This window comes from Opisthocomus hoazin, chromosome 16 (genome assembly GCF_030867145.1).
Source record: "Opisthocomus hoazin isolate bOpiHoa1 chromosome 16, bOpiHoa1.hap1, whole genome shotgun sequence".
Lineage (NCBI taxonomy): Eukaryota > Metazoa > Chordata > Aves > Opisthocomiformes > Opisthocomidae > Opisthocomus > Opisthocomus hoazin.
This window is the reverse complement of record NC_134429.1, coordinates 21,293,769-21,434,465: the sequence shown is the minus strand read 5'-3', so window position 1 is coordinate 21,434,465 and position 140,697 is coordinate 21,293,769. Positions and strand designations below refer to the sequence as shown.

Genomic DNA, 140,697 nt, shown 5'->3' with positions numbered 1-140,697 from the left:
GAGCAAACCGCGCGGCAGAGTGCAGCGTGGGTGAGAATTACGCTCTGAAAGCAGCAGAAACCCTGCCCGGGTACGCAGGCAGGAGCCTCGCTGGCTTTCCAGCGCTGTTTCTGCTGAAAACACGAGGTTTTTGTGCATCCCTCGCTGCCCCTTGGCTGCCAGCTGCCCCAGTCCCCAGCAGCATCCTCGCTCCCGCAGCCACCGGCTGGAGCATCGTCCCCGGACAGCCCCTCCAGCAGGACCCGCGTCTCCTCGGCAGGACGAGGGGCAGAGAAGGAGCCATGCCCCCCGCCCTGCCGGGACGCCCAAGCCCAGCAGCCGTGGCTGGATGCACCCCTCTGGCGAGAGGCTCGACGGCTGCTCGCAGTCTCCAAGGGCTGTGAGATAATGGGGCTGCCGGGGAAAGCCGAGCCAGAAAGATAAGACAGCTTATTCCGTTCAATTACTGGGCAGATAAGGCAGCACAGCCAAGCCTGGCTCTCCTAATCCATCGCAGCGAGCTGCCGAGGGTCAGCATCTTCCGAGAGAACCGTCCCCCCGCGCCTGCTGCGGCACTCGTCAGGGGCTGGGGGACCCCCGCTGCGGGCAGCAGCGCCCGGCCGCCCCGCCGAATCGCCTGCCGCAGGCTTTACGAGCCTGGGGCCGCTCGGCCTCACGTTTCTGGTGAATTACGGCCCTGGCATTTCTCACAACCTTTGCACAAAGGTTAGGAGGGAGCCTGGTGAGATTTGCTTGATGACTGGGAGCTGGGATGCGCTGTCGGCAGGGAAGATGGAACTCTCTCCGGGGAAGCAGCAGCTCACCCGTGGCTTGGAGGGCTGGCGAGGAGAGGGAGCGGAGGAGCGCGGACTGCAAGGTCGTCCTCAGGTAGCAGCAATACTCTGCCAGGGCTCGGCTCGACCGAGGAGGAGAGCTGTGTGGCCGCAGGGCTGCTGCGGACACCGGTCTGACCCCGTGAGCCCCCAGCACGAGAGACGAGCCCCTCCCGGGATGGCTGCGGGCAGGGGCTCCAGCACCGGGGCTGCCCTGCGGCACCGTGCCCCGCTCCGGAGGGTGCTCACAGAGCCGCGCGTCCAGACAGGGGCAGGATCAGCCCCTGGGATGGTGACGGGAGCTGCTGGCCCCTCTGCAGCTGACTGTGACGAAGGGGGGACAGGGGACGATGGGCCAGGCTGTGGGGCTCCAGGCCAGGAGAGGTGCAGAGGGCACGGGGGTGATGGTGCTGGGGACAGGAGGACCCACCCAGGGGAGCAGCATCAGCCTCTGGCGACAAACACTGGTGTCCCCAGCACCTTGCTCGGAGGGGGAGGACGGAGCTCTGTGGGAGCCTCCAAAGGGTGGGCAGGGACGGGCAAGCGCCGAGGAAGGAAAAGCACGTAGAAGATGTCTTCTGCCTGCGGTTTCACCTGGGTGCCTCTAATTTACTCGCACAATTAATTGGGGCCATAAATCTGCAGCTGCAGTTAACTGCATGCACAGGACTGAAGATGGTTATTAAAGTCCTTCCTGCACCATCTCCCGAGCTGGTGGCCGAGCTGGTCCTGGCGTGTCCAGCTCTGTCACCGCCTCGGCCCTCCCTCCCCGGCCGGCGGCTCGTTCAGCTCGTTCCTGACAGCACCTTCCCACGCGTGGATCCCAAACCGCTGGAGAAGGGCTGGAGCCTTCTGGGGCGGCTGGAAAATCTGCACCCCCCCCTGGCACTGCCCTCCCTGCAGAGCCGTTAATTAGCTGTGGGCTGGCACCGCTCTTAATGAGCACTGTTAGCCCCCTCCCCAGGACCTGCAGACAAGATGCCGATGCCGCTTGCTGATGCCGCCTCTGCGGTACCGCTGCTCCAGGGCTCGGATCAAGTCCCCTCCCCGGGAAAAGGGCTGGGGCAGCTTTGCCTCGCCGCCTGCCGCGGGAGTCCGACAAACCGCAGCCCGGACCACCCCCAGCCCGCTGCTGGGCTGACCGGGGGGCACAAGCAAGGCGTCCTTCCACTGCCCCTAACCGCGCACGCCTGGCTTGGACCAGGACACAGCTCTGTGCTTTGGGGAAACTTCCTTGGATTTTTAATTATCACAGGCAATTAAGACTTTAATTCTGCCAGGCTCCAGCTGCCACAGCTGGTGCAGCTCCAGCCGCCCAGCCATCCCCCCCGCAGGCTGCGCTGGGATGCTGGGCCGGGATGAGGGGCTCTGCGCCCAGCGCTGGGCGAGCGGCTGGGGAGGCGGGCACGGGGCTGCCGGGATGCTCCCGAGAGCCATCGGCCGCCGGCGGGGCACCTGCCAGGGGAGTAGCTGTAAAATGCCAATTACGCTGCGAAAAGTCAAGTATTTTACAGCAGGCGGAAGGATGAGGAGCTAAAACAAGAGCAGCATTAAAAATAGATCAAGGTAACGAGGTGAGAGGGGCGGCTAGGGAAACGCCAGCCCATGTGAGGAGTGGTGGATGAGGAGCAGTGCAAGGTGTGGGAGGAGGTGTCCAGCTAGGTGAGGACGGACGGACAAACTGCTGCAGCCCCAAGGGAAACCCCCCCGGGGACTGGGAGGCTCTGACATCCCCCAAAGCTGTCCCGACACAGCCACGCTCAGCCGAGGACGTGAAATGCAGACGCAGCGGCAGAGAGCTGGGCCCTTAATAGACAGAGAGCATAATAAAGTAATCCGGGTCCCACTGCAACAGCTTTTCTCTTTTCATGGTGAGAATTCCTTTCACAGCTGATCTAGCGCAAGCTGATACAGTTGTAATATGCACGCAGGGGGATGCGTCTCTCCACGGCTGCCTTCTGCGTTATCACAAGTAAATATCACTATAAAAACCAGAGGAAGCTCGAGCTCGGCCTCATCTGGCATCCCACAATGTAATTAGTTAGCGCGCATCAACTGGAGCCTGAAATACGGAATGCCGAAGTCAGAGGAGCTCACCCAACGAAACGGAAAATGAGAAAGCCTCACCCAATGAACGAGCTCTCTAAATATAACCAGTGCTGCAAAATTATGTCAGAGAATAATTCATACGCAGAAATAGCTCTAAAACTTCGTGGAAGCACGAGCAGCTAAAGAGAGCAAACCCCAAGGAACAATAAGGAAGCTGCACAAACATGACGGAAGTGCGAGCGCGATACAGAAGCAACGATAAAAAATATTCCGAGATAGTTCTTGCATGATGTGCCACCGCCCCGGGTTGGAGGGGGAGCGAGGAAAGCCTTGGGAAGGGGTGGGAGGTCCCATCGCTCGCCGCCAGCTCCTTCCGCACAGCAGAAGGGTGCAGCTCCTCGGTTCTGCTTCACAGAATCACAGAATGGTCGGGGTTGGCAGGGACCTCTGTGGGTCACCCAGCCCAACCCCCTGCCCAAGTAGGGTCACCCACAGCAGGCTGCAGAGGACCTTGTCCAGGCGGGTCTGGAATATCTCCAGAGAAGGAGACTCCACACCTCCCTGGGCAGCCTGGGCCAGGGCTCCGTCACCCTCAGAGGGAAGAAGTTCTTCCTCGGGTTCAGCTGGAGCTTCCTCTGCTCCAGTTTGTGCCCATTGCCCCTTGTCCTGTCGCTGGGCACCACTGGAAAGAGTCTGGCCCCGTCCTCCTGACCCCCACCCTGCAGATGTTGGTAAGTGCCTATTAGGTCCCCTTTGTGCCGAGCCGGGCACCAGCGAACAGCAGCGTTCGCTTTGTGCGCTCGGCGTGCCGAGTCCTGCTGTTTGCTGGAATGAACGCTTTGCCCGAGCAGCCCTCGGGCACAGGAAACCTTGTGATGAAAGGGGCTCGCCAGCACCTCTCGCTCCGGGGTGCGTGCAGGAAAACCGCTGGAGCTCAGGCAAGGACATCTGGGGCTCGCCTGGAGCGGTCGGCTCCCCGCGCTGGTGACGGGGTAGGGGTCAAACCCGCCGTTCCTCCCCTGCCCGCTCCCCGGGGCTCCTCTCACCGGCAGCACGGAGGTGGCTGAACCCACAGCTCCCAGTGCTGGCACCCCCGCCACTTTGGGGTCATTTTGGACACTTCCCTTAATTTAATTTGGCACGATTGGATTTGATTAAAAGGTATTGATTGGGAGGAGGAGGGGGCTAAAATTGCGGCCATTTGTCAGTAGCTGGGAGCCTGTGAAATCTCCTCGTTAATAAATCAGGGCCGGCGCTATCCAGTGCGCAGCTATTACCGCTCAGAAACTCAGTCAGGCTCTCTCCCCTCTGGCACCTGGTGACGGATTAATACCATTAGAAGTCGCGAGCGTTTCCAGCATGGAGCAGCTGCTGAGTCTGGAGAGAAAAGCCCTTGAGCTGGAGGGTCAGAAATGGCCCCTGCGCGGCCGGGGTGCCCCCGGGGTGGCCGAGCACCCCGTGCTCCTCCACGCACAGACACGGACGGGATGCCCTGTGCAAGGTGGTGGTTTCAGAGGCTGTCACAGCTCAGCTTCAGCGAGGAGCAGGAAAGCTCTGAAGAGCCTTTCTGCTCCTCTTGGGCAGCAGAGGCTGCTCAGACACGCTGCCTCCAGAAAAGGCTCTGACCGAAGATGCAGCAGCATCTCCCTCAGATGCTTCGGCATCTCCCTCAGATGCTCTGGCATCTCCCGTAAGCTGGTCCCCGCACGCGGGGCTGGAGCGCCTGCCAGATGCAGACGTGACCGCCGCTTCGATCTAAGTGCACTGTCCATGGGCAGCTCCTTCAACAGCTGTGACACACAAAAATCACAGAGCCACACTTATTAGCTCTTTAGCAGCATATTGACACAACTCAAATGGAAAATGGGGACTGAAAAGCGTAGATATAAGACTTCTGATGCATTTGTATTATTTCCAGCACGCTATCATAGCTCCCAGAATGGGGCTGTCAAATGGCTTCCTCCAAGCATTTTGTACGTCTTTAAAAATGAAATGGGCTGTGCTGATGCCTTCAGATGTCTAATGGGTGATACGAGTGTAAAAGTGCCACTTCATGCTTTGAGATGTTGCTACAGTAAATCAATCCTATTTTCACTGCTTATAAACGGCAAATATTTTCTCAGGGCTCCTTCAGCATGGAGGGAGGAGGAGAGGAGCCAGGGCTGTTGGCAAAGCCGAGCGCAGCCACAGCAGCCGGTGGTCCGGCTCAGCCGGCTCCTTCATCCCACGGAGGGTCTGCGAGGGGGACAGTGGCTGCCAGCCCCCGGCTTTCGCCTGCACTGCTTGGCACCCCGGGGGCTCAGGAGACATCCCAGCACCGTTATCTCCTGCTGCATACAGGCTTGTGCACCACCCAGGAAGACCTCTCTCTAAGTCCTTCGTAATAGCTTAGATGAAGTCAGGGGAAGCTGACAGGTTGGCACAGTACTAAAAATGATCTATGATAATAAAAGGGGAGGCAAAAGAGATCGCTGCCTTACAAGGAGTCATCTCTGAAAGGCAAGGAAGGGAACGTGATTAGCAGATCCTTTGTGTCGCACACCCACTGCCGTTGGGTTTCAGGGAGAAAAGCTCGCCGTGCTTGGGATTGTTCTTCACAGGTGGTTGGTACCATCAATAAACGCCAAGACCTTGGTGCGATGCGAGGCGAGTGGTGGAAAGGTGCACACGTAGGGTCCGTGCGTGTTACCTGTGAGCTCAGGAGCTGTGGGACCCCTGAGGCCCCAGGAACCGTGTCCAGGGTCTGCAGAGACAGGGGAACGCACTTCTCAAAGGCAAAGCTTCCTGCAGGGCACGAGGAGGAGAGAGGCAGCCGGCTCTGCCCTCCGCTGCGAAGGCTCCTGCTGATGAGGTCAGTGGTGGCAGTCCTTAGTCCGGAGCAGGAGCGAGCGAAGGCACCGCTGAGGGGTGCGTGAGGACCCACCACCTCCTTAACTCCTCACGGCCTGTGCCGGGGTGCTGACCTGCGGTGACTGATGTGTCTCCGTGACTCATGCAGTCATAACCAAAATGGACCATCATCGTTACGGCAGTAAAGTGATCCTTCCATTTCCCTATTTTCTAATCTTCAGCTTCTCCTTGTGACCTTTACTTTAAAATGTTTCAATATAAATAATGCACTTCTGTGAATATATTCTTCTGATTATTTCCCAAAGCTCTGGTTCTCCATGTGTGACGCTCCCTGAAGTGGTAATTTGTTCTCTTTCCTGGTAATTGCAATTTTAGAAATAGCTTTTTCAAATGCTCACAGCCTGATATCTTTCTAGAAGATATTTCCTTCATTTTCCCCTCCTTGACGAAGCTGCTGCCCATGGTGGCAGTGGCACATGTCACAGAATCACAGAATAGTAGGGGTTGGAAGGGACCTCTGTGGGTCACCCAGTCCAACCCCCCTGCCGAAGCAGGGTCACCTACAGTAGGCTGCACAGGACCTTGTCCAGGCGGGTCTGGAATATCTCCAGAGAAGGAGACTCCACAACCTCCCTAGGCAGCCTGTGCCAGGGCTCCGTCACCCTCAGAGGGAAGAAGTTCTTCCTCATGTTCAGCTGGAACTTCCTGTCCCAGGCAGCCGGGGTGGGGGACGCCTTGGGGGGGGCGGGGGGCTCTGCGGGTGCTCCCCTCTGGCAGACCGAGAGGCTCGTGCCACCCCAGGAGACTCCAGCTTTCTGTTAGGCGCCTCCTAATCTATTAGGGCATCTATTAGGAGTCCCCTAACAATTTCAGATGATTATTAATTCCAGTTGCAACGGAGATTCAGTTCTTGCAGGATGGGTAGGATGCTGGTGACACGCGGAGGGAGAACAGCCCAGCGGGGGGGCCCGGGGGGAGCGTTAGGCAGAGACGGGCGCTGCTCAGCAGTTCGTCCCTGCGGCACCGAGTCGAGCTACGCATCGCTGCGCGTAACTTCATAAAACAATCGTTGCTGGATGCAGCAAACGGCTTTGGGCTCTGGGTCGGGGCAGAGCCCGGCAGCGGTGAGGGGGAGCGGGGCTTGCCGGGTGGTCTGACACCCCACCTGAAGGCAGCCCCCCTGCCTTGGGCGCAGCGGCTCCTTACCCGCAGACGAAGAGCTGGCAGCAACCAGGGCCTTCGCTTCTGGAAGGAGAGGGGTCCCCAGCACAGCGCCCAGCGCGGGCTCCTCTTCCCGAGGGGACGGGGTGCCAAGGGAGGGCTCCCCGCTGGCACAGCTGCCCGCTCCTGCCTGCTCGCCAGCAAGGTCGGCTCTGGCTGCGGGGCTCTAACCTTTTGTAGCCAGTTCAGAGAAGTTGTTGGTGATTAATTTAAGCTGAAGGTTAAGAGCCAACATAAGCTAGAAAGTCAATGACTAATCTATTAAGCTCCCCAGTAACTTAATTTACATGTTTTTAATGATTATTTCCTACCTGGGCACTCTGAAAACTAATTGGACTTGAATCGTTAAGTGCATTCAGAGGTGGACTCCAATTAGTAAGTACCACTCATGTCTGCTTTTAGATGCAAAAGAAAATCAACTTTAGTTCTGGGGGCTGCCAGCACGCCTCATCGCCATGCAAACGCTGCCGCCTCTCCCCCGTTCGAGGGGTACCCGCTCTCTAATAACCAGGATGCATTAGCCCGGGGAGCCAGGTTTGCTGTACCCACTGCCATTTAGGAATTAAAATCCCAATTAAGGACTTGATGCACTTCTTGAAAATTGAGTTTTTTCATCCATTTTAAAAGAAAAATCTGCTTGAGACTTCAAATGGGGCTCAGGCCAAGCATCACTCCCAATTAGTCGGTGGTGTTCCTGGGCATCCAAGGGACCGGTGAGGCTGGCTTGATGGTTTCTTTACTGTCAGGTCATGAGCCAGCCATTCCTCCTCAACTAGTTTAACTGTAGACTTCATCAGTGACAGTCCCCATCTTCCGCTCCCCAGCCGGCACCGTCCTCTGGGAGCAGCGGGTAACAGGGCCATGATTCAGTGCACAGCGCGGCGTTGGCACGGCCAGCGAGCCGCGGGAGGCACGCCAGGGATGCTGCCCTTTTCTGCTGGTTCTGAGACTGAGATTAATGCACCTGAAGGAAACCACTGCGACAGGAGAGCAGGAGCAGCCCCTTCTGCACCATGTCTGCTTCCCCAAGGCCTGGTCCGTACGCCTGTGAGGGAATCGCAGCCCTTTCCAGGAAGATAATTGCTGATGACTTGTAATTAGGAGCATCCACGCCCAGCTCTCAATTTGCAGCTCCTCCGTTAGAGGTGGGCGTGCAATAGCAAACGCACACCTCAACCTCGGCAAGCGAGTACGGCTCCAGACACGCCGGTGTGCAGCTCATCGCCGTGAGCACGAACTCCCGGGGATGGGAGGGTTGCCAGGAGGTGGGGGGCACCCCCGGGCTGCAGTGAGGGGGCAGGAGCAGATCACGCCTGTTCGCGTGCCCGTGGGAGAGAGGGTGTCACTCCCATCGTAACACCCTGTCATGCTTCGGGTGCCCCAAAACCTGCACGAGCGACGCAGCCAAAGTGCCTTCTGCTTCCGTACACGCAAGGAAAGCGCTTGCTTTGAGGAGAGAGGACGGGCGGTGAGGGGCGAAATGTGGCTGGAATGAAAAGCAGCTACTTAAGAGATAACATGAAAGTCCTTTTAATATAATTTAATGGCAAAAGGCAAAATGAGGTTTTGAGATGCGGTGCCGGTTCCCTACTTAAGGCGAGGATGAACACTTGTGTTGGATCAATCCACACAAGGATGAGGAGGAAAAAAGCCCAGCATGGTATTTATTTCTCTAAAAAGTCTGGCATCTGTGCTGGAGCTGTGGGAAGCAAAATGAACTTGCTCACACCAGAGGCGCAGGGCTGTCCTCGGAGCGGCACTGCACGCGCCCAAGCGCGGCCGGACCTGGGCCCCGGGGCCCGGAGGAGCGGCTGGGTGCGAGAGCCAGCTCAGCCGCCCTCACCCCGCGCAGCACCCCGCGCAGCACCCCGCACAGCACCCCGCACAGCACCCCGCGCCATGGCCGCTCGCGCCGGGAAGGCGACCAGCCGGCACGTTACAGGCTGCGCAAATTAATCATAATGAAATGGGGAATTTCACAGTTTGCCATCAATTAATAGCCGAGCAAACAGAACACAGTGCTTGTATTGGGGAAGATGGTTCCCCCTAAAGAACAGTTCTTTTAATGAGGCTCATAATAATACTCATTAATTTGTGTATATCTGAATGTTCAGGTTCGCAAATGAGAAAGGAAATAGCTTTGCATTACAGTTGAGTCATATACACAACAGCTTCCCTGTTCCTTCGAAGCCTCAGGTGGGTCGTGCAGAATTTCTTTTACTGATAGAAAAAGTTTCTCAGAGTAAATCCCGCAGCCGGGCAGGGCACAGAGCTGCCCGAAGCAGCGTCCAGCCAGGGCAGAGCGAGGGCATCGGGGTCCTGCAGCCCTCCCCACTTCCACCCCTCCACACTTCTCCCACTGAATGCATCCAGAACTTTCCCCAGCAGTGAGTTCTGCAGATCAGCTGCCTGTGGCAGGAAAACGAGCTTTCTCCCCTTCTGCTGGAGCAGCTCCTTCCCCCCGGTGCCCCCGGCGGGGTCCTGCCTGGCTCCCCCCGGCACACGCCGCGGAGATGCCCCTCGCCACGCCGTGCCTCCCGGGAGCCCTGGGTGCTCCTCTCGGAGCCAGGAGCAGCCTGCGGCAGGAATAGGGGAGGAAGCCTTGCTCGAGCCTGCCAGGCTCTGCTCTACCACAAATAACGGCTCTGACGGGGAGAGCCGCGTTCCCTGGCCGTCCTTGGGGGATGGAGCGTTTCATTGTGGGCTTCTTCATCAGCTTACGATACAGGAGCGGTACAGATGCTGTCTGCTCCCCCCGATGGCAAGGAAATTATGCACCTGGGCTAACAGCCAGCATACAGAGGATTTATGCTTTCCAAGGTCTTTTATTAACTTGACAGCATATGGCTCTATCCGCAGAGCATCTCCTCCTCCTCCTCCTCCCCCAGGATGCCAGGGCTGGACAGGGCTCTCCCTGGCTGCCCTGTGCCCCTTCCCACTGGTTCTGGGGCAGCTGCCTGGGGGAAACATCAAAGGAAAAGACACACACGGCCCTTTGGGGGTGGGTCAGGGGTTAATGAAACGACATGAAACAATTTTCTTATTTAAAGCATATTTAAATTTCTTTTTTCTTGCACAGATGCAAACCCAGAGCTTTAAAGTAACACTAGCGATTACTTAGGGAACTCCAACATTTCCTTTCAGGCATGTGCCTGTATTTGAACAGGCCCACCTGAGCACAGTGACAGAGGGTGAGTTTTGGCTCCACACAGTTCTCCATGGAAACCTGCACCGAGGACGGCTTTTTCACTGCATCAGCATACGTTCCCACACTGACAGGAACCAGCTCCTTAAACGCAGTACCCCAAAACAGCGCCGGTGCTTTCTTTGTATTCGTATCTGATTTCTGTTCTTGCAGATGCCCGACACAACAGTCCATAAGGGTCCCTTCGAACCCGGAGGCTGCCCGAGCCCCTTCGGTCGATGTATGCATATGAGCCCCCATTTGGAAAGCAGGGTTACAATTGATTTTTGTCTTTAAGATTCAGGCTGCAATTGATTTCTCTCAGACAGAAGCTTTGTGTCTCATGAAATGCAGAGATTCTCTTGGAAATGCGCTGCAGCTGGCAGCGGGGCTATGGGCAAGGAAAATTGCCCTCATTTTTAAAGCTTTTAGTAACTCCAAGAGAAAACCCAAATGGCTGGGTTTCTGCAGGTCGAGGAGCGGGAGGGAGGTGGGGAGCAGCTTCAGAGAAGGCAGCCCCGCCAGGGAAAGACCTTGCCGAACTGTTTCCCTGCCTCGGTATGTGTAGGAGGAATGTCTAATGATGTTGAACTTAAACTGGCTGGAAAGATGTCATACTGCTGCCTGGCTTTAGACGAGTCTTTTCCCTCTCCCAGCTAAAACGTGGCTCAGTTGCACTCAGCTACTAAACCCTTCCTTGCTTGCAGAGAAGCCAAAATGCCGGAGGCAATACTGGATCTCCAGGCTGGCTGGTGAGAGCCGGCACCCTCCGGGCCAGCACCCATCCCTGCCCTGGGGCATCGGCAGGCCAGGAGCGATGTACCCCAAGGGCACAGGCATGGGAAGGGGCTACATCTCCCCAGCAGCAGCTCAATGTTTCCCCAGCCACCCCTCCGAAGGAAGCCAGTGGGTTACCCTGGCTGCAGGGGCACAGAGGGCTCCCTCAGCAGGGAGCAGCTGAAATGCTCTCCAGAATTCCCACTTCTTTCTTAGAGCAAGAAGCTCGACTGCCAGAATCATTGCTGCTAATGAGGCAGATGTGCACCGCTTTGCTCTAAGTCAGCGTGGCAGAAGGATGCCAAGAACAGAGATTTATTCCCCACTCCTCCACATTTGGAAGTCCACAACAGAACAAATCCCTTCAGTTATCAGTACAGAAACCCACTCAGCACCACCTGTCACAGATCAGCATCGCGATGGCTGCCAGCTGCAGCCCTGCCTTTCCCTTCACTGTGTCCTCAGATTCCTTCCTGGGGGACAGGACCCCCCTGAACCTTCAAACCTCAGTGCTGGCAATTAAGACCACCAGACCTCCCGAGCCCCCTGCAAGCCAGCTCTCCCTGGCTGGGACAGCCCAAACCCTGACCCACCTTGTATCTCCAGCGCTGGCCCAGGGGTGACCATGAGGAGGCTTCACAGATGTCCAACCAAGCTTGCTGCTGCTGGAAAATCCTCTGCCCTGCCCCACACTGGTGTTTTCCTGGCTCTCTGGTCGCTTTGCTGGTGGGAAACCTTTCCCCAAGAGCAGTGAAGCCCCTGGGGACACAGAGCCTGGCCACCCACAGGAGCCCCACCAGCAGCCAACACTCCAAAGTTTCCTCAGCAGGTTTCACCAGGCAGGGGTTTTCTGAAGCAAAGCTCATCAGCAGAAGTGGCTCCAGCTGGACAGCCCTCACACCAGCAACCTCCCCTTGCAGCCCTGCTGGGCTCTGCAGCAGCCCTTTATATGCGAGCTGCGGGGCGTGCAGAGTGCCCCAGCTGTGAGCATCCCCGGCCGGGGAGGGAGGGCTCTGGCTGGGGGGGAGATGGAGGAGCATGCCTGCTGTCCCATCCCATCCCATCCCACCCTGAGCAGTCATCCCAGGTTTTAGCAGGCATTTGCCCATGCCCAGTGCCTGGTTCTCCCCCAGCAGGGCACGACCACGAGGTGTTTTAGGAACAGTGCTGGAAATGCCATCGGAAACTGCATGGGGATTAGGAGCTGCCATTTACCTGTACATGAAAAGTTCCAAATCGATTGAGGCAGGACCCAAATCAGCCCTGTGCAAGCTGAAATGTGGGCATCGGCACGGCCTTCTGCGGCTGCTCGCTGGCTGCCTGGAGTCCAGCCCATCCCAGTGCCGCAGCATGTGGCGTGGTCCGACCCCGCAGCATCCCGCTGCATCCCACCGCATCCCACCGACCCGCCGGCCAGCCTGGGGGACCTTGCACGGTCTTCCACCCCCTTTGGACAACGGGCTTGGCTTTTCCCTGTGCGCACCTGCACATTTTCCCAACTTTCCCGAAGGATCTGTTCGGTGCGGCAGGCGCGAGCTCTGCTGGCGCGTTCGGACCTGCTGCGTGAGTTTGTCTGCCCGCACGCCTGGAAGCGCGGTGCGGGAGGCCACAGTGGCATCTGAGTAGCGCTGAGTGCTGTCGAGAAGATTACACCCGCTGAAGTAGTAATTAATGTTTGTTTTATTATGTTCTGGGGAATGATCGGCCAACAAGATAATTCAAATAAAGCCGAGCATGTTCCGATTGAACACTGTTTAAAGGCTGATTCATTGCAAACTGGCCCATGCAAAGGACTAATAATTACAAGAAAAGGCACAAGTAGGAGCATACTCGCCATTTATCTGCCTTTTATGTAATTAAAATAATGGAAATTATGGCTTAATGAGTGGAAATTGGATGTGCACTTGAGAGTTTTGCGTATTCTGTTTTCCTACCAAGTGCCCTCTCCAGCCGTGTCCCTCCAGCCGTGTCCCCAGCCTTGGGGCGCAGCCGGACAGCCAAGGGACCGGGGCCACTTGGGGAGAGAAAGCCGGCGGCGAAGGTGCCGGCAGCGTTTCTGCTGCCCGCTGCGGTGCTGCCCGCCGAACCCTCGCTCCCGAGGGGCTGCACCGCGCGGGACCGGGTGGCGAGGGCTGGCAGCGGGGCTCCTCGCGCCAGACCTCAGCAGAGCAGTCCGGCGCGAGCACCGCTTCCCGTGATTAATTCTTTCCTAATGTGTCATTAATTTATATACAGTGAAATTACTGTGTCACATTATATGGTAAATAAACCTCAACGAAGGCAGAACATCCAGCAGACTGAAAACCCCCCGGTTTTGTCCTACAGCTGAGCGCTGAGAGGCACAGCGAGCGAAAGGCTGCGAGGTGCTGGGAGCCGGGACGGCGGAAGGTGCCCGATGCCGCTGCCGGCAAAGTCCCGGTGCTGCCGCGCAGAAGCCCGAGGCATCGCTAGCCGGTACGGCGCGGCAGGACTTGCCACCACTTTTCATTCCTTCCTCTTGTGTGCTGCTAAATTCCCCTAAATGGGGAGAGAGAAATCCTCTCCGAAAGAGAGCGGCAGGACGAGCACGGCGTCGTTCTGCTCTCCGTGCCCGTCCTCTGCCGCACAGGGACCCTGCGAAGGGAGGTGCTCGGTGCGGCGTGAAATGACGAGAAGAAAACTGTCCTCCATCTGTTGAAACAAACTCCACCGCTTTTATTCCTCGGAGTAACTGTACAGGGGCGTGATGTGTTGTGAAGCCCATGGAGACGGCTGGGTGCCAGCACTGCCAGCCTGCTGGGGACCCTCCTGCCGCGCCGGCACGCTGGCTGTGCCGAGGGTCCCACGCACGCCGGCTCCCATGCCGAGGGGCGGCTTCCCACGCTGGCTCTTCAGGGAGCGTCTTCCCATGCCAGCTCTTCGGGGAGCGTCTTCCACGAGATGGAGCCTGCGGGCAGACGATGTTCTGCCGGGAGGACACCGGACGGCGAGCGGCTGTCCGGCCATCCGGCCGCCCCGACACACCGTGGTCTGTCTGTCCATCTGTCTCCCAGGCAGTGCCCGGAGAGCGGGGCAGAGCAGCCTGTCTGTCTGTCCATCTGTCCGTCTCCCAGGCAGTGCCCAGACAGCGATGGGGGTAGCTGTCTCCTCTCACTCCACAATACAAGCTGACTGGGGACCTGGCGTGGGCCCATGGGCACGTGTGTGCGTGTGTCTGCACGTGTGTGCGTGTGTCTGCACGTGTGTGGCACACACGTGTGCCCTCCAGCCCTAAGCACACAAACGAGTTGCTCCCAGGAGGACCTGACAGCCCCGCATCCAGGGATGCCATCGCAAGGTAAGGTGGGAACAGGCACAGCCTTTAACCACAGACGACTTCATCCTCTGCTCAAGAGGCACCGGACACTGTCCTGCAGGGTTTTTTTGGGCTCCACATCACCTGCACAGGACGCTGAGGCTGTCTCAGTTTCCCCTCGCACACCACCGGCTGCGGCTGACAGCAGGGGCTCCTGCGCAGGGTGAGTGAGTCTTGGTGTCTCGACAGCTCGCTGCTTTGCCTGTTAATCCTGCGAGGGAAATGCAAAGCCAAGACAGATTAAAATAAATGCCAGAGCCCGAGGAGAAATGTCAGCAGCTGGGGGGGCTGCGGAGGGAGAGGGGGGCCGGGCACCCTGGGGAGGGCTCCCACCGCCCTGGCTTGGCTCGCCCTCCGCCTCCGCAGGAAACCTCTCCGGGCTCACGCTGAGCTGGTTTGCACCCGCGCTGGAGAGCCTGGGAGAAAGGTTGGGGCTTGCTGGACCGGGACTTCCAGTCACACCGTCCCTGTGCTTTATTTATCCTGACTTTCGCTCTCGCTAGGAAAACCTGCAGCGGAGGCGAGGGCAGCTCCGCTGACTGTAAGCGGCTTGGGGAGAAAAATAGCACCGTGTTTCACGCCATTTCCACATTATGCTAATGCACATCTGTTGAATGCCTCCTCCCCGTCACGAATTCCAGCAGGTCCTTTCTCCTAAGTAGGAATTACTTCCATTTGCTGTTTTTTTAATTACTCAGTGCTGAGGAAAGTAGAGCAGTTGGATGGTTTGGTGGCTGGCTGTGGCAGCCTGGCGATGCTCGGCACAGGCGGGGCCCCGCGGTGGGCGATGCCGAGGACCTTTCGGGGCGATGCCGAGGACCTTTCGGGGCGATGCCGAGGACCCCTCGGTGCAGCCGGCAGCTGATCCTGCAGCGCGGACCCATCCGGGCTGTGTGCTCAGCCTGCTCAGCACCCCAGGGCTCCTGACCTCACCCGGCTGGGGGAGTGGAGAGCCAGGGAGCCCACCACGATGCTCAGCCCGTGCTGAGCCCCCAGCCGCCGCCAGCCCCTGGGCTTCAGCAGGAGCAGAATGACACCAGGAGAGAAACTGGCCTTTCCTCCCAGAAACGTCCCCAAACAAGCTCCGTGCCAAAACACGCGCAAATGAGGTAGGGAAGAAACGGATCAATAAAACATTCAAGAAGCGAAGAAAAAAGGACAAAATAATGAGAGGCTCATTTGTTTGCTTCCTTTGCAGGTCGCCTTAAAGGCAGGATGACAGGAGAAAAACATCAAATATCTGATAAAAAAGAAATAGCTGGAGGAAAAAAAAACCACCTATGATAGCGCTAACCAGGCAGCAAACCTCGTGCTTCACCTCTGCAAACACGGGACAAGAGCCAGAACTGGGCTTCTGGCTCGAGTGGACCGCGGCAGGGTGCTGGTACGCGAGGCAGCGCCGGACGGGCACCGCGGGACGGCAGCGCTTCGTTAGCGCCAACAGAAATGGGAAGAGGACTTGGAGAGCGAGAGGAGACAGATGAGCGGTGACAGGGAGTATGGAAACAGGGCCTACTTCTGGCAGCCTGAGGAAGTCGGTACGGCCTTGCTGGGGATGCAGAGACGACCGCTCTGACACGGGATGCTCGGGACGCCCGGCTGGGACCGGCACCGTGCGGGTGTGCTGGGGGCTGGCCAGGGGACCGCAGCATCGCCGCACCCCACGGGGCTGCGTTTAAAGGCTCGCCCTTTGCCTCCTAGCAAGGGCATTTTTCTTTGCAGATGGAAAGCCCTTCAGTCTGAGCCTGGGAGGAGCGGCCGCAGCAGATCTCCCTGCCTCAGGCCCCCCTCAGACCCCCAGGTCCAGACCCCCTGGCCCCCCCAGGCAGGAGGCAGCAGCCGTACCCCCGGCAGAGTCTCAGCATCTCGCCGTCCCGCTGATCCGTCCCAGGGCCACCCATCAGCAGGAGCCGTGCGTCCCTTGGAGGGAGCCAGGGCTCGTGGCCACCCTTGGCTGAGCCTTCCTGAGCGGAGACGCTGCCACGCCGGGCCCAAGGGCAGGGGGACCTACCCGTGGTGTGCCCCCTCTGCCACCTCCACCCAGCCGACCTCGCCCTCCCGAGCCTTGCTGCCGACGCACACAGGGCTTTGATTAGCAAATGCTTCCAGCGCGATGCTCAGCTATGCAGGGATGAAGGCTGCTCGCACGGCAGTGATTAATGAGTGAGACAAAGACCTGCTCTCCCGCCCCGTCACCCTTGAGATCTGCCTGGTCATGCATACTAAACGGAAAGAAATTTCAGGGGTTATATTTTTTTTAGGTGTTCTTCAGATAGGTCTGTGCTGAAGACCCTGCCGTGATTGCCCTCTCCAGGTTTGGCTGGGTTTGAGGAGAATTTTTGTGTGAACGATAGGTCAAATGTGAATTCACCTTGCTGCAGACACAGGATATTAGCTCCAATTCTGGAGGCTTTTAGCCTTCTTGCAGAAATGGAAAAGAAAGGAAAGCCTCACGGTCTAATTATGTTGGTTACAGATAATCAGACTCTTCGTCACGTTCGGATGACTTTGGTTTGACACTGATTGATTACACCCGAACAGCTGCCCGGAGCACTTCCTCCAGCTGTGAGAAAAGAAGCTTTGGAGAGTTACGTTGAGCATTATGGCCTCGGAGACGACTGCTTGCAGGTCACGGGCATCCCCTGCTCCTGCACTTGGGAATCTCCTTCAGAGAGCGTCGGGAATGCCGCAAAGGAAAGGGAGCGCACGGAGACGGAGCTGTCGCGCGCCCTGCGGCTGGAGCTGCTCTGCTCCCACGGGGAGGTGCGGGACCTGAGAGCCGGTGCTCGAACACCACTGGGAACTGAGTTTCCAAAAAGCAAAATTCAGTTTTGAGCCTGGGATGGGCTGAAGCGGGATGCTGTGACCCCACGGCAGCGGGACGGCTCTCGCGGGGATGCAGGCTCTCCTCCCGACGCTGCCGCGGGCTGGCCAGCGACCCCGAGCACGCGGGAAAGGCTGGAGCCGAGCCGTGCCCACGGCTCCCTGCGGGAAGAGGACGGCAAATCCGACAGCCTGGGAAGAGGCGAGGTTTGGGTTGGACACAGCCTTGGAAAAGTCAGGCAGGGCTCGCTCGCCTGCTCAGCAGCGGAACCTCACCCAGCCCGGGGTCGGCTCCGCTCCTCGCTTCAGCCGCCTCTCGTTCTCAGCTCTGATTTTTCCATTTCTGACATTTCCCTAATTGCCTCCGGCTTGTTCCTCCACGCCTGATTCTCAGCAGCGGAGAAACTCCTCTGCCCGATGGACGAGGGAAGGGCTTTGGCTTTTTCTCCTGAGTGCTGATAATACCACGGGAAAAGAAAGGCCAAAATACAAAAGCTCTCCTTATTAGGCAGTAAATGATGTCGGAGTCTGAGGAGACCTTCGGGAGAGCCAAACCGGCGGGTTTTAATTGCCAGTAGCCATGACAAGGCTGGCCATGCCTACGCACCTGTAGCTGCCGAGGGGGGTTAACTTTCACAGTCTGATGGGTTTTTTTGGTCCATCCCACGAAATAATTATCTTTGGGATCCCTGAGCTGGTGAGGGCTCACTGCAGGCGTAGGAGAGCAGGTCCCAGCGCTGCCCTGTCCCCCGCCGGAGCCCGACCATCCCTCTCTGCGCAGTGGTACGAGGCGATCGGGACACGGCGCCGGGGGGGGAACCACAGAAAAGCTCAGACCAGGCAATTATTGTATAACAAATATTCAACATGAATATTTTGAATATTTAGCTAACCTTGGTCTCGGTGCAGTCCTCCCTGGTCCAGGGCTGCTCACGCAGCTGCACTGGGACGGGGCGCACAGGCAATGCAAACCTAGAAAAGACAAAAAAAAAGAAAAAAAAATAAATTCTCGACATTGTGTTTAACAAGCCGTGATACGCCCGTGCCTGGGCATACTCTGCGATGCTGCCCGTGGGACTGCTGCTGCGGCCGGCTGGGCTGCGTCCCTCGCCTCTGCATTTGGGTGATGAAAATAAAGACACATAAAAGTTGCTTTTCCTTCCTCCACAGGCAGCTCCTGGGCTTCCCTCTCTTTTTCCGCAGCAGCCCTCGGAGCTGGGTGCTGCCGTGCTGCCCACGGAGCTGCGGTGCGTGCACCGATGGCACGCGATGGCACCGTCACCGCGTCTGCCACAGCCTCGAGGAGCCCGCGCCCTGCCCTGCGCTGCTCGCAGGGGACCGGCAGCGGCACAGCGGATCTGGAGCGAAGTGGGGCGTTACTGAGGGCAGAGAAGGAGCCGGCTGGGAGCCGACCCGCGCCGTCCTTCCCCTGCCACCACCACTCGGGTCTGGCCGCCAAAGGGAGACGTCAGCTCCGTACAGCAACACGTGGGAACTGTCTCTCACTGTCTTAGGCAAAGAAGAGGAAAGAAGTGAAAAAAAACCCTTCATTGAGAATTTAACTGTGAATTCTTGCTGGTGGAGGCAAAGCATAAACCAATAAATAGCAGAAATACCTCTGACAAACGCTGCACGGTACAGATGTGAGACGAGTTAGCTGTACGTAGGAGTACGCAGGAGGACGAAAGGCTTCGGAGGTACCTAAGCAGGAGAAAGGCGGTGGGGAGTGATAAGCCAGGTGCTTAGCACGGTGTTGGGGAGGCTCCAGGCTTCGGCTGTGGTGATGCTCTCGCCCTCCCCCGTGGTGTGGGGGAGAGAGACAGACTTTGCTTGCAGGGAAATCACAGCAAGGGCCGTTTCAGGGACAGTTTCTGTAAGGAGCCCGAGATACCCGCGGCGGAGCCTTCACCAGACGCTGGCCGCAGGCACGTCCCTCCAGCGACGGATGGTTCGTACTCACTGCGCATCGCGCTGGATTCTGGAGCCCCGTTCCTGCCCCGCTGCAGGATCTGCCTGGACCCCGGCAGCACCTCCAGCCCCAGCTCGGGGAGGGGAAGCTGCTGCTGCGGCTCTGCAGCTGGTGGCTGCACGCTGGCATCCCCAGGGCTGCACGTCGGCATCCCCAGGGCTGTGCGCTGGCATCCTCGAGGGCTGCACGCTGGCATCCCCAGGGCTGCACGCTGGCATCCTCAAGGGCTGCACGTCGGCATCCCTGGCAGTGGCCTGGCAGGGGCCAGAGGCTGAGACCTCGTAATAACCAGCCCTGCTCTACAAGTAACATCAAGCACTTTTGGTTATCGGCAGCTGGGAACACACTCAGCTTCAGATATTCCAGTCTATGTAATTGAATTATTTAGGGGCTGGCATGGCGCGATGAAATAGGCTTTCTTCCTATTTTTAGGTTTCCATCTACAGGGCTGGAAATTACAGCCATTAAAATGTTCTATTAGTAATGATATATAAAAGCGAAAAAAAACTGATCAGACTTTTCTAGTGCACATAGAGCATTAGGATATATTAATTTTAATGACAGAGCCCAAAATTACAAAGCTATTACAATCATACTTGAAGTTTCTGAAAAAAGAGAATAATTCGAAATTATTGCTAATGAGTAAAAAAATATTTAAATCATATTTAACGGACTTTAAAATTGTAGCCAATATTGCCACGAGCCAACGACGGCTCCTGGTGCTGCCAAGCCATCCGTCCCGCGCAGGAGGCAGCGAGGGGCCCGGGAGGATCTGCAAGCGGCGTTTCTGGAGGGGAGGGTGGGCAGAGCCGCCCCCCTCGCAGCGCTGCTTTGGGCTTTGATTTCACCGCTCCCAGCCCCCGTTACGGGATCTCCTGCCGTCGTGGAGAGCACAGGCAGCGTCCCAGTGCTTGAGGACACGTGCCTGGCTCGCCTGGGCGATGGCACGCCTCTCCCTTCCTTGTCAGGGCTAAAAGTGGTTTCCAAGCCCATCAGCTGCTGAGCAAAAAGCATAATTACCAGCCCCGTATGCTCTACCGCAGCGCAATTCATGTCCCTTGGAGGACTGGAGATTTTTATCTTTGTTTTCTTTTAAAAAATAAACGACTAAGGAACAAAGTCCTTCGACAAAGCAGATGGGGGAAAAGAGGGAACTTGAAAAGAGAAACCCCTGCGACTGGGGGCTGCGGCAGCTGCTTTCTGTGCTCCGGTGCCTGCGGGGTGCGCGGAGGGAGCCGGCGGCACACGGGGACGGGCTGCGGCGCCCGGGAAAGCGGCTGGGGTTTCCCCTGCCCTGTGAGCCGGTGGCAGGCTGGGATCCTGTACTCACTGAGACGGCCTTGAATTCAGTGAGCAGCCCCTGACCCCGGAGCAGGGTGCCTTCCGAGGCAGCCCGAGGCTTTCCGGAGCAGGGCTGTGAACGAGGGGCAATTTACTGCCTTGCCCTTGAAAGCTTTGGTTCTTTCTACGTCACCCAACTCTTGGCTTCCTCGTGTAAAATTCCGTGTTACCCAAAACTGGTACAAAGCTTGCTGCCCGAGTTCAGGCCCCTCACCTGCGTGCTGCGCTTCCTTTTGTCGAGACCGTGTAGAGCTAGGAGGGAGCAAACCCAGCAATGGTGGGCCAGTGTTGGCAGGTGTGTTTCTAGCTGCGCTAACCCGAGGGTGCAATTCCTCTCCGTTACTAAACCCGTGTCTTGTTACTGAGCTGGGGCCAAAGCGTGGGAACCTCTCCCCATCACTGGCCAGGTCGTGCCCGGGGGGTTTCCCAGCTCAGTCCCCTCCTCAGCGGCCCTGCTCCCGCAGCGATACCTCCCATGGCCTCCCCGCACCCCCTCCCTTCTGCTTCAGAACAAACCGCCCGGCTCCAACCCACCTGCACAGGCTGGCTCAGCATCCCCCGGCAGCCGGGGTCCGGGAGCCGCACGGCTCGGAGGGAGAGGTGCCCCTGGGGCATTCCTGGCTGGAGCCGGGAGCCGGAGCGGTGATGGGGACGCAGCGGGACAAGGACGCTGCGCGGTCCAGCCCTCGTCCAGCACACTGAGAGGCACAGAATCACACAGAATCACAGAATGGTTGGGGTTGGCAGGGACCTCTGTGGGTCATCTAGTCCAACCCTCCTGCCCAAGCAGGGTCACCCAGAGCAGGCTGCACAGCACCGCGGCCAGGCGGGGCTGGAATATCTCCAGAGAAGGAGACTCCACAGCCTCCCTGGGCAGCCTGGGCCAGGGCTCCATCACCCTCAGAGGGAAGAAGTTCTTCCTCGGGTTCAGCTGGAGCTTCCTCTGCTTCAGTTTGTGCCCATTGCCCCTTGTCCTGTCGCTGGGCACCACTGAACAGAGTCTGACCCCGTCCTCCTGACCCCCACCCTGCAGATATTTAGAGGCATTTCGAAGGTCCCCTCGCAGCCTTCTCTTCTCCAGGCTGAACAAGCACAGAGGCCAAGCAGGCTTTCCTGCCCGGAGAGATGCCAGCAGCGAGCCCAGCTCGCTGTCAGAGCTGCTGCTGCCGGCGAGCCGCCTCTGCCCCTGCCAGCGCTGCCGCACGGCCCGCATCTGCGCGTGGCAGCCAGCGAGCAGCTCAGCTCAGCAGCCCGCCGTGCCCGCTGACGGGAAAGGCGCCTTCCTGGGAAGGCTGATCTTCCGGAGCAAGAGGCTTTGTCTCTCGGTGCCCTGTGGCCAGCACCAGACCTGCCCTCGCAGGGGCTGGAGGTGCTGCCGTGCCGGCGTGCAGCGTGCCAGTGCCAGACCTGCAGCCCGGCTGGCTGCCGCTCACCCTGGTCCTACCCCCTGCTCAGCATCGCAGCCTGTTTTCTGCGGGGGGAGGCACCCAGGGGTGACTTCTGGTTGCCAGCTGGCCCCCAGTGCCAGCGAGACTTCATTTCCTCGTGTTTCAGAGCAAGCGCTTTGGAAAGGGCCAGCGGGGCAGGCAGCTCCTCGGTGCCAGCCGGGACAGCAAAGCCGATGCTGGCTCTGCCTGCGGTGACCGCGCGTCTGCTCCAGCCTCCAGGCTGGCAACGCAGCGACAGGCTTGGCAGGCACGGGAGAGCAGCTCCACGGAGAGGAGCACTGAACAGAGACATCTCTCCGAGGAAAAGCCCTACCTGCTGAACCTCCCACTACTCCAGTTCGCTGGCTGCTGTCCCAAAGCGCTGCGAAACATCTCGGAGCAGAATACCTAGAATAAATGCATTGGCCCATAATGGTCTATGCAACATTAAAACAATTTTCCAGATACCTGATATCTGAGGTGCTGCAATAAAAGGGTCAAAAAACTTTCCAAATTCATTAGGCCATCATCTCAAAATAGCTGCTTCATCAAGTGCTGCAGACAGGGCCGATAACGGGAGGCGAAGCAGAGAGCCCCGGAGATTGGATGTGCACATGGTGCTGATAAATGGCTTCTCTGTGGCTATTCCAGAGCCGGCAAGGGGAAAAATGCCATCCCACGGTTGAACAAGTCTGGAGCTTAGTGCGAAAACTCAGGAACTGCCTCGGCCAGAATAAAACATCGCTGCTTCTGCCTTGCAGGCAGCAATGTGACCTTTGGGAGAGGGACTGCAGGAAAGCACGCCAGTAGCTGGCAGTGCGGAGGGAGCTGCCTGGGATCCAAAGCCCCTTTGTCCTTCCTCTGTGTGGCTGCTGGTCCCGCTGCTGGGGGTCCCCAGAGCCTGGGGGTCCCCGCACGCCCACCCATTCGGTCCTCCGGCTGCGCCCACCACGCACAAGGGTGAGGAGCAGTCGGTACCGCAGCCATGGCAGGAACGGCCCCCTCTTTCCTGGGATGCCAGGAGAACGCAGCCCGCCCTGCCGCCTCCGGCTGCGACCTCAGCGCGGGGGTCCACGCTGCCCGGCCCCCCTCCGGCGGATCTAAACCATCCTACGGGTCGAGCCGACCTCTTCAACACGCAGAGAGGAGCCTTGGCCTCGGGTTCTGCGTCCCCAAAGCACGAACCACGGGCCCCTTCCTGATGGATAAGGGAGGGGATGAAGACAGACGGTTTTCTCTGACCAGGGTAATAGAGTCAGCAATTCCACTTGGCTAAGCACAGGGTTTTTATGATGTCCCCGCACAACGCTGAGCAAAACACTCCGGTAGCAGAAGATGTATAATGCTATCTGTGGAACAGTCTATTTTCTAAATGGAAGCTTGCTATTTAAAAAGGAAGTGCTTTAACACTTTGGAAAATAGGAAGGTCCCCAAAGCTGAATTTTTGAGTGCTCATTTTGCAGCTTACAAAAAAGCCGAGTTCATTACCGAGCGGCAGCGAGTGCGGGGTGGCACGGGTCCAAGCAGCACTTAGCGTGCGCATAACTTGAAGCAGACCCACAGTCCCAGAGTAGTCGGAGGCATTACTCACATCCTAAAAGTTAAGCATCTGCTTAACTGAGTTTTTAACGTTACTTTTTTTATTTTTAACACCAAGACTGGCACCGCGTTCGTTCCCAGACTCACCCTGTCCCTGCGAGGCAGCGGTGGCCGGGGGTCCCGCTGTCCCCATTGTCCTGGGGGCTCTCCCTTGCAGTCGCAGCTCTGCCGTCAGCGTTTTCCACACTTGTCCTCGTTTCACAACGCCAAGGTGCTTTTTCATTTTGGAGAGCACAGGCTGAGATAAATGGCCCTTGCTCAAGCACGTCCTTCACGAGACGCTTCTCCCGCTGCTCGCCCCGTGCAGCAGTGGGACTTCTCACGACAGCACACCCACGCCAATCCCGCTCTCGCCGGAGGCTGGCAAAGGGCACCTGCAAGCGCCGGGTTCAGAGCCGCCCAACAGCAAGGCTTTTTATCCAGTTTTTCACTCATTTCGCAAGGCCAAATCTCTCGCTGTCTGCGGTCGTCCCTCCGAGTCGAAACACCTCTCCTCGGCGCCCTTCCCCGGGGTGCTGCACAACCTCCCGGCAGCGCTGGCATCCTCGGTGTCCTTGTCAGGGAAGGAAAACGTTAGCCTCCCGCCCTTGCCCTTGCCTCTGCTGAAATTCAGGTTAAAGCTGATTTTCAGGTGCTGCAGAGCCCGCTGCGGGCTCAGCCCTCGCGTCCGTCCCGGCCTCTCCCCGAGCTGCGGCCGGCAGCCCGCGCTGCGGCAGACGAGCGCAGCGTTCCAACGCGTGGCCAAAGCCACCCCACTCTGCTGTGTGGGAGCCAGCGAGCGCCATGGTATCTGTAAATTCGGGCTGAGCCTCACCAAATCTATTTGCTTGATCAGATTTATGTAGCAATTCCAGGACGAGGTGAATAATGAAAATGACTCATGAATATTTCATTTTTATAAATCACATAATTCATATCTATTCACAAATATTTGCTTTACCTTATAAACCAGATGAATAATCTACAGAAATATGCAGCAAATATTTTAAAGAAAATATGAAATTCAGCGACTACATTAATCAACAAATATTATTCAACTTATATTGGTTTAGCTTGCTGACAGATAAATTCTCTGTTTATGAGAGGAGCTGGAGGAGCAGGTGACATTTCTCGTAATAAAACATGGGGAGCCCCTTCCCGCTCCGCAGCTGCGTTTTGGGGAGACCAAAGGGCTTCCGGAGCCAGCGCTGGACCCGGACCCTCGGCTCCAGCATCTGCTCACTGGGGGCAATGAGATCCCCACCCTGGGCAGGCACCCCACCGAGAAGCCTCTTCTGCACCCCCGTCTTCTCCCCGCCTGAGCCCGTGCCCCATAAGCAGAAAACGTGAGTTTCTGACCCAAGGGAGGGGATGGTGAGAAATCCCTGGAGCTCTCAAAGCCAAGGCTGCGGGAGGGGAGAGCGCGGCTCCCTGCGGGGAGGGAGGGAACAAGACCCAGCCACCCACCCTGCCCCATCCCTCCCTCCCCAAGGTCCGCGTGGCAAAACTCAGCGAGGACGCACCTCCTGCTGCCCCGTGGCGTGGAGAAGCTGCCTCCTCTCACTGCAAAAAGACAGAAACCTGTTAGAAAAATGCCTTTGCCCCCCGCTGAGAAAGCAATGCCAACGCGGGGGGCCGAAACCCCAACCGCCTTCCACGTCGGCTCAGCTGCCCCGGGCACAGGGAGCACAAAGGCAGCACAGCGTCGCGGGATTCGTGTTAGCAGACGGGCTGTCTGGGGAGAGGTGGGCTGCAGGGGATGAAACCAGAGCTTCTTGACACCACTTTCACCACAGAGGTATTTTTATCTAGAGAAAATAACGGTGCCTCCACTTTCTTTAATTACTGCCTCACCTTTGCGGTTTCATTTCGGCAGCGGGACTCGGCCGCAGCAGCAGGAGCCGTCCCTGCAGAGATGGCGGTGGGGGCTAAAAGGGAGACGATGGAGAAACACCACTTTCTGGGTTCCTGATTTCTGCAGCCGGGGCTGCACGGCGCTGCCGTCCCCTCATCATCCCTGCCGTCCCCTCATCATCCCTGCCGTCCCCCCGGTCCCTGCCATCCCCCCGGTCCCTGCCACACCACCGAGCCCGGGCAGCCGCACGCAGCCATCAGCTTTCCTGGCTGGCAGCTCTGACAATGAGCAGTAAATAAACTGTTAATTTTCTTAATTTTATAGTAATTCTCTCAATTATTTAGCTTTTTTAAAAAATCAGCTGCCTAAAAAGAGTGTTAAGTGACTGCACTAATCCACCTGTATTTGGACGATAAAGCGATTAATCTGACGTATTTAAATACCGTGACGGTTCGGCGACGAGTGCCGCGATGGAGGTGGTGGCTTTGCCGAGCAGCGTCCTGTGAAGAGCTCAGTCCCTCGGGCAGGGATGAGGGACGCGCGGGGCGGGCACGGCCTCCATCTCCTCCCAAAAACATCACCTTGGCCGCTCCAAATTCATTCACCAAGCAGCTTCATCGCGGGGGCTTGCGTGCTTCTCATTTTCCTTGCTTGTGCACGTTTCTAGAAGCAGCGAGGGGGGAGGGAGGGTGACATTTTTCCCTGTTTCCAAAACATTTAGCAGGGGTTTGGCATTGCTGCGTTCACCCCAGATTCCCAGGCTGGAGCGATTGGTTCGTACCTCTGCTTCGCCTTGGCTCTCTGGTCCCAGGAACCTCTCCCGGGGCAGGGCTGGGAGCACTTCGCATCAGCACATCCCATCCACGCCGGAGACGCTGCCGAGCGAGACAGCCCCTCTCGGGCACGAGGCGGGGAGCGGAGGTGAACAGGGCACTGTCAGCTCACATTTTTGCAACCCGAATATCGAAGCACGGAGCCAGCGCCTTGCAAACTCGCGAGGGAAATGGTGGAGAAAGCCGGCTGACGGAGCTCCAGAGGGCGACGACGCAGTGATGACAGTGGGGGAGAGCCCTGCTCGCTGCCTCGGAGGTGGCAACTGTCGCGCCGATGGGGACCTTGAACGGCCGGGGCACTTGGTGGCCATCCCTGCACTGGGAACCCGGGCTGTGGTGGCTTTCCACGTAGGAAATTGGGATTAGCGGAGCAGGGAGTCCGGTCTGCCGCGGTCTCCTCATCCTTTGGGATTTGCAGAGGGTGCACAGGGTCCAGACGGCAGCTCCAGGCGGGATGCAGGCAGGCACGAGACGAGGAGGGGATGGGGGATGCTGCCCTGAAACTAAACGCAGCTTCTCAGAGACCTCCCCAGGCCGAGTTCAGCAGGAATCGGGTGCAGACGTCAGGGTTTGAGAGGGGTCCCTAAGCCAGCGCAGACCCGGGCATCCCCCCGTGCTGGTTTCCGCAACCCAGAGTAAGCAAAACCCAACGTCCCTTTTTAGTATTCCTGCCGTTCGCAGCGCGTCTCCTGAACTATTCATCTGTAACATTTGTAGGCCTATTAAGAGAGAAATACAATTTCATAGTCACAGATAAGAGATTAGACAGATCAATTCCTCCCCACGAAATGGGCTGAGAAGAAAAAACCCTTTTCCAAATTGCGATGTAGAAGGTTTTTGTTCTCTTGGTTTATTGAGCTGTCAGTCCTGCCAACAACTTTTCTGATCATGTTCTCATTAAGACAGCAAGAAGTTCATGGGCTAGATGTTAAGATAGCCGGGGGGGCAGCCGGGGGACCTGATGTCTGCAAATATGCGGGGGGGAGACAGGCTGAGCCCCCCCAGCAGCCGGCTGTGCCCTGATTCGAGGCAGCCGGCTGCGGAGCCGCTTTCTCCCTCGCCCCCTTTCCCATCTCCGGGGTCTGAGCCAGGAATGTTTCCCCCCGGGAGGGTCGCGGCCGCCCGGCGCAGCCCGTGTCGGCAGCGGGGAGCACGTGGCGTGCCGCGGCGGGGAGCTGGGGTACGGTTACTGTACGACATGACACGCCGTGCTGGGCTGCAAGGAGAGAGGCTGTCAAAATACTCGGTGACAGAGTTAAACTGAAACCGCCACATCCGCAGGTGGGGAATTCTGCACAGCGGCTCTCAGAAAGCCTCAAATACGTGTGAAACTCGCTGCCGCGAGCCGTCCCCCTGCGCGTGCCCGGCCCTGACCGGGGCTAGCAGGAGGCAGTCGCTCTCCTGGGATGCTCAGATGTAGAAACACATCCACTCCTCCTGGTCAGGCAGACACCCAAGCAGATTACGCACGGATCTGCGTGGCAGGCGATGGGTTTGGCGAGCCGGTGGCACGGTCCCAGTAAAGGGCATCGCCGATACCAGCGCAGCGGCCAGGGGAGTGGGTGATGCGGGTGCAAAGGGGAGAAAGTGGAGCCGGTCTGGAAAGGCTGGGAAAACGGCAGGGACACTGCCGGGACGGTGAGAGGGCACCGATCCCCCGTGTCCCTTTCGGGAGGACGGGGACCGGAGCCATCCCGAGGCACCCGTGTGCTCCTCACACCTGCACGCAGCAGCTCTGTGCTGGAGAACCCTGAATTATTTACAGCCTGTTATCATCCCCTAGGTATTATTTGTGTAACCATTAGTTTCTGTAAAGCGCGTGAAAGAAGCTGTAAAATACCAAGCATCTCCTCACTTCAGTTGGGAGCTGATTATTTTCCTGCCTGATTACCCAAGCTCTATCTCTGCAACTTCACCCTCTGCGAGTGCCAGCGGTGAGGGCTGCGAGCCCTGCGCTGTCAGCCCTCCGTCGCTCCCCCAGGCAACGCCTCGGCTCCTCGTCCCCAGGCGTGGGACCCGATCCCACGGCTGCGGGCGACACGGGAGAGCGCTGGGCTGCCCGCTCCCGAGCTGGGAGCCTGTGTCCTAGCACGGGGAGCTCTTGACTGGAAAGCGGTGGCTCTTCTCCAGGCAAACACGTTTTTAAGAAAATGATTTATTCAACAGTGTAATGAATTCAGTGCCTTTTAAATGTGACAGTGGGTAAAATACATAGGCCTTCTGCAGGCTTAAATGTCATCTGTAAAGATCAGGCTTTCTCTTCCCTCCTCCACCCTCATAAGCCGTCCTTTAATTTACTGCTTGATTTTGGAGGGGCTTGGGGCAGCAGGGCGGGCACAGCTGTGGGGACACAGCATCCCCACATCCCTGCCTCCCCCCATTCCCATGTCCCTGCCTCCCTGGGCACTGCCCAAGCCTGGCAGAGGGGAAGAGAAGTCAGGGGAGAAGGGCTTGGGCTGAGAAATCAGAACCCGTAAAGCTCAGCAGGCTGCCCGAGAGACAAGTGCCTTGTAGGTGTTCCCGGATGACGGTAACGCATTTCCTTTCATGCCCAAGTCAGCAAAACAAAACAGAATTACACTTCAACGTAAATTTAGAGCCAACCAAAAAATAAAACAGAAATGACAAAGTGGACTAGAAAATAGCCCTCAAACTCACTTAGTGCAGACATGACAAGAGGCTTGGACAAGGCTTGAGAAATTACTCCAGAAAACGAGCACTTTAGAAACCAAATAGACTGTTCCAAAGACACGAAAAAATTACCCCGAGCAAGTGCGTATTGATTGCAGGCACTGAACCAAAATAACAACACGCACGCCCTCGCGTCGGCGGTGCCTGCTCTGCACCCACCGTCCTCGGCAGCTTCCCCACCACGGGGTCCTGCCGCATCCTCCCCGCGCGGCCCCAGCCCTCGCGTTGGCACGGGGAGGGGAGAGCAAGCCGGCGTTTCATCCTGCTTCTCCAACCCTTTCCACGCACAAGCTCCGGGACAGGAACGACGGGCCTTTGCCTGCAGCAAATTCATCACAGGGTCCCCTGCGCCCACCCAGCCGGCGCGTCGCGGGGACCCCTCGGCATCTCTGGGGTGAAGTGACAAGCAAAGGGCTTGGAAATCCGCCCGAAACCCAGGCGGTGCGAGCCTGGGCACGCTTCTTAAGGAGCGAATTACCTGGAAGGATACCCAGAGGTTGCTGGCAGAGCAGATGTGGTGAGTTTACGAGAGCCCGGGGAGCGAGGGTGCAGCGGGGCAGGAGATGAGGCTGCTGCTGCGGGGAATGCAGATGCGCCTGTCTGCTTCGGGAGGGAGCAGCCTAAAATCAAAGGAAAAGAAGATAACAGCAGAAAGAGAGAGAGAGCAGAAGGGAAACCGAGGGAGCAAGCGAACAGAAACAGAAAATAGAGAGAAACCTGTCGAAAGAGCAGTACAAACACGATCAGTCCCTACCCAGCGCGGGTGCGCGCAGCGGAGCAGCAGAGCAGAGCGATTCCCCCCGATGTCGCCCAGCGCTGCAGTTCGGGGCAATACTTCCTGCACAGGTGCCATTCCCACAGAGGCTTTTATGTTTTCCTCCTTCACACATCATCTTTCTCCTTCTCTCCCTGCCAGGCTTGACGCTGGCATTTTTGTGAGGACGATTTTTCTTACGCCGTCCGCCTGGCTCGACGCGCATCACCACCGTTTCTCACGCCATTGCCCCCCCCCCCCATTTTGCAAGTGGTGCTGCGTTCAACTGCACAGGCTGGAAAACAGGGGGAGAATAGGGAAAAACATTAAGAAACGTGATGGAAAGAACGGTATTTCTTTAAAATTGTTTAACCAATCTGATTGCTACCTGAAATAATCAGAATTTTCACTTAGGAGTTCCTCTGTGCTGCCGGCCGCCGTGGCAGTGCCTCACGAGTCCAGCGCCGTGACCCCTGCATCAGGAGATGCTCAGATCGGTTTTTTGGCTGTTTGCTCCCCTTTCCCTTCTGCTGCTGCCTCGCTGGCTGCGAGGGGAACGAGTCATCCCGTGGCTAATTGCCCGGGCTGGCTGCTGGCCACGAGCCCGGTGGGAAGCAAACCGCAGCCATCGGCCGCTGTGGGACCACGAGCCGCCCCACGCGCTGGAAGAGGAAACGCAGTATTTCATCTAAAATGACTGTTCCTAAAAATTTCCAATTACAGTATGGCTCTGAGCTTGACAAGAGAAAGAAATGGGAAAGCAGAGCAGCAGCAGTCGGTGCACGTTAATTAGCCGGCCTTATCTCAGGGATATATGATCTTGCATCTGCAGTGCTGGGACAAACCCTGCGGCCGAGAGCGTGTCCGGCTGCGGGGCCGGGGCTGCGGGGCCGGGGCTGCGGGGCCGTGCCGGACACAGCAGTTCCCTGCCCGGGGCTGGGATCCACGTCTGAGCAGCTTCCCCGTACACTAACCTAAGCAAAACGACGTAAACCAGCCCCCCAGCCAAGCAAGGACTTTCTCCAGGTCAGCAAACCGGAGCAGGCGACGACAGATGCAGGTGACAGAAGCGCAGCTGGGAATCGGGGCTGCAGGAAGGCCGGCGCTTCCCAGACGGGGAAACGCTGCTGCGTGGCCAAACGGCTCCGGCCGCCTTCCAGGGTGGCTGCTGGCCACCCCTGCCCATCGCCCAGCCGCCCTCGGAGCCGCTGCCCTGGTCGAGGGTCCCAGAATGAGCCTTTACCTCCCACGGGAAAGCCGAGGAGCCTTCAGAAATGCGTGCAAAAGGCAAGGTACCCGTCAGGAAAACCCTCCCGTCTCCACGCAGACACGTTCAGGGGAGGCTGGAAAAGGGGGAACGGCGCTCCGTGCAAACACCTCTGCTGCCGGCGCGGCACACCGGGCTGCAAGGGAAAACAGTGCAAACCCTCCATCTCCAGCTCTGATTCAGTGCCGAGACGCGTGGCTCAGCCGTCGCCCCATGTCCCCAAAGGTGACACGTCCACACGTGCCTCGCTGCCCCGTCTCGCACAGCGCAGCTCTGCTTCCCGAGCGGGCAGGGAGGGGATGCCCGTTGCCTGCCGGGCATCGCTGCCCTCGGGAAGCGCGTCGGCATCGCCGGACGCCCGGCTGAGGAACCGCCCCGCCAAAAGCAGCAGCTGGTACACAGGAAAAAAAGAGGGCGGAAAAAAAATGTTTTCTTTCCAGATTATTGAACCAACTGTAGTAAAAACTTCACGTTTAATATGCATGACCTGCTCCATGCACTCCACTCTAACAAATTGGTGGAACATCTTGCACAGCTAAATCATTAGGGGGTGGATGAAACACTAGGGGCCAGCTGTAAATGCAAGGGGAAAAAAAATAAGTAGGCACATAAAATATGAACCAATTTTCTCATCTTGGCTAATAGATTTTAAATGGGAAATCTGATCACGGACAAGCACTGAGAATATGAAAAATTGGGGTGTTGCTGGGGCCCTACCTGGATCCATCAGGGAAGGGCGAAGTCTGATGAGCGTTCCCAGGAACGTGATCGAGGGCACCAGCCTTTATTAGCTGTTACATTAAAAATCTGCCGGTGAACATCATGATTTTTAGAGCTCTTGTTTAAAAGTGTGTTGTAGCTTGCTGCTTCCTAATTACCTTGTATGTTCTGCATAATTTTTGTTTTTAATTTCAGATGGGAAAACACCATAAACTCGCTAATTAATTACTTTTTAACCCCGGTGTATCAGCTGAAGCACATGCTTCACCGTGCACCTCTCCTCTCCACGGCACTCCACGGGAAATCGTCCTCCGAGCCCAGCGCTGGCGCAGCCTCCACTGGCGCGGCTGAACGTGCCGGGGATTTCACCAAAACCCTGGAAAACGAAGGAAGCAGAGAACACGGAGCTGGGTAACCCGATTTTTGGCTACGGCAGCAGCTGCTCACCAAACCCAGCCCCTCGCCAGGGCCATGCCCGGCCCCGGCAGAGGCTGCCCGGGAGCGGAGACCGCTGCGGAGGTGACACTACCCGGTGATCGATGGACTTCATATTTCAAAAGCCCATGAGCTGCTGAAGAGAAAATGTTTAGAGAATCTAAATCAGCTACAAGTACCACTGGGAGTGCGGGGGGGAAAACTAACGGAATAAGGTAAAAAGAAAGAGGAAGGAGAAGGCACTGACAAAACGACCGCCAGCTCCCCGGCTGGCCCAGGGCTGGCCCCCGAACCCACCGTCCCGGGTCTCCTTCCTGAAGCTCCCAGAAACCGCTGCAGGTCTGGACAGCCAGCTCTTCCCTCTCTGCTCCGTTTAATTTTCCTGCCGTCTCCTTTCTCGTTGCAAACGTCCAGCTCGGGTTTAGCTGATGCCATCACGGTCCGTGTCCAGTAACCTTTGAAGTTAAGGGCAGGACAGACTGATGGATCTAGGGAAAAAACCCCCAAACGCCACCTCGGGCTGTCCAGGCAGCGACTTGCTTCTTGGCACACCGAGCTGGAAATTATTTTTTCCTTTGTTTCTATGAATCATTCATGTTTTCATCAACTTCAAAAGCAAACAGGCAAATGTAAACGTTCGGATTTTAAATGGGAACACATTGATGCAAAACCAAATATAGGTTTAATTTTCTTTCCCTTAATTCCTGCCAAATGCAGTTAATGGGGGGAGCTCAGCCCTGCTGACAGAAGCGGGGTGATGAGACACGGCTGGAGTGGTGATGAGGAAGGGGAGGGTGGGCGCAGCCCCGATGGCCGCTGTCCCCATCCCACCCCGGTGGGTGCACGAAGGCCCGGGGGGACGCCCGGACGGCCCCCACGGCGAGGGCGATGGGCACGCTGGGATGGCAGAGCAGGGCCCCGGGACACGGCCAGCCCCTCCCGGCGCCCGCCTCGCTGCTCCACGTGCTGCCAGAGCCCAGCCAGCTGCTCGCCCCTCACGCTCCATCCATCATTTCTTCATAGAGTCGGAAGATTATAGCTTCTCATATGCTACCTCCAGTCCAGCTTGTCACGGGAAAACTCCGGGGAGAAATTCGTGGAGATGTATTAAAGCCATCTAACACTTTCTCCATGGCAACTGGGACCGGTGCAAATCCCATCAGCCCCGCCTGGAGCGGGCTGAGAGCTCCTCCGCAGCGCTGCCAGAGCCCGGATAGCAGCAGAGAGACGGGGGGAATGTCTTCATCAGCTCGAGATGCCTCCCAACTGTAACACACAAGAACGCTTGATTAACGCCGAAGCATTTATCACTCGTGAAATACATTTGTCTGAGGCTCCAGCAGCTCGCACTCGGCCTGGCCTCTCCCCAGCTCGTCCGCGCGATCTCACGTCGCGACGCGCGGGCAGGCGGGGAGAGCAGCGACGCAGTTGGGCAGAGCGCAGTCGCGGCTGCGTGCGGGACGCCGCTAGATTGCCTGGCAAAGATCAAATGAGAGCGTAGTTACAACAATGCATAATTAATAACATTATTATTAATTTAAAAAGTCTTGACCTTTGCTTGTTGTGCTGTCCTCAGCACGGTCAGGAGCCTCTAGGCATTCAGTGGAGGAGCGGCTGCTGCAAGGAGCAGATTCCAAGTGTTTAATGCTGAAAGTTACAGCCACAGCATAGGCTGGAAAGTCTTTAAAAATAGCTCGAGGTTTGTGTGCGCAGACGACACTGCGAGCGAGAGGGATGGCCTACATTTCCCAGCTCGCTTAATCCCTCAGACTGATAAAATCCCCGCTCATCCTCCCAGTAGGCGAGCTCCCCGTTCCGTCTCGGAGAAGAACATTTCCCAGAATCAAGGGCTTCGCCCTTCGCCGGCAGCCGGCTCTCTCTGCCGCGGGGCCGATCCCGGCCGGAGCAGGGAACCTCCCGGGGCGCAGGAGCCGGATTCGGCCGCGGTGGTGAGCAGGTCTCCGCCCGGAGCCATGGCGAGCTGGGCGGCAACCTCGGCACGCTGCCGCGTCAGCCGCGCTGCCCGCACGAAGCCAAGGGGGGTGAGGGCATGAGGAGGACGTCGCTGATGCTGTCCGGCCAAAAGCCTTGCTTTCTTAAGAAAAAAAATTCGTTTGAATCGCTGGAGCGAATCTGCGATTTTATCCCAACTCATCCTCCCACCAACTGCGAGGGAGCCAAACTCTTTGAAGTCTGCCATGTCCAATCCATTATTAATCATCGTAAATCTGGTATAATCTCTACAAGCATATTCCGCTCCCTAGAAACAGGCTGGTGCCAACTTGCGCTAATAAATCTTGAGTCAGGGCGGCTATTGTGTCTTCTCTTCATGCTGCTTTTCCCAGTAGAAATATTTAAACAATAACAGTCTCTATTTGGTGCAGTCACTTTTGTTTTAGACGACTATGGTCTAACGTGTAACAGATTTAGAGCTTACAGAAAGGCCTGGATTTATGGCATGCTTTCTTTCCAATGCTTTTTTGTTTCTAATAATCCCTGTGAGGCATTGAATGTCTCCATTTAGGTTCCTAACTTCACACCAAAGCAAGAAAACGATGTTGTTCTTCCTACTCAAAACTCTGGGACAAATTCTCCAAGTTCTACTGAAAAGAGGCATTGCTAAAAAAAGCAATCTAGCATCACTTCTGTGCAGACCAGGAACGACTTGCTGGTTTCCCTAGAGAGAGCTGGGACGGTCCATGGAGAAAGAGAGGAAGAACACACGTGCACGAGGAGCGCTCTCCATGGAGCAAGGACTTTCACAGGCCAATAAATGGCAGAGTTGGTGAAAATCAGCGAGTTACCCCTACTACCTTTGTGAGGCAGACCTTGAGGACGAAGATAAGGTTTTATGAAACTTTCTCCTGCAATGAGTTTTTCATGCAGCCTACCAGGAAACCGCTGGCTGCCCGGCGCTTGGGAGGGAAGGCAGTGCTGCCGTGCATGAGGGAGCACCGGCTGCAGAAGCGGCCCGTGCCATCAGCAACCTTTGCAACAAAAGGCTTAAAGCCATGGAACAGAACTCCTGGAACTCCGGAAATACCCGCTAGGATCAGCATTTTACTCGCACGCAGTCGCACACTTACCTGGCCGCGCGGGTGATGCTCACATGCGAGGCAAGGCTCTGCTTTCGGACGAGCAGCTCCCTGCAGGCAAGAGGGGCCAACCTGCCAAAAATCCCCAACGCGAGAACGAGCAAAAATACTCACCCCAAAATGTACACTGGCCAGAAAGAATCGAATGGAAGGGTAGGGAAACTGAGGCCCCAGCCTGCACAGGGGATATGCAAAAGAAGGAGCTTTATACCATGAGCTGCTACCCAAGGCTGTACATAAGCAGGAGCTGCGTCTATAAACGGCTGCTGGAGATTTATCAGCTCCCGCTTCGCCTGCAGCCCGTACCAGCCAGCCTCCACCCTGAGCACCAGGTTAGGCTTGTTTTGAGCAAACCCACCAGGAAGCTGGTCTCCCACAGGAACTGGGAAGCTCCAAGGCTGGATATGGACTCTGATGCTTCCCAGATGTGTGAAACTTCTCCTGCAAGAGTTTACTGCTTCGAGAGCTCTTTTCAGTAGTGCCCAGTGACAGGACAAGGGGCAATGGGCACAAACTGAGGCACAGGAAGTTCCGTCTGAACATGAGGAAGAACTTCTTCCCTCTGAGGGTGACGGAGCCCTGGCCCAGGCTGCCCAGGGAGGTTGTGGAGTCTCCTTCTCTGGAGATGTTCAAGACCCGCCTGGACAAGGTCCTGTGCAGCCTGCTCTGGGTGACCCTGCTTCGGCAGGAGGGTTGGACTGGGTGACCCACAGAGGTCCCTTCCAACCCCGACCATTCTGTGATTCTGTGAGAGGTGGCTCCGCGTGTGTCAGGCTCTGGTGGAGGCCAGCACCACGAGCACTTCTCTGCACGCTGGCACCCAACAGCTCCGGGCAGCGCAGCTGCCAAGGAGAGGGCAGGGAGCCCGGGCTGCTCCCCCGGGATGCTCCGGGGGATTCCTGGAACCGCTGCCCGGGGCACGGCAGCCAGCCCCAGGGATGCTCGGCCTCGCTATAACCCATGGGGCCGGCTGCAGCCTGGGTCTTTACGGGGGGGTTGATCAGTAAGATGCTAACGGCTCCACGCTAACGATGGCAGAGCCCAAGCAGCGCTCGCGGCGGGGATGGTGCTGGCCCTCGGCTGAGGATGCTCGTCGCACATCTCCTTGATGTGAGCACAAACAACCAGGAGAAGGAGCTGTGAAGGCTGTTAGTCCAAACGACAGCTTGTTTTCTCTCTCGCTGACAAACGAGTCGGAGCTCCAAAAGCAATTTAGTCTGGGAATAAACATCCAAGTACCCACTGCTAAGACTGAGGCAGTAAATGAGCTAAGCAGGGGAGGCTGCAGCGAACTCTGCTTCCAGGCACTTGGTTTTCACTTGACTTCCTCAGCTGGCAGCTCACAGCGGACTAAACGCTCTCCAAGAGGAGCAGCTATTTCCTACCCATGCCAAGGACTCCGGCCAGAAAACGCTTTTTTTCCTCCCCTGATGCTGCTCATTAATTTTGTTTGTTTGTTTTCTTTTTTTAAAGCTTTTGCTGCTTCCCCAATTAGGACACGATTAAAAAAAGAAAAGAAGGAAAACTGAAGGTAAAGAGAATTCAACAGATCCCTGAAGCGGGCAGTGGCGATTGCCAAGATGCCCAAACCCCTTTTTAGCAGTGGCAGGGCAGCCAGGCCACCGCGTCCCCGCCTTTCTCCTCCTCCTCCCTCCGATATAACTCCTTTAGTGCGCATCACACCTTGCCTGCGCTGATAAATCGGCAATAAAAATGCACAGGGAACTCGAGGTGGATCGATTTATTTCAATATTTCTGACACAGTTGCCACAGAAGCCGAGAGCTGGGGGACCAACAATGCAATTTCCTACCAGAGAAGTGGGGAGACATCAGGTATAAATTACGTTTAAATGCCACATAGATAATGAGGCTGCATCCGTGAAGATTTATCTCCCCTTTTCTTGCATTGAAAGGCTCCGAGACAGCGATCTGATGCAGGAGCTGTCACAGCACAACCTTTCTGCCAGGGTCAGGCCTCACTGGAGGTGTTTCCCCGCACCGACGCTGCGGGGATGGAGCTGGGGTACCCGAGCTGCAGAGCTGCGCTTTCCTCCCTCCTTCCCCCGGCTCCGAGGCCAGAGCACGGGTCTAACGGCTGCGAACCAGAATGGTCCCAGTCGCTTTCTGGGGAGCAGCTGGACGTGCCCCTCCCAGTGAAAACCAGTATTCCTTTCAGTGCATACAAGAGACAACGGAGGCAGTTTCCATCCTTCCCAGGGAGCCGCGGCAGAGCTGGCATGAGCTGCCTGCTGGGAGCCAAGAGCAAAAAGAGTATATTTTTCTTTTTTCATTTACAAAAAGAAAAATACACCTCGCGCGCCTGCTCCTTCTGAGTGGATTTTTAGCTGGAGTTCCTAATTTCTACCCACTTCCCTATATTTAGAGTCCTTCTCAAAGCATGTTTTGAGCAGTGACTCCAGTAAATAAACTGCCGGGGGCATCCCCTGCAGCTCGCTACCAGGCACGTGCACGACCCCTGGGATCGGATTTTCTAACGGTTCAAATCAGGCTTCGCGGCAGCGCCCGGAGTGAAGTGGGGACTAATTGCGTCTCTTGGGGCTCCCTCCGCTTCCCGGCCCTGCTACCTGATTGCGAGCAGCTCGTTAGCTTGCTGCTGAACGCCCGTCGTCTCCGGACAGGGCCAGCGAGCTGGCAGCGGGGACGCGGTGCTGCCCGATGCCGCGGCCGGCACCCCCCGTGCCCACCCCTCCGCACGAGGATGCCGAGCTCCCCGAGCGCTCGCGCAGTGGCACAGAGGGATGCTTGGCCGGGTTTGGTATCCCCAGCCACACCTGATGGTCTGGGCATTGGGTAGGACTTGCCAACAGGCTCCAGCCAGACCCCCGACGAGACCCCTGGGGTGGGGAGGGGGGGTCCCTGCGCCCGGGGGCAGTGGGGAGGGGGACGGGCACGCACGCCGCAGCGGGTGCTGCTTCGCAAGGGCACGCGCCAGCTCTTTCTTGGCACTGCATAAAATATACGTGCAGGAGGAAATTAAAGGAGGGCTCGGAGCAGGGGCTGCGGTAACGACGCGAGACCGGCTGCAGTAACTAGCTTTTCCAAAAATATCTTCCCTCCGCCGGGGACGGTCTATTTTTGGAGCTACGGAGCATCGCGCTGACACGCGGCGGGGTCAAAGCTTACCTTTCAACTCCCGAAACTCCTTTGCCCTTGTGCAAACACCTTGGCTTTTCAGCCGGCTGTCAAACGTAACGGCACCCAGTGCTGCCGGCGAGCCCGGCGCCCGCCTGCCCCGGCCTCGACGCCCAGGAGCTGCGCGGGCAGGCTCGGCTCGGATGTGACCGCGCTGCGCCCGGCTGACGGAGCGCTTGCTGCTTTACCCCGAGCAGTCGACACGTGTCTACGAAAACGATCTATAATTTAAAAACCCACAACGAGAAACTGCTGTTCTGTGACTCGTGCAGCCGACGCGGGTGCCCAGGCGAAGAAGTAACTCCCAGGCTGTCGGGATCCTGATCCCCTGCTCCAAGGGACGTGGCAGAAATGGGCGGGTTAATTAAATTATCACAGCTCTGAGAGCTGCTCGGCAGCAATGGGAACACGGGGAGACCCCAGCCAGAGCTGTAGGACTGCCGTGCTCGCACATAGTGTGTAAAATTAAAAATCTCGCAGTCCAATTGCTAGAATAAAAGCCATCATTTGCATGTTAAAACACCTCGGCTTACAGCAGCAACTTGCCTCTTGTTAACTTCCTCGGTTTACACAGTTTCCAGAATGAATAATGCAACGAAGCTCCTCATCAGCAATATCTATTAAAAACGCGATAGGACTTCTTCCCCCCACCCCCAAACCTACACATCTTCTGTGGGAAGCCTTTCCACCGAGACATCCAAATACCTGCTGCCAACAGCTGCTGCTAGGGGCTCGTAAAAGGACTTTTTAACTGTGAAGGTTCAGGAGGAAACGCCTGCTCGTGGCAATAACCCTGCCCGGCTGCGGGCAGCTGCCCACGGAGGGTCCCTGCCCTGCCTGGCCGCGGCCGAGCGAGCCCCCGCAGCAGGTTTGCGTGGTTAAAACGCAAAGAAGTCAGATCCGCTCTGCTCCTCACGTTCATAACGATCAACAAAATAAGGGGAATGCTTTTTCCTGACGGATCTGAAATCCCGTTTCCCCGGTCATGATCACTGGGACATCACAGACCCTGCCTATCTGTCCCCATTAATGCTAATGAGGTTTCTGTGTCTCTAATAACGCCCCTAATCATTTTGCCATTGCTCACATTGCAGCCTGACGACTTCCTCGTTTGCTGAATGAAAACACAGTCCCTGCGGACTGCCATTAATGAGATCTTGCATCTCTTCCTTTAGGAATAAGCAAATTAACTCACAGAGGAAAACACATTGCTGTCAACCTGGTTCTGAAATCTAGAAGCGGATTATATTAAATTTAAATAATCTAGAATATTAAATTGGAATAATCTAGATTACATTTAATTTTAAAATGTCCTCACCTGAAAAGACAATCAAAATGCAAACTAATTGATTGGTCCCTTGCAAGGGGCCGCCCTGCCAAGACGCCCTTGCCTGGCATCTCCACAACCGAGCATCAGCCAAACCCAGCAGAGATGCGAGCGTGTCCGGCCGCAACTCCCGCTGCCCGTCCCTCCACCCCCCCGGCCACGATTTTACGCTTTGCTCACCGGTTCTGCTGGGTCCCGACCTGCTCCTGCCTTTTCCCGAGCTGCCTTCCTGAGGCAGGAGCCCAGCCACCAGCCCGGGCTGGGCAGCGACGTCCCGGCCGGCGAGCCGAGCGGCGCGGGCAACGGAAACGCTGGGGAGAACGGCCAGAGCCTGCCTAGAGAAGGAACCCAAAGGGCCATCCCGTAAGCACTCACTCTGTGAGATATTCCTGCCTTTCTCTTCTAACGCCAGTTCCAGGCAGAATCCGAGGGAAGCGCAGCTTTCCCTGGACTTGCTGATTTTGCTTTGTGAGAAAGAGCGAGGGCTTTCTGCTCTGGAACGACACAGAGAGCAAGGAAGAGGCCATGAAAGCACCAGGAGGCACCTTGCCCTCTGATGGGGTGATTTATAGCCTCACCCTCTGCCATCAAGGCAGTTTCCTCTGCAGCTGAGTTTAATTTCCCAAGGGAGCCCTGTGCCCACCCACCCACCCCGGGCTGCCCGGCCATCCCGCTCCTCAGCTGGGAATCGTCACCCTTCACGCTGCTGCTCGGCGGGGCTTGGGCCAGGGCATGGCTGCATGGAAAGGAAGCCACGTATACAATTACACGGAATATTTTGCTTTCCATGTCCACTAACACATTTCCTACAAGCAATCTACTTGCAGGTAATGTACATAATCTACTTAACGTAAATAAGGTACCGTCCCTTATTTGCATTTGCAAGTGTTTGTTAGTTTTTGCTTTCATTATGCACAAATCTTCCACCAAGCCCAAGGAGAACGGCTCGCTGGATCTCCTTCGCCGTGAATCCCCGCCTGCTCTGCACCTATTTACAGGCGCGTACCTCAGTTCTGGCACGGGTCGTAACGATGTGGAAAACATTTCTGAAAGCGGCACTACAACAGGTATTGAAATAAACTTCATCGTTCCTGTCACTTCCAAGGTGACTGCAGAGCGCTCGTGGTACAGCAGGACCTGACCGAGACCTCCCGCCCCCGACAGCGTAACCCAGTTAACGCCGACAGCGCGCAGCAGAGCTCGGGGCGCTCGGGAATTCCAGCAGATGGGAGAAATCCACTCAGCAGAGGCTGGGAGCGGGCACTGGCAGCCTGGCCGGCGGTGCCGGCTGCCCTGGCACACCAGCGCTGCTCAAGGAACGCGCGTTTTCTATCCATGCAAATTGCTCGCCTGCATTAGAAAACCAAATTATTTCCATTTATACATGTTTAATGAGAATTTCAAGAGCATATAAAGCTGCTAATGCTTCCAGGCTGCGAGCAGGCATCTGGAGCCGGAGATGCGGAGGTCTGCCGCGCCGCTGGGTGCTGGCCCCGCCGCCGGGCTCTCCACCGTCGCCTCCTGGGGCTCGGCGCCCGAAGGGCAGCGCCGAACACGCGAGACGTGTCTCCGTCCCTCCGCTCCCCCGGCCCGGCCGCCCACGGCAGCAAGCGGGCGGGATGGCCCGAGCTGCGAGACCGAAACTTGCTCATTAACAAGCTGTTAAATAATTAATAAGTTTATACAAAATTGCTTCTGTGTACATAATCTTGCATTTTTCAGAAAACTATCATCAATTTTCAGTTAGTTCCACTCGAGGAAACACGGGCTAATGCTTTCTTTTGAGCAGATGAATATTTATGACGTGCTTGTTCCGTCTGGGGCGGGGGAAAACCGGATTATTCGGCTTCCCAGCGTGCGAAAGGTGGGAGCCACGCACGCCTCGGCTGCCGCGGTGCCCGCCGGCCGCTCCGGACCTCCCGCCCCGGGCAGCAGGGCACCGGAGCGCGTGAAAGTTTGGCCAGCTTTGGGCTGACGGGTGGGTCGTGGGCTTTGGCTCGCTGCTCTGACACGGCGCCGGGACGTGGTCCCCGGTGCTGGGAGCACCCGCCGCAGCACTCACTATTTATTATTTCATCTCCCCAGGGTGGGAGTGGGCCGAGCAGAGGTGGGGAGACACACGCCAGGAGGATGAGGGCACGAGGCGATGCCTGGCAGCGCTGGCGCGAGGCAAAGTTCTCCTTCTCGCCAGTTTTCCAGAGCCTCGTGCTTTCCCCGCTGCCCACAGCTCACCCTCCAAAACCCATCACCACCATTTAAAGTGCAAACGGCCACAGCTTGACAGGAGAAAATGCCTAAACGTGTTCAGACAAAATGCCTGTAACTACCACGCGTGCCGTCGCCACACGGACGCGATCAGGGCCACAGGACCAGGGGTCACAGGGCCAGGAGCGCTCGCCCGTTACGCCCTGGAGCAGCGTCCTTCAGAACAGCCCAACTGCTCGGTGGCCAAATCATTTCTCCACACGCTGCCAGGAGCAGCTCTCCTTCCAGCCCAACGTCCACGGATGCCCCTTCCCGTAGTGCCCGCAGCGACACGCCTCGTGCCCGAGCGGGGACCGGCCGCACAAACCCTGCCGAGGACCTCCCTGTCCCACCAGCAAAGCAAAGGCGATGAAGGACCCGAGCGTGCACGCCGGCCGCCGCGGTCGCGAGGTGCAGCAAGGTCTCCCGGCACCTTGACTCCTGCTGAGAGGAGCCGTCGAAGGGGCCGCTGGGCTTCCTTGGGTGTGAAGCACCAGCGAACAGGAGGGTTTCAGAAAAGCTTCGTTCCCGCGGGAGCGCTGGAGGTGGCTGGATCCGTCGCGGGGCGCGGACCCGTGTCCCTGGAGCGGCGTAACACAGCGCCGTGACAGCTCACTGCCAAGGCAACCCAAGCTCAACGGGAACCTTTTGATCTCAAAATCTTCCTCCCTTCGTAACAAGTCCTACGGCAGCCTGGCTTGCTGTGGAAACCAAATATTTTTAGTTTTCTGTTTATTCCTGTTTTTTTAAAGTACGTTCTGAGTGAATATTAAATATGTTTTTTAAGGCAGCTGGTATTTCTTCCTCTAACGCACAAGGTAAGGCAGAAACAAACAGATTTGCTTTTGCTCCCTCTATTTATACAATAATAGTAGCTGCGGTTTTAACAGCAAAAAAATGTAATTACTGCACATGTTCTCACAAGCCCTAATTAGCGCAATGTTTAAGCATACGGTTAACCACATCGCTGTTGAGCGGCAGGCTTATCGCGGGCTCTGCAAGGCTGCCAGCGCCGGCTGGGCTGGGACCGAGCCCTTCCCAGCTCACCTTGTGCCGACCGAAAGCCGACGTCTGCGCGCCCTGAAAGCCTGGAAGTTATTTTCATCCCCCGCGTGCGCGGTCGTCGCCAGCGTCAGCCACCGGCAGAGCCGCGTCTTCCCGCAGAGACCACTGCCCGCGGCAGAACGCCGCAGCGAGCGCGAGGACCGAGCCGCGGCGTTCGGCCACGCCGAGTGGACGCTGCCCCAGAGAGCACCTCCCGACGGGGCCCTGCTGACTCCCACCTTGGGCCGAGGCGGGGGGAAAGCAGGTTTAATCTCATCTGGAAAACCGCAGAGGGAGCTGGCAATGTCGCCGTCGGCCGGCAAGCACCCGTGCAGCCGGGCGCCGCGTACCGTGTGCGGCAGCAGCTCAGCATCGCTGTGCCGTATCGCGGAGCAGCTACAGCGCGGGCGTAAGCACCTCAGCAAAGGTGCCGAGGCACGGCCGGCAGCCGCTCCTCTGCGGCTCCAGCCACCTTTGCCTTCATTTTCCCAAGCCCGGCGATGTCGTGCTGGTGGAAAGGCAAGTGCAAAGCCCACCGCTGCCGTGCCCTGAGCCCGCAGCAGCGAGGCAGTCACCAGCGCTAACCACAGCGGGGGAAGAAGAAGAAGCAGAAGAAGCAGAAGAAGCAGAAGAAGTAGAAGAACAACCCTGACCTTCCTCTGTCCTCTCGGCCCAGGCCCACCAAGTACAACAGAGAGACATCGAGGCGTTAGCAAGAAAAACGTTACTCACTTGCCCATACTTGAGGCTTTGCTAATCCAGGATATTTTTTTTTCCTTTTCTCCTTTTTTTCCCTTTGTATTGGCAATAACATTAGCTCAGCGAAACCATAATTAAGATAATTAAATGAGCAATTTACTTATTAACGGATTGCAACCTTTTCAACAAGTTTCACTGGGTTTCCCCCCTCTGAATGCGACCTCCTCGTGCACAAGACGTAAGGAAGGAGGCATCTAAGGACGGGGTTGAGCAGCATGACCTGAACCTCTGCTCCCCCCTCCATCGGCAGGGCCCCCTCCTGCTCCGTCCCCTGACATCGCTGCTGTCCCGGGGAGGGGGGGCTGCCACCCCCGCATCCCCGGCTGGGGCTCGGGGAGCGCTCGTGCCGAGCGGGGAGCCAGAGCCAGGCACAAGCCGCTCTGTTTACAGAAGCTGCTGTCGCCTCACCCCGCAGACTGCGGCGATGGACTGCTGGGTCAATCCCGCAAGCGGCTGGAATTTAATTCCTGACTCGGTATTTCCCTGGATGCTCATTTCTAATGAACTGGAGCAAAAATATCACCTTCCCCCGTGGAAGTGGAGGAAGCAGCTCGCTGTGGGTACTCTTGGAAGAGCAGAATAAGAACCTGGGAGCATGCGGAGCCCTCCCAGGCTCGCTGCAGGTGGCGTTCGGGACCCTGTGCCCGGCTTCGAGCGCTCACCCACGGAAGGTCAGAAGGACCCGTTGCAGCCCTTTGCACTCGGGGTTCACCGAAGGGCTCAGGGTGCACGACAAACAAACCCCTAAAACACCCCTGAGTCACCAGGCAAAAGGAGAAAACATTGATTTACTCCAAATCAGCTCGCAAAGGGCCAGACAGCCTCTTCCTCCCCCAGGGCAATCGGTTTTATCCAGATAAGTGATTTTCCAAGAGTAGGGGCTGCTGGCGCAAGGTCTGCCCAGCCGATGGCCACCGCCTTGGTGTGGTGGGAGCTCAAGCGGCTGCTCTTCGGTGGGAAACGTTCCTCGTCCCGTGCCTCCGGGCAGAGCCGAGAGGTGCGATCCGAGCGCGGTGAAAGCCGGAGGTGCCGGGAACGGCGGTGGGACGGGGCACAGCTGGGGAAGCCAGCGCTGCCGGCAGCCTCCCCGCGTCGGCAGGCACGCAGCCCCTGCGCTCGCCGGTCGGGATGGAAACAGCGCTGAAATCACCGGACAGAAAGTTAAAAACTCCTGGGAGAATTTGCCCCAATCTTTCACTGAGTGTTCGGGAAAAACAGCTGCTACTCGTACTCAGGAGACCCAGCTCCCCTCACCAGAATAAATTCAGCATTGCCCTTTTCCACTCGGAACCTGAATTAATCTTTTTTCTCCCCTTTCAGTTTCCCTGGTCTGTCCAACGCCAGCGATGCAGAGGCCACACAGGGCTCCTTCGACCCGTGCGGGGCCGGTTGGTGCCGACGCCGGGCACGGCTGGGGGCTGCGGCTCTCCCAGTCTTACCAGCACCGGCACGGCTTGTGCCTGGTGGGTCGCTCCCGGGATGCGCAGGCGTCCTCGCCCCGCACGCCCTCCCGGGGGTCCCGCGCCGGCAGAGCCATGGCCCAGCGGCCTCCCTTCTGCCAGCCGCACGTCAGACCTCCCTGAATCCCACACGCCGCTCAGAAAGCCCTGCGGCCAGACCCCAAAATCAGCTTCATCGCTGCCGTGGATCCTCGAGCTGCCTGAAAGGGAAAGTACCCGCAGGTCATTAACACGGGACTAACGGCCTCTTGCTTTTCCCAGCCTTTCCCCTTCAGTCACCGGCGGGGTCTGGCTTTCCGGCAGCCTGCGTACTCCTAAGGAAAACACCAGATTACAGTCTCAGCAGCTCGCGCAGACGGGCTTCGCTGCCATTCTCACCAGAGGCAGTGGATTGGTGTTGCCCCGGGGCGGTTTCCCCTGCTGCAGTGTTCAGTTGCCTGGGACATCTTATGCCATGGTATTAATAAAACATGGATAATTATTACTGTTCACCAGCGTAATAGTTTCCAGATTCAGCATCCCTACTTTTTGCAAGGAACACATCCCCAGGCAGTTTCCGTTGCGTATAAGCATACAAAAAAAATTTCTGTCAGCAAAGCACATTCACATAGATGAATTATTTTGAAAATTTCTGAGCATCCAAACTAATTGCAGTAGATTTGAATTATGGAATTATAAGCAACAAGTTCATTTTGATCCTCCGGGCTAAAAAGTTACGGTTAGGGCATGCACCATAAAACTGGCTGTGAATTGAATAATCCTCGGAACGGAGGAAGTTGTGCGAGGTGCCCCCCTCGCTTACCCGAGGCATCCGGCCCCAACAGCCACTGCCGGGGATGCCGCGACGGCGCCTGAGCCCGGGGAGCGTTAAGCAGAATTTTAAAGAAAGCAAAGACAGAAAAAGGAAATTAGGTAGGAAGGGAGCCCGCGGCGAGCTGCTGGATCTCGTACATTAGTGGCCCGCAGAGCTCTCGCCGCCAAATGAGCTGGAAAGCTGGTTTGTGTCGAGGAATGAAGCTGCGCTCACGGATTTGTGCTCTTCTCGGTTACACTGACCGCAGGCGCTGCAAGCACCGGGCAGCCCAACGCCCCGCAGCCACGCGGGGCACGGCAGCCGGCGTGTCGGTGTCCCCCCCGGCGGGACCCGGCCCCAGCACGCCGGGAAGGCAGCGTCCCTGCAAGGGCTGGCGCGGAGGTTGTCACTTGTACGTCCAGCGTCCCCAGAATAGCCCGGCAAGACGTCACGCTACCTGTTGCCTGGATTATAATAGGCTGAGTTCGCTCACGAGGAGCATATGCTGCAGGACCGAGCGTGGAAATGCCAGCTCCCACAGTTGCCTCTTTCTTCGCACTTTAAAAAGGCTGTAGGAAAAGATGACATACGGCACCGCAGCTTACGACAGTTTAATCGACGCTGGTAGGGCCAGGGAAAATAGAGCGGAGCGGCGTTCCCCGGGGCGGGCGCCCGGTCCCACCGGGATGCTGCCGGCTGCCCCGTGCCCGCCGGAGCCATTGCCCGCGGGCGTGCGCTGCCGGAGCCGGCCAGCGAAACCGCGAGGCCCCGGGCGATAAAACGCGCCAATTAACGGGCTCCTCCTCGTCAACACCAAAGCTGAACCTCTGGTTCTTCAAATACATAATTAAACCACACTCTCGTAATTATAAAATTTTATTCCACTTGAGCGAAGGCGGAGGTCTGGCAGGTGCTTCAATTAATTGGATTGTTTCCACTCGCTCTCCGCTCCTCTGAAGAGCGACGCAGCCCGAGCCACGGGGCGAGGGAGGGCGGGCAGCGGGGCCGCGGGCAGGGCTGGGGGCTCACACCGAGACCCCCGCAGGGGTCTGCCCCAGCGCCCAGGGCAGGAACCGAGCGGGGATCCCAACTCGGGAACGCTGCGGGCGGCACAAAGGCTGGCGGAGGTCTGGAAGGATAAAACTGTCCCACTTGCTGCCTCCGAGACCGGCGAGAAGTCGTGAGGGGTTTTACGGGAGGGACGGGAGCGGTGCCTGCGCTGCATCAGGAGGGGACAGGGAAGGCTGTCGGCACAAATACCTCGTGTAGCTGGGAAAGCAAATGATACTATTTTCCCTCGATATCCAAAATTAGCTGTGCATACTACTGCTGTAACAGTCTATAAATATTCGCTGTTCTTGAAGCCTCCTTCTCAGCAGCCCCCCCCAAAGCCCACTCCTCTCCCCAGATCACACACCGAATCTCACTGCTCCCTTCCCAGGGGTGACAAACGGCGCGAGCAAAATCATCACGGGGACGCGAGGACCCAGCTCATCACGGCCCAGACGCGGAGATGGGAAGCGGGAAAAGCTCTGGCTACAGGGAAGTCATCCCACGGATCACGGGAACGCGTTTGTCCCTGCGAAAGCACCCCGGGAGGTGACGGTCAGCCTATAATCACCGCTTCCTTCCAAGGAAAAGGAGCTTTCTGTCCTGACACTGAGCCAGCAGGGAAACACCGAGGCTGGTTGGGCTGGGGGGGTCCGTCAGTGATGGAGCCGAGCCTGGGAGTCACTTGCAGCAGCCCGGCGTGGGGTGGGAAGCATCGCCTCCGCGCAAACCACCCGCTGTCCCCCCAGACAGCCCGACGGTCCAAGAGGAAGGGCGAGGGAGCGGGGATGGGGACGGGGGTGGTCTGCAAACCTCCCTGCGTGAGCTGGGTGCTGCCGGCCGGGTCCGGGCTCTCCCCGGCGTGGCTTCGGGGGAAGAGGAGAGCCGGGCTCTGGACCCACCTCCGCAGAGCCAGAGCCCGCATCCGTGGGGAGCGGGTAGTAGCTGCGTGGGCTGTTTAAGTCGTGATTCTGGGAAAGCAAGTTAAAAAGAAATAAATCACCCCAATCTGTTTCCATGCCATTGTCGCTGCTCTGGGGGGAAACGATCACTGCTGAGGATCTTTGCAAAAATCACTTGCTGTAAGATCTGAGGAATCTCTCTGCTTCTGCTCCGAATACTGGGAGTGAGCCTATAAATCCAGTTAGTCACACTCGCTGGATTACATTGGACCTTGTACTTCTGCTTTTATTAACAAGATTGTTTACTATATAAGAAGCTTTATATAACTGTGAATCACGGGTGATTTGTAGGACTGCACAGATGGGAGTTGCCAACCATCCATCTTCTCTGTGCTCCTGTGAGCCTCCTGCTCTCAGCCCATACCTTAAAAGTAAATAAAACCCTTGCTGTGGTAATTAAGTACCTGGCTCTAATCCACTTCAGTGGTGCTCTTGGGGTGGGATTGAAGACTGTCTGACATTCTGGTTTAACACCTGGGTTAGTATCAGTGCTGATGCTGGGATGAAGTTCTCCCCGAAAAGCATTTTCCATCCCATGTCTCTCCCTTGAGGACATCCCTCGGGTGCGAGAGGAGATGTCCCCACTCCCACCCGGCCCCAGGTGGGAGACCACCGTGCCCCAAACTCGTCGAGGCTGTTAAGTGACCACAAAGCCGTTACCGACTGCCTCATCTACACAGCGAGCGCACTTCAGGGCAAAGTCGCCGCGACCGACCCACGCCCTGCCCGCAGCGCACACACCAGCCTTGCCCAGTGCCATTAAGAGTCCATTTTATCACAACGGAGCAACCTCTGGACTCCCCCCAACGCTCACCAGGCTTCTCCCTGCATCCCTTTTCCCTCTCGATTTGCAGGGCTGTTTAAGTGACTCTGCTAAGTGGCGTCTGTAGAGCTGAGGCGAAGCGCCAGCGCGGGGTGACAGGCAGAGAGGAAGCGTCTGTTAATACCTCTGCCGGTTAACGGCATCATTTTGGTAAAGCGCTGAGCTTTAAGGATCAGTTTGTAGATTTAGCACAGCAGTGTAGATATAAAATTCATTTCCAATTCTGCAATGAGGCGATGGGACCCGTGCCTGGGGCTCAGCACGGCTCCTGCAGCTCTCCCTCCCGCAGGCAGCCGGGGCACGGCTCCCATGCGGGGTGCCGGCGCCTGCGCCGCCCTCCTGCCCGCCTCGCCGGGGCCGTGGGAAATGCCGGCCAGCACGAGCATTTCTGTTTTGCACAGGCAGCCTTAATCCTCAAACAGAGTTAATTCGCTTACCACCATTCATTTTACCTATCAATCTGTACAAAATTAATTGATAGCTTTGTTGCTATGCCACAGCCCAGCATAACTCATCGCGTCAGCGCGTCCGTCCGACGGCACGGCGGTATTATTGATGCGATTAGGGAAAGGCGGCCAGGCTGAAGCTGCCAGACCGGCTCCTGGCTGGAGGAGACTAGCAGGAAAAATACAAATGCAGGAGAAACACAGGCGCAGCCTCGTCCAGCAGCAGGAGGAACCGCCGTCCCCCGGCGCCGGGGAGAACCGAGCAGGGCAGACCCCAGCACGGCCTCACGCCTGGCGCCCAAACCCCGTGAGCAGAGCCGGTGCTGGCGACTCCGAGCCGCCTTCGCATGCCCGGGTTTCTCAGGTGGCCAGGACGCAGCGCGGAGCTCCGCAGCGACGCGCCCGCAGGGACACGGGCCGTGCCCGCAGACCGAGACCCGGCGTGGGAGCTGGTGGCCGCGGAGGTCCCAGGTACCGGTGCCAGCAGTGCTGTGCACCCTCAGCAGCCCCACAACGCCCTGGCAAGGCTGGCTGGGTGAATAAATATTCCAAAGACGCTCCAGGTCATGTATTTTTCATGAGTTCATTCCGCTACCAGAAACTGCACCCTTTAAGAAGATCAAACGCATCTGTAACAGAAGTAATTTTTGCAATGAATGATTTGTTTGAAAAGCTGGTTCTGATCATCTCGGTGATGGAAAGGCAGCTTGGCTCGCTCTGTGGCGGAGGCAGGAGGGATGCTGCAGGGACCCGGGGGTCTCAGGGGTGCAGAGGGGCGCAGAGGGGTACCGCACCCCGCTGCAGCCCGTTCAGGGGGAAACGAGTGCCCTGCGAGCAAGGTACGCCCAGAAAATGCCACGGATGGCTCTTCCCAAGGCCGCCCTCCTATCTGGAAACACAGGCAGTTTCTGGAGGAAAACGAAAAGTGCATGTTTCCTGCAAGCTTGGGGGGTCTGTGGGGAACGGCGCGAGCCCCTCCGGCAGACCCGCTCCGTGCTGCCGGTGCTGGCACAGACAGCAGCAGCTTTGAGATCCTTGAGAAACAGCCTGCGCTGCTATTTATTATTGCGCTAGATTTAGACCACGGATTTAGATATTGATTGAGTCTGATCCTCCAAGCAAAGAGTGCTAATTAGCACATGCAACAAAGAGCCTGCTTTTAATTAAATACAGCTTAGCAAGAAGGACCTGCTACAGACAACTCTCCTTGTACGAGAGAAACGCGTGTGGGAGAATCTCGGAGCAGGGCTGAGTCCGGACGGTTGGCCCCGGCCGGGGTCCCGCAGCGGGAGGGCTCAGCCCGGGACGGGGCAGTGGGTGGGCGGCTGCTCCCCCTCCCCGGGGCAGCCCCGGGCCAGGCACCCGCGTCGCCGGGGCCAAGCGAAGCCGTGGGGCTCCCACCGCCTGCACCACTGCCCACGCTGCTGCCTCCGCCAACAACCAGCCCTTCCTCGCCACCGCAAATAAACAAACAAGCGGTGCGGAGAAGAGAATAATATTAATATTAAAAAGGCATTTATAGTTTTAATCAAGCTTTGGGGGGAAAAGACAGCTTAACATGGCACTTTACACAGTTGATAAAATGTTTGACATTTACTGGTGCCTGTAATGAATCTTGTCTCAATTTTCTCTTTTAAAATGCCACTCCAGATACTCTATCTATCTGTAGGGTTTAAAAAGCACTTATCCAACAAAGTGTTATCACGACTGAGAATATTAAACGGTGGCTCGGCAGAGCGCTGCCAGCTGCAGGGCTGGCTGGCACCCGAGCGAGCATCGTGCGGGGTTTGCAGCAGGAGCGGAGTCTCTGCCGCTCTGCTGCAGCCCAGCCCAGCAAAACACCACCGTTTCCCCGCTGGTTTCCTGATACCCGAGTGGGCTGCCCCCAGCTCCACACTTCTCTGCTCAGTTTGCTGCCAGGACACAAGTCCCAGCTCCCCCAGTGCCCCAGGGTCCCCCTCGTACCCGTCCCCCAGCCAAACTCTTGTCCCTGTCAAAGCAGGCAGCCTTGGGATATTTGCTCGACCGTCAGATACCCAGTACCCAAAAGGAGATGCCAGCCCCAGAAAAATGTCATGTTTCCCTTCACTGCGACCTTCCCTTTCCTCCTCGTGTGCTTTGCTCAGCAATGAAATCGGGCAGCGCAGCCCTGGCAGAAAAGTTGGCGTCTGCCTTCCAAACCCACTCTTTCGTGATGGACTGGGAAAACGCATCCCCCGCTGGGATCACGGCTTTTCCCTTCAGCAAACCCTCCTCCGGGTGCCGAAATGGAGTTCAGGTGTTACCCTATCACGCCTTTCTCTTCCATTACGCTCACGTTTTGGCACAGGACGCGGCAGCGACGTGGGACTGGCTCACCCAGCAGCTCCTCGCGGAGCCTCGCAGGGGTGGTGGGAGCCGAGCGGCCGTCCCATCGGCACAGCGTGGTGCCCATGGACGGACCAGCGCCGAGCTCCTGGGACAAAGCACGCCTCAAGGTCTCAAACTCCTTTGCAGGAGGAGGAGGAGGCTGGAGGCTTGCTTCGTCCCATGAGAAGAGACGAGCTGCCAGGCAGCTCCTGCCCGCCCGGCTGCAGGACGGAGCACGGCGGCACGGGCTCGGTGTTTTATCAGTAAACAGCAGTTGTCTCGTGTAAATACAGCTGAGGCTCCCCGGTTGCTCAGCGGGCATTTGTCTGAGGAGGGTTTCTGCCCCTCTCCGGGAAGGACACTGCGGAGGGAAACGTCAGCAGCAGGCACGCAGGCAGCCGCTGCCCGGCTGTGCCGCTCCGTCCCGGGCTTCCCTGGGAACAGGCACTCAAACGCTGTCCTCGTCTTTCTTTTTTCTTCCTTTTTTTTTTTAGAGGGAAGAAATGAAGAAACGAATTATTCTGTGAAAGTTAGTGCTTGTCTCAGGAGTCTGGTATAGAAAATTAGGTTTTAATAGCTTTGAAATTGAGGTTCTTTGGGTCAATAGGACAAGATTCTGCCAGTGAAATGACAGGCCCATAAAGGGAAAAGAAAGCAAATATTTTGTTACTCATCAGAGTCACAGTCCAAAGATAGCAGGCAGTTGCTTAAAATACTGCTGTGCTCTTCAGGCGACTGTAGTGTTTAGTCATAAGCTCCTTTTTTCTCTTGTTGTCTATCTATAAATACATATATATATTAGCTTTGGGAATGGAACACTTGGCTTTCCGTCCTCAGACGTGCCTGGGAACCCCTCAAGTTGCTGCTGGAATTGGGCAGTTCCCTGCGAACCGACAGCCCCCTGCCCTTCCCGAGGGCTGCACGGCCGCGTCGTGCCCGCGAGCCGGGGGTGCTGCCGACGCCGCGTCCGACGGAGCAGCCCACCGACAGCGAGCGCGGGCGCCGACACGACGGGGGTCACGCGGTGACGGGTCTCTCTGGCATTTATGCTATTAGCAGCCTTTTAAAAACCAAGCTGATAAAACGGCAGCATCCTACCCGTGTGAGAACAGGTAATTACGAGTGAGTTATTTGAAGGGGAAAAAAGTAATGAGATAAAAACCAACGCACTGTAAATGGAAAAACATAAATAAGCTCCAGACAATGCTGGCATTACCGAAGAGTTGGAGCTTGATCCCCTTTTGCTAATTAAAGCCACAGCAAAATCAATTAAATGAAAACCAGGAGACCTCTCGATTCCCACAGGCCAGGAATAACGCAGGGAGAGGAACCGTAAATTCTGCGGCGGGGCAGAACCGACTCGCGGCAGCGGCCGGGCGCGGGGACGTGCGGCAGCACCGGCGAGCACCCTGCGAGCGCCTGGCGCGAGGGGCAGGGGCTGGAGAGCCGGGGCCAGCCCGGCAGGCACCCACACCGCCCGGCAGGCACCCACACCGCCCGGCAGGCACCCACACCGCCCGGCCGCGCCGGCAAACCGTGAGCTGCCGCGGAGAACAGCCCCTAACTCTGGCGGCAGTGACATCGCTTCGGCTCACGCAGGACTGAAAACTTGCGGAGAACTTTTGCCAACGAGCACTGGAATTATTTGACTCATTAGTAAAGGGATGAATGGATTATAATTAGTCCTAATTTCATATTCAGAGATCATTACCACCCCTAAGAAGGGTAGGCAGGGAGTCCGTAAGATCCTGCAAGTTACTTTAAATATTCATAGGGCTGAGAGAAATTTCTCATGGTTTGGCCGGGCTGCGATGGGGAAGGAGCCTCTGGCTGCAGGGGCCGGGCAGGTTCTCCCCCCATGGCCGCCGCTCTCCGAAGGAGCATCCCAGCACCGGCATCGCTGTGCCGGGCACCCCGGGCTCACCAGCCTGCACCGCTGGCAGCACCAGCCCGGCACTGGCAGCCAATACGCCGTTACGGGACTGTCCTCTGGAGAGCAGGAGGTGCCCACCTCGGCTTTTCTTCCAGGTCACTCGCTGCTTTGTGGCTGTTCCAGGTTTCAGCTGCAGTGAGGCGAGACAGACGGAGGCTGGGTGAGCACGTTCTTGCCCTGATGCTCATCAGCTCGCTTGCCCCGCTGCTGCGGGAACGTGTCCCGAAGGCTCCGAAGGGGCCCCTGTGCAGTAACGCAGATCCAGCTGCCACTCCGCCGCCTGCGAATCTCCTCCTGCGAGGGCCACTCCAGGCCGAACGTCCCCTCCGTCAGACGGACGCACGGGAGCGACCGGAGTCACCTCTGCAGCTGGCTGAGGGCTGTGGGAGCTGCCACCTCGGGCAGGCTCCCGCGGAAAGCCACAGGCTGACTTCTTCTATAGGCCTTTTATTCACGAGTGGCAACAGGCTGTCCCTCCTACACCCCATCATAAGGCTGGAAACGCTCCCCAGCACAGAGAAAGGGTGCTCAGGCTTGCTGCACCCCGGCACGCTCTGCGCAGCCCCTGCCCAAGCAGGATGCTCTAGCTACGGCGCTCTCTGCGTCTTTGCGCAGAGTTTCTCTGGGAAGAAGTCAAGCTCAGATATTCCCATCACTGCGCCAGCAGCAATAGAAGCAATCTCATAATTACCTAAGCCACACATTGCCTTTTTTTCCCCGTCTTAATATCCATTGGCATAGGAACTGAGGGAACATAAGCACTTGCTGAAGAGATTTTTAATAATATGAAAAGACTTGGAAATGCGCTGCTGCTGCAAAAACCATACGGCTAAAAAGTGAAGGAGTTCCCCGTCGCTGTCTCATCCCACCCTCCCCGGCGCTGAGCTCGCGGCAGCAGTGGAGGGCAGGCAACGGATCAGTGGCTCAGGCTGGGTCCCGGCGGGCAGCTGCCCACATTTACAGACTCACAGAATCACAGAATGGTGGGGGTTGGCAGGGCCCTCTGGGGGTCCCCCAGCCCAGCCCCCTGCCCAAGCAGGGTCACCCAGAGCAGGGGGCACAGCACCGCGTCCAGGCGGGGCTGGAATATCTCCAGAGAAGGAGACTCCACAGCCTCCCTGGGCAGCCTGGGCCAGGGCTCCATCACCCTCAGAGGGAAGAAGTTTTTCCTCGGGTTCAGCTGGAGCTTCCTCTGCTTCCGTTTGTGCTCGTCGCCCCTTGTCCTGTCACTGGGCACCACTGGAAAGAGTCTGGCCCCATGCTCCTGACCCCCACCCTGCAGATATCTGTAAGTATACATTTATGCCAAAGCTGATCTGCTCCATCGCCTTCCCCCACCAACCGATACATCAGTACGTGGGGACGGCGGTACGAGCTGTCCCACCATGGCCCCACTCCAGGTTTTACGGCGGTGCTAAATCGCCGACGCTGGCAGTGACCTCGGTGGCAGGCTCGGGGCCGTGCCGTGCCCGGGCGCTGCACTGCGCAGGGCACCGGCTCACGGCGCCCGGCCAGAGCCGCTCTCCTCCGACCGCAAAGGAGCGCGACCGGGAAACGGTGATTTACCCCCTGCATTACGCCCACCCCGCATGCTTCCCTCACGTATGGAAATGTCACATTGCTTTAAGTGTTGTGCTGAACTTCTGTCCTCCAATCGATGCCCAATTTCCTTCCAAGGATACAGCTGTACATTATTTTTGGCTGACCAGCTCAGCTCAGGGCACTCTAATTTTTCCCCGTGCACTCAGAGGACAAATGCTTCACCGTGATTGCCTCAGAGCAATGACAGAACAAGCACATTTCTAATGGCTGGCATAGTGCATACAAAATATATTAAATGTATTAACTTTGGCACTTGTGGGGTCTCGAGAGAAGCTCTTGGAGCTGCTCGCGTGCTTCGCCTCTGCTCCTCCGGCCCCTTTCTGCTCTGCTCTTCTGCCTGGAAAATTCCCTGTCCCCAGAACTGCGGCTGGCTGGAGGTCACCGGCATTTGCCGGCGGGTCATCCCTGTGCCCCACTGTGAGCTGCCCCGAACCGCTCGGCGAGCGGGAGAGGCCGGCGAGGACCGCAGATGGCACTCGGCGGTCCCGGTGCCGCGGAGCAGCTGAGCGGTGCCGGCAGCGCCCGGTGCGGGAGATGCTCAGCGCTCCCGGCAGCACGCACCACCCCGGAGCCAGCACGCCAGCAGCGCAGGGAGCGCGGGAACGCAGCCAGGACAACGCGACCAACTGCTCCGTTGGCTCAGTAACCCCCGAATTCGTGACCTCCAGATGCTGAAAGCCTGGCCTGGGTCCGCCGCGGGCGCAGCTGCCGGGAGCCAGGCTCTCGGAGGAGCGGGGCGGGTGGGAAGTCACCTTCTCGCTCCCGTGTCGGGGAGAACCGGGCAGCTGCCGTGCGGCAGAGCCGGTGACTGGGCAGGACCACCCTGGGCTGCCCAGCAGGGAAACCCCTGGGGGCTTTCCCACCACCCAGCAGCCCGGCTGGAACCGGGGCCGGCACCAACCCGGGGAGCAGCCGCCCACTGCAAACCCCCCGGCTCTTGCGCGGGAAGCAATTCCCAGGCTCGCTCTCCAGCCTCACGCAGCCTGGAATTTTATTATGTTTTCAATAAAAAAAAAGGCACTGCAAGACAGCACCCTGAGCGGCATCTGCCACGTGGGCTGCTGCTGCGAAGATGGGAAAATTGCCCTTTGTTCTTCAAAAATAAATCTGAGGGAAAGCCCTTTATAAGCAGGCAGCGTTCTCTGGGGGCTGCCAAGGACTTCACAGGCATCACGATGAATAACAGTTTATCTACAGAGTTTCATTCAAAATGAAGCCTCAGACATGGCCTAAAATTATAGGGACGCTGTGAAAATGGCTTTATAAACTATTGCTTTTTCCTCTATGAGCAGCAGCAAAGTACAGGCCAGACAAAAGCCAGCAGAGACTCTGAATGTAATAAATAAGTCAGCGGAGCTGATAAAAATAAAGGATGAAATATAATTCAGCCATTCAGTGACAGATCCCATCTTAGCCATGATATAGGGTCTGTTGAAACTGTCATTGCTTCAGGAAATTAAAGAATGAGCCCATTAGTAAGGATATTTAAAGATGTTCATATTAAGATTATGACTTCCCAGACGCAGCCTGTGCAGGGAACACGCTCTGTTTGAAAGTCATTTTTCCCAGTCCCTTTTCAGCCCCGCTCCGAAACCCCGAAAGGTGCCACAGGGAGGGGGGGGGGGTCACAACACGCATGGGGGAGCAGGGAGACGTGGGCGATGCACCCACGGGCACCCAGGGGGATGCAGCACCCAGCTCAGCTTCTGGGTGCCCAGGGCAAGGGGAGAAACTGGCCAAAACCTGAAGGGAAAGAGCACTTGGGCAGCTGGTCCTGGGAGCGGAACCTCGGCTGCTGCCATGCGCGGCTCCCGGGCACCGCCGCGGAGCTTCGCCGGGGCCGGCGCACACGCGAGCACCTCGCACGCTCCCTCGGCGCCGGGGAGCCGGGAGCAATTGCTGCCACTTGCTTCTACTCTCAGCTACCACAGCAAACACGATTGCTGGCAACAACGGAGCAAGGCACGTAATAAAAGCAAACAACCAGCGGCTACGAAGTGCGACGGGAGGGAGAGCTGGAGCGGAGCAGGAGGTTACGGGGAGCGCGCGTTGCCCGGGAGGGGGCTTGTGCCAGCCCGTGCCCGAAGGACGAGGGGATGTCGGTTAAAAAGAAAAACAATGGTAAAAAAAGGTAAAGATCTCTAGTCCTGGTATGTTGAAAAACTGATGGATAATTGTAATTAGCTTTCAGAATTTTTAATTATAGAAGGGGTATAAATACTCACAAAGCACAGCTTCACTAATGAGAGTCCTTGTGCTAAGAAACACAGGGATGCATTTGTTAGGGAGACTTTGAAAGCTCTGCTGTTAATTAGGTGTCTCACAGCCAGCAGGGTTTCAGGAGAAGGAGAAACATGTATACATTTAAATCAGGCTCATTGTGAGAGGTATCCAACATCAATTATGGGATAGCAGGGTGCTAAAAGGAACGCACTTTGTAATTAGCAAGTGGATCTGAAAGGCAGCGAAGAGGCTTTTCTTCCTCTCCGTGTGCCTGTCAGAGGTGTTTACTGCTGGCCAGGACCCGGGGGAGGAGGAGCGGTGACCTGCCTTCCACACGCGCTGGAGAGCATCCTCAGCAGCATCCTCAGCAGCATCCCCGGCCAGGCTCCATCAGGCGGGGGCTTCAGCAGGACACAGCAGCTGGGGCTCCCCCGGCCCCGCACCGCTGCTCTTATTGGCAGGGAAGCAGATGGGAGGGGAGGGCTTGATTAGCTTAATTAAGTGTGTAGGAAGGGGGAACAGGTTGCATTTCCCCACCCACAAAACCCAGCGGGGGCACCGGGAGGGGCTGCTGGCCCTGCTCTGGGGGCTGGAGGGGGTCTAGCCTCCCCGCAGTCCTCCGCGGGCGCAGCGGTGACAAACCGAACCCAATAAAACGGCAGCGAAAGCCAGCAAGCAAGGAGGGGGTGACAGCCTTCCCCGTGCCGACGCGTGGCACCGGCAGCGCTGGCAGGGCCAGGGGAGAGGGGGATGTTGGCAGAGCCACCCAGCCTCGCCCGCTCCGCACGCGGCTGTAAACCCGTCAGAAGCGGGGCGCGTCGGTACGCCCGCGGCGAGCCGGCTTGGCCGTGCTCTCGCCGGTTACAAGCAAACACAACAGAGGTGACAGCGCGGGCGCCGCTCTCCCAGGCGCGCGTCCGCCCGCTCTCGGTGCCCGGCGAGGGGGCCCCCGCCAACCCCCTCCTCCAGCACCCACCGAACCAGCTGCGAGCTCGGGGCCTTGCCAAGACCCACCAGTCTGATTGCCTCCGCCCTCCCTCAGGTTCTCTTTTTTGACTACACACTTCAAGCCTTGCCACAGGAGTTTGTGCAAGTAATTATGTTTAGCTGGTATTTGGCTAAATCTAATGAAGCAATGATAAACAGCTCAGCGTTTTCTTCCCTGATGAATAATGAATATTAATTTGGCTGTCAAAAAAGAACCTCTGCTCGTTGCGAAAGATTCGATCCCTATGCTAAAGCCTGGGGAGGGGACAGGAGTTCACCAGGAGGGACGGCGCTTCGGGAGAGCCTGCGTCTTGTCCTGTGCGCGCGTGCACAGGGGAGAGCAGAGGCACCGACGCTGCACCCCGCCACGCGCCCGCACGACGTCCAGCAGTAACTCGGCCAAATGCTGAGGGTTCGCACGGTTACGGAACGAGCAGCCAGGGCTCAGTGTTTCGGTTTTTCTCCTCTGCAGACTTGGTTTGGAAGGATTTTCCCCACACCGTGAGGGCCCGTGGGAAGCTGAGCAGGGGAGAACGGCCCGTCCTGGCAGCGAGGATGGGCACGTGGATGGAGGAGGCTGGGAGCAGGCACGGCCAAGGTCAATCCCCGCTCGAGCCCTCAGTTGGCGGCTTTTTGGCAGGACCCAGGCTGGGCAGGAGCTGCGCAGACCCGGGCAGGCGCTGCGCGTCGCGGGCAGCGGGACACCAGGAGTCCCGTCCAGGCGGGGAGCGCCTTCTGCAGGAACACGGCACGAAGTTGTTCGCCTCCTCGCAAGAGGCCGAGTGTACCTACACCGCTGGGTTTACATATGGTGCATTTATGCGTGGCCTAGGCATTAAAATACAAATTGCCACAGACCATCTGCGCACCTATTGCCAGGCAGAATTTACAGCAGCATAGCCATGACAAATTGCCCGGAGAAGTCACGAAAAGCTGCCTAACGCGTCTTAGGGAAGACTTTGGAAGTTACCTGCGTTCAGCCGGACTGTCCTTTCCCGGCTGTAAATTACTTCCCTGCGTTCTCTGGCTGGCTACAGCTGGAACTAACATCTGTGGCACACGGGGGGAAAACCTCGGAGCAGCCAGCGCTGGAAAAACCAGGCTCAGCACCCCGAGCCACCGGCCCGAACCGCGGCGAGACGAAGCCCTGAGGTGCAGCTGCCGAGAGCGAATGGCTGAGCGTCGACAGCACCGCGTCTCAGGGAGCCTCGCAAAGAGCTGGAAGGGGGAAAACTGTTTCAGAGCCTAAATGTTCACCGTGCCGGAGAGCAAGCTGCACCGAAGCATCTCCTCTGCCCTGAGAATAACGCCTCTTCTCGCTGCTCTGAATCCCTTCCCACCTTCAGTCCGACTATAGAGCGTGACGGTGAAGCGGCGGCCGGGCGAGGAGCCGCGGGCTGCTCGGTGGGAAGCAGCGGAGAGATCCCGGGGGCCAGGGAGCCTTCAGCTCCTGGCGATCCCGGAGCAGCGGATGTGTACGAATGCTCTCAGCAGCGACGCTCACGTCCACTGAAGCCATCACGTCAACGCTGAGGAACGATCACACCCACCACACAGCTCGTTATGCTCCATAAAAATTTAACGGCAGATGAAATGTGCTGTTGTGAGTAAATCGATATTGTTATTCTCTTTTGGCAAACTACGAAATCTATTGTTTTCGTGAGGAAAACCATCATGGCGATGTACTGGCGTTGGGTGGAGGAGGAGGAAAGCAGGGGATGGGAAGGAGTAAGTGACCTCCTGCCGTGGTCACCCCTCTCCAGTGCCCGCAGGGTTTGTCCCGCTGCCCGGACTGTGGCCCAGCCTCACCCCGCCAGGGCTCCAAACCCCTCCGTGTCTTCGGAAAAGGGCAAAGCCTGTGCTCTGCCAGTCGAAGCCTTCGCCCTCCGGGCCATGGTGTCAGCTCCCCATTTCCCCGCTGCGCCGTCCCCCCAGCCCCACCTCCATCACCACCCTCAGCTGCCTCTGCGCCTCGGAGCACGGGGGACCATCGCTCCTCTTCTCCTGGCTGTCCTGTTTCTGTCACCAGTGTGAACAAGCAGGTGAACGCGCAGTGCAAACACAACTGGGCATCATTTATTTCACGATGGCAATGACCTCGGAGCTCTAGATTGTATCCGGGTGGGAAGAGGTACAAGTGGTCGCCGTCCCCGCTCCTTCGCCTCCTTTCCCGGACGTGTTCAAATCACTGAGGCAATGTTTCGCCTCACAGTTCACATTTTTTGCATCTTAATTCCTCTTAGCATTTTCTTGTCAAGCAGCTGCTGGCAGGTGAGGAACGCTGCGAGCCCCAGCGACGCCGGCAGCCACTCCAGCCGTGGTTATGCAGCCGCTCGTGGTCGGGGCACGGGGCGGGACCTGCCGCCATGGCCGGGATCTCGACGGCAGCGGGGCTGCGGGGACGGAACGAAGTGCGAGCTGTTTGTGATGAGCCCAAACGCACCACGGCTGCAGCAGCCACACGCTGGGCTCTGAAGGTACTGGCGGTGGCTCTCCCTTTCTGGCACCTTCTTCCCATATTTTTCAGTGAAACATCAAAGCCCAACCTTGGAAGAAGATCTGAACTCTTCGCCTTTAAGGGTGAATCTTTATCTGCCACTTGATGGTCATTTTTAGCAGCGTGGGAAAAGCAGCACTGCTGCTGCTGCTGTGGGAATCCCAGCGCCGGGGTGACCCTGCTCCCCGGCATCCCGTGGGAAGCTCCTGCCGCTGGCCCTGGCCCAGCCTGGCAGCCCCTGGCTACCGGGGGGGCTCGGGGGGGCTCACCCCAGCTCACCCCGGCTCCCTGCAGCTCGCCGCTTGGCACGGCGCCCATGCCACGCTGCTCCGTGCTGCTCCGAGCGACGTCTCGGTGCTAGCGTCACGTTAATCTGCTGCTAACTTTAACCGGCACGTGGGCTGCAGCGAGATGCGGTTCGCACGGGATGCGGGGGGAAATGTGCGGGGGGAGGCGGGCGTGAAAATGAGTCCGCCCGGGTGGGCGAGGGGAGGCGAGACGCGGGCGGCTGCTGCGGGGCACCCGGCCGTGCCCATGCCGGGGTCCCCGGCCGGACCCATGCGCGGCTGCGCGCTGCGGGGTAATGCCCGAGCTGGCTCCTTCCAGCACGCTGCCGGCCGGCACCCCGCGACCCAGGCAGCAGCTGAGCCGTCTCATGCCCGGTGGTTGCCCCCGACAGCCCCCGTGCGCGGCGCCGAGCCTCGGGGTGTTGCTTTGCCGCGCCAGCAGCCCGCGTCCAAGGCTGCGCCGGAGGCTGGGGAAGCGGCCGGAGCGCAAGCGGGGCTCGAGGCCGCCCGCTTCCGTGGGTGCAGAGGGACAGAGGCTGCTCCCCGGCGCCCGGCTCCGCGCTGGCATCGTGGGCATCCCGGCGGGGCACCCGTGAAGGCCCTGAGCGAGCGCAGGAGAACACCTGAGCGAAACTGGAGAAACAACGTCAGGGTTTACTGCAAAAACAGATGCTAAACTTTGAATTTGGCAAACGGAAGCAACTCCGTCGTCTGCTCGAGAAGGCACCCGGGCTGGCGGCGCGAGGGCTGGGGAAGGCGGGGGCTCCCCGAGCCCAGCAGCCTCATGGACCCCATCTTTCCTGTTTGTCCTTTTGCAGCTCAGAGACAACGGGCACTGAGTGGAGGAAAAGCACCGAAGAGCACACCCGCTGACTGGTTTAAAATACTTAAACATGCTAAAACATCTGCCAGTGTTATTGAGCTTCATCCTCCATAATTCAGGCTTCCCAGCAGCTCTGCAGCCCCTGAGCTTCGGCACTTCAAACCTGCTTTTCTCTCTGGAGCCTGGCCATGAAAGGGATGCGTGTGGCTGCTGCTCGTCCCTGCTGGTTACCACTGAGCGTTCTTAGAACAAAAACGAGGGGGAGAAAGACAGGGCATTCTTGCCTATGCAAATACAATGTGCATTCAGATTCAAATAAAATTATAGCAAATAGAATCTGCAGCATTGGAGATAAAAATGGTAATGAGTTTTAATAGTTCACTTTGATTTCCTCTATTGAAATCGACTCCAGGAGGCTGATATTGTATCGGGGAGATGTTAGACCCCCAGTCACACGTCAGGCAGCTGCACAGGCTTGGGGGGCGAGGGAGAAGGAAGCTGCTGCCACTGCCAAGCATCGGGGCCGTGAGCGCACAGAGCCGCGAGAGGCGGCCATTACAGCAGCCCTGCAATTAGACCAGCTATTGATCGTTAATATGCTTTTAATCAATAACCTGGGCAAAGCCGAGAGCTGGATTGATGCTGCAGGGGTGTGAAGTATCCATAAAATTGTCATCTGAGTACTTGGGGAGGGTGAGCTTCTCCTCTGCTGCCGATGAGCTGGACGGGGACGTAATTGGCCAGAGAAAAGAAGGAGCCGACTGACAAATTCTTTCATTTCTGAAGTGCACGTGTTACTGCCAGGCTCATACGCTTACACCCAGCGCCACGCAAGCTCCTTCCCCCAAGGATCTACATTCCAGCTAACCGTGCAACTACACTCCCGGTCACCAAGCAGAAATCCAGGTTTGTAATCCTCTGCGCCCCGAAAGGAAAGCGTGATTGAACTCATTACTGACAGCACTGGTAGCCGAGAAGTTAACGACCTTGCTTCGTCCTCGTACGGCCAGCCACAAGCTGGAAGGAACCACAGACCCAGGAACGCAGCCCCCAGGCGCGGGGCACCCGTCACGCAGACGCCAGCGACACAGCCCCCGGCCCACCCCAAGGAACAGCCCACCCGTGCCACCAGCAGCTTGTGGCTGTGCAGGCAGGGCCCGGCCGAGCAAAGGGACGTTCTCTGCTGCGGTGGGGCCGGTGCTGCGGGGACTGCAGGGGCCAGCTCACCCCAGGCTCCGGATGGTCCCGTGTGCCCTGACGAGCTCCGTGCGCTCGCAAGGAGCCATCTGGGTCAAATACCAGGAGGAAATCTCAAAATCATCTTTTTTTTTTTTTCCTTCTTTCTGCTCTGAGAGCTCAAGGGCGAAATTTGAACATCAGAAGCAGAGACGTATTCCTGGGCTGATTTGTGAACATCTTGTTGAGACGTCTAGGATCAGATCTGAAAATATTTTAGTGATGCAGAGAGTGATTCAGAGAGTCATCTGGGTTATCCACCCCTCGCTGAGGATGTGATTGAAATGTTTGTGGCTGAATATCATCCGGGAAGAGCGGAGCAGTCATACCCGGCGCATAAACTGTCATGTTTATATCCCAGGATCTCCGCAGCCTCATAGCAAGGCTGAGAGGAGCATTCATCATTTTCACACGCGCTCTCCGGGTTGCTGTGGGGGTTTCTCCTTCAGCACCGTGCTGGGGTGTGAGCTGCTCGCACCAGGCGGGTCGGGCAGAGCCCCCTCCCCAGCCTCACTCGCAGCAGGTCCGGCCGGGAGAGACGAGATGCTCCTGGGAAGTGCCAGGGATCCCCCAGAGCTTGGGAGAAGCTGGCCTCTAATTTTCTTTACAGCAGAAATTGTCCTCAGGGGAGGTTAACTTCTCACACCCATGGCCCTGGGGATGTGCTGGGGGTAGCTGCGGAAGCGACCTGGGGACCAAGGGACCATCAGGGCGGCCAGCTGCCCCCAGCTCCTGCCCCCGGGTCCCTCCGCCATGGCGAGCATCCCGGCTGCGCCGCGGCGGGCTTGGCGAGAGCCGCGCAGGCTGCAGGCAGGGCTGCCTCCGGGCGGGAGCAGCCTCCCCAGGCACCTCTGCGAGCGGGTGCTGTTTGCCTCGGCTGCTGGCGTGCTCAGACGAGGAAGCACGTTGCTTCCTCCCTCCCTGGCCAGCCAGCTGCCCAAAGACAAATTGTCCTCCCTTGGGGTGCACATTATAAATGCTTAAGCAAATTAGCCATAAATAGAAAATGTAACATATGGGTCTGTAGATAATGTTTCATTATAAATTATCATATTCTCCAGGGAGATACGCCTCTTCCCTTCACACCAAAGACTTTGTGTTTCTTCTTCTGTGCAGATTTTGAGTTTCTTCTTTTTTTTTTTGGTAAGTGTTTCTGACAACGATTGGACTCAGTAGTTGATTTCCTGGGTGCAGAAATTGGGATACAAAACTCACTTCTGCTGCAAATCCTCTCGGATTTAATACTCTCTCGTTAAAAAAAAGAACAGAAGTTAATACAGTTTTGATGAAAGGTGTCTGAGCGAAAGCCCTGAAGATTAAATGTGGCTGTTTAAGGACAACACGGCTTCTCCCCGCGCCGGCAGCCCTGCCTGCCCGACAGCCGCTCCTGCTCGGTCTGCGCCCAGCGTGGGCAGCAGCACGGCCCCAGCTCTCGACTGGATTTAAACGAAGCACTTTCCAGATGAAGAACGCCCATGAATTATTCCTTCGGTGTGGCTGATCTCTGAAGTTCCCTTCTTCTCCTGCTTGGGCTGAACCTCTGAAGAGGAACTGGCCCAGCACAGAGGCATCTCCTCGGACACTGCTCCATCACCCCGACACCCGTCAGCCACCACGGACCACAGCAAGCAGCACCGAGCACCTGCCTCCTCACAAAAGCACTAGAAAACTGCGTTATTATTCATCTAGCTGGAGAGTCCTCGAAGGAACAGACTCCCCAGACAGTCTGAAATTCATCTGCTCTGTCTTGAAAACTGGCTGGTTGGGTGCTTTTTTTTTTTAACTTATAATTCCGTAGGTTTGTTCCCACATTGATGTGGAAATAAGTTCTCAGCGGCTGCCTGGAAGGACTCTGCGCGCTCCGGGAAGGCGTTTGTCTTCTAGCAGAAAGCTCCCTGGGCTGGAGACTCGCTGGGGCCTCGATCGTCACAAGGATGGCAGCAGAAAAGAGGCTTTTTTCAGAAAAATGACCCCATATGTAAACACAGGCTTTCTAGGCAAAAGTCACAGCATCGCAAGTCGTTTTCTATGACACACATACAGGTCCATATGGATGTACTTCTCCACACAACAGAAACTGAGCTAATTTGAACCACTTCACTTTGAACCACTTCAAAGGAGATTATTACAGGCTGAGAGGTTTACCTGCTGTAACGGGAGAAATCTTGGCACTTGCACCCTGAAGCTAATTGATGTCATCAAAGCACTGAACGAGCCCTGATTTTGGTAGTTAGAGTCCCACCTGGCGTCTCTGCCTCTCAGTAATCACCACAGGCTTAAGGGAAAGAAAATGTATAAAGTAACATCTGCTGCAACGCAAATATTTGGGAAGATTGTGGCAGCTCGTACCCGAGACGCCCCCGGGCCCGGCCCTACGTGCAGAACATCCACTCGCGGTTTGTCAGCATCTTCCTCGGCTGCCGGCGGGATGCGGAGCCCTGGCAGCGCGCGTGCCGCGGGGATGCTTGGTGAGCCCACGGTGCAGCTCGGCGAGCGCTTTGTGCTCCGCTGTGGCACCCCAGGAGCTGCCCAGCGACGCGCTCGAGTGCCAGAAGCGGCTTGGTTGGTTTTTATCAGGCGCCCTTGAAGTGTCCGCTGGACCCCGGTGCCGGCGCGGGAGGCCCCGCGGAGCCGCAGCAGCCAGCCGTGCGGCAAAGCTGTTGCCTGCCAGGGTTGTAAAGCAGAGACTGCCTTATTTGTGAACGCTTTGGGAACATAAAGTAAAAACCAAAGAGGCAAGCGTGCAGCGGAGCGACAGCAGAGCAGAGCTGCATCCGCCCTAAGGCAAGTCCGAGGATAAAGGGATGCTCTCCGTCCTTCCCGGGACCAGAACAGCCCTGGTGGGGAGCGATGCAGCCGTGCACGGAGCCTGCGGGATGCTTTGCCCCGCCACCCCGTCCCCGGTTCCCGGTGACGGCAGCGTGCCGTCAGGGAGGACCCGCAGCGGCTCCTCGGCAGCTGTCCTGCCGCGCCAGGGACAGGCGACCCGGCCGGGTCAGCTGCCTTGGCTCCGGAAAGGCTTACACCTCGCTGTCAGCCTCCTTAGCGAGCTTCCCGGCAAACTTCAACAACAGAAGGAAAAAAACCCTCAAATTTCACTAGAATGTCAATGTTGATGGAACCGAGACCTGCCCTTGCTGGCGGCACAGCTGAACAGAGACCGGCTTTGGGTGCGGGGGTCTGACCTCACCCCGCCACGGGACGCTCGCAGCCTGGCACGGGGATGGAGAGGACCCGGCTCAGCCCTCCTCACCCTTCTGCTTCCCCGCCATCATTCCCAGGGGAAGACAAAGGATCCTGTCAAGCTCGGGGCTGTCTCTCTGCGGGCTCACCCCTGTCCCTTGGGGCTTTCACGCTGTGCCACCCTCTCAGAGGGACCTCGGGGGTACGGCGGGGCCAGAGTCCCTACGACACTGACTTTGCGCAGCCGAGCCGGCGGCAGGTTGGCCCCGCGCTGGAAGGCAGCAGCTGCCACATCTCGCAAGGCTGGGGGAAACTTTCTGCCCGAGGAAATATTTACCTTTCCTCTGCGGCAGCAAAGCGAGCGGTCGAGCTGAGCCGCCCCTTCCGCATCCCCAGCCGAGAGATGAGCATTAAGCAAATCAGCTTAGTCATTTAAAATAAATAACAACCCAGACTCATCCCTGCCAGTCGCAGAGCTTTGCCTTATTGTTCCAGTCAAAAAATAATTATCGCCCTGAGGCCTTGGAGATAAAAAAACGGGGAAGAGGAACAGCAAAGGCAGCGAGAGGGACGAGCTGCAGCGAGGAGTTCCCTCGCCGGCTCCGGAGCTGATGCAGCTTTCCTGCAGGCACAGGGAAACGATGCGTTACCGAGGGAGGGAGTCGCAACGTACCCGGCTGCTTCGGGGCTCTCCTTCGCCCCCCGCCAACCTGTTGCTTTCACAGCCTTGGAGTATTTAAAAAAAAATAAAAAAATCCGTGGCTAATCTTTCACAGTGCGGCACGACGCGCTCCGTGTAACGAGACGAGCAGATGCAAAGGCAATCTTGAGCGTGGAGCAGCTCAAGCCACCGCCAGCAAACCCTCCAAACCCGACAGCCTCGGCGCCCAAATCCCGCGGGGAGGAAGAGGGAGGCAACGCTCTGCCGACATCTCGGCTCCCCGCCGGGGCAGGCAGCCATGCCCTCCGCACGCAGGGTTTCAACCGGCTGGGAAATCGAGGCAAAATCAGTCGGCTCCGCGTGCCGGCGATGAATTATTCACCCCCTCCCAGGCAGCGTTCCCACGCGGAGAGCTGCCTCGAAGTCGGGCAGACAGCGGGGAGGTGGCAGGGACGCGGGTCCCCCCGCGCTGCCGTCGGCAGCGGCACTAACGAGCTGCTCCGGAGGAAATCCTGCACGCACCCGGGAGCGGAGCGGGCGCCTTCCCTGCACGTCTACGCAAAGCAAACACAGATTATGCCGTTTCTTCAGGCCTTTCATTTCACACGTCATTTTTTCTATATAAGTATAGGTTTACATGAGAGGTAATTATCATCCTTTCAAAGCTCTTAGTGCAGAGTAAAATGAGACGGAGTATTACATTTATAATATAGTCATAAATAAAAAGGGCCATAATAACCCCCAATTAGCACATTAAAATACATTGAGGACTTGTTTTATCACTCCGGTGTAAACAAGACCTCCAGGAACACCTTGCATCGCCGAGACTGCCCCGGCCGCCTCCCTCCCAGCGCCGAGCTACGCAACACCCTTACACCCAGCTATCGCTCGGAGTCAGGCATGGTTTTTTCATGAGGATAAATTAATCATGGGCGATTCTGTTCCCTCTGCCGAAACATCTGGTGCCAGGCAGGGAGGAGAGCGGCCGGACCCTCCTCTTCCCCAGCCGCCAGAGCAGCGTCGCCAGCTCCCACGGCAGGCTGCGGGGACGAAGCTCAGGGGAGGTGTGAAGACGAGGGAGAAGACACCCAGGAGCGCTTCTTTGCTCTTACGGTTACCAAGACAAGGGTTAGATGGCCAGCACCTCCTCCCAGTGCTCAGGAGCCGGCAGTAGCGGAGGCGGGGGCCAGGGGGGCTGCCCCCCGCCCCGGGGCCGTGCCCAGCGGATGCACATCGGCCCCCGAACAGGAGACGCCAACTTCTGCGTTGCCTCCTCTCGGTACATGGAAGGCAAACAGGCTGAGGCCTCTCCCCAAGCCGTGATTGCAGTCCCCCAGGGAGACTCATTTTCAAATGATCTTGTTAGACATTGTTAGGAATTGATATATTTGCATAGCATGAATGTTAAAACTCAGAAAGAACTCAAATGCCAATTAGAACCACGGCGTTTTTTTCACCCTAATTAATCAGTCATAAAAGAGCAGCTCCAGGTGTTTTTCCCTGACTAAACACCAGCAGAAGTCTATCGTTATTAATCTTGATGACCCAAGTGCCATCACCATATGCAGATTTTTCCAAGGTGATGGAAGGCTGGAAACAATTCAAGGCGCAAGGCAGGAGCGCAGCAACCCGCTCGCTGGGGATCGGGCCCGGGGCTTGCAACGCAGCCTCCGCGGCAGCTGGGGACGCCGACAGAGGCTCCGTTCCCTTCTCAGTTTAACACTGCACGGAAATTTCCCATTCCTTCATTCCAGTTTTTTTCTTCTTCTGTTCTAGTCTGCAGAACAGGCCAGGAGAAACGATGAGTATTATTTTCTCTTTGGACAGAGACGGGTTCTCTTACGAAAATAGCTTCATCAGTTTTACCCAAGGCAGGTTCTGGGGTGCTCACCCCGCCAGACCACCTGGCCGGGGACCCCTTTGCTGCGGCAGACGGGACTGGCCAGCGCAGCGGCTCCAACGCTGTAATTTAGAGATCTAGGCAGATGCTATGCCCCATTTGAGGCACGCCAGCTACTCCTGGGATGCTGCACTCTGCCTAAAGTCAGCAACAAAACCTGGAATTTCTTTTCAGAAAACAGTGAGAAAGTGATGAGTCAAGCAAGAACGGGCCCATCTCCGAGCTGGAGCAAAGGCACTTGCTGAGAAACAGTCACGCTGATGTTCGGTGGCAAGAAATACCGCACTCGGGTGGCGAGCGATGCCATCGGGAAGCTAAAAGGCATCACAAATAAAAATAAAATGTGTGCGCCGCAGGCAGGTGGATTGTGTTCTGCTAACAGAGAACAGACTCGTACCCGATGCAGCGGGGAGGATTTGTGCTGATGCGCGTTTTCTGCGTCCCGGGAGCCAAGCGATTCGCGTGAGCGGCTTCAGCGCGGCTGCATCCGGGAAGCTGCTGCTCCGCCGCGAGCCCACCGCCTCCGGCCCGTCAGCGGGGCACGGCCGAGCTGCTCCCAGCCCGCCGCCCTCCGCTCCACGGGGATTCCTTACCCCGCAGGGACCCCCGGGAGGGGATGGGGCACGGACCAGCTCTAATTCGCAGCACCCAATTTATACATCCCAATACAAATGATGATTAAAAAACAAAACCCCAAAACTAAAATAGTTCTGGGGGTTGGGCTAGATGACCTCTAAAGGTCCCTTCTAACCCAAAGCGTTCTGTTCTAAAAATACCTTCCTGGGGAGAAGCGGGGACAGCCTTAAGCTGATAAGACAGAGGGCGAGGAAGAAGATAAAGAAGAACACTGTCCGACTTAAAAGGTAGTGTTCCAGATATGCAGATTTTTAATACACTTTTGAAATTCTCTAATAAAAACACTGTTAAATATTAATTATATTGCTATTTATAAATGTATACATAATTAGGAATAGGAATAATTAACGTAGCAAGGATTGGTTAAGAACTTTCTTCTAAATATTTGAATAGTGAAAGATAATCATGTTTTGATGTGAAAACGTCAGAAATATACTGAAGTGTTTTACATTACTGAACTCAGGGAAACTGGCTGGGAAATACCAGCCCTGGGAAATGGGCTGTTTCACCTTCTTCCACTTAACTTTCCGAGTTTCTGCGCACTCTGCTGCCTTGCTACAGCCAACGCCACGGAAAGCAAGCGCTGTTGACACAACACGTTGTGTTTCATCATTATTTCAGACTACAAACATCGTCATAACCCGGCTGGAGATTCCCTGAGCGTCGACGAGCTTTGGGCCGAGCTCCCAGGCGTTGGCTGCCCGGGCTGTGGACCCAGCCGGGAGCAACCTTCGGCCCCGCTCGTGGCTGGGAGCCACCCCCCAGGCAGCTCCCTCCATCGCCAAGAGCCCTCTGCTCACATCCGTAAACCACCTGCTCTTTTTCTTCTTTTCTTTTTTCTCCCCCCCCCCCCTTTTCTCTTATCTTTTCCTTTTCTTTATTTTTTTTCTCTTTTATTTTCCTTTCCTTTTCTCCTTCCTTTGTTTTTTTCTTTTTTTTTTTTTTCTTTCTTCTGTTTTTTCTTGTCTTTTCTTTTCTCTTCCCTTTTCTCTCTTTAATTTTCCCCCACCTCCTTCTTAAGAACCAGGAATCGCTTACACCAGCCCTGGGGCACGAGCAGAGCCCTCCAGACGGGGCACTGGCAGAGCTGGGACAAAGGCACAGCGACGGCCGAGGACAGACCGCACACGTTGTGGGAAGATCACAGAAATATCTAAAATGCTTCGCCGCCTGGCCTCCTGTTGGTGAGATTTCATGGGAAATGGATGCCAGGCTGTTTGCTTCTGGAATTCGTGACCTCTGCCACGTTTGAAGTGAAAACACCACGGCAGGAATGCACACACACGCTCTAATTAACGATCAGACTGAGGAGAAGCACAGGAGATGAAGGGAAGCGTTTCCTTTGATCCCCGGGCTCGGGAAGCCTGCTGAGACGCTGCGCTGGGTCGCTTGGTCCCCCCCAGCAGCATTTTTGGGAATCTTTGGGCAGAGGCTGCCCTGCGCCGCACCCCTGGGCGAGACGAGGGGCACAGCCGCGCGAGGCACCGGGCAAGCGGCACAACTGCCCCAGCCTTGCTCCACGGGCTGGGGAGGTTCTGGCACTAAAAGCGATGCGAATCGCACATTTTTCTTTCCAGGAGGATGTGGTACATGCTTTTGCACTTAGTCAAAAGGCTTTTCTACCTTAAGAGTGAGATTTGCTCCAAGGGAACGATGAATCCCAAATAAATTTTATTTCCTGATGGTCTTTTATACCCGCTTGCTTTGTTCTGAAAAAAATCCGTGTTGGTTCCACTCCCTCGGCCGTGTTTGCCGATGCATGCGGTCATTTAGCGATAGCTGGGCTGGAGGGTGCAGCCGTACGTCACACGCGTGGCACCAAACCCTCGCAGCGCACGGGAGCTCGTCCCGTCGCCCGTTAACATCACGGAGCCTCTGCATTACAGCACCTTATCAGCCCGGCACTGGTAAGCAGGTGGCATAAAACACAGCAAATTTGGTCGAGCATGTGAAAGACACGTTACAGAAATCATAAATTTTACCATAATGCAATCTTTATGCAAATCTCAGCGAGAGGCTGGGCCCGCTCAACCATCAGTCACCGTGAAAAATGAAACTTTCCAGAACTTTTGCACATTCAAGAGAAGTTTGCAGTTTGGTTTCCCAGTTTGCTTGTTTTTTAAATGCATGACATGATTGATCATGTCTAAAACCAAATGCTTCAGAGGGTCTGACTTTCTGGAAGATTCATGGCATAGCTTCCCCATGTTTTTTGAAGAAGAAAGTGTATTTATTTATTGCACTTTAAGTGAAAGCTAGTATCTCACAGCCCATTCCCTAAAACAGCTCGTCTGTCCTAAGGCACTTACTGAGGATTGCTTCTGCTCAGCTAATACATTACCACATAAAAGGGAAAGAAATGACCTTAAAATTCGGACATCTGTCTCTGGTGGGTTTTTCTTTGGTTCTCAGAAAGAAGCCACAGCGACAGACCTCCCTCGGGCCTGTGCAAAAAGAATGAGTTATTCTGGCTGTCCCGCTATTGCCGCCAAGAATCCTTGGCTACGTCAGCGCCCGCGCAGCTCCGCGCCCGCCCGCCACGGCCCCTCCAAGAACACCGCAAAGCCCAGGGGGGACACGGCTTTCTGTTGACTCTGGGGATGTGCCGAGCTGCCGGCTACCGGGGTGCGGGGAGACGAACCCCGAGTCAGCACAAGAGCCCAGGCACCGCGCCGTGCCGCAGCCGGTCCCGCCGGCCGCGGGCTGAGCATCATCAGGGCTCCCGTCCCCGCAGCACGCGTCCCCGGGCGGAGGGGCCCAGGGCGAGCGGGAGGCACGCTGTGCCGCAGCCTGCAGACACGAGCTGCTGCCAGAACCGCTCCATCCTTCTGATCCCCCTCCGCTCTTCCTCCGAATGCTGCAGACGATCAAAAGCGGGTAATGAACGAGCAGTCAGCATTTGTGCTCGAGATGTATTTAAAAAGGTTAAAGCAAAACAGATCAAAACATCCTTTATTCTACAGCCATTTCCCCAAAGAAACACGTTAGCCCTAAGGTAAAAATCAATGTTCAAAGCCTGTACCAATTTTCAGAAAGATAAATGCTGTGTTTAATACTTCGCAGTGATGATTGTTCAAGAAGCTGTCCTCGGCGCGCACGCGACGGTACCAGCACTTCCCAATTAATGCCTCTGCGTCAGTAACGCGGCCCCTTGACTGGCGCACGGGTTGGGCAGAGACGCTTTAAAAGGAGATGAAACGGGCACCTGCGAGGACTCCAGTTTAAAGAGGTTTACACTGAGGGTTTTAAAGGAGGCCAACACTTAACATCACAGCCGAGACTCCAAGTCTGGAAACCCAGGTTTCCCCAGACAGATGCAGGGAGGAGCAGGATGGGGCTCCCACACCGAGCAAGGACAGCCTGGCCCGCCGGCACCCGCATCCCCTCGGAGCAGCCATGCTGGGACCAGCACCGTGCCAGGGCATTGCTGCACCAAGCGTATGCCACGTTTGGTGACCTTCTCATGGTTTTAAACTCAGGGAAGAAAAAAAAAGGCAGCACGTAGCTTTGACTTGTAAGGAAAAGATCATTTTTGTCCAAAGCAGCCTTTTGATATTTTTAAAAGGTGATCGCAAGACACGAAGGCTGGCCACGGAGCCACGGAGTTTTGCTCGGTTCCAGTCCCACGATTCACAAGCGCTGTTCTCCGGGGTGTAACCAGAAACGCATTTGACATCTCCTGCCTGCACCCGCCCGCAGCCCTGCCTGCTCGCACCGGCAGCCGACGCTGGCTCAGAGCGACGCGGCCAGCTCCAGCCCCAGGGGTCGCACGTCCTGGACCCCGTCCCAGAGCCCCCACGCCGGGACGAGCTCCGAGAGACAGCGGAGAGGGGGCACGCATCCCAGCCAGCACCTCTCGCACCACGCTCCTGCGCACCGAGAACGCAGCGTAGCTTGGAGTGCAGCTCCGAGACCCAGCATGGATACGGGATGCCGTAATTAAAAAGCCTTTCCTCACGGCCGGCACGCCTGCTGCCGCGCGGGCGAGGTGTGCTGTGGGTACCCCGCACCGGCACAGCCCCATGGCAAGCGCAGTCGGGCTGCTCCGGCCGCGTCGTGGCGAAGAGGGAGAGAAGAGATGCAAATCAGGCTGCTGCTTAGCCCGCAGCAGTTTAATTACTTGTTGCCTGGATGCCTATTCAGAAAGCAGACGAGGGGCATGGATTCTCACTTCTTCCCTAGCAAATGCTAGAGGTCTAGTTCCTTATTCTCAGACATTTCCCTTGTTACGGTGGCCTGAAGCGCCGGGGAAAGGAGCAGCCAAGCCCACGCTTCGGTTCTTGGCCGAGCCTTGCTTTCTGCCGCGACACCCGGGGTGAGCCCTGCCCGCCCGTCCCGGCGGAGCTGCCGCCGGTTCCCGCAGCCACCCGCTCCTTTACAGCGTGCGGTTCTGCTTTAAACGGTTCTGAACGAGCAACCGCCTCAGCCCACACACGCCCTGCCCGGTCAGCGAAGCGCTTTCTGAGCTAAGAGGACTTGTTTCATTCTTGATGGATCCCAAGTATGATAATTGTATTTGTTGTGATAAAAAGTTAAATCGCATAAAATTAATATTGATTCAAATGAACCATTTATCTCCTTTCACTTTTGGGCTCCACAAACACAATAATTGCTTCAGCTATTATATACCAAGTAAAATTACAAGTTGAAATTGCAGCTTGTTTTCTGGCTTTAGTTTCCCCCCCGCCCGGGCTCCCTCTCGCTTGCAAGGGGAGGGGGTAGCACGGGGCTGCCGTCCCCGGCCCAGCAGGTCACGGCACAGGGGTCAGCCTCGGACCCTTGCAGGTGGCACCACGGTGGGCAAGGTGGGGAGAAGACACCAGGCAGACCCAGCTCCCATCCGCGGGCCCCAGAGCTGGTTCCCTCCTGCTTTCCTCCTCGTTTCCACCGCCTTCTCATGGCGATAATTGGAAAGGAAGGAAGGAGCTATAAATACCTCTTGAAATTAAACGGAGCATGTATAGTCTTGGCAGAGAGGGAGAATATCCTGAGGGTCCTGCTTCCTCTCCCCTACACCTATTCCCAAGTGTTTACTTTGAAATTTTTCATTTGCCTCCTCCGGGAGTTCAGGCAAAACAATATTTGACAGCCCAGAAAAAACGTGGTTTGTGTGGCGTGCTGTTTGCTTACGCCGGGATGAAAATTCGGCTTGGTGGGAAGCAGACTCGGGGGCTTGAAAGCCGGGCTCTCGAAAAGGAACAAGTCTCGGCAGCGGGAAAAGCTGCGGGATGCCCGTCTGCCTGTGCCAAGCCGCTGGGAGCAGAGGGCACGGCACTGGCGCAGCAGAGGATGGGACAACCGAACCGCTCCGGGACCCCACGAGCGGAGCCAAACCTCATGTCCGCCTGCGGGTCTGCCCCTGTGCACAGCATCATCCTCCTCCTCCTCCTCCCCGGCATCCGCAGCACCACGCAGCCCCGCACAGCATCGCCATGCGCTGCCTGGGGAAACGCCGGGCTGGTTTCTGCCCCCGTCACCGGGGATGCTCCAGGGAGAAACCTCCCAGGCAAAAGCTTCCCTCCAAAGCCCGAGCAGCACCAGGGCAGCGACGCTGGCACCGCAGCTCGCTGGGGCATCGACTGAAGCAGAAAGAAAACCAGGCTTGCCTGGGTAGGAAACCACACATTTTTCTGAATCTGGGCTCATTCCAAAGCAAGTCCCTGGCCGCAGGGCAGCTTGCCAGGCCCAGACCCCAGGCTGGGAGGCAGCAGAAGTTCATCGGACCGGAGAGGTTTCAAACAAAACATTGCTGGCTCAGTGACGCCGGGCTGCTCAGCAAAGCCATTTCAAAGCAGCTCCAGCGCCGAACAGGTTTATTTCTGTAAACTTCTGTGGATTCAGAGGCAGGGCAGAGTTATCAAATCACTCTCACCGGGCAGATCTGGGTCTAAGCTGCTGTGTAAAACTCCAGGCAATCACGTCAGGCGAGTGGCTGGGGCCGAGCTCTGGTCCTGACTGCCCCAGCCCAGCCCCGCCAGGAGCATCGCATGGCAACTGGGGGGACAACCACCGGCTCTGCCCCCCGCAGCCGACAGCGTACCGAAATCCCAGCCACAATCAACCACGTATAACCAGGCAAAGTACAGGTCCTGCAGGATGAGGGTTTCGATGGAAGGGCAAAGCCAGGTGTCCTGGTGGACGACAGGTTAACCATGAGCCAGCAGTGTGCCCTGGCTGCCAAGAAAGCCAATGGGATCCTGGGGTGCATCAAGAAGAGTGTGGCCAGCAGGACAAGGGAGGTTCTCCTTCCCCTCTACACTGCCCTGGTGAGGCCTCATCTGGAGTACTGTGTCCAGTTCTGGGCTCCCCAGTTCAAGAAGGATGAAGAGCTACTGGAGAGAGTCCAGCGGAGGGCTACAAGGATGGTGAGGGGACTGGAGCATCTTCCCTATGAGGAGAGGTTGAGGGAACTGGGCTTGTTCAGCCTGAAGAAGAGAAGGCTGCGAGGGGACCTTATAAATGCCTACAAATATCTGAAGGGTGGGGGTCAGGAGGATGGGGCCAAGCTCTTTTCAGTGGTGCCCAGTGACAGGACAAGGGGCAATGGGCACAAACTGAGGCACAGGAAGTTCCGTCTGAACATGAGGAGGAACTTCTTCCCTCTGAGGGTGACGGAGCCCTGGCCCAGGCTGCCCAGGGAGGCTGTGGAGTCTCCTTCTCTGGAGATATTCAAGACCCGCCTGGACAAGATCCTGTGCAGCCTACTGTAGGTGACCCTGCTTCGGCAGGGGGGTTGGACTGGGTGACCCACAGAGGTCCCTTCCAACCCCTACTATTCTGTGATTCTGTGATTCTGTGCTGCGACCTATGAATAACTGACAGGCGATGCGCTGGCACTGCGGGAACGGCGAGGCGGGTGCATCCCCACCTCGCACGGCAAGCTGCCGCTCACGTTAAACTGCTGAGCGTTCACACCTCTTACGCAGCCGCCGACCTACGACACCCCGCGTTGCTCCTAACCCCGGGCCGACGGCCGCTCTCCATCCCCTGCAGCGAGCGGAGCGAAGGCCGTGCGGCTGGGAAACGCACACCTGGCCACGGACCAGCGCCAGGACAGACCGCCGGTGCCCCGACGCGCAGACCGACCCCCACGGAACAGCGGTGCCCGGCCCGCCATCCCGCTCTGCCGGGACACAGCCGGTGCCGAGCCCGCTGCCCACCTCAGCAGCAGGGAAGGGTCCAGCCCGCAGCGGGACTGGGGAAGGGAGGAAAGGACAGAAAGGAGAAGGGAAGGCGATTAGGCATTCTGTTCAGCCCTGAATCGTTCTCCCATTACATTCAGCGGCGCTTTACAGTGCTTAAAGTGCTGTTCCATGCAGGAAACTCGTAAAGCAACACGATCCATGTTTATTACCGCTTCATGATTCCAAGTGAAATTTTCCCATTTTGTAAGGTTAAGGGTCCGTGCTGCCAGCTCCGCCAGCAGACTGCACAGGGGGTCTGCCAGCAGCCTGCACGCTCAGCTTCGCTCGGCCACCAGCACAACGAAGAGGCCACGGACGAAACGCTGCCCTCGCCGACACCCGCCTCCTGCCCCTCCTGCCCTTCCCCACGGCTCGGCTGCCCCTCCGGGAAAGTCAAAGGCAACGCTCCACGAGGACCTCTGCGAAAGCATTTCCAAGCCCAGGAGCGCTGTCAGGTAGAGATCGGCAGCCTAATTTTTCCTTTTTTTCATTTGACCTCGTTGTGCGCAGCTCCCCGCACATCCCTCCCCCCGTGCCCCTCAGCGACTCTCCAGCCGAGCTCCGCTCCTGCCTGTTCTCCGGTGCCTTGTTGTCCTGGAAAGTGAACACGAATCGCTGCCAGCTCAAATTAGCGTCTTTACAGACACAGCCCACTGAAAAGTTGAAAAAAGGGAAGAAGTCAGGATCTTCAAATCTGTATATTTTGTTTAACTTGCATTAAATACTGTGCTATTGCTAAATTTGTGAGCAGGCGTTTGGCAGTTTGGTCTCCATCTCCTCTCAGATGGGAGCCAGGCTCTTCATGGAGCAGCCAGGGAGGAAGCCTGCTTGCACAGGGGACCCAGGCAAGGCTCTGGAAGGAAATTAAACTTTTTACACAAGATAGAGAAGAAAAAGCAGCCACTGCATCCTCGCCAAAGGTCCTGAGCACGGTGCTTTGGCAGAACTCGGCGCTGTGATAGGAGGCAAAACCTGTCCTTGCCAGGAGATGCTGAGGAAGGTGACAGAATTGGAAACTGAATAAACCATAACAAAATGACCCCAGAAACACCTTCACGATCAATAACTGGCCACAACAGCCGTCCCTGCCTCGCGCAGTGCAAGGGTAGCAGCTCGGAAACGCCTCGCTGCGCTCCTTCGGGAGGACGGGAAACCCCGTTCCATTTCCTTGCCAGCACAAATAACTCCGGGGACTGAAGTGGGTGAGGAAAACCTTTTATCGGGGGCACCGAGTGATTTTATCAGTCGTGCATTTGATTGCTCAGGCTTGGCAGCTAATTAGCACACGTGATATCCCTTTGAAATGGCATTAGGCTGCAAACTAAGCCGACGGAAGCCAGAAACAAACACGTCTTAATCCGGATGCGTTTTGCCCAGTTCTTCTCGCTTGCCCTCCTGGTCTGCCCTCAGACCCGACGGAGCCGCGTGTGGTTTTGATTGACCAGATAGAGGTGGCTGTAATCTCTCTGCAAAGGCACATTAGAGGAATTTTAAAATCGGGATTATCTCCATAAGTAGTCCTTAATGACTCTTTGCAGCTGTTACAATGCTTATGTAAATATTGCGAATGAATATTTAAGGCTCTTTAATAGAGATATTTACTGTGCTGTCCATAAAGCATTGAATATCTCCATAAATCCTGCTGTGCAGCTTGGCTCCCTGAAACACGGCCATCTCCTCCCTGTTCCACTCTGCTTTTGAAGTCCTCACCTCCGCAATCCTTCTGCGGTTGCAAAGGAAGCACGGGAGGCATCTGGGGAGAGCTGCGAGCATCCGCGGGAGACCTGCGCCCCATCCCTATCAGCTTTTGAATCACAGTGTAGGAATAATGTCCAAGTAGAAGTAAAAAGTTAAGCTAGAAAGATATAAGAAAATGTGATAGCAATAAATATAAATTAATATTCCAGGCTAGCAATAATACCCATGTATATATGCACGATTGCTATCAGCTCTTTTGTTGGGAAGCTGGAGGAGCATGAAAACAGTAACGCGTCTTCTAACAAGACCTCGAACCTGCCAGAAGCAGCTGTACGCGAGAAGAGTCTTTGGCATTTTCTCTGGGCTCATGGAGAGAAAGCCAAATTAATTCAGATTAATCTTCACTTGAGAAACTGCCTCTCTGCAGGGTCTGAGCGGCAGAGGCACAGAGAGCAGGAGCACCGTGAACTTCCAGGGCAGCTCTGACTGCCTGGGCATCGCAGTGCCACTCAAACGGTGACGGGCTGGCCAGCGTCCCGCCGCGGCGAGACCCCAGCCTGTCCTCGGTCACCTCCCCGGCGCGGGCCCAGGGACGAGTTTCATCTGAACTGTGTGTGTAGAGATGGACATTCAAGCATCACCGGAGGCAGGAACCTCACCGCACGGCTGCCTTTCATTGAGCATCATCAAAGACTGTTGACAACCAGTTCTGATTACCAGAATCGATCTCCTGACTCCGCAGAGCATCGCTGCATAACCTCTCGCCGCAGCATGGAGCTGGGACATCGCAGCCCCCCGACGTGGGGCATCTCTGCCCGCTCAGCCCCGCTCCGCTCCCCCCTCCCCACACAAAGCAGGAGACTGAAGCTGCCTCCTTCTTGCTGCTCACCGGGAGAGCCGGCGAAGGGCACGACCTGCACGCTGGGTTCCAACACTTCGCTACCGCGCTTCGGTGTGCAGCAAGGGAGCACTGCCACGTGGGCGACCAGCTCTCCTCCGGCAGCTGACGCCGCTCGCCCGACCTCCCCTGCAGCCTGGGCTCTGTTTGCAACGCAGTGTTGAATAAAACTCATCACTCTGGGAAGCAGCCCTGTGAACAGCCATGGTGATGCGCGAGCTGCTGTGAATCCGGGGGTTTGCTCTCGGTGAGGGCTGGGAAAGAGAAAGGGGCTGCGGCCAGTGCAAAGGGCTCCGGTGCCTGACCCCGACCCCTGCCCGCCTGCACTGTGGGGGCTGGAGTGGCTGCAGACCCCTGCTCACACCCTGCCTGGCTGCAGACCCCCGCCCACACCCTGCCTGGCTGCAGACCCCTGCCCGGCTGCAGACCCCCGCCCACACCCTGCAGGGCTACAGACCCCTGCCCGGCTGCAGATCCCTGCCCACACCCTGCCTGGCTGCAGACCCCTGCCCGGCTGCAGACCCCTGCCCACACCCTGCATGGCTGCAGACCCTTGCCCGGCTGCAGACCCCTGCCCACACCCTGCCCGGCTGCAGACCCCTGCCCAGGGTGCTCAGGGCAGGCTGCAGCCCGCTGAGAGCTGGGGAGCAGCTGGGACCCCCCCTGCCCTGGGTCCACGCTCAGGAGCTGCTCACACCTCTGCTCCTCCTGCTTTGTGGCTGAATCCAGCAGCAAAACGCTCATGGCCCAGAAGAACGGGGCCAACACGCTGCAGGCAGGGTGCTGCGGGGATGCTCGGGTGCCTGTGTGCACCCCGACCCCTGGCTCCTGCCCGCTGCCTCTCCAGGGAGGCGAAGATCAGAAGGGAGATCCCATGGGACCCCCCAGACAGGCACCCACGCTCTGGGGGAGGAGGTGATGGAAGCGGTGATGCCTCCCAGGGCGAGCAGCAAAGCGCCTTTAGCAGCAAACCCGGGCAACGAGGCTGCTGAAGCACGCTTCAGCCTTTTAGACTGAATTAGGAGCCTAGCCACAGAAATTTCAGTTTTTCCAGTAACCCCCTGAAAGAGCATTACAATAATCTAAAGAAGAAGCAGTACAAGAAGAGCTTCTCTAAATCAGGTGGTGATTTTTTTTTTCCCCTCCCTCAACTACCAGGTCTGAGTCTGCCCACGCACATCTCCCTGACGGCAGCGCGCTTCCAGGCGCTCAGCCAGAGCCAAACGATGCGGCCGAGGGTTGCGTGGACCTGATGCCTTAAAGAGGAGGAAGCCAGAGACCACAACTCACAAAAGGGCTTTTCTTTATTCTTGAAAGTTTATAAGCAAATAGAGCATCAGAATCCTAGGAAGATTTAATGGAAAAAATTAATTTCCTAAACTAATGAAGTACTTGAGCTCTAGGGCAACAACTGTTAATGGTGCTTCTATCTCAGCTGAAGAGGCAAAAAATTCTGTTTAATAGTAATTTTAAATATAGATTCGAGGATCTTTCCCATAAATCATGAAGTCAGACAAGGACTATGCATAATAACTTGTCAGATTACATAAATAAAACTGATTTCAAATACTTCAAGAAACACTTTTATTCCATTTGCAAGGCTGTAGGCATCAGAGGAGAGCTCGCATTTGCATGAACCCCAAGACATTTCAAAACCTTCATCTGTGGTAACCGTTCCTAATACAATGACAGCATCGAATCTAAAAATCATCCAGGTTTTAAAATAAAATTCAGATTGTATGGACAGGAGTTTGTGCGGGGAGGGACAGCTTCCCAGGCAGGCCAGCAGCCCAGCCGGCTCGGGGAGCAGACGATGCCCCAGCCCGGGCAGCTACGGGGCTGAGCGGGGCCGAAACCTCAGCCGGCGGCTCGGGGGCATTTGCCCCTGGGTCTGCAGCCCCAGCCAGCAGCAGCCTCGCAGCGCCTGCTGCGTCACAGGAGCCCCCTCCATCACGAGCCTCACATGCACGGGAAGCGCGGGCATCCACCAGTTTTACCCCTCGCACGCAGCCCCGAGACACCTCTCACGCTGCCGTGAGCCTCCACAGCACCGAGCTGTGACTCCAAACGTGAGTAGCAGCCTGCGCTGTGGCACTCCTTCACAACTGGTACTGTTCTGATGTCCCCCTCCTCGGGCCCCTCTCACCCCGAGGAGTGAAACGCGGCAGGCTGATGCGTTACCATCACAGAACCCCCCGGCAGACCCGGCACAGCGGGCTCGGCGTCTCCAGGGGCTGACACTCTCCGAGATGCACTCCCCGGGCAGCGCGGGAGCAGACACCCACTTCTCCAACACGCTGATAACGTCAAGGTGAGTATTAATATCCTCCCCGAGCCTCTGCTCTATCAGCCTTCCACAAAGGGATGCCAGGGAGGAAGGAAAAAACCCTCATTAACAAAACCTGAAGTAGCACTTCGGGGTCTGTAGATAAGCACCAGGGGAGCTGCACAAGGCAACCTCCAAATCGACCATCTCCTGGCCTTGGACCGCTCTTAAATCACTGCTGCCAAGGCGGCTGCCCCGTCCCCACCGCTGGGGCCCATCGATCACATTTAATGTGACTGCAAATTACCACCGGATTATGCTTCATTTACGGCTCCCACGAGGGGATGCCCGAGCCTGGCCGGGCCCGTCCAGCAGCCTCTGCCCAACCCTCCTTCCTCCAGCGCGAGCCAAGGAGCCCGAACCCGTGCCGGGAGGGAGCAGGTCTGCCTCTGCCAGCAAAACCGCCCGGCTGCTCCGAAGCAGCTCACTTCCCCAGAACAGAGGGAGCGACTTGCCATCTCCAGGGCCCTGCTCTTTTCAGTGGTTTATAAACTTTTTATCCAGCTGTAAAATTTCTAATTAACTGAGGTAACTAACCAACGTTGCATGAACTCAAACTGAAAATATTACAGTCAAATACATAATTAGAAATTTCTGCTGCGCTGGTTCCTTCCACCAGCTACATAAGTCACCGCACATCGCGCAAGCGCCGCAGCCCCAGATCCCATTTTGACCATCCTGGTCCTGGTAAATGCCAGGGCTGCGAGGAAGGAGCCACAAAGAAAAGAGACCGTCACGGGGAGAAGCCACCGCTCCCCGCGTCCCTGGGCCACGCGTGCCCTCGCCGCGGCGCAGGAGCCGGGACTCGTAGTGCTCGCATCCCACCGACTGCCAGGAAAACTCTGCAGCCCCTCAAACAGTGCCAGAAAAGACGGCATTCGTCTTCATGACTCACCTGCCTCCGAGCTGCATCAAAACCAGCAAGCGGGTCTCATAGCAACTGCCAGATTAGCACATCTCCCTAAACCAGACTCGTTACTGCCAGCCGGAGGACCAGAAGGAAAAGCGTGCGATGCCAGCCCTCGAGAACTGGAGCAAGCTCCCCCGGGCCACCACGTGCAAAGCCAGCCCTTGAGAACCGGGACAAGCCCCCCCGGGCCACCATGCGCGATGCCAGCCCTTGAGAACCGGGACGATGACATACCTGCCAGGGACAAGCTGCCTCCAGGCTCCCAGGGCACGAGCAGGAGCTGAGCAGCTCTGGCTGCTTCCCCACCTGTTAAATAACCTCTCCCCCAGCCCAATCAAGGCCAAGGGGACCCCTGCCCCACAGGCAGCTGCCTGCCCACCCGCCCCCTGCCCACCTGTGAGAGGGGCTGACTCAGCACCCAGCCCACCCATCCCCGGGACCGCTGGCTCTGCCCAGCCCCAGTGCGACCTGCGGTGCCGCACGACGGGCTGGCAGCTGGAGCTTCTCTTTCGGAAACGATTGGGTGCCGGGTGCTGGTGGTCCCTGGCCCCTGTGAGGCACCTGGGCTGCCGAGCGCCCTGCGTTGGCTGAGACATGCCAGTCGTGCTTGTGTTTGGCTCCCACAGCCAGTTTTCTCTGCAGGGATTTTCTTGCTCTGTGGACCAAATGGTGTTTCAAGTCCTAGCAGTCACGACAAAGCCCTTCACGGTAGCACGTGTGACGGGCAGGCTCCCGCCCCACCGCACACGGCCGCTCCATCCAGCTGCCGCGGCCGCGCTCGGCCTCTGCCACGCTGCGTGCACCACGCTCACCGTTCGCTCTGCTCCCCACAGCTCACGCGGGCAGGGGAAGGGTCTGCGGCAGCCTTCTGCGCTAACGTCCACGCTCCACGCGCGCTTGCCTTTGACGGGAGAGTGCTGGCAGAGGGAGCGAGCCCCTGCCAGGCTGCAGGAGCCACTGACTCCACGTACGCTTCCCAGCGGGTCGGGGGGTACCGGCATGGAGATCATGTAACCACGGGGAACCCCCCCCCCCACGCAGCGAGGGGCTTTCGAAGGCTCGCCGAGCCCCCGGGTGCGGTGCACCGAGTGCTCACCGAGCCCGGGCTGCGTGCTGGCTCCGGGACCTGCCAAGCCCTCCAAGCACCGGTGGGAGATCGACGTCGGCCACGCTGACCGCTGCTGGCAGCGAAGGCGTGGGAGGACGAGCGCGTCCGACTCCACTCCAAATCCTCTTTAGATCAACAGGCATTTGACTCTGACTAATTTCAAAGCCCCTCCTTGCCTCCCCAGCCCGATCTCTTGGATCCCCAGGCAGAGCCCTAATCCCCGCTGCCGCAGTGCCCGGCCATGGGTGCCCACCGGCTCCATCTTCTCCGGCAGAGCCATGGCAAGAGGGGAAGATTCCTCAGAGCCTCGGGCAGCCAAGCTAGCTCCTGCTGCTTTTCAGTCGGGGCTGTGGAAATCGGCTCCCTCAGGTCTCGTCACTGTGGCTTTGCCGGAGCATCAACGGCCCCTCCTTCACCTCCGGGTTTTATCCTGCTATCTACAGCACCGATCGGTAATGCCGGGGAGCGCGGCAGGAACTCGTCACGCCGTGGCTTCGGGGATTTTGCTCCCCGGGTGCATGGATAGAGAGGCGATCTCCCATGGGAGCGTTTTACAGCTCTTCACAACAAATTATTGGAGGGTGCTTTAAACCCTGGTGCTATTGTGCCATTATCTGTGCCTAATTCTCCGTTCCAGCCCCTAACATTTCAATTTCCCCCTTCACTGATCTCCTGCTTTAATAGCTCTTCCAAACTTTGCTTAGTTGAGAAGTGCCCATTTGGTACCCACCCTGCTGACGCCTTGCCTCCTTTCTTCTTCCGACTCCTTTCCCTTTTCGTGTCTTTTTCTCCTTGAAAACACAGCCTCTGTTTCCTCGCTGCCCTGGGTATCGCTGTGCCGGCCCTGCCACTGCTGGGATGCTGCGTTTCCTCCCGCCCAGCTCCCTCGCAGGGAGCCCCAGCTGGGCTCTGCGAAGGAATTTCATGGAGCTGGCGAAACTTCACTTTTTCTTTTCTTTTCTTTCTTCGCAGCCCTCAAACCTAGCTCAAGCTGACACTCCACTTGTATAGCCCCAGTGTGCCCTGAGGGCTGTGCTTGGCCAGAAAACTGTCCCGGCTCCGTTCAGTGGGGCAAACCCACGCTCCGACGGTCCCCCGCGAGCCCTGCGTCTTCGGGGCCTCTTGTCCCCCTGCTCTGTCTGCTCGTTCAGCGTGCCGAGCGCTTTTGGCCGGCTGCCGCCGGAGAGGCTGCACTGTCCGGTCTCTTCCCACTCGCCCGGACGAAAGATGCTCCCGGGCTCCGTGGCCACGGCTCGATGTCACTCAGCTGTCACCAGGCTTTGTCCCTGCCAGCACGCCGTGTCCCCAGACGGGGTCTGCTCCACAGGGCTCGCTCACCCGCTCCAAGACCCCTGGCACAAGCAGCCCAAGCAGCGACGTCGGCTCCAGAGAGGGTTTTTTGGGGCTCTTGGCTGCTTCTTCCCCCGTATCCTGCTGAGTCGCTCGGAGGGCGGAGGAGACCCTGGGAGGCATCAAGAGCTCCGCACAGGCTGCTCTGCCCCACACTCTGCCCAAGGAGAGGCGGCTTTGGGAGCCAATCTGAAGCCAGACAGCACTAAAACCTGCCAACCCTGAGGGAAAAGGGTTTATTTGCATTTCAAATATTAGCCCCGCTCCTGTTTTTCAGCCACACGCTCCACCTGACTTGCAAAGACAGTGGTGGGATAAGGGTTGCACCTCTGAGCACGCACGAGCCAGCTCCTGCCCCTGCGACGTTCAGCTGCAGAAAAGCCCCAGCGTCCCCATTTTTCTGCCCAGGAGGGCCACATATTGAGGCCTCCTGCCTTCTAAAACCCCGGGAGAAGAACACAGTGCAAATACAGCAGCCCAAAGCATCAGAGGTGGCACGGATGTCGCCGGCTGCGGGATGGGTCCCAGCTGAGCGGCTCTCTCGGCTGATTGAAAGCAAATTGGTGAATGTGGGGCTTTTCTTTACCAGGGACTGTGATCATGGCTAATTGCTTCGATGTACAGGTTTATGGACTGTTACATGGATATTGCTCTTCTCATGGCTTCACAAAACCATTTTATAAATGAAGCTGGCTGCGATCCACCACTACGTGTATAGCTGTTGGTCTGGATGTCAGCACGGAGTCTGAAGCAAGGAGAAGGAAAACACGAATGAGAAATAGATAGGGAAAAACAAATGTCAAGCTGTGCTTTTTATAAACCGAGGGCAAAGTGCTGGCCAGCCTTTTAAGCAGAGCAAGATGTGCTGGTAATTGGAAACACACGCCCGGGGAGGACAGTTCAGCTCCCGTCCCACCAGGCAATCAGACGCCTGGCCGGCCAGCCTGGACCAGGATGCTGCACCCCGGCTCGCTGCGTCGGGCTCGGCTGCTGTGAGACCAGGGGGCTGTGTCCCTCGCAGCACAGCCCGGGCACGGGCCGGCCCAGACCTGCCCTGGTCACGGAGCCAGCGAGGCTGGAGAGGAGACTCTGCGGAAAACATTGAGCTGTCGTGGAGTGAATCCCACTTTTCAGGCAAAAATGGGATGAGAGTTGGTCCCCCCTGTTACCATCATGAACAGAGCAGTCCTCTGGGTTAGCAGAGAACTCGGAAATACTCAGTGGCAACCAGAGGCTGAACGAGCATTGCTTAACTACGGCTTTTTCTGGGAAACTAAAGCCCCGACGCCATACTTGGCCAGGCGTGTTAGTGCTGCCCACTGGAAGAACGGGCGATGCTCTCCAGCCAGTGAAGCCGGGTGATGGATTTCGAAACACCCACGCTATCGAAGGCCAGAGTGAGTATCAGGCAAAGAAATCAACTTCTTCCTGATCTAAGCCAACTGAAATCAATTGTTGCAGGGGGAAATGCGATCAGCCATGTCTAAGCCCTTTGACAGGTCAATAAATACCGCACCGGAGAGGACAGGGCTTGCCCACGGAGATGGACGCGCTTCCCCCAGCACCGCTGCGTGAGTGACACCCTCACACCGGGAACGGACCCTGTGCTGTGTGCTCCGATGAGCTGTGGCCGTGGCTTCCCAAGGGGCTTTGCTTGGGGCTTTGCTCGGCGCTTTGCGCAGGGACAGTGCCTTGCCACAGCCCCGAGGTCCCACCGGGGCTTTTGCTAACGCAGGTCCCGTGCTGGTGCTCTGGCAGCAGAGGCAAGGAGCGGGCTGCCGGGACGTCTGCCACCAGCTCCTGCCTCCTGTCCTCCGCTCCAGTCACATCACTTCTTCACGCTTGAAAATCTGCAAGGGAAAGATAATAATAACCCCGAAGAAACTCCGTTCCTGCTTTGGCCTGACAACGAACTAAGATAAATGTGAGTTTTCAGTTAATATCGTGCTCGGAGGATGAACAGAGCTACAGGAAGAGCGAGGATTTCATTCTGGTAAGTTTATTAAAAACATAGAGATGTGTCACTCCCGGCAGAGCTGAGCAGGTCCCGGAGTCTCAAGGCTCAGGTCGTATCAGCGTCAACAAAACCCAAGATTAGATCCAACACCAGCCTGGCATTTGAATCCTGTGAATTGCATCCACACGTGCTTCCCGAGCCTTCAGGACAGGACCAGACTCCCATCGGGAGCGGGTCCCCAGCACGAGACATGGGCACCCGCCACGCTCCCCACCCGGGCAGGCAGAGGAGACCCATGGGCTGATCCTATCCATGGGCTGACCCCACCACGGGCTGACCCCACCACGGGCTGATCCCACCACGGGCTGACCCCACCACGGGCTGATCCCACCATGGGCTGACCCCACCACGGGCTGACCCCACCACGGGCTGATCCCACCATGGGCTGACCCTATCACGGGCTGATCCCACCACGGGCTGACCCCACCACGGGCTGATCCCACCATGGGCTGACCCCATCATGGGCTGACCCCACCATGGGCTGATCCCACCACGGGCTGATCCCACCACGGGCTGATCCCACCATGGACCAACTCCACCACAGGCTGACCCCACCACGGGCTGATCCCACCATGGGCTGATCCCACCACAGGCTGACCCCACCACGGGCTGATCCCACCACGGACTGACCCCACTGCGAGCTGTGCCGGCGCTTTCCGTGCAGGTCTCCTGCGCTGCGGCATCCACGGGGCTCTTCCCTTCCAAAGCCCTCCTGCCATAACTCATCTCTCTGCTGAGAGGCTTTGCTGCTTCAAACCGCTTATTAGCACAAATTGCCTGGCAGTAATAAAACGCTCTCTCAGTACTCGGCATTTATTGGGCATGCATGTCTGCGGCCAAATGTCGAGACGTGAGCCCCGCTGCCTCGGCAGCACGCCCCGCCGCAGGGCTGCTGCCGGGGGCTCGGCACGAGGCTGGGGTGGGCGACCCACGGTCCGCTCCAGTGACTGATAACAGCAGTAATAAACCCTCCATTTTGCAGTGGAACTTTTTTGATGAATCAAATCATCCCAGTTGCAATAAGAGGTTTTGTTCAGCCCAAAGTCCAGACGCGACTGGGCCATGCTGCCTGCTCGGAGCTGGAGGCACACTGGGGTCTGGTACCCCCCGAGGGAGGGGGGAGGCTGGGGGTAGGGACGAGCTGCTGGCCCAGCTCATCTGCCAGTGTGTGTCCCCCCCCCCAACAGAGCCACCCCGCCTCCAGCCACAGGCACCCACGCACGGCCCCGTCCCCCACCCCCACGGGAGCTGAGGGCACTTGGAAGAGGTGTGAAGCATGGAGATCTTGGCTGTGAGACCCATCAGCTCAGATGATGTACTCCAACTTTTAATAAGAACTAGCGCTCAATACAGCACATCTCCAGCATTTATTGAACTGAAGTGCCTGCTCCTGCTTCAGTGCTGAGCCCTGAAGCCTGTCCTGGATGATTTAAGAATGATCCATCTGGAAAATGATGCAGACAATTTGTTACATCCAGCCAGAGAGCCATAGAAACCACAATAACAAGCTTAAATGATTTCAGCATCACTAAATCATCCGGCCCCAGCCAATCTTCCCCCAAGCCACCGCCGGGGTGGGGTCACCGCGTCGCACATGGCTCCTCTTCCCGAAGCCGATGCTCCTCCCGCAGCCCCGCCTGGCGCCGGGAGCCCGGCTCCTACCGCACATCTTGCGGGACACGGGGATGCCGGCATGACCGGTTCCCCACGGCGAGGGGACCTCTTTCTACCTTCCCCCTTCTTGTCCCACCCCCCGACCCCAGCCCCTGTTTGCAGACAGGAATATACGACCAGCTGAAGAAACCCTGGCTGGTGGGCTGCTCCTTCTGCAGGCAGCATTGTTGCCTGTTGATGGTTACCACCTAGCCCTGGATAAATCAGGGCTTCGTTTTTCAAAATAGCATGTTGATTGATGCTTAAAATATCTCCAGCAATTACTTTGCCCCGGTATAATTACAATAATTAAACTTGGATAATGCTTAGTCCTGCTTTTTAACAGAACTGTGTGCTGCGGCATCAGCGCACTCGCGTTTTGTTTCCAGCCTCATTTTTCAGCCTCGCCGCGCTGCCGGGCGGAGGCAGCCCCAAGGGACGCAGAGACCCTGCCTCCAGCGCTGCCAAGGGGACAGTGACCCAGCCAAGGCCCCGGGGACCGCTCAGGACCCCACCGACCCCGGGGCACGGCGTGCGCTGGCTGTGCCCTGGTCCCCACCTCTCCGCGGGCGAGCAGCAGGAGGGGATGCTCCCGGCTCCGTGCCGGGGGCCATCGGTGCTGGAGGGGAGGGGTTGTCCCCTTTGGCTGCAATGCAGAAAGCCGAGCTCGCCGGGCTGGGCAGGAGCTCCTGCAGCAACGCTCTTCCACAGAGCACAAGAAGTCACCCGAAGAGCAGAGCAGCGACGAGCTGCTGCCCGCTCCCGCGGCCGAGCCGGCTGCCCGCAGCTGCTGCAGGTTGCAATCCTGGATCAGAACCACGCAGATCCGCGCAGCACCCACGCGGCCGAGCCGTCCGCTCCTCCCGGTCCCCCTCGGCCCCTCTCCCACGCCGCCCGGCTCAGCCCAGTATTTCTCCCTCGCGCTCCCAGCAGCGACGCTTGCGACAATTCAAGCTGGCGAGCACGTTCCCGGCTGTGATAAACAGCAGGGAAAGGAACGAGATCCCCACACTGTATTTCATGCCCTGAAATCCCACTCGGATCTGGAAACGAACGGAGCTCTCCGGCTGATATACGCAGCTTCGGGGCCACTCGCGTCCTGTTGGCTTGTACACACTGTCACGGTGATTTAAGCTGGCAATTTGGCCCTAAAATGAAGAGCATCTCACTTTGTCCCTCCCTATTTTCCCATATATTTTCCCGCAGAAGAGGGCTTTTGGGGAGGATTTGGCCGGGCTGGGGACGGGCAGCATCTCTGGTCCTCGTTTCGGCGCGCTGTCGGGCGGCTGCCAGGGCCGGGAAAGGACCGCGGCAGGCGGCCGTGCCGCGCTCCGTCTGCTCAGGCCGTCCCTCTTTGAAGCCGGCACGGACACTGCAAAAGGCTTTTTCCCCCTTTCTGGGTCAGACGGCGTTTCGAAGAACGGCAGCCGTGTCCCGCAGTGCCCCGGGCAAGGGAGGGTGGGGGGCTCTGCGCGCTGTCCCTGCTGCCCGGCCAGCTCTGCAGGAGCCCCTCCGCACGGTGCCCCGCTCCCCGTGTCCGTCCGTCCGTCCGTCAAGCAGAGCAGAGCATGGCTGGCCCGCGTGTCAGCCGTCAGCACCCTTCGAAACCACATTTGCAAGCAAGAAACATCATTTTAATACGCAACCACTCGGGGCAAAAACGTCTCTTCATGTCGAAGATGTATCTGGAGTAAGCGATGCCGTAATGCCTGCTTACCGTATTGCAAAGCTGGTTACGTAAAACGTCATTAGCGACGTTTAATTAACTCCCTAACTGTCCTGTTACAGGGCTTCCCTCTTCCAAGCGCTGTGTCCCAACGCACAGGCACGGATCCCCCCGTGCGCGGGGGGCACCGGCCGAGCCTGGGGACCCTCCTGCCGCTGCCACAGGGTCCGGAGGCGGCTGCTGCGGCCGTGGGGACGCCGAGGGGGTGGCGAGACCCCCTTCCCGGGATGCCGGCAGGGCCGATGGCCAGCCGCCCGCCTGATTCTCCTCCTTGCCAAGGGGTCGGCCCCCCAGCCCCCCAGCCGACCCCGTCCCGTCCCCAGGGACCACGGCCGCCGCGCAGAGGAACGCAGTCACCACCCGGCTGCGCGGTTCTCATATCAGTTTTAATAGCAACATCAGAGTACTAAATATACACAGGGAAATCGGTATAGGGTGGCATTTACAGTGCTTCCAAATACACAGCTTCCAAGTACAGAGACAAATTAAAAACCACTCGGGAAGAAAACAGTTCTGGCCTGCGTGGCCCCGCAGGCAGCCGGCTCCCCGGCACCCCGCCACCGCCCCGGCACGCCGCGACGGACCGCGACGCCAAGAGGCGACGGCCGCTGCCACCGGCGCCAGCCCCGAGCGCTGGGCTGGCCGCTGCCAGGGCATCGCGCGCGGACGGCGCGCGGCGCAGGGTTTTCCCAGGAAAACAAAGAAGTACTCAGTGATGTAAAACCGGTTACAAAGTAAAAGCTGTCTCATGTTAGAAAACGGGTTTTGGCAAAATAAAAATAAAGTGTAAACTTCACTGTACATGTCCTATCAAACGAAAAAAAAAATAAACCCCTCGGAACCTAAAATAGAAGAATCTGGGTCAGAAATCTGTGCCCTTAGTGTACATTTTTGTGCAACATATAGTTTTTCTCAAAGTAAATATTATCTCCACTCGTGACACTATTAAAAATGTACCTACAAACGCTGAGAATAATCCTTAAAAATGCGTGAGAAGCATTACATGAGATCTGGAGACCGAACCCACAGACTTCGGAAATGGGGAGGGATTTCTTGCTGGTTTTGAAAAAATCGCTCACGGATTTTATACCTGGTTGAACGAAAATTCCAACCACATTCATCCTGAAATGGGTGGGCTGAGATAGTATATATATATTTTTGTTCTATTTTAATTTTCTTTTTTTTACAAAATATATAATATGTGTAGAATATCTACTATTTAACTACCGTTTCAGCTGAACTACCTTCCTTCGCACCAAGCTGCCAGTGGAGAAGAGGTAACCCAAATCCGCCCCTGCCCGGGCTTTGCTGCTGCTGCTCCGACCTCCCGGCCGCGGTGCGGGGGCCGGCGCGTGCCGGGGAGCGCGGCGGGCGCCGGGGAGCCCGGCTCCCGGTGGCCTCGGCCCCGCCGCAGCGGTGGGCTGCCCATTTCCCTGGCTGGGAAGACAGAGTGAATTTAAACGATGAGATTTGGAGAGATGGGCAGCCGCCCGGCGACGCCGCGGGCAGAGGCGATGCCCCGGCTGGCGAAAACTGGGGGCTTCAGCACGGAACCCCACCAACCCGCCCGCCGGCTCGCACCAGCGGCCCCAGAGCAGCTCGGCGCGGGGCAGAGCAGAGCCCACCCGCACCGGCCGCCGCCAGCAGCCCTGCCCGCAGCCCTCGCCCACCCCGCCGTGCCGCAGCAGCAGGTCCCGCGGCTCGGGCTCGCCTTCGCCATGAGCTGGGGCAGAGGAGGGGTCCCGCACGGCAGAGCGGCCGCTGGCCCGGGAGCAGCCAGCTTTGCCGGCTGACCGCAGAGGCTGGCGGCGAGCAGGGCTCGTCCCAAGCCGTCCTGTCCCTAAGACAGAGCCACCAGCAGCGCACAGACAGACCACGGCAGCTCCGCGGGACTCGGCAGCCTTGCGGCAGCTGTGACGCGCTTCTTGGTAACGACTGAGGGGCTGAGAAATCCAGAAAACGAACGAAAAAACCCAAGAAGCGGCTAGCTGGAAGTCTACGGCAAAGCAAGGAGCAAAACTTTTTTCTCTTCCCAAGCTGCCAGGTCCACAACGAAACAAAACACAGTAAAAAAGCTCTGGTTTTCCGAGGAAAGGGCACGCTGCAAATACAGCTTTGCCAGGCGGTGGCCGGCGCCCGATGCCGCATCTGGGTTGTGCTCGGGGCTGCACCCCGCGCCCGCTCCCCCGGATTTACTGTACAGAAAATCCCTAATCCTCCAAATGCGCCCAAGCCCCTCCTGTCCCCACAGAGGAGCGAGCCCCCCCTGCGCAGGGAGCGGCTCCCACTGACTGGAAGTCCCTGGTGGCACGAGCGCTGGCAAAGCCGCCCCGTTATTGCTCAACAAGCGCTGGGCTGGCTCAAGCCAACGAGACCCGGCACCACTCCCGCCAGCTCAGGGCGAAGCTTCGTGTCCGGCGAAGGGCAGCGACGGAGGGAGCCCGTCTGGAGCCATCCCCTGGGGCTGCGGCACCCAGAGGATCTCGGGGAGAGCCGACGGGGCCGTAACGCGGCCAAGCTCACGAGGGAACGTGTCTGCAAACGCCACACGTGCCTGCTTTTCCCCCGGTGTAACAGATCTGCTCAACAGGTCTATTCCACTAAAATACAACTTGTTGTTTTTCCTTTCTTTTTTTTTTTTTGGCTCTCATCAGCGGTAGGGAATGAAATAACCACAGTTCACTTCTCTCTACCAGGAAGGACCCTGGGATGATAGGATCCTGCCTCGTAAATCACCGCCTTTGCAGCTCCGGCCCTTCCCTCCGTTCCTTCCTCCTGGCAGCTGCCCCTTGTCGTGTGCTTGGCATGCAGAGGGATGGGAGGGCTTCTCTGATAAAGTGCAAGTGCTGTTGGTCCTTATAAATAAGGGAAGATTGTGCATCTACTTCTGTTCCCTGGTTCACCACTCATCTCTCGGTGACCAGGACGTGTCCTTCTGCAGACTATGTGGAAAGCTCACGCGAGTCCTGCCGTCAGAAACCCGCTCCCGTCGTCTGGGGTCGAAGCTGTTCGCCTTCATTCTCTCTCCCTGACACACACACACACGCTTCCCCCTCCCGGCCCCCAGCTCTGTGGGGAGCTCCCCAGGAGCCGGGTGCCGGGCTCGGCGCAGGGCATCTCTCCATCACCATCACCAGCGCTGCCCGCGCCGCCCTGCCAGCCCCAGTTCTGCCTCACGACTCCCGTCAGGCAGCTGGTTCCATAGGTGCAGAAACAGAGAACGATGCTTCAAACGCTCGGGAACGAGGGAGCTGAGATATATTTTATGATGTCAAATTGCTATCGAGATTACACCGGAATACCCACAAGAACTACTGGGTGCCGCCAGCACGTACAGATAAATCGGAAGATCAATGGGTGAAGCACAACGGAGGCGGCTCCTGCGCTGGAGTGGATTGATGCCAGCAAAGCCAGACAAAGGAGGAGGATTCCAGGGCTGTGCCAGCAAGGCTGCTTTGCGGGGCTGCCCCTTTGCGTCAGCAGAACACCAAAGCCCCAGTACGCCGAGGTCACCCCGCAGCGGTCGCTGCGAGTCCGTGCTGCTGGCGGGGTCCGGGCTGGCTCCCGCTGCCAGGCAGCCCGGGGGTGAGCAGCCCCCGGGTGCTGCCCTGCGCAGGGGCACTGCTCACCCCAGCAAGGTGACGCTCTGCACTTCCAACTGCACCCTGCTACAGCCCAAAGCCCCCCAGGCGCGCGCAGGACCACACTGCCGTGCCTCCCCATTTCGGGGCAGACCCCCGCGGCAAACGCTCCCCGCGTCTCCCAGGGAAGGCGACAGCTCTGGGGGGTCGCTCCTCTAGCGAGACACTGTCCGTCCCCCCGGGGGCATCCACCCAACGCCCCGGAGACCCGGACACGAGAGCTGCCCAGCAGACACCCCTCTGCCCAGTGCCCAGCCCCACCACGGCAAGGTTTGCTCTCACGAACACAAAAAAAGGAGCAGATCTCCGCTCTGCTGCCGAAGCCTAAGGGGACCCGACCCTCTTAAACACCCCCCAACAACAAGACCCAGCCCCGGGGCCGTGACGTGTGCTGCCGCCCACGCCCGCCCAGCCACCGCCGCCGAAGGAGCGGGTTCGCTCACGGAACGAAACCCGGCCGGGAGCAACAGGACCCCCTCCTCCCCTCCACAGCGCAGAACGCGCCCGAGGCGATGCTCGAGGCTCATCAGCTCACGGGGAGTGTTGCCAGTGCCTTCGGAGACGGCTGGTTCGAGCCCACTGGTAACCATCAGGTCCGTCAAGGAAGGCTTCTTCCCAGGGCAGCTTCCAAAAATTCAGGAAAAAAAAAATCTAGACCATGTAATTCCATCAGAAAAGGACAGAAAAGGGTACGGAAACCAGAGACTGCACACGTGGCTATGTGCAACACCAGGAGTTTCTACTTTTTTTTGAAACTGTACGCTCATTATAATAAAGAAATGGAGCTGAACAATTAGCAGATGAGTAGAAATGTGTATCTGGACAATTCTAAAAAATCGCTAGCATTTACGAAGGGCAGTTTTTACAAAAAGAACTGGAGGACTTTGGTCTGAACTCTGCTGTCGTTCCCGGCCACGTCACGTTGAAGCAGCCCACCTGAGACCCGTCTCGGTGTCTGGCGTGAAGCAGACCCCCCCACGAACCCCACAGTGCCGTCGCCCGGCAGCCCTCCGCAAGCTTTGCCTTGGCATGGTCTGCGTGGGCAAGCCCAGGCCTGGAGCAGGGCATGTGTTGAAGAGCAGAAGCAAAGCGTGGTGAGACACCGGGCAGGCTGGGAGACCCCAGCCCGCTGCCGCCATCCAAGGCTCCTGCCGGGCTCTCCCAGCTTGGAGGGGCACAGCACGGACTGCCACGCCGACAGCAACACCCCACTCTGTGGAAAGACTTGGAGAGGGGGGCTTGCAGGCAGGACGCCATGCTCATCAGCACCCACCAAAAGCACCCACCCCAGCAGGAGCTGGATGGGCCATGGGATGTGTTTCTAGTGCAACACACCAAAGCGGAGCCAGCGGAACCGTACTTCCCTGGCACACCATTGGGCAAAAATCCCTTTTTAACACTATTAAATGATCCCCATGATTGCGGACAGCGGGCTGCATCTTCTCCTGCCATAGCTGACCCAGCCAAGACCAGGAGGGCAAAGGAAGAGGCTCCCTGGAGCTCGCTGGCTGGGTCAGGAGGCAATGGGCTTCTTCCTCCCTTGCTTCTCACAAAGGGCTGTGCAAGCTTTGGTGCTGCGGCCAATTTAGAAGCCATTTGCCAAAAACCTTCTACATTCCACTCCTGAAATACGTCTCTTGTGCAAAGAGAGGGCCACCCTTCGAAGGTCTGCGCCTAAAAGCTGTCCCCGGCCAGCCCCGAGGCGTCACGCGTTCATACAGCGGGGACTGCAGCTCTGCAAACGAAGGGCAGACCCAGGCTTTCGGGCTTCTTCCTACCAACCTCGGTAACACATCGGGTACAGAAGTCTGGAAATGCCCTGCACCACCACCTCCTGCAAGCTGCCAGGAGCTGGGGGACCTGCCAGCCCCGAGCTCCGTGCTCGCTTCCGGCTCCAAGCTCACCTCCAGCTTACCCCGTTCTGAGCTCACCTCCTGCTCACCCTGCTCCGAGCTCGCCTCCTGCTCACCCTGCTCCGAGCTTGCCTCCTGCTCACCCTGCCCAAAGCTCCATGATCGCTTCCCGCTCCGAGCTCACCTCCAGCTTACCCCGTTCTGAGCTCACCTCCTGCTCACCCTGCCCCGAGCTCCGAGCTCGCCTCCTGCTCACCCTGCCCCGCTCCCGGGAACGCGACGGTGCACAAACGCCGTCTCAGAGCCGGGGCCCGTGGGGAGCGGGCGCTGGATCCGCTCGGCGCACGCAGCATCCCACACTGGGCAAAGGGGCTCGCAACGGCCGAGACCCCGCGCAGCGGCCGGCGGGCGGGATGCTGCTCTGCTGCTCCGGCCTCTCGACAGCAGGAATGCACTTTGTGAATCTGGCCCAGACGCACCCTCCCGGCTCTCCTGCCCGCTTCCATCCTCCTCCCACCCCAGCCCAGCCTGCCGCGTGCTCCGCCACCGGTTCCAGAGCTGGAGGGGCCGCGGGGCAGCGCAGCCGCGCTCCGGCCGGTTTTCGGGAAGCCTCTCCCCGGCAGCCCGCCGTGCCGGCAGTGCGCTCAGAGCCGGCCCGCGCTGTGCCCCACCGCTCGCTGCTGCCGTCCGGTCACGTCACCGCTGCTGGAAACACATTTCCAAAAAGAACCAAAACGAGATATATATATATATATATGTATACATACATATATATGTTTATACATACACACACACGTATATATATGTATATATGTCTACCTATATATACACATATAGGTTTGAAAGGCAAGCTGCCAAAGTAGAAAACATCAGTTTACCTAGTTTGTATTATGCGTGTTAAAGAAATCAGACTTTTATCCCATGACATCTTTAAAAATGAGTATTTAAGATCTTCAAAAATTGCTACAGTACAAAAAGTGTTTGTGTGTGTATATATATATATTTTCCCTCTACATATATCGTATGTATGTATGCGTATGGACCGGAATGAATGACCCCACCAGAAGAGACGCCCCACTTGTCCTCCACACCGTTTCTCGGCGTTATCGACTCAGCTCCGGCTTCTCGCGAAGTCTTTGCGTCGGTTCATGGCACATAATGGTATTATTGGCACAGGTTCAGAGTCACAGTCCACGTCCAGGCTCCAGGCGCTCAGTCCTTCCCCCTCAGTCCCTCGCCGGTTCCTCTTCCTCCACGGGATTCTTTGCTCACACATTTTTCTTTCTCTTCTCCAAAAAACGCGCTCCTTGAAAAACGCAGTTACCTATAGGCGTGTTCATTTTTATAAAAATATATTTGGCCCATAGAACGCTGCTCTTTGAGTCTCCTACTGGTAAACAGAAATGGTAGGTACAGGTAACCCATTATTTTTTTATATTTTTTACAGGTTCACCAATGGAATCCTGTTAGGGATGAGAAGAAAAACAAAGATTAAACCATGCCAGGGCAACGCGTCACGACTCGCATCGCTTCTTCGGTGGCCCCAGGAGCCCGGCGGCTTCCCCCTCCTCCCGGCAGCGGCACGGCAGCGGCAGCGGGCGAGCACCCCGGGGACAGGGGTGCAGAGGAAGTGGGGTGGCAGCGACCTGCCCAGCTGCCAGCCTGCCTCTGGGACTGGGACCGCTGCTCCTGCCTCCCGGGAGCAGCCCCAGCCTTGCCCCGCTCGTTGGGAGCCGTCTTGGCGGGGCAGCCTTCCAAAGGGGGGTGGGCGCCTCGGGACCGGGGTGCGTCTGGCGAGCAGTGGGAGGGACGGCGAGGCCTCGGCGTGCCGAGCTGCACACTTTGATCTCCTCAGGGCCTTTTGCAAAGTGTGATTTCTTTCTGAGCACCCTTGCATTCTGGAGCTTTTCACACTTGGGCTGAGAGCAGCGAGTGCTCTGGCAGATGAGAAGACGATGATGAGTACTAACAAGATTTTCTAAACTTAAATGCCCTAAAGAAATCAATAGAGAATTGGTTAAGCATCAAAACCAGAGATCCTATTGAAGTCCTTCTTAAGCTATTTATTTGCTGTCTTCTGAAATATCTCTCCCTACGTAATCTTCAAACCTTTACGCAAAGACAATTACTCCCCATCATTAGCGTGCGGCCACTTGCTTTACGTGCGTGGGACCGCGCGTACGGCGATACGCGCCGCAGCACAGCTACGTACGGCACGCGCGCCGTGCTGCCGACCGCGTGCTCGTGCTGCACACGCCCTAACCCACGCCACGACCTCTGCCTAGCTGGCTATCAGCATCTAGAAACGCAGCACGCTTTCCGTTCAAGCCTTCCTTCCTCAACATTATTTTCATGCAAGATGCCCAATATATAGCGTCTCCAAGAACAACACTGAAGTCTTAATTAGCAAGACAGATTTTAGAGTCCTTAATCTCCTGCACCGGGGCTGTGCTGGGACTGCTGTTTTTCCTCCGAAGACAAGCCTGGGTATTTTATGATGACTCATTATCTGTTACTGTTAATACAAACCATTTGCTGTTGTTAGGCAGAACGGGGCCATCACAGCAGCTGCTCGCCGTGCTCGAAGCGCGGAATTACCATACAATACTCTAAATGTTAACGGCCTGGTGCAGAGGCTGGGGTCAGATCAACGTTACCGCACCAGTCTGACTCGCGGGTCCCAAATGGCCCCTTCCCTGCCAGCGCTGGGGCGAACGTTGACACGGTTCGGGATGAACCCTGCTTCACGCACGCATTGCGGGCTCTGAACCCCGTATTGTGTTCCAAATAGCCTCTTTGTGCAAAGTAGGTCAGCGCTTGATCAACCTTCCAGATTTCTGTATAATCTCATTCCATGGGGTTTTTCAGTCAAAGAGAGTGGGATTAAGGGCAAGAATAACGCGAAATCTCAAACTTCATTTCAGAAAGCCCCAAAGCCAGTACGAAATCAAACCAAAACAGCCACAGTTTGCCACGGGGCCCAGCCAAAGCCACCTGAGTCTCAGTGAATTCCACCTTCCGGTTCGCAAGCTGGTGGCTGCTCCTGCCTCTGCCTCGGCGCTGCGTCTCCTCTGTCCCCTGCCGTGCTCGGGCCACCGATGGCTTTGCTCCTTACACCTCCGTGCAGGCAATCCTCCAGCGAGCTGCCTGGTACAAACGCTTACCTGACTGCTTCACTCTTCACCTCAGCCAGCCCCTGGCCACCACGCTGCCGCTGCTTCGCCCGCACCAGCCGAGCCCTCTCTGCGGGAGCGGCTGCCCAGGGGTGACGGCCACCGACGTGCCAGCGCTGCGGAGGGTCCTGCCCGCGGCACGGCAATCTGCCCAGGAGCTCCAACATCTGCTCACCGCGGGCAGCATCGCCCAGCGCCCCGGCAGGGACCGCGCCGGCGGCACAGGAACCCTCCCCGTGGCTCCTGTTGGCACGGGATGAACGTGACCCCGGGAAATGACTTCAACACCTGCTTGCCGTGTAACGAGACGAGTCTCGCCAGGCTTCCTGACCCGGCCTCAGCGCTGCCGGCAGCTCTCCGGGCTGGGGACCGCGGCGCAGTGCCATCGCTACGCCCGCTCCCTGCAGCCGCTCAGCCCGCGGCGCCGTCGGCATCGCCGAAGGCCAGACCGCCGCCCCGGCAGCACGACGCCCAGCACTCGCACGGTGCTGATGGGCTGTAACACGTCAAGCCCACGATAAACTCCACGTTAAACTCCAACCAGCCTCCCGGTGCTCATCCGGTCGAAATGTCGGCGCTCCCTCTCTGCCCTGCCATCCCTGTCCCTGGCCACATCGTCCGTCTTGTGCCTCCAGCTCCGACTCTACCCGTTCAATAGCACTAATTTGCTTATTAGACAGCTAAGAGCTGTGAAGTGCCATCAATTAAAACTTGTCAAGTGCTTTGAGCCTTTCCAAGGAGAGAGGTTTCCAGCGCGGAGACCGGTGCGGTGCCTACCCTCCCGGTGCATGGCCACGCGCCTGCAGAGCAAGGAGACCCCCACCCTCCGCTCGCCCTGGCTGGGGGTGCCCCCCGTGTGCACCCCTCCGTCCCCTGCACACCCCGAGAGAGAGGGGATGGGAAGAGACAGCCCCGCGTCACCCCTCCAGCCAGGAAGCTCCCTGGGCTCGAGAGCATCCTCCACCTCTGCTGAGATGCAGCAGGTCACCATCAACTCTGTCGCCTTGAGGCTACGTTTCTGCTACCGTGAAAGCCAGCCAGGAAAGCAGCCACAACGCCAGCAGAGGTGCAGCCCAAGGCAGCTGCATCTCCTTTTCCACCAGCCTCTCCTCTAGAAACGAGAGCTGGAAAGGCATCCGCAGTCCCACCGCTCCTCCTGCGCTCAGCAGCATCCATCCAGAGACAGGGGACAATCCACCAGGAGCTCATCTCCACGCCACCAGCCACACCATCTGCTCACGAAGGTTTCACCTTACACAGGGACAAGCGACACTTGAAATACTCATTTTGTCTGCGGGATGTCCCAGCCGGTGCACAGGTGTTCACGCAAAACGCTGCTTGCGTGGGGTTGCAACGCATCTTCTGGCCGTAGGCTCCTGGGAAGCTCCGGGGGTCTGCGCAGACCGCCACGGGCTGCGGGGCACAGCCGGGGCTGCAGGGAGAGCAGCGCCGAGCCCGCTCGGCAGACCCGCGCACCGCGGCCCGGGCAGGTCCCCACCCCAGCACCCACCCGAGGCGCGCGGAAAAACACCAAGTGACCTTCTCTGAACTTTTAAAGGATTTGGGTTGACCCCATTCTGGGACGAGGGCAAATTCTCCTGTTACCCACGCCACGGTGACGCTCTCGACACTGCTCCCCACACACGGCAGGGACCTATGGCAGTCGCCTGGGTTTCAGCCTGACGCACCATCTATACACGTGCATTCCGGAAATACCCTGCTGTAAACACACGTATGCATGTGCACACCTGCAGAGAACAGTTCTTGGATTAATCTTCTTTTGTTAACATTAATGAAGCCAAACATCAGCTTCCAGAACTGTATAAATAATTGAAACATTATTATGAAGCTAATGCTCCAGGTACGACTCGGATGGATTTTTCCAGAGCATGTCAATACGCGTTTTATGGATTCCATGAAAACGGGTCAATGAGAATTTCACGGATTTAATAAGGCATAATGGACCGCCTTTGGGCTGTTTAAAGAAATCTGTGGAGCTGACCAGGGCACAGTCTCTGGTACAGAGCTTCACAGGACCTCGGGCAGGAGCGGTGGGAACAGAGGTCCCTTCCAACCCCTACTATTCTGTGATTCTGTGATTCCCATCGCGCGCAACGGCTCAGAGCTGCTCCTTCCTCCCCTCTACTCCAGGCACCAGAGCTGCTGACGGCACCCACGCACGACTGCCTGGGGTTTCGTGGGACTTTTTTAAAAATCATTTAAGCCAACGGACAGACATCTCAAACCACACAGCTCGGGGTGGAGAAGGCACAGCGGATTACCGCCGTCTGCTTCCTGCAGCTAGCGTCTGCGCGCGCTGTCGTGGCAGACCCTGCAGAGCCTCTCCCGTTCGTCCCCCAGCTGCCCCTGCTCACTAACACCAGCTCTCCGGCCAGGGACCGCCACGCTTTGTCCCCCCCAGAGAGCAGCCACAGCAAAAAGGCCGGAGAAATAACCAGAGACCGTTAATAGATGGGGAATCAGAGCCCTCTGACGTTCACGGGGACAGCCCCTCCAGCCAGGAGAGGCTCCCGGGGCAGAGCTGCCCCGGCCGGCAGCGGGGTCGTGCCAGCAGCAGACGGCTGACCCCCCGCTCTCAGGCACACAGCTCACCTGGCCTGCCCAGCCACGGCCAGCCCCGGGCACAGCCGAGACCATTAACTTTTTATTCCCTTCCATTCTAATCTAATTATATTTCTGTGTTCAATAGCTGAGCATAATGTTAAACAGGCTATTCCGAGCGAGCCGCAGTCAGGGAAGGCTGGAAATTTCATTTACACTGAATATATGATTCATTACAGCAGGGACTTGGGACAGACCAATTAATTCACCTGAGCGCGCGGCTCGAGCGGGCACTGCTGCCCCGTGGTGAGCTGGCACACCGCGAGCCCTCGCTGCTTCTCCTGCCACCGCTCTCCAACCGTTCCTGCCACCACCACTTGAAAGGGGAGAAACATCCCCAGACAGCACACTGCTGCGACCAGCGCAGCATCGCTGCGCTCCCTTGGCTGCGGCGGTCTCCGAGGAGAGAACTCGGCGGCTGGGGACCGCGCGCAGGGGCTTGCAGGCTGCAACGGGGGCACGCGGGGAGGAGGAGGAGGAGGAGGAGGAGGAGGACCCCGGCACCGTCGCAGCAGGAGCATGGAAGTGTTGATGACAGCCAACATCATCAAATGAGCGTTGGGGCACGGATGGAGCATGCATGTCGGATGCACGCCCCTAGAAGGAGACGGGCCGCCCATCATGCAACAAGAGGTTAATTACAGTTCAGGCCGTTTCCCGGCGTGGAAATTGCTCTCGCTTGTCGAGGTTTTAGAGGGGGGCTGGAACCACAAGATCAGGCTGAAGTTCAAGGCTGCCCCACGGACCTTTCACTCTCAAGTCCATGCCCATGCCAGTCCCTGACGTTTAGCTCACGCCCGTCTGTAATTCCCCTCCGTGGAAAAGCCATTTTGGTACCCAACGTCCCACCCGCGGCGAGATGTGTCCGGGCATCCCGGCCGGCTGAGCCACCCGCCTGGCGTCCGACGTCCCCAGGGAAGCGTGAGCAGGAGGATGGCACCAGGCAGGGAAGAGAGCAGCTGCTGGCGGGCAGGGACGATGGGCACGGGGTGGGCACGGGGTGGGCACGGGACGGACGCGGGGAGCGCGGTACGTACCAGGAAACAGCCCGGCGGCGTCTGCCCTGCCCCAGGAGTCAAACAGGCTTCGGCCAGTCAGCAGGAGATTTCAAACCATTTCTCAGACACAAAGGCCACGGGAATAAGATGCCGGTCAGAAGAAGAGGGTCTGCAGTGAGCGGAAAAACGGGCTTGCACGTGCTGGTACGTAACACGCAAGGAGCAAACCGCGGCGGCCTGCTGCAAAAATCAGCTTTTTTTAGAGGGGAAAAATAAAACCTCTCTAAAATAATACTTGGAGTGGGCTTATTGGCCCTGGAAACCAGGATGGTGCAAAGCAGAGAAAGAAGAAAAAGACGGGCTGCAGTATCGAATGTTTCTACCCCTGTGCACGAGCACCCTTCAATGCAGCCCATTGCCCTGCGGCTACCGGACCCCACACGGCAGCGGGGCCCCCTCCTCCCCCCACCCCCCAGCCGCCGAGCAGCCCCGCGCCGGCTGGCCGTGCCCATCGCCCGCAGGGGCTGTGCCGGGCTGCCGGGACACGCACCGAGGCCAGCGGGGTCCCAGACAGCACCGTCCGACGGCAGACGGGCGACGAACCCCCTCCCTGCACCGCCTGGCTGGGCTTCGCATCAAACCCAGCGCGCGCCCAGCGAAACGGTCTGAAAGCCCCCGCCGGTTCCCCGCCTTCCGAGGAAGCCCTGGAAAACGTGAACCAGCGAAACCCCATGCACATGCAGAAGATGACGGATAAAAAGATGTCTGTTCAGCTGCCAGGCTTCCGTCCCTCGCGCAGGTGGACGTCGGCTGCGGGCAGCACGCACGCCACGGGCCGGCCAGGCTGCCCACCCCCAGCACCAGTTGCTCGTTTTGTCCCTCAAAACGCTCCTCCTGATCTCCCTCGAGCGCTGGTGGAGGAGATGCACTTATCCCACGGTGAAGCTGCACCAGTGGAAGGGCTCTGGGAGCCAGCGCGGGGCGCGGGGAGCGGTCACCCCGTCCCCCTCTCTCCCCACGCCGGCCAGGGGCACGCAGCGCGGGGGCTCGCGTCTCTCACGGCGCGCCGCCAGCTGCTATGAAGCCCCCTCGTTAACGCATCATTATTTCACGCCAGACAAATGGTTCATTGGGCTCTCGCCGCCTGCTCCTCCATTAATCACCGCACTCGTTCGCAACCCAGCAGCTCTTTCGATGCCACTTAGGAGACAGCACGAACGCTGGAAGATGATCCAGCAGCATCTACGTGCTGGCGGCGGCAGCCGGGAACTGGAAAGCGTGCGGTGCCGAACGCTGCCAGGGCCTGCGAGCCGAGGGGGGTACGGCCGGCTGACACGGCCAGGAGAGGATCTGCCACGCTGCCCGCCCGTCCTCACCGGCGGGATGAGGGCTGCAGGGGCCGTGCCCACGTCGAGCACCGCGGCTGGGAGAGCCCGAGGAAGGCAGCTCCAGCACGCGCTCCAGGGCATCTCCTGCCAGCGGGCATCGCCCCGGGCAACGGACCCCGGGCACCGGAGTGGGATGACGCTCCCCACCCCGCCGGGACACCGCGCCGGCCGCCTCACCTGTTTCCATTGAAGGTTGTTTTATAATCCCCGGGCGAGCGCAACGCCTCCTCGGCGTAGACGGGCACGGGGGTCCGGACGCACTCGTGGGAGCACTGCAGCGTCTCGTTGTAGGCGGTGAAGATGTCGAGGGCGCTGGGCACGCGGGCCGGGGCGAAGTCGGTCAGGTTCTGGCAGCTCTCCTCCTGCTGGTCCAGCTTGCGCTGGTGGCTGTTGCGCCGCGGGCGCCCGCTCTGCGCGCAGCTGCGGCGAGAAGCAGGGTCAGGACGCGCCGCGGGGCAACGCGCGGGATCGGGCGCTCGTTCTACATCGCCCGACGTTCGGTTAGAACTCAGGTGCTTTGGGAAGATCAGCCACAGCCAAGCAGTCATTTTGCTCGGCTTTTGTTTTTTTAAGGATCAAATTCACATTTTTGACACAAGCTTTTTACCGTCAGAGGAGTTACTTAGCAAGTCACACGTCTGTACCCGCAGGAAATGAAAAGCCGTTTTTTAAGTGAAAAGATGTAGGTGAGAACAACGAAGTGAAAGCCTTCCCACGCGGGAGGCACCAACAGGTTCTGACTTCATAAGCTCCGACACCGGTCTGAGACCACAGACACCCTCGGCCGAGGGACGGCTGGCGGGGCAGCCCCGCTCCCCAGTGCCTCCACCGGCTCCGGAGCCTCCACCGGGATCAAGCGGCCACGCCACGCGTCTGGGTCCACACGTGCGCAACGGGGAGAAGGCCAGAGAGCAGGAACCTGCCCGCCATTGCCAAGAAGGCCAATGGGATCCTGGGGTGCATTAGGAGGAGTGTGGCCAGCAGGTCGAGGGAGGTTCTCCTCCCCCTCTACTCTGACCTCAAAGTAGGCCACTTTCCCTGGGAAAATAGGTAAAGCCACGAGCGCCTGCAGCGAGAAGCTAACCTATTTTGCCATACGCCCAGCCACGCCGGGAGAGCAAACGGGGGCAAACGCAGCCGGAGGAGGGCACGAGCGCTCCCAGGGACCGGGCACGCTTCGCCCCGGCGGCAGCGCGGCGCTCGGGAGATGCCCTTCAGCCCACGGAGCTGCCGGGAAGGTCGGAACAGGCTCGCTGAGCCAGGCTGGTGATGGAGGGAGCAGCAGCAAAGCTGCTTAGACAAAGCAAGGTGGAGATGCCACCCCGCGCAGGGCAGGTCCCGGCACCCTCGCGGGGACACCCGCTGCGGCCGAACGCGCGGCTCTGACCTCACCGCGTGGCATCACGTTGCAGCGAGGCGCACGTGCCCCACGTGGGACCCTGGCCACGTGCCGGTCCCCAAAGCCACCAACCACACCATGGGGAGAGGCAGGGAGCCGCGGGGGCACAGGAGAACCCAGGTGCTTCCAAGTGCTTTGGAGGTTTCAGCACAAACCCCCCGTTTTCTCCCGCAGTGCCTTTCCGAAGCCGTCCCGGCGGATGCCGCGGGCTGTAGCAGCTGGAAAGGGACCCTGGTCCCCACCCTGTCCCCATCCCCACGCCACCCCCCCCCAAGCCACTCAGACCCAGGAGGGACCTTACCAATTTTTTAAGACAAGAGTTGTTATCAGAGCAGCTATGACCATGATGAGGGACACGGTAATAGTGATTATCTGATGAACTGCCAGACCTGCGGAGAAAAGAAACGAGAGAAAGTGGGGACGGGAGCCAAGGGGGACCCCGGGCAGCGGCGAGCAAAGCCCCCCGCCAAGCAAACCCCCCGCCAAGCAAACCCCCCCGCCGCCTCCCCCAAGCCCTTCCCCGGCGCGGGGCCGGCCGCAGCCCCCGGCAGCAGCGACGCAATCCTCTCCTGCCTTACATAAAATAATCTTTAAGCCAGGCTTCTCATTTCCTATCCTCTCAAGTGTGTTCCTTGTCAGCCCGAATTAGGCACGAAGAACGGAAGAGATGCGCAGACGTCTCCCCTCCGGGACGGAAAGGGAAACTTGAGCGCAGCCTGGCAGTGGGTGCAGGATTAACCAGGGTAATAATCACCGCACTAACTGCTGCTCACTTAGCAGGTCGGGTGGGCTCATTTTCTTCTAATTCACCTTACACAGGGTATAATTTCGGCTCGTGTATCATTCCTAATGAGCAGTTTGGAAACAAAAGCATCTCAACGTACAGTACGTTTGTGATTTTGCGCTGCTTTACAGTTGCAATTTCGTAATGAAATGATTTTCCTGGCTGCAGCCCAAGGATGTGCTATTTTTCACAAACAGATGTTGCAGCTCCTGACGGATGAGGTTTTTAATAAATAAATAAGGGTTAGTATGACAGGAAAACAAGTGAGGGTTTTTTTTTATGTGTGTATATATATGTGTATGTGCATCTGTGCAATGCTTGCGTAGTGCTCCCAGCTCGTGCGGGTGCGCGTGGCAAGGAAACTGCTGCTGCCCGGGCTCCCGGCTGCTGCTGTGGCTCGGCCGGAGCTGGGGATGCTCGCGGGGCTGCTCCGGCTGCGGACCCGGGCAGGAGGAGGGCAGACGGCTGCCGTGGGCGACCCGGCCGCAGCAGCTCTGCCAGTGCCGGCAGCCGAACGCACGCACGCCCCTTGTCCGGCGAAAGCAGCGTGGCCCCTCCTCGGCGGGCAGAAAACCCTCCCAGCAGGGACTTCATACAGAGCCTCCCCACGCTCCCGCGGGAACGCCGGCCCAGGGCTCGCCCACGCTCCCGGGCAGCGGATCCACGCCGCGGGTCCCCTGCGTTCGGCACAGGGCAGCCCGCGCTCAGGGCAGGCTGCTGGGGGACTCCGAGCAGCAGCCCAAGCACCGGGCTGGGTCATCAGGCCAGACGAGATTCAGCAGCGGTGTTCTAAGCCACAGACTGCACTCGCTGCTCCGCTGCCTTCTCCCGAAGGACAAAAGTTTGACTCCCTTGAAATTCGTTATCTCGTCTCCCCCTGCTCATCGCCGTACCCCGGGGGTTTCGGGTCCCCGCCTGCGCGCCCACAGTGCCAGCAGAATTAATCAAGGGAGAAAAGCTGCTCGAGCCCAGCCTGGCTCCCTGGGCACAGCCACCACCTCCCAGGGCTCGCAGCGTGCGCTGCCTCCCCAGCCCACGCACCTCCGAAGAACCCCTCATCCCCCAGAACCACGACGGAAAACGCTTCTGGCCTGGGGAAGAGCGGGAGAAACGCCGCGCAAGGCTGCCGCGACCCACGAGGGCTCCCAAGGGGCCGTGGGCACCGCTCAGCCCGGGCGCACGAAGCGACGTGAGCGACCTCCGGCCGCGCCCAGCACGCAGCGCGGCAGCCTCCCAGCTGTCGGGAGCACGGGCGTGCACCGCGCCGCGGCTCGAGGCCGCCCCGGCTTTCGCTAGCCCTGCCCACGGGCGCGCGTGCCCCGCACTGCACCTCGCCTCCCGAGCAGCCTCGCTCAAGCTCCACCATCAGCTCGTCCTCGTCGGCACTGCCGTGCTGCCCAGGCTGCGGGACCCAGCCGGCGCCCCGGGAAGCGTGGATCCCGCTCGGGATGCGGAGACCCACAGAATCCCGGATTTTGAGCAACGAGGCCAGCCAGCAGCGACGCCTTTTTAGGAAGCGCTGTGGGCTGTGCTGCCAGGACGCATCCCGGGCGTAAATCACACGCTCAGAAATGTGCGTCTTGACAGTTTAATATCACAAATCCAAGGTCACCTTCGGCGAGTCTGACTCACCAAAACACGCCCGGTGCCAAGCACCGGGGTAGCGATCACTGGTGGGGAAGGCTTCAATCCCAGCCCCGCCACGGCGGGCAGCGGCCAGCGACCGGCACCAGGCTGCCGGGGAAGGACTGGTGCGAAGGGAAGGGGAACGATGGCCTGGCAACCACAAAGCTCTGGCAGATGGTGGAGCAGAAGCCCTCACCTCCAGAATAAAAGCCGCAGGGTTTCTGGAAGGAAGCAGGCACCCAGCATCCTTTACCACTGCCATGGTTTTACCTGGCAGCCAGCAACTCGGCACCAGACAGCCGCTCGCTCACCCCTCCCCTGCCCACCAGCGGGACGGGGAGAATGGACAAAAGGGGAAACTCGGGGGTTGAGATGAAGACAGTTTAATAAGACAACAAAGGAAACACTACTACTAATGATCGTAATAATGATAATAATGAATATGCAAAACAAACAATATACAATACAATCTTCTCACCACCCAATGACCGATTCACAGCCAGTCCCTGAGCAGCAACCGCGGAATCTGGAAATCGTGAATTTCACGGAATTCCCCAAAAAGTTCAAACTCCCAGACAAGAAAGGATTCGAACTCATGGAAAAGAGCAGAGCAGATTCCCGTCCCCCGGCCAGCCCCCGTTCACAAGCTGAGCGTGCCGCCCATGGCACGGAATACTCCCACCGGCCAGCCTGGCTCTCTGCCTGGCTGTGCTCCCTCCCCGCTCCTGCCCATCTGCTCACCAGCTGAGCATGGGAGACTGGACAAAGTCCTTGATGTCATCGCAAGAACTGAAAACATCAGTGTTATCAACATTCTTCTCCTACTAAATCCAACACACAGCAGCTACTGGGAAGAAAATTAACTCCATCCCAGTCGAAACCAGGACAAGCACTTCTGCTTTGCCAGCAGATACGCTATGGGGAGCTCTGGGAGCAGAGCTGGGGAGAGGAGCAGGGATCCCACCTGGTTTTAAGGACAGGACGTGGTCCAGAGCAGGAGGCTGTGGCAGATGTCAGCCACGCCAGGGACACTGCCAGTAAAGGGGTTTTCTAGAGGCAGGATCGAGGAGAAATGACTGCCCGAAGGCCAACGCTTCCCAAACACCGGCTCTGTGGATCGTGGCACGGTCCCAGTGCCGAGCTGGCAGAAAGCAGGGGCCCAGCAAAACAGGGAGGTGCAGAGCGCTGCAAAGCCCCGGTACCTTGGGGCTCCTCCTCTGCTGCCCAGTGCTGCGAGCCGCGCGCTCCCTCCCTGGGGAGCCATCGGACGGACAGAGGGATGGCTGCCCGCCAGCCCCCGCGCCCCGGCGAAGCATGGGATGCGTCAGGGTGATTTTTCTCCCTCGACTCAAGCACCTATTTTGCAAATGACCCATTTCCTCCATTTACTCCCAATTACACTTCAGTTGGTCCAAACACGCCGTGACAAGGCTCCTCGGGAGAACGGAGAACGGCTGGCACGAGCAGCTGCCAGCGCAAGGAGCGCGTCCGGCAAAGCAACGCGAGGGCTGGGGATGGCGGTGGAGGATGGGGAGGACTCGGCACCCACCTCCTCCGCACCAGCTCCCGCTCCGGAGGCTTCGTGCCCTCGAGGACAGAGCCGGCAGGCGCCTCGTAGAACCCACCCGTGACTCCGGACCGACAGCCAGCACCCCTGGGGACAGCGGCCGCAGGCAGGATCGCTCGGCAGCTGCGAGCCCGGAGCTGCGCGGGCTGCCGGCATCGCCCTCCCCCGAGCTGGGGAGATCGGCCACCCCCCACGAGCGACCGGGGACCCAGAGCCAAATTATTTGCTCCTCTGGCTTTCATTTCCCAAGGAAATTCACGCAGAAAATGCCACAGGACTCCCCCCCTCCCGCTGGCACCCCACCAGCTGCAGGCAAGATGTGGAGAAAGGCTTCTGGCCCCACGCTTTGGGTCCCTGGAGGACGGTCGTGACGGGAGCCGTGTCCCAACAGACCCAAGGAGTGCCGTGTCCCGACAGAGCCGAGGAGCGCGGCCGGCAGCTCCCAGCTCGCGCCCGCCCCGGCGCGTCGGCGCTCCGGCACGTGCCGGGTCAGAAGCGATGCCCACCCCGGCAGCAGCCCGGCGCAGCCAGCCCGGCCGCGTCCTTCGCGGCAATCTTGGAGCAGCTCCCAGTGGGACACTGCTGAAAAAGATAAAAGGAAAGGCTAAAAATAAAATAAAACCAGCCCAGTGCCCGATTCCTTTGAAAACAGAAGCGGCGTCGGAAATGAGACCTTCTGCAAAGCTGGGAGCTGAGGCAGAGGCGGCAGGGACACGGGAGAGCCTAACGATGCAATTAATCCTTGCACTTACATAATGCGAAAGGCGCAGGCAGAACAGATTGCAGGTGGCTGAGCACTGGGAAGGATGGCAGCTCTTGGGATGGCAGGACACAAGGATTTGAAGAAGGGCTGGATAATTTTAGACTCCATCACATACATAAGTTGCCATATGTAGCAGCACAGAAGAAAGTTCCTTTGCGTCGCATATTAATTCTGTACTACAGCCTGGGGGGTCTCACGGGGGTGGGAAATGCTTTTCCCAACAGCGTTAACCATGGCAGCGATGGAAAGAGGGAAAGGGCCCGGATGGGTAACTGGGATGATTCCTGGGAAGCCCCACAGCAATACCCACTGCAATGAAGACTAACAGGTCTTTATCTTTGCAAATAGATCAGATCCTTTCCTCTAGGCCTCCAAAGAAATATGTAGAACTGTACAGAGAAAAGCAGAATCGCAACACCCATTCTGCAAGAGAAGGAGTTAACGGATGGGGCACCGGGAGAGGGGACCATCCCCGTCGGGATGCGCAGCACCAAGGGGCGAGGTGAGAGGAGAGACGGCTGCGAAGAGCAAAGCATTATTTTAAGCACGGCCCTAGAAGCCCAGTCTGTCTGGAGGAAAGGGACCTGGAGGATAAAATCAATAGCTCATAAAGCAAAATTACCCTATTCCTCCTCCAGTGCAGGAAGCCTTCTGCCGAGCACGTAACTCACCGCGAAAGCCCCCGAGCGCGGGGCGGGCTGCAGGGAAGAACCTGGAAGCAGGAATTACGGCGGCTCGGTTGTGTTTGCTCATCTCCATGGCAAACATTTCAAATGGCAAAGCTCCGATCCCGGTGAGTTACAGAACCCAGCGGCCACTTAATTACACGTTAATAACCGGCGGAGAACCAAGCCGCAGGAAGGGCAGGGGCTGCGTGCGGGAGCGGGAGGGACGCCCGGCGAGCTGCCGCCCCGTCCGGCACCGGCCCCAGCGCCGCGAGGGGACCGCCCGCCGTTCCCTCGTCCAAGGCTTTTACCAGGCAATTTGACGCAGTGACCGTTTAACTCGAGGGTAATTACAGGAGAAGTATTTAATGGAATTGAAAGTGTGTCCAAACCCCCGCGCTTCTGCTAGTGCAGCAGAATTTAATGTGTCGCCTGCCAGGAGGGAAAGCTCTTCAAAGACACTCTTTGAACCCCTGGAAATGCTGAACTATTGCTGGGTTTTTCCACTCCGGTGCTGTCCACGTGCACTCCGCTCTCACCGGGGACTTCGCGTCCTCCCCGGCGTGGCAGACCCAGCCCCAGCATCCCTGCGGGCAGCAGCCGTGCACCGACCCGCACAACTCCAAATTCCCCAAGCCCAGGGAAAAAACCATCTTCTCCAAGCAAGCAAACACCAGGGCTTTTCTTCTACATTATTTTAAAGACCCTGTATTTGCCACCAAGATGAAAGCGCTGAGTTTTGGCCTTTCTGGCCACCTTCCGAAACAGCTCCTGGACAGCTCTGCAGCCACAGAATTAATTCCATGAGAAAATCCATTCGAGACGAATGCCTTGCCACTGCAGAAGTGCGCAGCGGCAGCGAATAGGAGATATAAGCTCTTAATTAAAAACAAAGAGAACCTCTGTCCCCCAAGGCCTTTATTTCAACAGCTCTGGTTAGGGAGACCGTATTTTTCATTTTCCCAATAAAAACAGCTACGAGCCGCAACTCTTTGAAGACCCTTGTCAAGGCCTCTAAGCTGCATAAAATTAAAATAGGAGAAAACAGCTCCATTTCATTTTGCAGAGTGTAATGTGGAGTTACCGTTGGTGGCAGGAAAACAACAGACGCTCCAAGTGCCCGGTACAGCCCAGCCAGGAGGGCTGCGGTGAAGAACCTCAGCCCCTTCCCGCACCCGTGCCGCACGGATTGCTCCCCTGCTCCCTTCTCCCCCCTCCGCCTCAGCCTTCCCACAACTCCCAGTTTGTGCCAAAATGGAGGGTAAATCTCCCACATAAACGAGGGCCGGGGCTGCCAGCACGTGGTGGGGAGCGGGGAGGGCCCGTCCGGCGTCGCGGGGCTGAGCTGCAGGGGCGAGGGCTCGGTCGCAGCAGGATCTCCACGCCCGCACGCCTCGCTCCTCAGCCAGAGCATCGCCCCTAGCCAGGGAGAGACCACCCCAAACGGGCTCCCAGTAACCAGCTTTGAAAACAAACCGGCTCCTGGGAGCGGCTGCAGAGCTTGCAGAGAGGGAAATGATGAACACGCCGATGGAACTGGTGCCGTGGCAACTGTCCCCGGCCAGAACAACCTTCCAAGCACTTTCCACAGTGAGCATCACAGCCCACGCGGAAGCCACCAACCGGTGCCGTCACCTCTGCCCTGCCCTGAGCGCGGCTCGGTGCGGCACCGCGACGGGCAGCCGGGCACGCCATGCCCCCCAGCCCGACGGGGTGCCAAAGCAGCCGGACCACCCACGGCGCTTGGCCTGGCTCCCTGCTGGCATCTCAGCGGGCAGAATACAGCTGGAAGAGCCGTGCAAGCCCGGAACGGGGAACGGACAGGCTGACGGGCTCCGCAGAACCTCCCCAGCCCGCAGCATCGGGTCCCGCATCTCCGGGCAGCGGAGCGGGCAATGCGAGATGGCAACCGCCGGAGAGGATGTGCCCTGCTCCGACCCAGCCCCTCGGGCACGTGAGCCCGGCAGCCGGCCGGCTGCCTGCTCCAGGGATTGTCCCCAGCTGCCTCTGGATGCGGGGACATCGGTGCCGGCGGCTGCCCGAGGCTGGGCTCCCTCGGAAGAAGGGGCTCGGCACCCTGTCCTCGTCCCTGCCAGGAGTCCCCTTCCTCTGTTCCCGCACACCCTGGGCACCAGACACCTCCTCCTCCTTCCGAGCATCGCGGAGAGGCTGGGGAAAACCGGCCGGACTGGAGAGGCATTACGGCTACCCCAGCCGTCAGAAAACGCATCTGATCCCCGAAAGCCGCATCCAGCCGATAAAGCGGCTTTTGGACAGAAAAATTCAATCATCAGGAGCGTTGTGTGGCCATTCTACTGCAACCGCAGCCACGAGCGGCCCTTCCCAGGGGGGATCAGCCAGACTTTGCCGTAACACCGACTCTACTGATGCTCAATAGCTTGTAAGAGAAATAATTTACAAAAAACCATGAGGATTAGATACAGGGGAGGAAATATGGCAGGAGGAAATATCTTGGAAAACCTTGCTGCGGTGCACGGGCGGTTCATCCGCTGCCCGACCCGCTGTGAACCCGCCCTGGGGCCACTCCTCTCAGCACCCCTCTTGCCTTCAAAGCAGAGTTCGGGCAGGCAAAGCCCCCTGGTTCTCCACCTGGTAAATCAGGGCGACCAGCTCCGAAACCCAGCCCAGCGAGCATTGCTCATCCCGAAGTGAAAACCCAGCTCTTCAGCACAAAAACCCACCGAGGTTCCTGGAAACCTCCTGGTATTCTGGGTTGGGCTGATGAAAGGGAGAGAATATCCTGCTGCTGCTGCTGAGAAATATTCTTGCCAAGAACGAAGATCCTAGAGGCTTATGCTAAAGACACCGGGACTTATCTTCTCAGGTGTTACAGCAAATATCACCGAGCAATAAATACTTGGGAGAGCAGCAGAGGAGAGTTTCTGGCTCATTTAGACACACGTGGATGAAGGCACGCACAACGTCTGCTAATCCCGGGGAGAGAGAGAGAGTCCCTTCCCTTCTCCCTCGCCAGAGAGAGCTCAGCTTACGGCCACGCTCACCTCTTGCTTCAGCCATCACCCTCCACCCTCGAGGAGAACCGCAGCTGGCGCACGGCCTCACGGAGCTCCTCCGGGAACGTGCCGGGCAAGGCGACCCGCGGGCGCTGGCGCAGGAGACGCTGTGCAGCCCCCTCGCCGTCCCCGCTGCGACGGCTGCCCACGCCTCTGCACGGCGGATCAAAGAGGCGGCTCCGTCCCGACCGCCCAGGGTCTTCTTCTAAACACATTTTATCTTTAATTAATTCCTTTGAAGCCTCTCGCATCCGCTATCTCCTTGCATCCAGCGCCCTCTCTCCCGCACCCTGTTCTTCAAGGCAGGGCCACCTCCCAGCGGGGAAGCGAAGGTCTCTTTATTATTATTTATGCCGATACGGCCCTGGCCAGCGGCGGGGAGGGAGCGGAGCGCGGGCTGGGCACACCGTGAGCTGGGCTCCGGCTGCCGGCATGGTGGGTGCCCACGCCAGCACCCACGCAGCCCCGGCCGGCAAACCGGGCGCCCAGCGCCGGGGAGGGGGCTGCCCTCGGCACCGGCTCCTTCTCCAGCACGCTGCTCGCAGAGCACGATGCCGGACGCGCTGCGTGCCGGTGATCAAACCACCATTAAGGGCAGCAGACAGCACAAAGTCTTCTGCCTTCTAAAGCACTTAGAAGTTTAATTAAAGACAGCTTTATTCTAATAATACGGAAAGGAGAGCCTCAGACAACCCAGCGAGCGCAGTTCATGCCTTCGCTCCGCCAGTCTCCGATTCATCCTTCTCTCTTCTCCTTTCTTCCGGCTGAGCCCGCAGCACCGGAGGACGCTGCACCGCGGCAGAGAGCCCAGCCCGCACGGACAGCACCCGCGCGGCCGCCCCGGCCAAAGCTCCGCACAGCCCCTGCCGCTCGCAGCGCGCTGGAATTTCAATGATTCCTCTCTTCCCGTGCTCCACCACAAAACGATTGTGACAGCCCCCGAAAGAGGAAGCACATTTTTGAAAAGCATAAGCATAAACTACGCCTGGGTGAACATATTGCGTCCCCATCTGACTGCCGTCAGCACTCTGCCAGGCGCCGAGCCGCCGAGGTGGCACCGGGACAAGCGCACCTGAGCTGCGGGTTCCCTGAAAGGACCCCCGCACGCCGGCACCCACCAAGCCACGGCAGCGCCCACCAAGCCACGGCAGCACCCATCAAGCCACGGCAGCACCCGCCAAGCCACGGCAGCACCCGCCAAGCCACGCCAGCACCCGCCAAGCCACGGCAGCACCCGCCAAGCCACGGCAGCGCCCGCCAAGCCACACTGGCACCCGCCAGCCGCCCCTTCTTTTCTGGACAGTACAAAATCACCCGGCTGCCTTCGCTCCTGCCACCAGCAGACTATTTGCTGTTCCAGGGGAATTTTTTTCCAGCTTTTTTTCGCTGCTGGTGAGTCAGGGAGACGTTGTTTCTGGCTTTTTTCCCCTCACTTTTCTCAGCGAGGAGGAGTGGGGCGAGAGGAAGATCTACTCGAGCAGGATCGCTCTCACTGCTCATCTAAGCGAGCGCTGCCGCCTTCACCGAAGTGTCCCCACCCCGTGCATGCCCCAGGGACCCCCCGTCCGCTGGCATCACCGGGCACCCACGTGCAGGTCCCTTTCGGCAGCGCACAGGGGGAAGCAGGGGCACGGGGAAGCAGCACCTTCGCCAGCACCCGATCCGACGGACCGGGGGTGCCGCTGGCGTGCGGGCAGGCGGGTCCGCTCGCTGCGGGAGCCCTGCGGCCGCTCGGCCGGCTCCCGGCACGGCCCCGGCTCCCTCGGGTGCTGCCAGGGGAGGCTGCAGGGCCACAGGCTGCGAGAGCGGCATCGCCCGCCCCGGCCGCCTGCCTCGGGCTCCGACCGCGACGCGCGGCGCCGTACACGACGGGGACGCGCAGTGCTCGCTGAGGCACCCACCACGTACAGCCGAGTCACCTCACCCTCAGCTGTAGCCCTATGTTCTTCCCCGCAGAGAACAAACGCTCCCAGCCGCGGAAGCTCACACAGCAGCGAGGAGCAGGGCTTGACGAACGCAGCCCCGCCGCTCGCAGAGCTACTGGAGAGAGCCCAGCACAGGGCTGCGAGGATGAGGAGGGGACTGGAGCATCTCTCCTAGGAGGAGAGGCTGAGGGAGCTGGGCTTGTTCAGCCTGGAGAAGAGAAGGCTGAGAGGGGACCTTAGAAATGCCTCTAAATATCTGCAGGGTGGGGGTCAGGAGGACGGGGCCAGACTCTTTCCAGTGGTGCCCAGTGACAGGACAAGGGGCAACGGGCACAAACTGGAGCAGAGGAAGCTCCAGCTGAACCCGAGGAAGAACTTCTTCCCTCTGAGGGTGCCGGAGCCCTGGCCCAGGTTGCCCAGGGAGGCTGTGGAGTCTCCTTCTCTGGAGATATTCCAGCCCCGCCTGGACGCGGTGCTGTGCCCCCTGCTCTGGGTGACCCTGCTTGGGCAGGGGGTTGGGCTGGGGGACCCACAGAGGGCCCTCCCAGCCCCGAACATGCTGTGATTCTGTGAGTCTGTAACAGCACGGCTGGGGCATGGGACGGCGCCTGAAACGCCATCCCGAGGTGCCGCAGGGCCCTGGACCCCGCACCGGGAGCTCCCCTGGGAGCCCAGCACCGGCGGCGGGAGGAGAAGCAGATCCGGAGCTCAGGCACTTTTCAATTTAGGGTGGACGGGCTGAGATCAAAAGGGTCCGTTAGCACCGGGAAGGAGTTTATCGCGTTCAACACTCAGAGAAAAGAAGTTAATTAGCAAAAACTCCGATCCCGGAAAAAGCTCCTAATGAGAGCTAAGAGCCGGCAGATTAAAGCAGCCGGGTCCCGGGAGGCTGCCGGGACGCAGAGGCTCGGGGTTGCAGCTCGGTGCCGATCGGCCGGCCAGAGAGAGCAGCGATGGTGGCACACGGCGGCACCAGCGGCACCGAGGGCACACGGCAGCACCGGCGGCACACGGCAGCACCGAGGGCACACGGCAGCACCAAGGGCACACGTTGGCACTGGCGGCAGTACCGGCGGCACATGGCAGCACCGAGGGCACGCGGCAGCACTGAGGGCACATGTTGGCACCGGCAGCACATGGCAGCACCGAGGGCACACGTTGGCACTGGCGGCAGCACTGGCGGCACATGGCAGCACCGAGGGCATACGGCAGCACCGAGGGCACACGTTGGCACTGGCGGCAGCACCGGCTGCACATGGCAGCACCGAGGGCACGCGGCAGCACTGAGGGCACACGTTGGCACTGGCGGCAGCACCGGCGGCATACGGCAGCACCGAGGGCACATGGCAGCACTGAGGGCACACGGCAGCACCGAGGGCACGCGGCAGCACCGAGGGCACACGTTGGCACTGGCGGCAGCACCGAGGGCACGCGGCAGCACCGAGGGCACGCGGCAGCACCGGCGGCTCGTCCTCGCCTACACGAGGCCGCCGACTCCAAGACGCTGCAGAGCACGGGCACGTGCCGGGAGCCACCCTCCCTCGTGCTGCGCAGGGAGCACCCGGGCGGGACGATGCCACCGGGGCCGAGCGGGGCCGGCCTGGGGACCCGAGGCTGAAGCTCTGGCCGTGCAGCGAGCAGCTCACGCCGGCAGTCAGTATCGATACTCCCTTGCTAATTCACCCAGCGTTTTTTTACAAAGTGCGTAGGTTGGGAGTTTTTTCACCGCTATAAATAACTCCTTTAAGTCAGGAACAACATTATGGCTGGCTTGTCTCTTCTACCAAGCAGGGCAGGCTAGATAAATTAATTGGGATTAAGATTAGGCTATAAAACCCTTTTTCGATTCGACTAGAAAATCACTGTGGGCTAAAAGCAGTCGATGCACAGTGAATAAATTCTGTAAACTATACAACGGTATCCCACAGTTTAATACTGGCAATAACAAATATAATTTGAGATAAATCTGAAGCAGCTTTCCCATCCATGTCCACGCAGCAGACAGCGCTGGGGGAACGCACCGCCGTGCCCGAGCGCCGCGCTACACACGATTACAGGAGATGGGCTAACGGGCAAAACACAGCAAGGCGCCGGGAAACGCCTCGGATCGAAGCGGTGAATCAGAGCCGCCGCTCGCCCCACGACTGCTCTCGTTTAACATCACGCGTTTATCTCCGTCCCGGGCGGTGCTGCCGCCAGGGAAGCTCGCGCCGCAGGGACCCCCCCAGCCCCAGGACCCCCAGCCCTCCCGAGCCACCCGCCGCCGCCCCGGCCCCCCGGCAGACCCTACCTGTGCTGTCTCCCAGCCCACGCGGTGGGCGAGCATCCTTGCCGCCGCTGCTGTGGCCGGCAGCCGGCTCGGCGGTGCTGGTGCGGCCGGGGCTGCTGCGGGGCACGTCCCCACCGGGCGCGGGGGCCGGGGTGCTGGGGGGCGCGCGGGGCGGCGTGGCGGCGGCGGTGGTGGCGGCGGCGGTGGCGGTTGTCGCGGCGGCGGTGGTGGTGGCAGCGGTGGTGGCGAAGGCGCCGGGCAGCGTGCTGCTCTCCAGGGAGTCCTCCTCGTCCGTGGGGCCCCAGACGATGACCTCGGGCAGCGGCGTGGTCCGCCCGTCCCGCGGGGCGAAGACGCGGCCGCGCAGGTGCCGTCGGCCCCTCCGGGAGCGCGGGCGGCGTGGGGGGCGGCCGGCGGGCAGCGGGGCGGCGGGGGGCGGCCGGCGGGAGCGGGGTCTCTGCGGGGGTGGCACAGGGGTGCAGGTCCAGGGGGGTCCGGGGTGCCGCAGCTCCTCCCCGCTCCCCGCGCCCCACAGCGCGCCGCGGGACAGTCTGTGCCGGAGCGCCGGCCGCGGCGAGAGCCTCCCCCCGGCACCGCTGGCGGGGGGCTGGCAGCTGGCGAGGTCCATGGCTAGGTGGAACATGGCTATTAAAATCCAAGCATGGCTTCCGAGCGGGCAACCTGACCTGCGGGCAGAGAGCGACCGTGTTAGCAAGGCAGAGGGGCAACCCCGCGCTCCCTCCCGGCACGGCACGCCCCGGCTCCCCGAAACCCCCTCTGGGCAGCACGGGAAAGCAGTGCCATTGTCCTCCCACCGTGCTTCAGACAGGGCCCCCCGAAACGGCATCACGGGGCACCCTGCACCCCTTCCCCACCCTCCTCCCACCGCCAAACCCACCCCCATGAACATGGCAGATCAAGGACCCCCATCCGAACAGGCAAGTTTGCTGCTTTTCGGTGGGTCTGGGAACTCTGGGAATGGCCCGAGGAGGGGCTCTACCACGAGATGCCCTGAGCAAGCGGCTGTGCTGCCCGAACTCCGCCGTTTCAGATGAATTATCTGCAGCAGACGGCACAAGCGGAGCGCCGAGAGCCTTTGCTCCGGGGTCTCCAAGCCGCAGGGGTACCGGGGAGCCCAGCCCCTGCTCCCCAGCTTTCCAAGCCGAGGTACAAGGACCGAGCCCACCGAGGGTGGCAGTTCCAATCCCTCAATGGGCTGAAGCAGCAGAGTCTGCCGACTCCGGCGTTACCACGTGTAACCCACCCCGTACTGGGGGGGCTGCCCACGCCGCAGCATCCCCCCTGCCGAGCACGGCACCCTGACCCCGCGGCACGGGGCCTTGCCGGGCGCGAAGCCCCTGACCTAGCAGGGAAGGACGAGCTGCCCCCTTCACTGCGCTCTCCTTCCCGGAGTAGGTGGGAATGACGCTGCGCTGTCGGCAGGCTCAGCATTCGGAGCTTTGCTTTGCTGTAACGTGCGCCCATCGGGCCAGGTCACGCCAAAGCCCTCTCCCTTCCTCAGGGACACTGCACCTTGCCAGGTTCCGCTCCACCCGCGTCTTCCCCCAAGATGCTACCCCATGGTGTTTCACGGTAAGAAAATGCCCGATACTCAATTTTTTCTTGGGTTTTTCCAGAAAAAAAAAAACCAAAATCATTAGGCCCAAAATCTTTACTCCATTTTACTGAGCTTTTACACAAGAAAGACTTTTGTCGAACTCAGCAGGAGTTAATGAGCGCCCTACACGGCCAAACAGCCGAATCCTCCGCAGCGCTGCGCCCGTGGAGTGCTTGGTAGCACTACACAATGTGCATCTGCTTGACAGAAGCATTTGTACACTCCCCCCATGCGTGAGCAAATGAAGCTAAAGGAGCTGACCTGGATACTCTCAGGCACAGTCTTTTTCTGCTCAGAGGATCTCTCTTTTTTCCTAATTGGGCATTTTTTCAAAGCGTAACAGCATTTATTTTGGGGAGGAATAAGGCGATGCAGGGAAAGAGTGCAGAAGGAGAAAGGGAAGAGCCAGAAACAGACAACATAAACCAAAATAGTTCAGGCTGGGGGAGGAAGGATTTCAAGGCTTCGAAACACACCAAACCGCTCAACACACGTCGGTGTGGTTGTTCTTGGAGGCTGGCAGAGCGGTGGCAGCACGCAGAGCATCCCCCGCGTGCCGCGCCTCGGCGGTGCCACAGCCACCAGCCCGTCCCCACCGGCGAGGAGCCGGGAGCTCCAGCTGCCAGCAAGAGCTTAAACACGGCTTCACCCTCGCAATGCTCGCGGTCACAGAATCACAGCATGGCAGGGGTTGGCAGGGCCCTCTGGGGGTCACCCAGCCCAACCCCCTGCCCAAGCAGGGTCACCCAGAGCAGGGGGCACAGCACCGCGTCCAGGCGGGGCTGGAATATCTCCAGAGAAGAAGACTCCACAGCCTCCCTGGGCAGCCTGGGCCAGGGCTCCGTCACCCTCAGAGGGAAGAAGTTCTTCCTCAGGTTCAGCTGGAACTTCCCAGGCTTCAGTTTGTGCCCGTTGCCCCTTGTCCTGTCGCTGGGCACCACTGGAAAGAGTCTGGCCCCGTCCTCCTGACCCCCACCCTGCAGATATTTAGAGGCATTTCGAAGGTCCCCTCGCAGCCTTCTCTTCTCCAGGCTGAACAAGCCCAGCTCCCTCAGCCTCTCCTCGGAGGAGAGATGCTCCAGTCCCCTCCTCATCCTTGTAGCCCTGCACTGGACTCTCTCCAGTAGCTCCTCATCTTTCTGGAACTGGGGAGCCCAGAACTGGACACAGCACTGCAGATGGGGCCTCACTAGGGCAGAGCAGACCTGCTGGCCACACTCTTCTTGATGCACCCCAGGATCCCACTGGCCTTCTTGGCAGCCAGGGCACGCTGCTGGCTCATGGTCAACTTGTCGTCCACCAGCACACCCAGCTCCAGCAGCACACTGGGCTGGCTCTCAGCCTCTGCCCGACTCCCTGACGCCACCTGAAACGTCTCCTTGCGAGGACGGAGAGGTGCCGGGCACCCCCCGGTGCTGCGCCCAGCCCAGGCACCACCCCTCGCACCCAGACGTCCCCCCAGGCCGCGCACACGGTGCCCTTCCAACGACAGCCACCCAACAGGGCGAGGGAAGACGCGCCCAGCCCAGACGTGGTGCTCGCTCAACCCCGGCCGCGGCGTGGAAGCTGCTCAAAGACAAAACGCCAGTCCTCCGTACCCGGAGGTAAGAAAAACAGATTGGTTTTTCCCCCCTCTTCCCGTTTCCTCCTGCTTGCTCGTGACATTCTCACGCTGCAGTGACGGCAGCCCCGAGCTCGCGGGGGTTTCGCTCCCGCACAGGACCTGCCCGAGCATCGCCGCAACATCAGGAGGACACGGGGGGAAACGCAGCCCCCGGCTTCACCTGGGTCGTGCCCGAGCACGGGCAGGCAGCGCCGGCCGGCACCCAACCGCGCGGGTGTCCCTCGCTCCTGGCTTCGCTCCCCGCGTCCCTGCGGTGACGGGGAGGGACACGGCGGGGTCGCGCGGCTCGTACGGGGCAGCCCAGGCAGGCAGAGCCCCAGCAGCACCCCAGCCTGCCCCGGGGACAGCACGGCTCGCCCTCCCGCCCGCGTCCCTCCGAGCGACGCCGGCCAAGGAGCTGTCACCCCACGAGCGTCCTCGCGGCCACCCCGCCGGCTGGCAGGGCCCCAGGAGGCGGCTTGTGGGACGGCAGCAGCGAGCCCGGTTACCTCGGAGGAATTTTGCCTGGCATGCAATCTTCTGAGGGCTTTGCAAAAACAGATAAGAGCAAGTGTCCTTCAGAATAAATAGCAGCGTGTAGGAGTTGCTGTTGTCTAGGCAACGCAGCGCGATGTGCTCGGCGCGGCGGCGGGGATGCGGCAGCGCGTGGCGGGGCCGGCGGCAGCCATGGGCCGCGGGCTCCATCGCGGGACCACCCTGACCTCCCCCTGCGGCACCCTGCCGAAGCTGGCGGCGAGAGACGTGTCCCCAGGGCAGCCCAGGGCGCAGGGACACGTCCAGCCTGGAGGTCCTGCCACCTTGGGTTTGCCCCAAGGAACCTGGGCTGTCCCACGCAGCCCGCGGCTCCCGACACGCCGTCGCCATGCCTCTGCCCACCCATCGCCGAAACGGGCAGGGGAGCCGATAAATATCTGCAGGGTGGGGGTCAGGAGGACGGGGCCAAGCTCTTTTCAGTGGTGCCCAGCGACAGGACAAGGGGCAATGGGCACAAACTGAGGCACAGGAAGTTCCGTCTGAACATGAGGAAGAACTTCTTCCCTCTGAGGGTGACAGAGCCCTGGCCCAGGCTGCCCAGGGAGGTTGTGGAGTCTCCTTCTCTGGAGATATTCCAGACCCGCCTGGACAAGGTCCTGTGCAGCCTGCTGTAGGTGACCCTGCTTCAGCAGGAGGGTTGGACTGGATGACCCACATAGGTCCCTTCCAACCCCTACTATTCTGTGATTCTGTGATCCGCTCGCCTCTCGGCAGGCACCAGCAGAAAGCCACCGCTGTTGGGAGGACGTCTGAGCTCTGCCGGGTCACCAAACGGCACAAACCCTCCTCCAGCCGCCCCTCACCGGCCGGAGAGCTGGGGCAAGAGGAACCCTCCCTGCTCGCAGCGCGGGGAGCAACTCGCCTGCCACGCTCAGAGGGGACCTCCCTTCTCGATGTATCGCGGGGACGGGGATGAATCGGTCGGACCCGGCTCCGGGGCCCGCACCCAGCCCCGGCTGGGGCCACGCGGTGGGCTGGAGGGCTACACCAGGCAGGGCTGCGATCGGGCTGCTCGCTGCTCCCTCTGGAAACCGGGGTTTTGATCCTTCATGGCTCCCCCCAAAAAACACAACTTATCTTCCACTGCCAGGAGAGATGGGGAGCATGGGCAATTTCCCTGCTATTTCTTTCCCCATCTTGGAGGTGAATGGGAATGTTAACACAAAATACTTCTCAAAGTCAAGGTGAAATTCAACAAAACAGAAACTGGGTTAAGAAAAGAAACCATCAGCAGAGATCTTTGAGCAGATGAAATCCCTTCCTTGCCCTCCTCATCCGCAGCCTTTGCTCCCGCAAACCGCAAATCCGCTCCCGCGGCTTAACGGACGGAAGGGCGGCCGCGCTCGCACACAGCAAGGGAAGCTCCCACAAACATCCACCCGCGCTTCGCCAGCAGAACGGAGCAGATTTCAGGGGAGCTGCTCGGATGATTGCAGGGATCACACGCGCCGAGCGCTCCAGGGCTGCTTTGCTGAGCCCAGCCCAGCCAACGGCTGTCTGCACGGCAATGGAGGCACCGGCACTGAGGGCATCTCCGACGGAGCCATCGCAGCCATCCCACCCTACGGACACGTTCCAGAACTCTCCCCAGCACGAAAACCCCTTCTCAAGTCCTTCCAGATGCAGCCGTTTGCTTGGAAGAGGAGGACTAGTTAACTTAAGTCAGCACTGAAGAGAGAGACCTAATGTATACTTACAAATATCTGCAGGGTGGGGGTCAGGAGGACGGGGCCAGACTCTTTCCAGTGGTGCCCAGCAACAGGACAAGGGGCAACGGGCACAAACTGGAGCAGAGGAAGCTCCAGCTGAACCCGAGGAAGAACTTCTTCCCTCTGAGGGTGCCGGAGCCCTGGCCCAGGCTGCCCAGGGAGGCTGTGGAGTCTCCTTCTCTGGAGATATTCCAGACCCGCCTGGACAAGGTCCTCTACAGCCTGCTGTAGGTGACCCTGCTTCTGCAGGAGGGTTGGACTAGATGACCCACAGAGGTCCCTGCCAACCCCTACCATTCTGTGATTCTGTGATTCAAGGTGGCCGGAGGACGTGAGCCCACCACAGAATCACAGAATCACAGAATAGTAGGGGTTGGAAGGGACCTCTGTGGGTCATCACCACAAACTTTGCTGGGGGGAAGAGGCTGCCATGGCGGTTCCACACCCGGGGCCAGCGTGGCGATGCACCTCCAGCTCCTTCCCACCAGGAAAGCACCTCCAGCTCCTTCCCACCACGAAGCCAAGCGAATCCCTCCCACCCCGACGAAGCTCCATCCACAGCCAGCAGCCCCTGAGCGCACGCAAGAGAAACGCTTTGGTAATTAGCGACCTCGGATTGGCGGCAGAGCTGAGAACGCAAGATGATCCCTGTCCTGGGATCACCTTATCGACACGTGGAGCAGCGGCCTGGGAAAGGCAGCCCGGCCGCGGTCCCAAACCCGCTGCCGCTTCGCAGCCGCGGCAGCCCGGCACGAGCACTCCCGGCCGCAGGAGTGCAAGGGTCCGGCAGCACGACGGCAGCGAGACCTCCCCGAGCCCGGGGCCGGCAGCACCGCGGTGCCAGGCTACTTCTCACGCCGCGCCCCGGTGAGAGCCACGGCTTCCAGGGAAGCGGCCAACGCGCCGCGACGCCTGGGTCTATAATTCCTGCAGCTCTGGAGCCTGCGAAGCCCGAGGCCACGTCACAGAATCACAGAATGGTCGGGGTTGGAAGGGACCTCTGTGGGTCACCCAGTCCAACCCTCCTGCCGAAGCAGGGTCACCCAGTGCAGGCTGTAGAGGACTTTGTCCAGGCGGGTCTTGAATATCTCCAGAGAAGGAGACTCCACAGCCCCTCTGGGCAGCCTGTTCCAGGGCTCCATCACCCTCAGAGGGAAGAAGTTCTTCCTCGGGTTCAGCTGGAGCTTCCTCTGCTTCAGTTTGTGCCCGTTGCCCCTTGTCCTGTCGCTGGGCACCACTGCAAAGAGTCTGGCCCCGTCCTCCTGACCCCCACCCTGCAGATATTTAGAGGCATTTCTAAGGTCCCCTCTCAGCCTTCTCTTCTCCAGGCTGAACAAGCCCAGCTCCCTCAGCCTCTCCTCGGAGGAGAGATGCTCCAGTCGGGATGCTGCCTTGGAGCCCCACATGCAGGAAGGGAAGGGATGAACACCCAGCACGGCCGACGCGCGAGAGGAGAAACCCCTCGGCCCCGGGGACCCCCAGGGAGCCCCCGATGCCATGGATGGGTTAATCCAGCGGCCGCAAAACCAGGCGACCCGCCGCGCCCAGAAACCCCCGAGCCCGGTCATCTGTCCGAGCGACGAACTGGGGTCACGGCCACCGAGCGGCTCCGGCAAACTGCAGAACGCAGAGCTGCGAGCCGCCCGCACGTCACCCGCTTCCCGCGGCCGCAGAGGGCTCGCTCGAGCGCGAACCCCCGGGCAGCGCCCGCGAGAGGTGCCTGTTTGCGTCCCTTCCACAAGGTACTTGTTTGCTCTCGAACACCGGCCCCTTTCTCCCCTGACTGCGGAGACACTTCAGAGGCAGCATTAAATGCAGAATAGGCTGATTTTTAATGCAGAATTATACAAATGGAGCCATTCTTCCATTTCACGCCTTCTGTTAGGTAATCTATTGGTACTGCACAGGGAATCAAGGTTATGTCCTTGTTGGGATGATTTACGGACTCTGAGCATTTCGTATCTCCAAACACCGAGGGAGGCAGAGAGAAAAATATTCCGGTGGATGCTCGGACTGCGAGCAGGAGCCGCGGCCGGAGGGACAGGGCGATGCTTGCTCATCCCAGGCAAGAGACGGCAGGAAAGCAGGCGCCACACTCTGGGAGAAGCACCCTTGGCAGCATGGCTGCGTGTCCTACACAGGCGCTCGGAGCCTGACACGCCGTGAGAGCATCTGCAGGAACCCGCGGCCGGGGAAAGACCGAGCCCGCAGCATCTCGGCGGGTGACTTTCACGCTGGAGCAAGAGGAAGAGGGGAAAGTTTCGGTGGCAGGAGCAGATGCCTGGCCCGCAGCCGCGCGTCCTCGGCGAGGTGGGGACTGCAGCCCCGGCGCCTGCCGCAGCCGCTCTCCCCCAGCCCCGCGCTCCTGCCAACCATCCCTGCAGTGCAGCGGCTGTCCTTTGACGTGACACCACCAGCCATCGCCATGGAAATCGAGCATCACCGTCTCACGCCGGGACCCTCGCCGGGGCTGGGAGGGAGGAAGCAGCCCAGGCCGGTGCGCGGGCAGCACGGATGGGTGCCAAAAGGCACGTGGCAAGCGATGCCACGGTCTCAGCAGGCGACCCGTGGACCATCCCGGCAGCGCATCCAGCTCAGCGCCCACCGCATCCCGCCCCGCTCCCCCGGGCGCTGGCACCGGAGGCACAGGGCTGCGGGCACCGCTGACCCCAGCACCCCTCTCCTAAGCGATGCTTTGCTCCGGGACAAGTCCCAGACCCAACCGGAGCGGGGGACTGCCTTCTCACAGCGCCGGCTGCAGCCACGACTTCTTCCAAGATGATTATAAATTTCAGAATATATGGCTCCTTAAAGCTGGGACTGGGAATTAAGGCACAAAAGCTGACACACAGTAGCACCTAGGTAAATTAAATGTGCCACATCACTACCTATCTGTATTACAGAACTGAGCTTCAGGATTACCTACTAATAAAAGTGATATTTAAAACAAGTCCTAAGTTCCTCTGCTCTCCCCCTTCTACCCACAAGTAATTAAACCAACACCGCTTCCTGCGGCGGAGGGGCTGGGATTTATCACGGCGGGGAATCAGCAGAGGGTGAAATAGGCTGAATCCTCACCACCACGCTTCCGCGGCCAGGCAGACGGCACCCATTTCCCCAGGAAAACCGGGCGGAAAGCGGTCGGCCGGGGCTGGGGAGCAGCGGGTCGTCCCCACACAGACGGAGCGGCCGGAGCCGTCCCTGCCTGCCCCTGGGGAGCCCCATCCCGGGGCGGGGAGCGGGGCAGGAGGCCGGCCGCGGCGGAGGGGACCCGCTCGCTTTGCTGCCTCTGTCTTGAGCTCACCCAGCTGCAAATAAACAATTTTAACATTTGAATAGCCACGAGTGCGGAAGGCATAATTAATACCCAGCGGTACCGCCAATGTGCTGATGCGGTAGGCGCAGACCCTGCCAAGGCTGTCAGAGAGCAGATCTGGCGCAGCCGTGCCGCGGCCCCGGCTGCTGCCGCCTTGGGTCCCGTCCTTCGCCCGAGGCAGAGAAAGGGCAAAGCCCCAAGCGCGGCCGCGCGGGGCTGCTGCCGGAGCCCGCCGGTGTGGGACCCCCCCAGCGCGTCCCACACTGTCACGAGCGGCGCGGTCTTCACAGAATCACAGCACGGTTGGGGTTGGCAGGGCCCGCTGGGGGTCACCCAGCCCAACCCCCTGCCCAAGCAGCGTCACCCACAGCAGGCTGCACAGCACCGCGGCCAGGCGGGTCTTGCAGAGCAACACGAGGAAGAGAAAAAAGGAGAAAACAGAGACAAGAGGCACACGTGGCACTGCTGCAAAGGCAAAAGGAGATTTGCTCCACGGCAGCCATGTGCCGAGGCGCTGCCAAAGCGGAGCCAAACTTCAGCCCTGGGTTTCAGGTGCATTTCCCATTTCCGTAGATTCACAGAATCACTAACGTTGGAAAAAATCTCCAAGATCATCAAGTCCAGCTGTCATTTTTAAACATTTATAAAGCTGCCGACAGCACTACGGGGTGCTCGGCACCCGCAGCTGGTCTGAGGATGCTCAGCCAACACGGCGAGTGGGCAACTGTCGTCCAAGATGGCCAGCCTCGATCGACGGGCTCTGGAAGGGACACAACATCTGCTGCAGAGTTTTCCCAGGTCTTGCGGGATTATTTCAAATCGGATCTGCAAGCGCCGGGGGCGGGGAGCCCAGAAGTCGGCGTGTGCCTTCAGACAGAGAAACGTCTTCAGCAAATTTCTGCGCCAAAACCCGGAGCTGGGTGATTCACCCGCCGCCACTCCGGCAGAAGGAGCTCCCCGCGCGGTCTGGCTCCCCCGGCAAGACCCAGCGGGCTGCGGCTTCACCCGCCAGACGTCGCGACGCAGGGCTCGGGGGCAAGCCGCCCCGCGCTGCCCGCGCTGCCTGCCCCCGCGCTGCGGGCAGGGGACGGGGGTCACGCTGGCTCTGCCGCGGCCGGGCGCTTCCCGGGGGGACGGCTCAGCCCCCGGTACCCTGGAGCATCCCCTCCGGCGGGCACGGCACGGCGCGGCCGCCGCTTCCCCCGCCGCCGCTCGGCAAACCCAGCCGGCAAACACTGCGCGCATTTAGCGCGGCGAGGCCGGACACTGGGGCATTTCATCGAACCGTCGGAAATAACACTCGGCTTTTGTCCCGCCGGATAAAGGGGGCTTGTGAGCGCTGGCTTCGCAGCCCAAACCCGCACCTGTCACCCGCTCGTGTCACTCGTCCCCCCCGAGTTCTGCACCAGCGCTGGGGGGCAGGCGGCCGCGGCAGCTTCAGCGCAGACACAACTTGCTGGGACGTTTCTCTCAGATTTCCAAATCCACCTGAAATCTCGTTGAAGAGTCACAGCCTCCAGCTCCACCCTCGGTGACACTAAAAAAATCCCACAAACCTCAGGAAATTAGGGGGTTTATCCCCTTATTTTAGCTTCCGTCTATACCTCCTCGTGTAGTCCATCACCTCCCGTGCACCACAAAATCCTTCCCAGTCTTTACTGCCTAAGCCCTCCCCGGGAGGCGTGTGGGACCGCGCTGACCCTCTCCCACCACCACCACAGAGCAGAGAACACCCCCCGCTTCCACCGAGCCCACGTAAAGCCCCCACGCTGCCGAGGGGAAGGGACTGCTGAGGGCTTTTCCTCCTCTGCAGCCCACATCCACAACGGTGCAGTGATTTCAAGCGATAGCGACCATTTCAACCCAGCCCTCCGGCTCCGAAGGGACCCACAGCGAGGAAGACCATGGTACAAGCCATTGCTTACACCGCCCTTCAACACCACCGCCTCACTGGTAGATGACCCGAGCGCTTATCTTATTTTCTGAATTAATGTGCTCAAGCGCATCATTACAACGTACGCAGGAAACGCTTTGATCTAAAAAAATAAGATAAGTTAGCTCAGTACGTATAAAGTAGCGGCCTAATGAGCTTTAAAACAAAATAATTAAGCTAGGTCTGCTGCATTGCTGTAACGCAAGATGGCTTCGCAGGAGCCGCACGTCGGGCCCCAGCGCTCTGCCTGCCGGGGCACCCGCATCAACGGGAAACACGACCGCCGCGGAAATACCCAAGGAGAGAATGTCTTCCAGTGGGACTTGTAATGACGATCTCCCAAAGAGCTCCCAGACAGGCACCGACCCCGCCAGAAACGCCCGGATGACGGGCGCAGGGCTGGGTGTCCGCAGGGGCTGCGCGGCCCCCGGGGCATCCGACCGAGCCGGGGCTGCGTTCGGGCACCGGGGTCTCCCAGCAGAGCGGCTCTCGACTCACACCGCAGTAACCAAGACCCCAGCCCGGCTTTCTCCTGGAAGTCCCCGGCAGCCCAGGGATGCCCAGCCTGGAGCCTCAGCGGCCGTGCACGGGGACGAACACAGGGGAAGCATAAAGAATTTCAAAAGTTCCAGCAACTCTTACAGAAATGGAGAAGATGAGAGAAATGAAGCCTCTAAAAGCAGACAGGTAGACAGATGGCTTTTATGGAGCAAGAAATACAATCAAATGAAAAAAAAACAGAAGCAGCAGAGCACTCTTTGAAGGTGCGAAACGTCGATAGGAAAGCCTGGATAAAGCAAAGGCACGAGGGCTGGGGAGCGGGGCACGGCATCGCCCGGCCAAGGCTCCGGCGCGGTGCTGGGGAGCTCCCGGCCCCCCCAGCTCCGAGCCAGGCGCTGCGGCGGGGACATCCCGCAGCTGGAGAAGGCTCACAGCTTGGAGAAGAGAGAACGGCCCCAAAAACAGGAAAAGAGCCAAACCAAAATAGAAAGGGAAGGCAGCGAGAACAGAACCAGGGGCAAAGCCTCTTGACCCTTTCATACAGAGGTTTAAATCCCCTTTTAGCACTGAACACTTCATTTTCCCCCGAGACGAGCAGCTCTCCGTGCCGCGGCCGCCTCGCCAGGCGTCCAGCAGCCGGGCAGCTCGCCGGCCGTCCCGCTCGGCAGCCGCGGGAGCCAGATCCGCCGGGTCAAGGTGAAGGTGAGTCACCGCGCGCTCCGGGCGCCTGGAAAACACCGCGCCGTTTGTGGGCACGCACCCTCCGGAGCCTAATTGCCAGTGAGTCAGATAGCGCTGCGCTTTGCATCTCATTAACACAAAAAAAAATCCCCTTTGCGGGAGCGATTAAACTTTTCAAAGCGTTATCTCCACGGGAGAGACGCAGGTCTGTGCCAGGCAGAGCGCCGGTGACGGGAGACCTCCCGCGTCCCTCGCCGCTTTCTGCAAACCTCCGCACTCCATTGCATCTCCCACAGCATCGCACCGGCCCCGCGTGCCAGCGGCCACGCCAGTGCGGACCTTAGGAAGGACGGAAGGGAAGAACGTGGAATCCTGTCCCTTCCCACCAGACGCCCGAGAGAAGGTCCCCAAGGAACTGCTCATAAGAAACGCTTCCATCCTCATCCATCAAAATTAGCGAAATTGATTTTGCCAGAGAACACGTCACTGTGATGGGAACCCAGGATAAGTCCTGAATATTTCACTTCGGAGGACACTAAAGGAGCAGAAAGCCTGTCACGAAGCCAAGAAACACCCTGCCCAGAGAAGACTTCATCAGAAAACCTATGAAAGGCAACTACTTGTAGAAAATGAGTTTATTTGTCCTGGGAGCTCTTTTTAAAATCCCGCCCGCCAGCACCCGAAATGGCAGCGCTTTCCCTGCACAACGCCCAGGCGCTGCGGGCTCTGCCCGGCTTCGGCTTCTGCCGGGGAGAGGCAGCGCCGGACGACGCTCCCGGCGGGACCGCGGCCACGTGGCCTCGGCGCCCGGCATTAATCACCCACGTTTCGGTGGGTACTTAAGTGGATGTCCTAATCCATGTCAATTAACTGACGCCTCATTACTCGAGTCCTGCAGACGGAGGCAGCGATGCTATCGCAGGCACCGGGAGCGGGGCCGGGGTCACGCGCGGGACGCCGGCAATTACCGGAACGCGTCCCCGAGGACGACGCACGCGCGGCAGGGACGGCTCGCCGGGCAGGCAAATCCCGGGGGGGCAAACCCCGGCTCCCCCTCGACCTCGCCATGTCTTTAACCTGAACGACACGCAGTCAAGTGGCAACATCAATTAGCTCCGTTCGCTCTTAACGGAGCCTCGAGCGCTGCCTGCTGAGCGCCGAGCCCTCCGCGCTCCCACGCCGACGAGCTTTGCGCAGCTCCCAAGCCAGCGTCACGCAGCCACGTGTCCCACTCACAGGGCCACCAGCCACGGCCGGTACCACGTGGAGATTCGCCGGAACGCCCCGGGATGCTGCGGAAAGGGAGGCACAGCCAAAGCCCCTCACGGTCCGATCCCTGCCAGGTCACCGCTAAACTCCACAAAACCGCATCCCCGCACGGAACGGTGCCGTCCCTTGCACCGTGTGTGCTGCTCTGCCGGTGTCCCCAGGCACAGGGTCACCCCCCACGCCAGCACATCCCCAGCCCCTCGCTCCTCTCGCCTGAGGACACGCACACCCCAGCAAGCTCCAGTTTTTCCACCTCAAGGGTCCAGACTTGTATTTCTCTCGCGGGAAGCACGTCACTGCTCCCAGATCACGCGTTGCTCCTCGAGCAGCTTTTACTCGGCCTCCGTTTGGAAGCCAAGGGGGTTTGCAGCGCTCGCACCCCAGCCAGGCAGAAGAAGGCTTCGCCGCTCCCACCTCCCCGCTCTGCCAGGGCCAAGCCTCGTCCCACGGACGGCTTCACCCCGGGGCTCCCAGCAGATCCGCAACCGAGGTGCTGGCCCCGCGCGCTGCCAGTCCTCTTCGTCACCAGGAGCCGGGGAGCTGCTCCCGCTGCTCGCTCCAGCCAGGGCTTCCCACGAGACGCAGCGCTAGGGAAGGGCTTCGGGTCCCACAGCACCAGCGGGATGGGGCGAGCGGGATGAGCAGCACACGGGCTGCATCGCCCGCTGGGACGTATCGGCAGGCGCCCGCAGAACGGACACAGCGCTGCCGGGGATGCAACAACGCTGCCAGGGAAGCAGAGCTGCCGGGAGAGACCTTCAGCAGAAATTTCAACCCAAACCATCGCATGTTAAAGAATACCTCCTGCCCACACATCATTTCCAAGTCACATTGAGACATTTTGCAGAGCAGAGTTGAAAATGAACACTTTATGAATGATGAGATTCATTTTTTTCTCTCTCTTTTCTTTTATCTTTTTTTTAAGTCCATGGAATTTCCCCAGGGCTGCCAACGAAGCTGGAGGGCGCAGGAGCTGGCGCAGAGCTGGGGAAGTCTCTGCCACCAAACTTCCGCGGGCCGCTGGCCCCAAGGCGGTCAGTGGTCGCGGACAGAAAACCAGAGCCAGGCTCAAAGGCCTCGCCGGGGATGTGCGACCCGCTGCTCTGCCGGGAAGGACCCCGGCTGAGCCCCGGCGCTGCTTCGGCCTCCTGCCCCGGCGCGCTCGGCGCTGGCTGACCCTGTCCCTGCTCATTTCCATGCAACTGCTCATCCACCTCCAGCCGAGCCGGATTTCTCTCCCTTTTATCGCTGTTGCTTGGTACCAGCAAGGCTGAATCACTCGGCACTGCCGAGAGGACGCATCCTCCCGCGCTCGGGGCCAGCGCCGCGGGTCTCCCCCTCGCCCCGCGAGCATCGCGCCCGGCATCGCCCGGTGCTTCGCCTCCCGCCTGCGCACCCCGCGCGAGCGGCACCGGGGAGTGACGCCCATCGGTCCCCGCGGCGTCCCCGCCGCGTCCCCCCACGCAAAGGCACCCAGCGCCGCGCTGAAAGGGGCTTTAGCACAGCTCCTGCTCGCTGAGCCGCCGGGGCCAGGGAAAGGAGCCGATAAACCCAGCAAGCAGCAGCAATCCAGTGGCAGACAAAACCTCATTTCACGGGGAATCTTCATAAAACCAAATTAACGTTGAAGGATGAAGGCAGGTAAACCTCCCACGGTTAAGTTCAGGCCACAGAGACTCAGTTTAAATCTCCCAGCAGTTCTGATTTAATCAATGCATTTCAAAGTGAAATTAGATGAAATATATCTCCATCACAGAAAATTATGTAAGCTATCAAAGTCTGTAGGTGCGGGTCCCAGTAAGAGCCACAGGAAATATTCATACCAACTCGAATTCCATTTTTAAGGAGGCAGTTCAGGTCCAGAGTTTTATGTTATTCCAGTGAAAAAATTCAATCTGATGAAAACCGTGTACCCAAGGTGAAGCAGGGCCCCAGCGGCAGCTTCAGGAGCGTCCCCCCAAAAACCCACGGCGACCGCCGGGCTTGGCCGGGATCCCCCTCCCAGCGCTACCCTCCAGCGTGGGGAGGCAGGGAAAACCCCTTTCCTTTAAAACGAGGGGGAGAAAGATCCTCCCCGCTGATCCCACCCAACACCCCTGGCTTCCAGGAGCTACCCCGCTGGAAGAGTTTTGGTCTCAAACCCAAACTCCGTTGGGCCTGAGCTGCTGTAACTCCCCTCGTCACCACCGGCCCCTCGTCACGAAGAACGGACACGGAGCAGAGCAGCTCCCGCTCCTCCGGCTCAGCATATTGATTCCCGTAATCCTTCCTCCCGGTCCTTCTCCTATTAGCTATATTTAAAGGCTTGGGCATGCATACATTTCCATAATGAACCTCAGACCTGTTGGAAGCCATATGGATTATTCACACCCCACGGAGCCGTCGCGCGAAGCCGCTCTCCGGCTCACCGCCGCCCTGCATACGCACACACAGCCACAAACGTAAATACGCTGCGCTGGGAGCCCTCGCGGGCCAGGTTTGGGTGAGGAAAGGTAGAAACCAGGCTTTCGGGCCACGCGGAGAGCTGCTCTCCACCTGGTGCTGGCCCCAGTTGCAGGCTGGGCTCGGCAGGAGAATCGGCCATCCCTCCCTTTCGGCAGGCGACCGTTACGTAAAGCGAAGCCGAGCCGCAGTGCTCCGACGCCGGGCAGCTCGCGCGTCCCGCGCCCCGGCAGGCGACGCGGGGCAGCCCCCAGCCCCCACGGCAGCCCCCAGCCGTCACCCTGCCCGAGACGCCGCGGCGGCGACGGCTCCGGCGTTATTACAACAATTATTCACGCTACGGGGAAGAGGCTGCTGAAGACCAGCGCCGCTCGAATCGCTGCCGGCGAGGAGGTACGGACCGCGGCATAAAAGTGCAGTTTATTCAAGCATTATTGTGGCTGTTAAGTATCATAGCTGGTGACACGAGATGAATTTCCGTGGCAATCAATTCACCCAGGAGCAGCCAGCTCAGCCCCTGCGTGGATGCGGGATGAGTAAGGGCTCCTCAGCGGAGGCCATTAACTCCCACTGCTCGCTGCTCTCATTACTTGCCAGACTGCAAGGCTTGCATCTTTGACGAGCGGCTGAATCTACATTTGACAGCGTGAACCTGATGAGTGAAATCCACAGAAAGCGTTTGCTTTGGCAGTGACTACAAGGCCCATAAAGTTTCCTCAGTGCCAGTGTGCGGGGATGTATGCTCTTAACGAGTTGTTTGATGCAACGAGAAGAAATCGCAAATGGTATTTGTACTCGTACCGCAAATCACTCCGGAGCTAAACGCTGTAAGAACCGCGGCGGCTGGTTTAGCACCTCGCGTCCGCCGCGAGGGAGGGGAAGCCCCCGGCCGCCGCCAGGCAGACGGCTCGCTGCAGCGCGGGCAGTGACGCAGGCGCGGACGTCGGTGCCCGTCGGGGAGGCGGCCGGGCGGCCGCCGTCCCCCCAAACCGCGGAGCCCGCGAAGGGCCGGGCGCAGCCGGAGCATCCCCGGGACGGCGCGGGGGCTGCGAGGGGTGACGCTGCGCAGCCGGGGGAGCCGCGAGCTCCCCTCCACGAAGGACAGGGCAGGACAATCCCGAGCGACGCGGGCTTGGGGGTCTTGCCCCTCCCAGCTTAGGAGCAGGGCTGGCCGGCGAGGTCCGGCGTGAGCGGAGCAGTGAGGTTCCGTCTCCCTGCACCAGGCAGTGGCTCCAGGCAGAGACTGCCGGGGCTGAAACGGGCGCTGGAAAGGTCTGCTGCTTCTCTTGGAGCTATTTTTCTAGCAGTCTTCAAGAAAATGAGGGGAAATGACATGGGAAATGTCAGAAATAAAGCCAGAAGCAATTAGAGTTAGAGAGGAGCGAGAGCAGCAGGCAAGGTTAGCAGTAAAGTTATCTCTTATTAAAAATAAAACACGGAGGGACTGGAAGCTGATGAGGTGGTGCAGAGGACAGCCTGGCGCTGAGGATCCAGGACACACAGCAAAGCAATTCGCACGGCGAACCGAGGAGGGAAGCGACCGGAAGGCTCCTGTTCTCACTGCTAAACTCTTCACAAAAATAAAAAAGCAGAGGGCGTCCTCTGTTTCCCAGCTCAGTCTTCTGCTGGCTCCAGCCTCGGGAAACAGCCCTCCAGCTCCGCCGGGCTCCGAGCTGCCACGGAGCAGACCCAAACGCCAGGCACCCTCAGAAACACCGCGGGCGCCGTCCCTGGGAGCCATCCCTAAGGTCACCACATCACCGCAGACTCCCCGGAGACTCCGTCCTTCCCACCACGCCGCAGCGCGTGCTCGGCAGGCGGAAGGACGGACGGGCGGACGGACGTCTCCCGTGGCAGCGCGAAGGTGCTCGCGTTCCCGGGCCGCCCGGGCGCATCGGCCGGGCCCGTCGGGAGTTCGCTGGCCATGTGCCTCCGGAATTTGCCGCACGGCACAGGCGAGTGTGAGAAGCAAAAGCCGAGGGCCTCCGCCAGCTCCGGCACAGACAAAACCTCAGCTCAAGCCTCAGCCCCAGGGCTCCGTCCCAGGTTCAGGCAGGGGGACAAAGCCCCCAGCGACTGCCAAGGGTGGGGGGCAAAGGCCTCTGGCATCACCGGCTCCCCGCCCGCCGCCTTCGGGGACCCCTGCCCGCCTCCCACGCCCCCAAAGCCGCATCCACGGGAGCTGACGGGCTCCCCGAGAGCTGTGCGGGGTTCAGCTGATGCGGGGCTGCGTCCACCCATCGCCCCGCAACTCGCCAGGACGCCCAGTCCTGCTCCCTGGGGGGTGGCCACAGGCCCGGTGCGAGCTGCGGGACCCCTCATCCTGGGACCCCTCACCCTGGAACCCCTCGCTGGAGCACCGAGACCCCCCACGCAGCCGGGGGGACATGGTGAGATCCCCCACACTGCCAGGGGGACGCGGCAAGACCCCCCGGCGCTGCCGGAGGTACGCGGCGAGACCCCCCCACACGCTGCCGGGGGGACGCGGCGAGACCCCCCCACACGCTGCCGGGGGGACGCGGCGAGACCCCCCCCCACGCAGCCGGGGGGACGCGGCCAGACCCCCCCCCCCCCCCACGCAGCCGGGGGGACGCGGCCAGACCCCCCCACACGCTGCCGGCGGGACGCGGCCGGGCACCCGACGCACCGTCCCGCTGGGCAGCGGCGAGGCCTGGGTGGGCGGCAGGGTGTGACCCCCTGCCCCGCACCAGCCCCCCTCCCGCTCCAAACCAGGACTTTTTCATTACAAAAACCCGGCGCGGGGGGAGAGGAGCGGTCCGCGACCCCCGCAGCAGCACAGCCTCCTCCCTTACCCTCCCACTTGCCTCGCACGCTGCCGCTCCAAACGCATCCCACCGAGACAGGCTCGCAAGGCAGAGACCGGGCAGGGCTGCGGGGCGTTGCGGGGCCGGGCGCCCGCCTGCCCCCCGCCGCTCCCCGCACACGGCACCGCGGGAGCGCCCAGACTCGGGCCCCTCCGCCGCGGTAACGGCAACGCGTTACGTAACACTTCGCCTCCGTCCCCCCCGGCTTCGCAATTCCCGATCCATCTCCCCCCGCACTCCCCCCCCCCCCCCCACGCGGGGGGACCCCCGCTGCCCCGCCGGGCACCGGCCCCGCTCCCCCCGCCCCCCCGCGTTAAGTTCATTGTTTAACTCCGCCGGCCGCTCCCCGAGCGCGGGCGGGCGGGCGGAGGCGGGAAGCGCTGCCCGCACTCCCTCCGCGGGGCTCCGCGGGGCTCCGCGCCCCGGCCCTACCTGCTTCCCGGGAGCCGTCGCATCCACATCGTCGCGTCTCCCGGCCCGGCCCGGCCCGGCCCCGCCGGGGCTCACCGCCTCAGCTCTCCATCCTCAGCGGCGGGGCGGGCGTGCCCGGGGACGGGCGGCCGGCGCCTCGGCTGCGCCCGCGGAGGCTGCGCGCCCCATGCGCGGCGGGGTGCGGGAGGGGGGGGGGGGGGAGGCGGCCGGGGGCCCTGCGGGCGCGGTGCGGTGCGGCTCGGCTGGGCTCGGCGCGCCCGCGCCTGTGCGCGCCCCCGCGGCTCGGGGAAGTTGCGCGGGGAGGAGGCGGGGGCGGAGCGCGGCCCCTCCGCGCCGCGGCCGCGGGGGCGGACCCGACGCCGGCAGCCGGGGCTGGGCCGGGGCCCCCGGGCAGGGTCCCGCCGGGAAGGGGCCGCACCGTGCCCCCGCCGGAGCCCCCCGCGGCTCCTGCTCCGCGGCCCCGGGCGTGCGGGCGCTCGCTCTCGCCCCGGGGCCGGCCCGCGGTGCGGGACCTCCGCGCCGCTTCCCTGTCCCTCGAGGAGCCGGTGCTTCCCGCACGGCGCGGCCCCGCGGCGGAGGAAATGTCCTACAGAGCAGCGGGAAAGGGGATGCGGGGTTTTGGGTTTTTTTTGTTGGGTTTTTTTTTTTTGTTTTTTTTTTTTTTTTCCTAATCCGTGCGCGGAGAGTCCGGGCCGCGCTGCCCGCCGGGATCCCGCTCCCGTCCAGAGAAACCGCGGGGTTTCCACCCCGCGCCCCGGCTCTGCGGAGCAGGCGGCGAGCGCGGCGCTGAGCTTCCGTGGCGAGCTCCCGAGCAGCCTCCTCCGTCCCCGGCTCCCGCATCGCCGAGCCGCGCAGCGACCGCCGCCGCCAGCAAGTCCGTGCCTCTTCGCCCTCTGCGCTCGTTTACGGACAGCGGAGCACAAGGAGGGCGAGCGGCCGCGGTGGGAAAGGCTCTGGGTGCTGCAGGAGGGGTTTCAGCAGAGCCCGAGATGTTTGCTCTCTTTCCAGGGGGTGCTGCCCGTGAGAAGCTGAACGATTCCCACAGCTCGTGTGTGGAGAGAGAAGCGTCTCTCTCGGAAAGAGAAGCTGCCGTGGGTGGCTTCAGTTCAGCCGCTGCAATCAAAGAAGTTTTTTGTGTGAATTTGGGGACAGATTCTTCAAAGCTGCTCCTGGCTACGAGGGAGAAGCGGGACCGTGGTTTGCAGAGCCAGAACTGCCTGGGCGGTCCCCGCGGGGAAGAGACCCCCGCAGCTCCGCACAGGGCCGCCAAGAAGCGGCACTTCAACCGCCGCCGCTCGCTTTGTTCCCAACAACCGCACCAGAAGCAAGGCTTAAGCAGAAAGGAGTCTCCCTCCGCTGCCTTTCTGAGTCACGGGGTTTCTTTTCTGCCTCCACAGACACGTATTCGAGCAGCAGCCGGAGCCGGCTGGCGGCAAGGCAGCCGGACGAAAGGTCAGCGTTGTCCCCGCGACGCCTCGCAAGTCCCCGCGCCCTCCGCGTGCTCCCGGTGGACCCGCTCCAGCTGCCACTAGAAGTGCTGTGGTTCAGCGTCCGAGTCCCCGCGCTGTTGGGAGCTGGATTCCGGGTCGGAAGGAACCCGTTTCGGGAAGGCTGAAATCTCCGGGGCTGGCCTGAAGAACAGCTTGTCCTGGGAGGCTGCAGCTGCTGGGGGACGGCTCCTGCCCAAGCCCAAGCAGCAGCAGGGCTACAGCAGTGTCCTAGATAACGGCCGGGCGGATTTTTGTTTTCTCCTGAGCACGCTTCCGACCCGCTGGTGTTTGGGCATGGTTCCCTCAGAGCCACCGACGGAATCCCGGCGTGCCGGCTGGGCAGCGTGCACTCGGCGACGCTGGAAGGTCGATGACAGCCCCCTCTCCATCTCCCGGTAGCGAGGCCAGTTGCAAACTGGACCACAGCTCTGCCCAGTCAAACTTCTCATCCCTCCGCAGCCTGGAGGGAGCGAGCCACGAGACCCAGGGATGTTCGTTACATGCAAACCCATGATTTTTACGAATTATGTTCATAGTTGCAAATTACCAGAGCTTCAGAAAAACAGGTATCAAAGCCCACCACTCACCTGGGCGCAGCCTTTCTGGAGGCTGCGTGTGTAGCGACTTGAAAGAGAAAGCTCAGCTGCACGGCAAGCCCGGGGACTTTATCATCCATCAAACCCAGCTAACTAACATGAAAGATCTTTAGCAAGAAGGGAAGCGCGTGCAGTTGTCAGCCTCCTAAGAGTCTGTGCTGGAGCCTGAGAGATACTGGAACGCAGCTAAGTAGGAGACAATCAATTAAGGCTTAAATAAACCCAAACGAGCAAACATTAATGAGAGCTATCTCGTATCTGAAACAAATCCTCGTAACTCATCCCCACTTAAAAGAATACTACGTCCCCATTGGTGCCAAACGCACGGAGCCGGTGTGGGGATTGCGCACGGGGGGATCCCCCCGGGCTGGGGTCAGCACCGTGTCCGGGCAGCTCTGGGGCCCGGCAGCACAGGCCGAGCGTGAGGAAGGGGCTGGAAGTCAGCGGGAAACTCTTCCCACGTTTATTTGGTGATAAACCTCCGTTATACCTCTATAGAGATCAGCAAATGAACCCCAGTACTGAAAGGCCCCGTGCCCCTGCCTTCAGCATTCCTCTGGCCCCAAACCCCCTGTGGAGCTTCTGGCCTCTGCTCTGTGTTGAAACCTCACCAGCCAGAAGCTCCCAGAATATTTTTGAACAAGAAAAAAAGAGATATCAAAGGAGAGCTGAGGCTTTTGACGGTACCAAAGCAAGTGTGCACACAAAGCTTTTATATATTACATATAACCCATTCTTTGGGGTCAGGGATGGTTGGAGATGCTTGGAGCGTAAACCTCGCTGGGAGGGAGATACCTGGCCAGAGTCTGGGCATCCGAGCTGCGTCCTCGCTGCCCTGCCGAGAGCCCTGCCCGCTGCCTGCCTGCCTGGGCCAGGCGACACGCGAGGCACTCGCTGCTGTGCCTGCTGAAAACAGCCGGAGCACCATTTTTAGTGGCGTTTTAGAAGGCAGATTGATGCCAATCGGCAATCTTGGCCCCCTTTGTCTGGCTCATTCCCTCAGCAGCGCAGTGCTGCCGGGGCTGCCTAGCGCGGGGTGGGCAGCGGGCGATGGAGCAGCCCGCTGCGGGAGCAGGAACTGTGAATTATCCCACCATTTAAGTAGGAGGGAAGGAAGTCATTAGCGAAGTCATTTGTCTAACTTGTTCTTCTCAGAGTCATCTCTCCGAGAGAGTAAAGTTCCTGACGCTGGTGCAGAGCTGCCAACACTGCCTGGAACTGCCTGCTGCGCTGCGGGTTGCAGATGCTCACACGGACCCGTGTTCTGGAAGGAAAGAGGGGTTTTCCCCGTGACACTTCCCAGGTTTTCCATAACAGCACCTGTGTCATCGCCCACCCACCCACCGTGAGCTCTAACAGGTGTGGGCACCCAAGGGTGCTGCTAGCTGCGGCGGCTGAGCGTCGCCAGCTGCACTGCGCTGCACCCATCATCTCCTTCAGGCAAAATCTGTTAATTTGCCTCTGAGCGGAAAGAAAGACGCTGCCCCGGCTACACTTGCCAAGGAGGAGTGAAAATTGTCTCCTCAATAGAAATAGGTTGTCATTACCCATTTTCCTTTCATATGGAAAAGGCAGAAGTGTTACTTAGAGCCTGTGAAGAAGAGAGGAGTATAATGCAATTTCTACCTCCTTGTAACATCGTACTTGGGCTTTTCAGACCAGCGCTGACAGGGAGTAGGATTCTGGAAAGCAGCTTGCAGGTTTTACACTCTGAGCAGCTCTCAGGGGACTCTGACTTGTGTTCACTTCAGAAAGC

At 58.8% G+C, this 140,697-nt stretch overlaps 1 protein-coding gene across 1 annotated transcript; it reads right to left on the bottom strand.

Moving 5' to 3' along the window:
• Nucleotides 1–92,453: 92,453 nt before the first annotated feature.
• AJAP1 (adherens junctions associated protein 1) lies at nucleotides 92,454–136,992 on the bottom strand. Its single transcript, XM_075437546.1, has 6 exons — nucleotides 136,856–136,992; nucleotides 117,993–118,657; nucleotides 105,639–105,726; nucleotides 104,116–104,358; nucleotides 102,590–102,719; nucleotides 92,454–97,220 (listed from the first exon to the last, which is right to left on the bottom strand). Exons 1-5 carry the CDS (start codon nucleotides 136,882–136,884, stop codon nucleotides 102,647–102,649), a joined length of 1,098 nt encoding a protein of 365 aa, XP_075293661.1. The 5' UTR covers nucleotides 136,885–136,992; the 3' UTR covers nucleotides 92,454–97,220; nucleotides 102,590–102,646.
• Between the last annotated feature and the right edge of the window lie 3,705 nt (nucleotides 136,993–140,697).

What these genes read in the sequence shown, in the direction of transcription:
- AJAP1 (XM_075437546.1), bottom strand. Translation starts at nt 136,884, where the DNA reads ATGTGGATGCGACGGCTCCCGGGAAGCAG. An exon ending in TGGGCTGGGAGACAGCACAG is followed by an intron (nt 105,727 to 117,992) that starts GTAGGGTCTGCC and finishes TTTTCTCCGCAG; the next exon opens with GTCTGGCAGTTCATCAGATA. An exon ending in ACTCTTGTCTTAAAAAATTG is followed by an intron (nt 104,359 to 105,638) that starts GTAAGGTCCCTC and finishes TTCTCGCCGCAG; the next exon opens with CTGCGCGCAGAGCGGGCGCC.